This window comes from Solanum verrucosum, unplaced genomic scaffold (assembly GCF_900185275.1).
Source record: "Solanum verrucosum unplaced genomic scaffold, falcon-dt-bn FXZP01000127.1, whole genome shotgun sequence".
Lineage (NCBI taxonomy): Eukaryota > Viridiplantae > Streptophyta > Magnoliopsida > Solanales > Solanaceae > Solanum > Solanum verrucosum.
Window position 1 is genome coordinate 475,544 of NW_026020321.1, and position 121,896 is coordinate 597,439.

Sequence of the window (121,896 nt, forward strand, 5' to 3'; positions counted from 1 at the left end):
TTGTGTACCCTCATTTGGATTAGTAAACATTACAATGGGAGGATTATGAGTGAGTCTGCCATCAAACTACATCAGATTCAGTCTTTGATACAAAAGCATTATGGTTTGTATGTTAGTAAGACAAGCTGTAGAAAGGCAAAACTGAGAGTTATGAATGAACATATGGGAGATTTCAGAGAGGAGTTTGCTAGGTTGTATGATTATGCTGAGCAATTAAAGACCACAAATCCTGAAACTACTGTATCTATTAGGACATCCAAGAACACAATTTCAGGAAAAGAGGTATTTATGAGCATCTATATTTGTCTTGGTTCCTTAAAAAGTGGATGGAAAGAAGGGTGTAGAAGGATTATTGGTTTAGATGGTGCATTTCTCAAAAATGTATGTAAATGTGAACTGTTATCTTGCATTTCCAAAGATGGAAATAATCAAATGTACCTATAGCATGGGCAGTAGTTTATAAAGAAACCAATGACATATGGTCTTGGTTTCTCAAGTGCATCAAACATGATTTGGACCTTACAGAAGGTGAAGGACTAACAGTGATGTCTGATATGCAGAAGGTATTACTAGATTATTTGTTAAATTTATTCTTTAATTTCTGGAGTAATTGATATTTAACATTGTTGTATGTCAAATGTTCTTTGTTTGACAGGGTCTTCATCTTGCACTTATTGATGTATTGCCAAATGCTGAAATTAAATGGTGTGCTAGACATATATGGGCAAACTGGAAGAAAGACTGGAGGGGTGAAGAAAGGAGAAGAAAATTATGGCAGGTTTCCAGGGCATCATTTGAGGTACTTTTACAGTCCAAACTTAATGACTTGAGTGAGTTAGGAAAAGGCATTGTAGAAGTTTTGTTAAAGTATAATAAAGAAGCATGGTGTAGGGCATATTTTAAAGAACATAGCAAGTGTGAGTGGTTGAGAACAACATGTGTGAGACTTTCAACAGTTGGATTTTAGGTGCTAGGTTCAAATCAATAATCACTATGCTAGAGGAAATAAGAGTCAAAGTTATGGAAATAATGAATCAAATGAGAGAATTTTCAGAAAATGGATTACTGATGTATCACTAATGGCTATGGATATTCTTAGAAAAAATGCTGAAATTGTAGATAATTGTGAGGTAAAGTTTAATGGTGATCTTGACTTTGAGATTCATAATCCACCATATAAACATGTTGTTGAACTAAAAAAGAAGGTGTGTAGTTGTAGGTCATGGCAAGTAAAGGGAATTCCTTGTGGCCATGCATTTACAACAGATCATTATAAGGATTGGGTTGCTGAGTCATTTGTTGATCACTGGTATAAGAAGAACATAATAACAATTCATTATAACAATTAATTATACCTGAAAGCATATAATAGGTTTATTCAACCTATGACAAACATGAAGATGTGGCCAAAAAGTGATAGACCAGCCATTGAACCACCTGAAATTACTGCCATGCCAGGAAGACCAGGAGAAAATAGGAGAAAAGATAGTGATGAGCCGGTTAAGAAGAAATTTGGAAAGGCTACAAGGAAGGGAAGAAAAATGAAATGTTCTATGTGTAAGACTTTTGGACATAACAAGAAAGGATGTCCAACTCTGGTAAGTTGTGCTTTAATATCTCTCTATTACTGAATTTTACTCTTGTTATACTTTTGACTTTAATATATGTTTGTAGAAAAATGTTGTTGCTGGAACAAGTGTTGCAACTGCTAGAACAAATGCTGCAACTTCAAATGTTGTTGCTGGAACAAGTGCTGCAAGTGCTGGAATAAATGTTGCAACTTCAGATTTTACAAATGCTGCAATTGGAAGCCAGTCAAGTGTAAATGCAGGTCCAAGTGCTAGAAGGCCTACAAATGCTTCATTAAGTAGTGTGAGGCCTGCAACTACCTTGACATCTGGTGGAAGGCCTACCAGTGCTACATCAAGTGATGTGAGACCATTAAGTACTCAACAATCAACTTCTAGTGCAGCTGGCCAAAAAAGAAAGACTAGCACAACTTTGAGAGGTGGTGCAACTCTTGCATATAAGAGACCAAGACAAAAAAAAACAAAGACAGCTGGTTATGATCTCTTATTTGGATCAGGTGGCAGTGTAACTGAGAGGGTATGTATTTTATCATTTAAACACATTTAATTGCTTTAATTGATATTAGTTCATTTTTAAGTTGAGATTTTTGTTGTTCTCGCAATCTGGAAATACTGATAGGGTGTTACATAGTGCTACATTGTCAAGTTCAACTCCTACCAATATTGATCTTGGTTACAAACCCTGGACTAAGTTGGAAGGGAAGAGCTGCAATTACTCAAAGGCATCTACGAGATGAGAGTTACAGAAGCACTCAAGGCACTCATGCCACACCAAGCACTCAAGGCACACATTAGATTTCACTATGTTTAGTTTAATGGCTTGATCCCAACTAACTTTATTTTGATTAATAACTTGATCCCAACTGTTTTGGTTCTGCTATTAGGAAGACTTTGTTTTTGTTTATGAATGGCGCCTATATGAATTTGTGTTAAGTTGCTATTGGGAAGACTTTGTTTTTCTGTATGAATTTGTGTTTGAATGAAGTTGTTATTCAGATTTCTGAAGCAAATGCAGTCCACTATTGAGGCCAATGTCTTTGTTATTCCATTTCATTATCAAATAACACCTAGTACAAATCAATATATCTTTAAAATAACGGCTAGAAGCCAAATAACAACAATCACAATAACATTGATATCAATACTAGTGTTTGATCCTTGTCTTCCTTGCCCTGAACTCGTTGATGGATTCTTGATGTTGTATTGTTCTTGGAATGTTGAATCATTTGCATTAGCCCATCGGAAGAATCCACACCCATTACTGGATGAATATTTTTGGCAACTCCAAAACATTCTTCTAGGATTAGTTGGTGTTCTTGATGTCTTTAGTTCAGAATATATTCCATAGTAGCAACATCGAACCGTTATCGTGAAGACCAACAAAATTAAACCAACAAAAATACAATAAAATCACACACAAAAAAAGAGTTGAGTAGATCGAAGGAAAAAACAAAAGGCATCAAAAATAAAAGAGAAAAAATTTGAAGAGACAAGATCGAGAAAAAGAGGAGAAAAAAGCTCAAATTTGTCCAATAATGGTGTTGAGTGAAAATAAAGAAGAAGAGATGGCCTTTAAAGGTCAAAATCTAACCGTTAGTGCCTTTTTAAGGCATCTCACGCTCTTGTTGTGTGTATCACACGCTCCATGTGGAGTCTTTCCACATAGGATGCCACATCAAAAAAAGTGTTTAAAATGTTGGGTTTGGATGGGTTCATGGGTCCATATGACAAAAGGATAGGTAGAAGTGTCCATAATACAAACATATACAAGTACAAAGGTTCACCAGACCATTTGGCCAAAAATTAAATTCAGTTAACCATATGCAGAAGCTTTTATGATTTGCCAATAATTGTCACTGGGAATTTTGGGAAATGTTTGGAATTTGGATTGTCTAAAATCAGAAGCTTTTATGAATTGCCAATAAATGTTTTGGATTGTCCAAAATAAGAGCATGTTTGGATGAGCCTATAGCATGGTAAGACAATTTTTTTAAAAAAAAAATGTTAAGCACACATAATAAGGTGAGTCGAAATTTTAATAAGTCCAGACTTGCCCTATACTATTAATTTGTTCTATTTTCATCCCTATATATCTCCATATAGTAAATTCTAAATTCCTTTTCCCATTTAACTCATTCTAAAACAATATTATTTTCCCCAACTTTCATTCCCTTCAATAATTCAGAAGCGAATTCAATATTTTAGTTCTGTAGAGTTTAATTCATAGTCTACATAGAAAAACATTGATTTCAGATGGATGCGCTAATCGAAAGTTGAATCCATCTATGTTTGAGTATTTATGACTCTGATGGCATCACGTTGGGGCCAAAACATAGGGCATGTGTGTGGAGTCCAGAGCCAAAATGGCAACAAAATTTTTCGAAAATTTCAAAAGGGCAACAAAATTATTTATCAAACCAAAAGGGCAACAAATTTAAACACTGTCTAAATCAGGGTTTATGCCGCAAGGCGCGGATACCCATGTGACTTTTAAGGAGCATACATCTTTTAGCCTTGTAAGGCTTAGCTGCCATGAGCCTTACAAGGCGCATGAGATCTGCGCTTTGCAACCTTTTTCTATTTTATTTTATTTTTTTTGATTTTGTGAATTAGCTAGGCTTCTATTTTTAAAAAAAAATCAAGTAGTTTCATTAAACAAAAGGCAATCATCTATCTTATTTATTGTTCTTGAATACCAAATAAAACTAATAAAAGCCTTTTCTTTTAATTATCATAATTGTATCAAGCATCTAAAACCCATGTTTCTCATTTTTTATTGGTCTATAGTTTTCTCTAGGTAAACTTTTGCTATATATGGAATTAAAATAGCTAATTTTTTAAAATGGTTAATATAGAATCTGCACAAATGACAATGCTAGAGTATCTACCAGTGTGCCCAACTACACACAAGAAGAAGGTAGTGGCTTTCAAACTCCTAATGTTATAAATTTGGATATTGAAGAATTCAACGAAGGAAATTATAATTTTGTACGACAACGTCAATTTCAAAACTTACCATTTCATGCTGGGAGATTGAGTTTTTCGACGGTAAATAATATACTCTTTAAATAATTTATAGAATATTTTATTTATATTAAATTATATGTTAATGATCTACATCTTATTCCAGGATGATATGCACATTCCATCTTAACCATTTTTAAAAATTGGCTATTTTAATTACATATATAGCAAAAGTTTATCTAGAGAAAACTATAGACCAATAAAAAATGAGAAACATGGGTTTTAGATGCTTGATACAATTATGATAATTAAAAGAAAAGGTTTTTATTAGTTTTATTTGGTATTCAAGAACAATAAATAAAATAGATGACTGCCTTTTATTTAATGAAATGGCCTTATGGCCTACTTGATTTTTATTTTTTTTAAATAGAAGCCTAGCCAATTCACAAAACCATTTTTATTTTTTTTTGTTTTAGAAAAAGGCTGCAAAGCGCAGATTTCATGCGCCTTGTAAGGCTCATGGCGGCTGAGCGTTACAAGTCGCATGGGTATCTGCGCCTTGCAGCGAAAACCCTAATTTAGACGGTGTTTAAATTTGTTGTCCTTTTGGTTTGATAAATAATTTTGTTACCCTTTTTGGAATTTTCGAAAAATTTTGTTGCCTTTTTGACTCCGGACTCCATGCGTGTGTATATATATTTTCTAAAATTAGTATAAAAATATCCGATAACATTTATATTTTATGAATGCTAAATGGTGTAGTTGTTTGGATGTTGGTGTAGAGGGACTAAGGATTAATTCTCACTTAATGCATTTTTTCCTCTCTTTTTTTTCTTTTTTTTTAATTTTTTTTGTTTTCAATGGTGCATCCATATATTAGAAATCCTAGATCTACTACTTCTAGTAATACATGCCAGATAAATAACATAATTCTCGAAGAGTTACAAGACTATCCTGTGAAAATGCATCAAATAGATCAATCAATACCATAAACCACCTTTCTTATCATGAAACTATAACACTAGAAAAAAAAAATATAAAGAGTAGAATACATTGAAGAACTGAAAATTGTTACCAATTTCATGTGCAACCAGGGCCTCCAACTAGCCAAAGAATAAGAGGGTCAACTACAGGATTGGACTCTGATGTTGTAAAATACTAGAATAGTTGCACTTCTTCCGAATGCTCAATGCCTATATACCTAAATATACGAAAAGTCATCGACAGTCACTTAAAGTTATTCGTATATTTAACCTGGATGCCTAAACATACATGCATGAGAGACAAGACAATAGATTATTGTTTTAAGTGATCCATGACCACTTATAGTAGTTCATATATTTAATTTGGACACCTGAATTAAGATTTGTATCTATTGAACACCTCTAGCAATATTTAGAATTTGAACCACTTAAACACTTTTTACCCACATAGCACATTGATTGTAATGGTAACATATCTAAACCTTAATTAATAAGTATAACCAGAAATCAATGAAAATCAAATAAATTCAAAATTAAATCATGTCATATTTGAGAAATACGTTACTAACAGTCTTTGAATCACGGAGAAGCAGTTAATTTCTCATTATTTTAAAGTTAATTGCAAATACGTGAAAAAGTAAAAGAGAACCAATTAGTTGATATAAGGAAAACTATGAGTATAATTTATTAATGTACATCTCCCGATTCAGGAGCGATTGAAGCAAATACAATAAAAGAATGCAAAGAAGGATTAGTACTCAGTTTCAAGTTGAAAAGGAAGTGATCCATTAAATCCAGGAACATATTTGACAGGAGTACCAGCCATGGTGAACCATGAATGGAGCAAGAAGAAGATAACTATGTGTTTTGTATGAAGGAAAATGTTTTTTATACGTACAAAATATTAGTATTCTAAAATAAATTGGCTTCTCACTTATTTTTTAGTTTTTGATTGGTGAGTGGAAAATATTTTTCAGAAAATATCTTTTATTTTTCACTAGAGAGTAAAAATTACATTCTAGGAAAATAGTTTATGATTCGAAAACCAACCCTGATAACTGATCCGAGACCCGAGCCCGATATACAAACTGGGACATGACCAAACGGCTGATCCAGGATCTGGCCTTGAGATCCAACCCAGTTCTGACCCCAACTCTCAATTCGAGACCCGACATTTGAATTGGGACCTGATACCGACATCTAAACTGGAAACGACTCCGATGACCAATTTGAGACCCGACCTCGACTCACGATTCAAGACCCGACTCTTGTCCCAAGACCCAACCTCGACTTCCGAATTGAAACCAACCTCGACATTTGATTCAGAATCTAACCTCAAATCTTGACCCGGAACCTGGCATACAAAATGGGATCCAACCCGGACTCGGTTGGAACTCGGGAGTTGGATTCCATATAGAGGTTGGAAGTCGGGTTTAAAATCGAGAATTAAGAATTGGATCCTATAGTATAGAAAATTGGTACACGAGACTATAGTTAGGGTGGAAAGTTGAGGTATGAGATTGAAAAATAGTTTTGAAAAATGTTTCCTTTATTATTTAGAGGCAAGTCTTTTTTTTTTACGTAAGTCATTTTCCTTAAATTTGAGAAATATAAGTTGATTTGCAAACAAAATTTAAAACATTTTAAGGCAACCATACATGAAAAAATTGGAAAACAATCCTATCAAACACATAGTGGAACAATCTCCTATTTTTTGTATGTGTTATTAAAGAAGAAATTTTCTCTTGGTTTTCCACTCGATGTCTGGTATTCATAATAGAGCCCAACTAAATCTAGATTCGTATAGAAAAGTCTCATATTGGGGGTAAAGCGCTCCCTAACAATGACGACTCCATACCGAGGGAGACTCAAACTCGAGATCTTTGGTTAAGGATAAAAGAGTACTTACCACTTCACCACAACCCTTGTTGGTAGAAAAAGACTACTTAATTAACAAAAATAGGTCAGGAAGCTTGCACTCTTAATTAATTACCTTAATTAGCTAATTATTACTCCTTCCTCTTTCTCAATTTATATGACATAGTTTGAATTTTGAGACTCGAACATGAAAATCTTTGACTATAGTTTAAATTGTTAATTCTTGTGACTTGTAGTAGGGAAAATGCATAAGTGCCCCCCCCCCAACCTATGCCCGAAATCTCAGAGACACACTTATACTATACTAAGGTCCTATTAACCCCCCCCCCCCCGAACTTATTTTATAAATAATTTTCTACCCCTTTTCGACCTACGTGGCACTATCTTCTAGGTCCAGCACGTGTTGACAATTTTTTCAAGTTATCTGGTTGATAGTGCCACGTAGGGCGAAAAAGGGTAGAAAATTATTTATAAAATAAGTTTGGGGGGGGGGGGGGGGGTAATAGGACCTTAGTATAGTATAAGTGTGTCTCTGGGTTTTCGGGCATAGGTTGGGGGGTACTTATGCATTTTCCCGAAATTTTTTAAATGTTACAAAAAATTGTTAAAGTGTATGTTGTTTCCCTCCAAATTTTTTCACTTGAATTCAAAGAAGTGGCTGTAATTTCTTTTACTTAAACTGAAGTGCTAACCTTCTCTGTCATTTGAGGGTCTTACGCAGTGAACCCACAAAAATGTGAAAAGTTGTCATAAATAAATAAACTGATGAACTTCCACAACATTGATTAGTTATCTCATCTTTGAAATTTGGATAATGACTTTAATGAGTAAATTGATTTTGGAATCATAATTAATAAGGGTAAAATTGTAACTTCACTATGCTAATCATTGTTGTCTTAATAGGTGTGTCATTTCTAAAGTGGACAAGTAAATAGGGACAGAGGAAGTAGTACATTAGCAATTCAAATTATTTTATCTCACATCAGGGTTTCCTCTCCCAATCACATTACCCGTATCTCTCACCCCCACCCCCTATGTCCTTCATCACCTCCACCATATTCTCTCTTCCTTCATTTTTTTTTTGGGTTGTAATTGACAAGCTTGATGAAAGTCTTGACGCGTGATTTCTTCACTTGCTTTTTCGCAGGGCTTTTACTTGGCTACGCCGGCGACCAAACAATGTCCGTATGGCCTTTCACGTATCTCATCGTCAAAAGCTCAAACAATGTTTGTATGGCCTGTCACGTGTCTCATCGTCAAAAGCTCGAACAATCCGAGATACATGTGTTTTGGATATAAGGTATGAAATTGATACTTGATACATCAAATTATATATATAAAAAAGATACATGAAATGATATTAGACCATATAAATATATACATGAAAATAATGGATACATCAAATTAATAAATTTATTATTTTAAGAGTAATAAAATGAAATTAATCAAATTACATGACCAAGATATACATATTTTTGTCTTTTATTATTAATATTAATGAATTTCTTATTTCAAAGAATAATAAATTAAATTAATTAAATTTTCAAAATTAATTATCTATATATTTTGAAAATCCTCAATTACTCATGTAATTAAGGAAATCAGTTACAACCAATTAATTTAAACAAATAAAATATGTATCTCATTATAAAACTTCGGCAGATACATGTATCTCACGGATTCAGACTAATGTATCCTAAGCACGAAATATGGTAAAGGAAGTAATATTTGAAAGTATCAAGAATGTTAATAATTAGAACCTAAACTAGTGGGATTTATGTAGTTGCCCTTGTTTAATTCCATTCACATCATTGCCAGTTAAAATCATATCATCCACATGCCGTAGTAAAATTGTCATACCAGAATTGGAGTGTTGGACGAATAATGAATAATAAAAAATTGATTGAGAAAATCCAGCATTTATGATAATAGCTCTCAAACTATATACGTAGTGCTTGCTTCAGGCCATAAAGAGATTTTCGAAAACTACAAATCATATCAGGTTGGGCTTGGTTGTATCATGTAGGAGGCTTCATGTATATAATTGCATGTAGTTCACCATGCAAAAATGCATTTTTCACATCCATTTGATGAAGTTGCCACCGTTTGGCTAGGGGTGTGCAAAAATCGAACCGACCAATAAATTAAACCGAATAAAAAAAAATGTTATTGGGTTAACGAATTTTTAAAGATTTTATAAAAAAAATTATTGGGTTATCGGTTTGGATCGATTTTTAGTATTGGGTTATTGGTTAAACCAATAACTCATTAAGGAGATAGTAAGTTACTACTATATCCTTCATAAATATTAAATATTAATAATTTAACATAACTAGACACTATATTAGTACTCTACACTACGATCTACACACTTCACACGTCATAGTACTTCTACTTCACATCAGAAATTCCATATTATGTTTTGGTTGTAACATGTTATTGTAGCCTTCGTATTACATCTACTCTTATTGATGCAATTTCTCATTATATTTCTTGTTTCACTATATCAAAGCATTTACAAGTGATTTTTTTGTCTCACTGTATCGTGTCAAATTGTTAGAGAAGTACGAAATCATATATTTATTTTAGGAAAAAAGGTCAAATATACCCCCGAACTTTCAAAAATGGTATGTATATATCTTTCGTTATACTTTTGGGTCATACATACCCTTACCGTCATAATTTTGGATCATATATACCCTTTGATCAAACGGAAAAACACGTGGCATGAGGTGAAAAAAAAGATGAATGTTTTTCTCTTAATTTTAGTGGGTTGGGTCCAACAAAAATGGATTAGGGTTGAATTATTAATTGGGTAAAAATTTTTAGTGAGTATCCTAGTTGGCAAGCCTATGTGGTGGAATTAGTGTCATGTCGCTTGCCACATCACTTCTGTTAAGTCTTAAGGGTAATTGTGGTCTCTTAGGATAATAGCGGGGGCATTTTTTATCCTAAAATGCAACAAAGGGTATAAGTGGTTTATTTCACATAGTTCAGGAATAATTTTGACCCTTTTCCGATAAATTTATGTGCACGTCAACATTGGGTGTTCATGAGACAATAACAAACATTTGACCAAGTTAGAATATCTAGTTGTCAGTTTAGATCTAATTTAAGTGTTTATAAGATGTGAACTTTCAAATTACTTTCCAATTGAGGCTAAGTTTTGAATGTTTGTTCATGTATTATGCCTATTCGAATTTGACAAAAGTACACCATACACCAATTAGAAGGGAAAATTTTTATTATGGTAGAGGCCCAACCAACCAAAGTTGGGTGAGGCTCCACCCATTTTTTGACACGTGAATTGTGGACCATTTCTTAAAATAAAGGCTAAAAAAAATCAAAAGTAAATAATGGGGTCCACATATATTAAATGTTCACTTAAATCTAAGAGAGAGAAGATGAAGAAGGTTCTGGGTTTCTTTTTCTCTTCTTCAAAGAAGAAAGAAGATAAACATTCAATGTTGTTGATGTCAAAAAAGAATCAAAAATTTATTGTTGCTTGACACTCTTGTTGATGCTAAAGGAGAATTAAAAAAAATTGGGTGAAGATATGGATGATTCTCCTTAAAGCTTCTACTACGATTTTTATCTATTTATGATTTTTAGGTACAAATTTGTCTTCATCTTTCTTGAACTTTTTAATACTATCAACACAATTAAATTAACAAAAACATATTTCATATATATATTTGACAATAGATCTCTATGGATCTTCTTGCTTTGCATGTCACTTGTAATGTCAAAATACAAAAAAAATATTTGTTGCACTGATTTTTAATGCTTCAAATATCAAAAATTAAGATATGCACCGAAGATCAAATTGAATTTTCTTCAAATATCTGTTTGTTTGATTGTTGACTCTGCATGCAAGTTTCAAATTTTGAGTCAAAAATTGAGGAAAAATATTGGATGAATCTCCATGTAACTGCATATTTGATATAGAAAAAAAAGATCAAGATTAGTATATGTATGAATACAATAACAAACAATGAAAAAATTATTTAACTTGTTAAAGAGAGAACAAACCTCAAAACTTAATTCCATAGATTCGTGTTGTATTTGTTACATTGAGGCTGATTGTATGTCAAAATTCACTGTTTTTCCATGTTCATGTTTTTGTCCTGCTTTGCTTTTGAATGTCACATGTGATGTCTTTTTCTTTTTTTTTCTCACCTTTTGGCTTCATTCTTGAATATCCATTTCCTTTTCCTTTTTTCTTAATTGGATCCAAAATTCGATCCTTTGCCCCAATAAAAGGATCAACGGATGAATCAAATTGGTGTCTATTTTTGTCACAATTTCCACCATACAATTCGCTTTAATGCTTAGTAATCTCAACTCTTGCTTGGTATAAATACCTTCTAGCAATTTCTTCTGAATCTATATCATTTGCAGCTAAAGTCATGACAATAAATGATTCTTTCATTAACCCTTTCAAACTAATTGCCATAGAAGATTTTGTTCTTCCCTACTTTTTGGTATACTCCGCAAATTCATTCTCATGCTTAGCATTCTTAGACCATCTTTTCAAAATGTATTTCTCAGGAATAGAAGAAAAATTCAAGTCAAAGAACAAAACTTTAAGTGCGTGACAGCATAACCAACCCATTGATTCAAACATATGACAACTACAAATAATAGAATTGTCAAGAGCATTGAACTGGACAACTTCAGTTTTCTCACTTTCACCCTTTAAAATTGATATTTTGTTAGACTCCCTTCAGTTTCAACATTGATTACTCTTTTGGTTGTCCCTTGTAGAAATTCATGTTGAAATCTTGTGTAAATTCTCCTGGTGTACACCCTAGCAGCATGCTTTAATATCCCACAATCTTCAATGAAAATTTTAGGATCACCCCGAGATTTATAATCCTCTATAGCTTCAATATCACTCATTTCAATTGTCTGTTGCTCATAATGCTTTACAAACTCCGTTATACTCAATGCATAAAAATGCACATCCAAAGAAAGTATTTTTCCAGTGGTTATTCACACCAACAAATGGAGCACAAATCATGTCATATCTATTTGTACGATAAGTAGTGTCAAAAATCATCACATCCCCAAAACACTCGTAGTGCAATTTAGATATACTATCTCTCCAAAAGAAATTACACAATCTGCCATCTTCATCAACTTGAAAAGATTAAAAGAAGTTTGAATCCTCTGATTGTAAATGCATAAAATGATTTATCACGGTTTGAGCATCTCCACTACTAATCATATTCCTCTTATGTGCTTGTATAAAGTTATGAGCATCTTGTTCAATAAATCCCGCATTTTCAATTTCACCATCTTCATTATGAAGGTATCGAACCACTTTTTTTGTACGAATACCGGCATCCACCATAAAACCAAGAATACTTTTAGTAGCACTTGTAAGCTTACGATCCGATTGTATGAAATGTTTCAAATTATATTCTATCATGGGATGACTGTGCACATCATAGAATTCACATACTTCCCATATCCCATTTGAAATTTTGAATTTTATACGAGCCATACAACCACATCTATATTCTAATATTTGTCGCTTTCTTTCTTGAAAAAGGAAAAGCTTACCAGATTTTCCTTCACAAGAACAAAGAAATAACCGTCTTGTTACTTCTTTATTTATGTTGTAAGTCTTTGCACTTTTTCTAATACCGAAACCTTTTGCCAGAGCATATGAATTATATGCATTGTATGATTCTTCTTCAGAATTAAATTTCATTCCAATCTCAAAAGCAAAGTTCTTGTTAATGTTATAAACATTATTTGCTCTTGTAGAATATTCGTTATCGTTAACGTTGAAATCTACAATAATAATTTTAATTTCTGAGTATCAAAACTTAAGAAATAGGTAAAAATATAAATACAATTTATTTAATAGAGAACCTTCATACTCAAATTAAGAAAATATCATATAAATGAAATGTATTACCTTTTTGAAGAGAAGACCCTTTATCAATATGCACATCCTCGGCTCTTTATCAACATGTACGTCCTCTATTTTTTAAAATTTAAAGCAGAATCTGCACAAGAAACAAATTATGTCATTAAAAATTGTATTTTTCAAATATTACCTTAATTAGCACATAAAATATTAATACATGTCTTTTGTTTTACTATACAATTTATTTCAGATTTAATTTAAAATATGTGATCACCATTAAATTTGAATGCAAAATTTCTTGAAATTACCAATACTAATATCTTATATTGGCAGGAACTTTCTACCAAGCATGGAGATCATTTATGACAACAATGAATGATACTCAAAAATCTACATAGATAATTGTGTTACACAATCCTGAGCATTTTGTATAAGATAATGCAATATTTTGCTTTCAAGATGTGTATAATATATATATATATATATATATATATATGTATAATGAGGATTATTAATAAACAACTTCTCATTCTATTTAAAATTTTAGTAAGAAAATATCATTGTACAAATATAAAGAATATTGAGAACAAAGAGAGTAAAAGAAATAAGTTCATAGATCTATATATTTTGTAACTTTACTTGAATAAAATTTGAACGTCTCTAGAGAGTACAAGATCAACAATGGTGTATTTTTGTTTTAGAGCAACAATGATGTATTTTTGTTTTAGAACTTTTACTTTGTTTGGTTTAGATATGATAGACAAAGATCCTAATTAAAGAGGGAAAATAGTACTCTTTTTCCCTCCATTTTTATTGTACTATATAGAAATTTATCTTTATTTTAATTTTGTTTCATTTGATTTTATTTGCAAAGTACACATATTGGCCCACAATCCACATGTCAAAAAATTGGATGATGCCTCATCCAACTTTGGTTGGGCCTCTACCATAATAATTTTTTTCCTAACGTAAAGGTATACCATCTCCAGTGACAACTTAACAGTTAACTGTTGAGATTGTAGTCATTCTGAAAAGGGAAAGAAACAATTAGCACCACTCTGATAATACTAAAGAAATGTATACTAAAGAGTATGAAGTCAAAGAAAAATATAAATTAAAATTAAGTACAGAGGATAAGGGGATAACCAACGTCTCAACGTAGATAAAACAACAACATATCCAATATAATTTTACAATAGGGTTTGAGGAGGCTAGTGTATACGCGAACTTTATCATTACCTGATGGGGTAAATAGACTATTTCTAATAGACCCTGGCTCAAGTGAAAAAATCACCAAGCAGTTTTTAAAATGAAAACAACGAGAGAAGAAGTCAAGACAAAATGCGAATAAAAGTATGACAAAAGATACTAAAAGGGAACAATCATTACAAGAAACATCAAACAGTCACAGAAACGGAATAACAAGAAACTCTGAAAGTAATATTACCACTATTAATATGAAGGAATAAGCGAGACAACTCTCCGCAACTTAACTAATCATCTACCCTAATTTGTGTCCTTCATAATTTCTTATCTAACGTCATGTCCTTAGTAAGCTGAAGTTATGTCATGTCCTCTGCTCAATACTTCTATCCCCTACATCTACTTCTCTTGTAACCATCCGTAGCCAGCCTATTGATCATACCTCTGTACTAGAACATCTGTGCATCTTCTCTTCACATGCCCGAACCATCTCAGCCTTTCTTCTCGCATCTTGTAATTATGCAACAATAAACAAGGTTACACTAACTTGATAGAGGTACTAATTACTTGGCCAACTTTTGGTTACTACTTTGTAATGTCCTAAGCTCATCAATAAAAGACTGCAAATTCTGATCGGAGGAACCACCTTCCGCCACTGACTCAGCTGCTTTCTTCTTCCAATTCAATGCATTTGATTTCATCTCCGCGGACTTAGGACCACTGGACACCTCGCGCAAAGATTGTTCAACTTCGTATCGAGGAATAATCCTATTCTCTGTCACACCTCTAGAAAGTCTTATGCCTATTTTGAATTCATCCACTAAGTACTTAGCATTGGTGACTTGATCACCCCATTGTGGAAATGCTACGATAGGGACGCCATTCACGATGGCCTCCATTGACGAATTCCATCCACAATGAGTCAGGAAACAGGCTAAAGAAGGATGTGCTAAAACCTCTTCTTGCAAACACCATTCCACAATTTTTCCTTTATCCCCAATTTTGTCCAAATAGCCTTGTGGCAATACCACTGTGGGGAAGGACGAGTTTTTTCGGGGTGGCTTCATGATCCACAAGAAATTTAGCCCTGAATTCAATAATCCGTAGGCAATTTCATCGACTTGTTCCTGGCTCGGAACAACAATACTCCCGAAAGAAATGTAAACAACTGAAGATGGTGGCTTGGAATTGAGCCATTGAGTGATGGAGCTATCAGCCTTCACTAAGTCAGCACGAATATTTTCTCCCATTTTTGAATCTTCATCGACTAGTAATGGACCAACCGTCTTCATGGGAAAAAAATTGGACATGTAGTTCACTATATCTTTTTCGAGCTCTTCAAATGACTCGATGAAAATACGAATGGGGTTAGATAGGTAATTGAATTGTCGTGAAACGACATTTGCTAAGACAGGAAATGGATTAGATGGGAGCAAGAAACTAGGAAGTTCATCCCATTTGAGAATTGGCATGTTAGGTAAGTGAACATCAATGTTTGGATTTGATTCATTTGGGAAATTTGCAAGATTGAAATGATAGTGATAATAAGCAGAAAAACTAGCACAAGATTGTACCCAAAGGACAGCACAAGGTATATCAAGACTTTTAGCTATATCACATACCCATGGAAGAAATGGATTGTTGATTAGACATGAAACAGGACGTCCATTGGCTTCGTTCTGTTTTATCATTTCAGGGAGTAGTACCCTGCCTAAAGATTCAAGATTCGCCAGCTCTGTTTCAAGCTGGCGATTCTCTTTAGGCTGAGTGTACTCCCATCCATTGAAAAACTCAAATCTAATGAAACCATCCCCATAAGGAGATGGCTCATCACTAATTATGTTCTTGTTGGCTTCTCTCATGTCCTTGCCTACACATTCAGGTGCGCAAAAGGTAACCAGAACACCTTTCGAGGCGAGGCGTTTGCCAAGTCTAAGTAATGGATTGACATGTCCTTGACCAGGAAATGATATGAGAAAAACATGAATGAATGAATCGATTGTACCTTGAGATCCCATTTTTCTCTAGTGTGATTATTGATTAGCTACAATGAAAAGTAGCAGCTATAGAAAAGAATATTTAGGGAGTGGTGTAGTCTTTTCTTATTAGTAAAGTAGCAAAGTAAAATAAATGCTATGTTGTTTGTGTATGTGCGGGTATGTCGTAAGCTGCATTATATAATATTCCCTCATTGGTAGGGTGTTTACGGTTAGGTAAAAATCGATCCAAACCAAAAACGAACTAACCAATAAATATATATTATATTTAATTTTGTTTGTTTTTATTCAAATGCATTAAAGTGGTTTTGATTTGATTTGATTTAATTTGATTTTGATCAATTACTGGTCCAAATCAACCGGTGAACACCCCTATAATTTGTAGCACGTAAGACAAAAAGTAAATAATTTTTTAAAAAGTTTGCAATCTAAAATAAAGTTAAGATATTTGAGTAAAAAAAAGAATTTTAAAATTAAGTTACTTTTAATTGTATAAATATGATATTTTTTTAGACAAAGCAAAAAAAAAAGTGTCATATAAATTAGGATGGTATTTTTTTTATGCATTTTCAAATAATATATGTTACTCCCTCTAGCCCAATTAATGTGGAACTGATAGAATTCTGAGAATCATTTAAATATTTTATATGCCTTTAAATAAATTTAAGTTATTAATTATTATGATTTATAATACTTTTTACATCATTTCAAATAATATATATTACTTTCTTTGTCAAAATATCCTCATCTATATAATAGTAAAAAAAGTAATATTATCTTTCTATATATAATCTCGAGTTAAATTCAATAAATATATAAATCTCCAAACATCGCATTTTAGCTAAAAATATGTCACGCCATAAATTCTTTTGTGGGATCGAGCGGACCAACACTACATGAACTTATGAACATTTTAAAGGTAAAACCCATTTTCCAAAATAGGAATAATCATAAAAGTCATACAAGGCTACATCATAAGCTTTTACAAAATACTAGAGGATTATGGAAAATGATATAGTAATAAAAATAATTATAATTAGATTAATTTAAATAAAATTTGTTGAATTATAATTCAATTAATTTAAATAATATTTGTTAAATTGTAATTCAATTGATTCAAATAGGATTTCTTATAGTTCTATAATTTCGAGTTCAGGCCAACGACTTGATAATATAATGAAGTGCGGAATATTGGCTGAAATCCACTTGTGAGCATTACTAAAGTGTTTGACAGTGAAATCTATATACAATATAACGAAGAAACATAGATAAGGTAATGTGATACCTCTCTATGACCTCCATTCATATTTATCTTGTTTTTCTCTTTTTTGAGATTTTTTTAAATTTAAATTAATTATTTTATTATAAAAGTGAATTATTTAATTTATTATTTATTAATTACGACAAAGACTCTTCACATGCAAATTTACAAAGAGTAATTATTCATTTCATAACTCACACCTCTCTAATTTCTACTTTTAATAGATTTATTTTCTTTTTTCTCTTTTTTTAACCTTCTTTCAATTATAAAATGATAATATATTTTAATATTTTAAGTAACTTTTTCTTTATAGTTTAATATATATATAGACAAGGTGATGTTGCACCTCTCTATGGCCTAGCAAACTATTTACTTCCTCCGTTTCACAAAGAATGACCTCCTTTCATTTTTAGTCAGTTTCAAAAAAATGACCTCTTTCCTTTTTGGTAACATTTTACTTTTTGCTTTCCACGTGGCATGTTTAAGACCACAAGATTAAGGGCAATTTTGTACATTTGACATAACTTTAATTTAGGACCACAAGATTCAAAAATCTTCTTTAATTTCTTAAACTTCGTGCCAAGTCAAACCAGACCAATCTTTTTGAAACGGAGGGAGTATCTTTTTTCTCTTCTTTTTTTTTTTGAATTTTCTTCTTTCATTTTTTGCATTAATTATTTGTTTAATAAAATCTATCATATTTATTATATTCAATTATAATTCATGTTACAAAAAAAACCTCCATCTTTTTGCATTCTCCACTTAAATAACATGTCTTCTCAGCTTCCTTCTATCTAATTCTTATGACTCAAACAATCTATAAATAACAATCATATATAGAGTTGTTTGATATTCATTTTCATGTTTTCCTTCTTCTTTTTTATTAATATATATATTTTTTCCGTTTTTGTTTGTTTTTTCTTCATTTTCTTCACAACTAAAAGAGAGAACATAGAAAAATTGATGCGGAAATATGCATGGCCACCATGTTCATGAAGATCATAGATATGTTTTACATAATTTCTTTTTGTGTCATAGTAGCCAAACACGAGGACAAGGTGAAGATATTTATTTTATGACAGTGTTAGATTAGTTTTGTACAGGTTCGGTAAAATGAAGAAGAAACTTAGTGGCGGTGGAAGTTTCATCAAGAGATGATCAAATTAGTTTGATAGAATTGAAGTTTGAATGATTTAGAATATATAGAGATGCACTTATTGTTGTTTATTTTTAACAATTTGAATTAGTTATTTTTCAAATATAAGGTATGTATTCTCCAAGAACAATATTGTTTGATAAAGTTTGGAGTGTTACATATATAATTCTTTTTTTTATAGGGTAAATGTTAACTTCTTCTTCTTCTAAAATAATGTGTTGATTTTTTTGGAAAAAAATTTGGTGATTTTTAAAAGTCTATCTATATATCTATATAATAACTTGGACTAGAATAGTGTGGTATTTTCTCTCTTTACTTTAGTAATTTTTTTTTCTTTTTCTTCCTACTTATTATTGAACTTATAAAAACAAATGTCTCAATAACTTTATTTCTAATTGTCTTATCATTTTCTATGATTAATATTCATTATTTTGTGTCATAATGTACAAATGTCAAAATATTAAAGTCACATTCTTAATCCTCTTAATTTCAATGACTCTTCATTCTTAGGAATTTGTATATTGAATGTAATATTTATTTGAAATATGAAATACACTCTTTAATATTTTTATATATAAGATAAGCAAAACTAGAAGAATTAGAAATTTGTTTATGCCATTTTTTTCAATTTTTTCTGCATAGCTAATTCTTTTCTTTTTTTGTTCTCTTTTTTTTTTGTCTATTTTTAAATGTATTTTCTCTATTACCTTATTTTGTTTTTTAATTTTGATTAATTGTTTTAGTGATTTTGATATGATAATTCTCTAGGTTGGTGAACAGTCTAATACTAGAAAGTAAGTGTAACATCCGGTAAGTTTAAATAACTATGAAGAGGCTTAAAAATCGGAAATAGTCATTTTTGGAATAAAATTGAAAAATCTGGAAATTTGGTTAAGTGTGGGAAATCAGTGAGTTTTTTCCAACTTTGATCAGTCATAACTCCTAGCTCAGGATGAGTTAGGAGTAGTTCCAGTTATGATTGTGAAGCTTGTGGAATGATCTTTCCAATGCCACCGAGTTTGCTCGATTTCGAGTTCGTATGAGCGAGTTATGCCCTTTGAAAGTTGGGCAGTTGGCAGGGAATCCGTCTGGAAATTTTAAGGGCATTTTGGTCTTTTCCCTAGCCATTTCTTTTGGGATTATATTGTTGTGTTAGGCTGATCTTTGGATCATTTTGTCCCATTTTAAAAGAGTGAAAGCTAGGGCTTGAGAGTGAAGAAGAGAAGAAGACTAGAAGAAGAGGAGAAGAAAGAGGAGATCAACAAGTTTCCGTCAAGATCGTCGTGGATATCGTCGGGGGTGATCCCTATCAAGGTATGTGAGTTCTTAGTGTGGGTTGATCCCTTTCCCCCACACACCAAACTCATTATTATTGAGAAATATTGGAAATGTTGTTGAAGTTGTTGGGTTGTGTTGTTGAAGTTGTTGTGGGTTGTGGGACATGATTTGGTTGTGTGTTTGAGTGGAACCTCTAGTATGTTGAGGGATTTTAGGATCCTTAGTGGTTGGGGTTGGAACCCTTGAAGTAAGGGTGATTTAGAGTTGGCAAAACAAGGGAGAAAAGTCGAGTTTTCTAGGCAAGGCGTTGACGCGTCGCACCTGCCAGCGTGCCCCAAAGGGGACTCTGAAGTCCAGCCCTTGGGGAGGCGCGCCTCTCAGAGCACCAGCAGGTGTCTTCTGAGCTTCAAAGTCTGGCGCTCCGCGCCTTGCAGAGCGCCAAGGACGCCGCCCAAGCTCCCCCATTCTTTTCACACTTTCTCATGCATGTTCCTAGGTACTGTACCTATGTTTTCTAGTTGTTTCCAACACTCTAAGGTACATTTAGACATCCCAAATTCCTCCATAAACATGTGATCATATACCTTGAATCCACAGTTCAATTCAAGGAAAGTTAGGATCGAAGTTAAGGGAAGTTAGAGTCAAGTCAAACAAGGTTTAAAAGTAAGTTCAAGCAAGTTTTTAAAGTTATTCAAGAGTCTTTATTGAATGTTTTAACTTCATTTTAAGGCTCAAGTTTCAAGTCAAGTTAAGTCAAGAGTTTCAAGTTAAGTTAAGAGTTTCAAGTTGAGTAAAGAGTTTAAAGTTGAGTTCCTTTCTCAAAGTTATTAGGGAACTATGTATTCCTAAAGAAGTTTTAAAGAAATGTTTTTACATTTAAACAAGGTTGGAAACTGAGATTTCCAAAAGAGCCTTCGGGCTAGTTTTTGAGTAATTATCTCATATCAACAGGAAGAAATATGTTTTAAAAACATAAGAGCCAGTACATTTTTGGGAGAAGTATCGAGCACCGAATTGGGGGAGCGTTCAAAGAACCCACAGCCCCCATAGAACCATGTTAGCCACCATGGGTAGAAAAGGATCATACTTTTTAGATAAATCCTTTTCAGATTAGACTAGTGGATCCATTATGCAGTTCAGGTCTTATATATTTGGCCAGGTATAAGATGCTCTGGCAGTGTGAGGTCGATCGCTGTATCATCACTATAGCTCTCATGTGATAGTTGTCGGTTAGAGAAACTTCCACAGCAGTTATTGTATTTTCATACACAGAAAGTATTATATTGTATATACATCAGTTCAATTGTATTTCTATATACATCTCAGGCCTATTGTGTTTTTGTATACATACAGAGTTTATAGCATGTTTTACGCAGTCTTTCTTTATATCGCACTTATTTTTAAAATTTGCTTTATATTGAAAGAATTTAGTCAGGTTGAGTTGAGTTGAGTCAGGTAAGCTTTTCAGTTTCTTCCAGATTTTCCTTCTAGCCTTTGTTGCTTAGTTTCCAGCTCGCATACTCGTACATTCCATGTACTGATGCCAGTTGGCCTGCATCTTATGACGATGCAAATACAGGTACCCCAGATCAGCATCATGCACGTCGTTGATCCAGCTGAGTACTCCAGAGTCGGTGGTGAGCCTCCTTGCATTCCGGAGGACTCAATTATTTTGTGTACTTAGCTTTGTTCTATTAGGATGTTGCAGGGTCTGTCCTAACATCCATCTCAGTATTTTAGAGGCTTCATAGACAGTTAGTCAGTTAGTTTTGAGTCTCTCTTCTATGTATATATGTAGATATTCTATTTTGAGACTCGAGTTGCCCTTTTGGGCCAGACCTTTATCAGTTAAGTTGTTTATGTCTTTGCATGGCATTGAGTTATTCTGTTGAGTTAGGTTTCCGCTGAGTCAAGAAAGCCAGGCCAAGGGTTCGCCTGGGGCCAACAATGGTCTCCGGGTGCCGGTCCCGCCCAGGGTGTAGGCTCGGGGCATGACAGTAAGTAGTGATAAGTAATAAGTTTGTCACGCCCCTAGCCTACACCCTGGGCGGGACCGGCACCTGGAGACCATTGCTGGCCCCAGGCGAACCCTTGGCCTGGCTTTCTTAACTCAGCGGAAACCTAACTCAACAGAATAACTCAATGTCATACAAAGACATAAACAACTTAACTAATAAAATATGGCCCAAAGGGCAACTCGAGTCTCAAACTAGAATATTTACATATATATACATATACATGGATAAGAGACTCAAAACTAACTGACTGACTGACTGTCTGACTGTCTATTGAAGCCTCTAATATACTGAGATGGATGTGGGGACAGACCCCGCAACATCCTAATAGAACAAAACTAAGTACACAAAATAATTGAGTCCTCCGGAATGCAAGGAGGCTCACCACAGACTCTGGAGTGCTCAGCTGGATCAACGACGCGCAGGATGCTGATCCGGGGTACCTGTATCTGCATCATAAGACGATGCAGGCCAACTGGCATCAGTACATGGAATGTACGAATATGTGAGCTGGAAAAGCTGAACCACAACTTAAGCTTGAAAGGAGAACAAGAGATCACTTACCTTGACTCTGAACGACTCATGTACATAACTGGACTCAAAGTAAAGCAATAAGACACGAGCCATACATATAAAGCTTGTAAAAGAATGTAAACAACTTAGATTGTTAAGGATAAAATGACAACAAACTCAACTTTTCTTTTATAAACATAATACAGCTTTTGTGGGAGGTTCTTTAACCGACAATCACCACTACGAGCCTTAGTGATGATACAACGTTTTACCTCATGTTGCCAAAGGACCATCCTATACCTTGCCATCGATATAGGACCTTACTTTTGCTTAGTGGATCCACTAGCCTAATCTTACGTGATCATCTAAAAAGAATGATACGACAAGCCCCATGTTGGCGCATGGTTCTTATGGGGAGTTGAGTTAATATGAACTCGTGTCCCCAATTCGGTGCTCAATACTACTCCCAAAAATACTTTGGCTCATGCTTTTAAAATAACTTCTTTCTTTGATTGAGATAATTACTCAAAAACTAGCCCGGAGGCTCCTGTGGAAATCTCAGTTTCCAACCTTGTCTAAATGTAAAAACATTTATTTAAAACTTCTTTGGGAATACATAGTTTCCTAATGACTTTGGGAAAAGAACTCAACTTTAAACTCATGACTTAACTTGAAACTGAGACTCTTACTCGACTTGAAACTCTATACTCTTTTACTTGACTTCTAACTTCACTTGACTTGGAACTGTCTTTCCTTGAATCGGAATTATGAATTCAAAGTGTTCGATCACATGTTATGGAGGGATTCTTGAACGCTTAGGCGTACCTTGGAGTGTCGGAAACAACTGTAAAACATAGGTATAATACTTTGGAACTTGCTTGAGAAAGTGAGAAAAGGGATGGGGAAACTTGGCTGAGACTTCAGATTTCTGGTGACACAGGTGGGACTTACGGATGCCATCGACGGACCGTAGATGGACTTACGGTCCGTACTGCAGGTCTGTAGATCGCGTCAGAGACTTTTCCCCAGAATTCATTTAAGAAAATGACTAAGTGTTGACCTACGGTCCTGACTTACGGTCCGTAGGTCGGGTCACGTACCGTAGGTCGCGACCGTAGATCGACGCCCCATAACCCCAACTTCTGTCCCAATCGACGGTTGACCAGTACGGACCGTCGATTGATCTACGGTCCGTAGGTCGGGCCCGTGGATGGGGATCTACAACCCAGAATTTGCTGCGAATGATGGTGATTCAACTTTAAAAGGGGTCATAACTCTTAGAATCGTAATTCCCTCAACATACAATAGGTTTCAACCTAAATATACGACCCAATCATGTCTCACAACGTACAATAAATTCAACAACACCACCAATAACATCAACAACATCTAACAACTAACAACTTCAACACTTCAACAACAAACTCCCAATCTTTTCTCAAAGCATGGAATAAACTTGGTGTGTGTGGGGGAAAGGATCAACCCACACGGAAAAACTCACATACCTTGATAGGGATCACCCCCGACGAAAATCCACAATGGTCTTGACAAATCTCCTCTTTCTTCTCTTCTTCTTCTTCTCCTTCTTCTCTTCTTCAATCTCAAGAACCCTAACTCTTTCTCTTTCTTTAAAAAAAATGGGACAAAAATGATCCAAAGATCATCCTAATACAACAATATGAGCTCAAAAGAATTGGCTAGGGAAAAGACTAAAATGCCCTTAATGATTCCCGGACGGATTTCCTTGTCAACTGCCCAACTTTCAAAGGTCATAACTCCCTTATACGAACTCGGAATCGAGCAAACTCAGTGGCGTTGGAAAGGTCGTTCCACGAACTTTGCAACCATAACTGGAATTCCACCTGACTCATTCTGAGCTAGAATTTATGGCTGTTCAAAGTTGGCCAAAATTTCACATTTTCCATACTTAGCCAAAATTTCCAAAACTTTAAATTCTTTCCAAAAATGAAAATTTCCAATTCTAAGCCTCTTCAATTATTTCATATTGCCGGATGTTACAAACAAAGAGGAGGAAGAAGTCCGAATTAAAATAATATTGATGTAATAAACTAATAATTTCAATTAAAGAGTATGTATCTTATAGATGACTTGGAATAACAATTGTTACAAAATATAGATATATTTAATTGATTTTTCATAGCTTATCTTTTATGATTTAGTATAAATTTTATTTTAATTCTTTTCATAACCGCGCGAAGCGCGGTCAAGTACACTAGTTTGATATAATATTCAAATCACTAGTAATGAATGCTCATGTCATATTTCCTTCTGTAACAACATCCAATTTTATATTTTGTACTCTAGATAACACGACAATAGATTTATTGTAGATGCAATTCATCCTCTAGGATTTATCAAGTTGGCAGTGTAACTTTTCATTACCATTGTCTGAGAGAATTCACCTCATGGTCGACCTAACTATGTGGCAACATTGTTCAAATCTTGGTTAGCCTTTAAAGTGCGATTTTGAAGCACGACTCCAGTTGGAGTGTTCTCAAGCTCTCTATGTTGTGTTGTGATTGTATTACATAGTCTAGCTTATGGAACGTGTACTTGAATTATGTAGTTTTAAAATAAAGTCGTCCTGCCACTGCAAATATAGTCTATTGTGCTGTAAATTTTGCAATCCCAATAAAATTGACGGTTGCTTTTTGTATATAGGGTGTCTTGATATCCATCTAAACAACATCTATAGAAGGAAGTCAAATTTGTGTGTACTCGTCTACCACTACTTGATGTTTATTCAGTACAACGTCATTTCTAAAGGTGATGTTGTGGGCTGTGAAGCCATTCCCGAGAACCCCCCATTGTTACTTGCTATTATGGTTGTATTCATTCCTTCTCCGGTAAGGACTATGTTGGTTTTTTAAAAATGTATTCCTGATATGTGTTTTGTTTAATTTTTATGTAGTATTGCTTAACACAATGATCCGGTTCTTCTTCTATGGTTCAACTATTGTATAACCTAATAATCTTGTTTACTAATCTTACTTTTATTTTTCTATAAATAAGATCATCCTACATCATTTTGAGTTAGCACTTCTTTTAAATTTGTTATATACCTTACACACATGTTTGGTAATATATATGTCACTTTTTAAAGAAAATGTTAATTGACATAAAATATACGCGTATCACACGAAATGCACATATAATGCACGAGATACATGTATTGCTAACTCTTTGTGTAATATGATAATTAGTAGGAAGACACTCCTTAATATATTGTTTAGGAAAAAATCTAAGTAATGTCGAATTTTGGTAGGAATCAATTTGTGAGCATTTATAAAGTGTTTGTCAGTGAAATTTGATACAATATTCATATCACTAGTGATGGATGCATATGTTTTTCTATAGCAACACCCGATCCTATATTTTCTACGCTAGATAATATGGATGGCGAACAATGATTTATTGTAGATTCAATCCTTCCTCTAAGATTTATCAAGTTGTCAATGTAACTTTTCATTACCACTACCGACCTAAATATGTGGCGATATTGTTCATAGCTTGGTTAGCCTTTAAAGGGCAATTTTGAAACACGACTCCAGTTGGAGTGTTCTCAAGCTCTCTCTATTGTGTTGTAGTTGTATTATATTTTTTTGGTAATGAAATTCGTACTTGAATTATGTAGTTTTGAAATAGACTCTTCCTGCCATTGCAAATAAAGTCTATTGTGCAATAGATTTCGCAATGCCGATAGAATTGACAATTCCTTTTTGTATATAGGGTGTCTTCATATCTATTGAAACTACATTAATAGAAGGAAGCCAAATCTATTTGTACTCTTATACCATTACATAGTGTTTATTTGATCCAACATCATTCCTAAAGGTGATGTCGTGGGTTGTGAAGCCATTCCCAAGGACCCCTACTGTTACATGTTATTATGATAGTATTCATTCCTTCTCTAGTGAGGACTATATATGTTGGTTTTTTTAAAATGTATTTTTGGTATGTGTTTTGTTATTGCTTTACACAATGTTTCGGTGCTTCTTCTATGGTTTCAACTATTGTATAACCTAATTATCTTGTTTACCAATCTTGCTTTTTTTTTCTCTACAAATTATAAGATCATCCTACATCATTTTGAGTTTGCACTTCTTTTAAATTTGTTATATATCTCACATACGTGTTTGGTAATATAAATATGATTTTTTTTTTAAAATATTAATTGACATAAAATGCACGTGTCACACAAAATGCACATATAATGCATGAGATACATGTATTGCTAACTCTTTGTGAATATGATAATTAGTAGGAAGACACTCCTTAATATATTGTTTAGGAAAAAATCTAAGTAATGTGGAATATTGGCGGAAATCCATTTGTGAGCATTTATAAATTGCCTGACAATAAAATTTGATACAATATTCATATCACTAGTGATGGATATTCATGTCATATGTTCTTATATAACAACACCTGATCCTATATTTTGTACTTTAGATAATATAGACGGTGAACAATGATATATTGTATCTATATTGTAGATTCAATCCATCCTTTAAGATTTATCAAGTTGTCAATGTAACTTTTCATTATCACTGTCTGAGAGAATTTATCCCACGATCGACCTGAATATGTGGTTACATTGTTCAAATCATTGTTAGCCTTTAAAGTGCAATTTTGAAGCACGGCTTCAGTTGGAGTGTTCTCAAGCTCTCTTTGTTGTGTTGTGGTTGTATTATATTGTTTGGGTAATGAAATACGTACTTGAATTATGTAGTTTTTAAAACAGTGTCGTCCTGTCACTACTAATAAAGCCTATTGTACTATAGATTTCACAATTCCGATAGAATTGACGGTCCGTTTTTATATATAGGGTATCTTGATATTCGTCAAAATAACATGTATAAAAGGAAACCAAATTTGCTTGTACTCTTATACCACTACACTTGGTATTTATTCTGTCCAACATCATTCCTAAAGTTGATGTCATGTGTTGTGAAGCCATTCCAAAGGACCCCCACTATTGTAGTGTCATACGTTTTGTTGCCATCGCCAAAGCTTATATTACATTTATTATGATTGTATCAATTCCTTCTCCAATAAGGACTATGTTGGTCTTTTAAAAATGTTTTCCTGATATATGTCTTGTTTAATCTTTATGTAGCAATGCTCAACACAATAATGTGGTGCTTCTACTATCGCTCCAACTATTGTATAACTTGATTATCTTGTTTACCAATCTTTTTTTTCTCTACAAATTAGATCATCCTACATTATTTCAAGTTTGCAATTCTTTTAAAATATACCTCACACACATATTTGGCAATATATATGTAATTTTTTAAAGAAAATATAATTGATATAAAATACATGTGTGTCGTAGGAGATGCACATATGTCGCATGAAATGTGTATATGATGCTCAAGATGCACCTATGTTGCACACAGTTACTAATTTTATTCAATATACTTTTGACATTTACTTAAGGATTAACTTTAGGCCATTAATTTCATTAAACTTCCCCCAACTTAAGGGGACATTCAGAATACAGAGTAGTTATAATAATTATAATACTGTTCTTAAAAAAAAGATTTTATGCTTAATTTTTTTAGGAAAAATTATTACTATTAGAAGGAAGGAGATGAGAAGGAAAATAATATATAAGTGAGATAGTTGAAAAAAAATCGTGTTATTTTAACTAATATGTTTTGTCTGAAAATGTACCAAATAAAAAAAAAATAAGTGTTATTCAAAATCATAAGTTCCTCCCCTTTGGCATTATAAATACGGAAAACGACCAAAAATACTTTTGAACTATAGGAAAAGGTCTAAAATACCCTTAATCAATTTTTTAGTTTAAAAATATCCTTTAATTAATTTTTTGGTCTAAAAATACCCTTTCATTCACCTTTTTGGTTCACTTTTATCCTTGAAAACTAACAACCCTATTTTTTTAAGTACTTATTATGTGTCATTTCTTATTGGATGAAATAAAATTTACCTCTATTAATTTTTCCCCCCATAATTTATCCAACTCAAAACAATATACCTCTTCAATACCTCAAAAAAATATTTTTTAAAATCTAGTAATTTGTATTTTCTATAGTTTTTTTTTAAAAAAAATAATTATTTTAGATAATTTATATATTTAAAAAAATATTAGTAATGCCACAATTATAAGGACATATTATACTATCATAAATCCTAAAGTCTATCTTCTTCTTTTTTTAAAAAAAAACGACCATTGAAATTTTTTACTAATAGTCTCTGTAACAACTAATTTCAAAGAGAAAAGAAGAAAAAGAATATAGATTGTCGTTAATTTTTCCTTATGTCATGTGCCTTCAATCCAAGTAAGAACTTGGGAAAAATAGAAAGAAAAAAAAAGAAGAGAGGAGCAGGATCTTAAAGAAACTAAAAAATAAAAAGCTACAACAAATATAAAAAACTATTAGATTTTTTTTAAAAAATAAAATAAAATAATTGAGGTCTTAAAGAAGTATATTTTTTTGGCTTGGATAAATTATGGGAAAAAATCTAGTTGAGATAGGGATTTTATTTCATCCAATAAGAGAATGACACATAATAAATATTTTTTTAAAAAAAACAAAATAAAGAGAAGGTTGTTATTTTCAAGAATATAAATGTCACGACCCAAAAATGGACGTGATGGCACTCGTCTTAAACCACCAAGACAAGTCAGCCTAAAACTTAACCATTACAATAAAATGCGGAAATTTTATAATAAACTCAAATATACCCCCAAAATCTGGTTGTCACGTGTACAAGCCTCTAAAGTATTACAACTGATTCAAAAGAACAACACAAGTCTCATATGACACTATTTCTAGAGTAGAACAAGATCATAAACAGGAGTAAGAAGGTCTGTTGAGTTGACAAACAGCTACCTCACAAATCTCCAAGAAGCCTCGGAAAAGAAGAGAATAACAAGTACCACAAAAATTCAGGCTCGTAACCTACAAAAATTTGTAGAAGCAAGGGATGAGTACCCTCAGCAAGTAAACCTCTAAACACGAGCTAAGGGGATAGAATACAGGTACTCCTTACACCCCAACCGAACCTTCACAACTACAATCTGTATAAAACCAACCCAACCTAACAGTTCACAATTTACAAAGCACATAGCTCAACACAACACTCTAACAATTGCATATCCTCTACAACAACAATAGTTCCATATCCTCAACAACAACACTCTAACAATTGCATATCTTCAACAATAAGCTCAATATTAGGCACTCACAAGATCAGCAACATACAAGATCAAGTTCACCAATAATAAGGAAGTGCAATGCAATGTCAAGTATAGTGATGCATGTCTGACCTAGTGATACACACCCGCTGTCTCTCAGTTCGGGACCCATGGGGGACATATCTGTCCATGCATCAATCGCGGCGCGCGATACGACCCTCGATAATAGTAACCATCGCGGCGCGCGATACGTCCCTCGAAATGGTACATCCTCTTTATTTTCTTATTCTTTCTCAATGAACATAACACTTGTCACAACCATGTCTCAGAGCAATGCAAATGACATGTTCACACAAATAATGAGGAGATGACCATTTTCATAACATTGCACAATTCACAACAAGACAACCAGGATACAACATCAACAATAATTCAACAAGCCTTTCAAATAATTCTCAACACATCACACAAACAATTGATATAAATGAGTTAAAAAGATGAACGAAAGAATATTTTTAGACAAAAAAATGAATAGAAGAATATTTTTAAATGAAAAAATACATGTATCTCTGTGCATTGACAGAATACCTCGCCAACTCTTAGATCTGTTCCTACCAACAACTATTTTTTATTTAACAAAAGAATTGATTTTGCTATATCATGTAATGTGGTGGATGCTTGATATGCTCAATGATAAGTTTAAAATTTGTTTGAAATGTGAATCTTGTCTCGTCTTGAAAGAAGAAAAACTTTTTGATTTGTGTGATGCATTAACTTTCTTTGTTTTTGTATTATAAAATTAATATTAAAATACATGTATCATTTATCTACTAGGGAAGTGGGGAAGAATTAATTAAATATCCTATGGAGTGTGGACATGAAAAGGCCTAACATAGCAAAACCTATGATTCTAAAACGGAAAAGAGTCATATTTATTTTTGTTCTTTTATAAATAAGTCCATAAGTCATATATATTTGTTATTTTCTTCATTTCTTTTAGTTGTCATGATTTTCTTTTTTAGAGTTAAATAATAAGAATTTTGACTAACATTTACATACGATCTATTGTTTAATCATATTGATATGGAAAAATAATGTAATTTATAGTACTTTTCATATAGTTTTTTGAATATCTAAATTTTTAGTTTAAAATATCAAATTAATGTAATTTAATTTAAGGAAAAATACTCCACCTTTGACCGAAATTGTTGTTACGATACCAAACTTTATGGAGGACCTTTTACCCCCCCTATACTTTTTAATAGTGTATTTTAAAGGTGTATATATGCCCACGTGGACATCATAAATATTGCATAATTATAAATAGTAACATGTCCACGTGGACACATATATACCTTTAAAATACACTATTAAAAAGTATAGGGGGTAAAAGGTCCTCCATAAAGTTTGGTATCGTAACAATAATTTCAGCCAAAGTTGGAGTATTTTTCAGACCATTTTCCCTTTAATTTAACTTTGAAAAATTAATCAAATTGACTTTCTAAAAACGCAACATGATGACTAAAATTCTTAAGTCTTATCATTAAATATTACAATTTACATGAAGTATTAATAATCAAATTTTAAATTTTAAAATATAGTTACTATGAATAATTCAATAAAAGAGATTCTTAACAGATGAGTAATTTCTGAAAATAGGTATTAAGTCAATAGCGAACTAGTAAAAATAATCGAAAGGAGTAAAAAAAGAGAAAAAAAAAACTTAGAGGACTAAAATGTTGTTGATGGTTCATTTGTTGTTATGCACAATCAAATACTCATAAGTAAAGGTACTTAATGATGTCAACCAGTATAAATTTAATGGTAATATATGTATTCTTTTATTTTTTTTATCTTCTAAGTCTAGCTTACTCACTGATTTTCAGCAGTTTTCTAATAGTTGTAACTACCCATTTGTCTATAATAGCCTGTAATTGAATCACATCTCAAAAATCCGTCTCATTATTGTTATCTCGTTTTATTTGCTGCTGTTTGTAGTTGTTAATTTCTCAACCAAAACCCCCCATTTGACATTCGTGTCACCCCTTGATTTGAATTATATTTTTATTCGATAATGTCTATTCCTATGACTAATTCGAACATATTTTTACTTACCTATTGAATCTTAAGTATGTACCACTCCCTGTGGGATTCGACCCCAACTCATTTAGTTGGGTTATTATACTGACTAACGATCATTGACGCTTAGAACTGGACTAAGTGTCCTTGAAACGTTAATCACTCTCTTTTGATCAAGACATGGATAGGCAACCCTAATTCTCTCTCTATGTCAATGCATGTGTTTGTCAATGGGAAAGTGACAAGAGAAATATGGTATTAGGAACTGGGTTTAATGGGTTAGATGAGTGGGTAAAATATTGTGTTAGGTATACTAATCGAATTTAGAGTAAATTTTAATTGTGATAAAAATATATTCATATATGCACAACGTAGGATAATAAGAGTAGAAAAAAAATGGGACTTAATTGTTCAAGAACAAATATAAATTCAAAGTTGAATGGTGAGGACAAATATATCAAACAAATACGATACATAAGAGATAAATATAACCTTTTTTTTTTATGAAAGTACAAGAACAAATATGACTCTTTTTTTTAGAAATAAGAGTTTGTTTGAATTAACTTAAAAAAATAACTTTTTAAAAGTAGTTTTTAATGAGTCAAATTTTAGTTACTTTTAAGTTAAAAAATGAAAAAGTAGGGTTGTATCTACTTTTAAAATTATTTTTAACTTTGTCATCACTCTCAAAAGCTAAAAATAACTTAAAAATAAGTCCGACAAACTTTAAAGTCAATCCAAACCGGCTCATAAAACCTCTCTCCTTCAATTTCTTTGATTATATTTCTTGTCATTTTAAATTTATATTTATTATTATTATTTTTATTATTATTATTATTATTATTATTATTATTATTATTTCATAATCATTTAACTGTTGCCATAACCTGACAAAGATTGAAATTGTTTAAAAACATGTTGGTAAAGAGTATACCTATAATTATGGCCCCTCAACTATATCATAAGTTATCCTTTTTCTTTTTCTTCAATAAAACATGTATAAAATCAATAGCATCTTTGGCATCTATTTCATCACCACTGTTTGTTTACTGTAACTGAACATGCATTCCAAATCACCCCAACTTTGATTATTAAATGAATTCGAATCTCAAGTTGATAAATTAATTTATCGCAAATGAATTTTATTTTTGAGTGGGTGATGTCTCTCGAATATAAATTTTGGGGCTATGTATAGATAAGATTTGAGCTAATTTTGAATTGAATTTTAATCTTAGTTCATTGAAATTTGAAGTTACATTTGTATTTGTATCAAAAGTATATTAAATTATACAATGAATGGTATGCAAATTGTATTTTATATTGTAAGATATTTAATTATGTTAAACTATCAGAAATTAACATGAAATTTATACGCTTATATACAAATTTCATATACGAGTCATGTGTGTGATACATGAATTTTTTTTATGTATTTTCTTGATTTGTCAAAAGTAACAAGTAAAAATGAAAATCTATTTTAGGAATAAGTGATAAGTAAAAGTGAACGAATTGAGTATATTCAAAGGGTGACATAGTAAAATTACTCTTCTATTTATAATTTCTTAAGAAGTGTGCAAAGTCAATATTGGACAAGTATTGTTGGACAGATGGATTAATAATTAATACTCTTTCTGTCCATCTTTATTTGTCCACTATACTAAAAAATAGTTATCTAACAATACTTGTTCAGTTTTAAAAAATCAAGAGATAATTTACTATTTTGTGTCTGTTTTACTCTTATTATTAAGTACTATTAATTCTATATCTAATACATTTCTTAAAGCATTAAATTTAATATATTCAAAGAGTAATATTGTAATATTACTTCTATAATTATTTATTGTTTCCTAAGATGAGTATAAAAAAAACTATTGTTGGACAGATGAAGTAAGTTATTTAATTCAACATTTTACGTGACAAATTTCAGATTACAAAATTTAAAGAATTATATACATTTTTAATTTAGGCTTAATACATAGTCAACTCCTTTAAATTATCAGGATATTTCGTTTAGGCACTTGAACTAAGTTATATTTCAAGCTAACACCTCGACTTCTAATAAAGCATTCCACTTAAATATTTTTAATTCAAATTTTGAAGAAAAAAAAACATGAATTTTCATTTTTTATTAAATAGTTAAGTTAACTAAATAAAATATGATATCATTTTAAATTATATGTATCAACCTCAAGTAAAAAAATATAGGTTGAAATTAGGGATAACAAAATCAAACTCAGCTCACCAAACCCCTTTAAGGTTGAAGGATTATTGACCAACTTACTTATTAGTTCAAACTATTTTGATCTCTTTAAATATAATCCAGCCCGCTCAATTATAATTAAAATGGAGAAAGTAATAATTGCATAAACAATTGGAATTGCTATCTTATCATTTACTCCTTCAGTCCATTTTTAATTGTCATGTTGTGCTTTTCGAAAGTTCATTTAACTGATTTTTGAAGTTAAATTAGATAACATTAATTCGATATCTTAAACAAAAAATTTAGATATTCAAAAACAATACGAAAAGTACTATAAATTGTAATTTTTTGCATATCAATTAGATGAAAAAATACATCGTAAAATATTAGTCAAAAATCTTAATGATTGACTCAAAAAGAAAATCATGACAATTTAAAATAGACAAAGGGAGTACATAGTACGAAAATGACCCGTTTGGCGTGTTTTTCAAGAAGTATAGGTCTATTGAAACCAGTAGGTATGGGGGGGGGGGGGGGGGATGGTATGGTATATACTGAATATCATATCAAAACTGAAGTTTTTTATACCGTGGTATGAATATTATGGTATTTGGTATTCATTACGGTATTTGATATTTATAAAATAAATATCGAAATACCGTATACCATACCAAAAGTTTATATATATATATACTCTGATTGTTATTGAAATGTTTTTTTTTGTGATATTATTTAACAGAAGTAGTTGTTGATCTAATATGATTGAGCTTGTGCTTCTGAATTTCTCGTATTCATGTTGATCATCGTATTGGTCTTGCAAGAATACTTGCTAAAGGACAAAGAGAATGGTTCTAACATATTTTCTAAATGAATTGTAAGGAGAGTTATAAATATATGTAAGTTGAAGTCAAACAAACTATGATTACCGAATACCATATCGTAAAATATCGAAATTAAAATCAAATATATCGAACCATACCGAGCTAATTTGGTAGGATAATGATATAGTACTTTAGATACTGAATATCAAAGTTACAGTATCAAAACTTTTAAATAACGTACACATGCCCACCCTTAGGTAAGGGGACAAGATATGCTCAGATATTAAGATTGAAAAATTAGACATTCACCGTTTAATAAACCTCTTTTGAGTTAATTGTTTTCTAGTACTAAGAAACACTCACATCCTATTTTATAAATTTTTAGAGGAAACAAAGCAACCTGGAGGATTAAATCACGGAAAAAAGCATCCCATATACACATTTAAGAGTCAATATTACAGGTTTTAAATTTATTTTTAAAAAATTCTTGCTTATAACAGTTTAATTACGGGTTATAGCATATCACTAATTATTTATAAATTAATTAAATTTTACTTTATTAAATAAGTAATTTTTTATAATTTTATATTATTATTAAGCAACCTGGAGGATTAAATCTAAAAAAAATCACATTATGCTTACTTTATATTCTAAACATGTTTTTGGATGAAACGTGTATAAAATCTAGTTAATACGTGTATGCCTATGAGTTTAATGTTTTATTGTTGGATATTGTATGAATTGTGATATAATATTGATAGACAAATGGTATAAATTGTGTGATTATATGAATTTATCAATTTTTATACATGTTGTTTGGATAAAACGTGTATGAAATTTTGATTAATATGTGTATGACACTAACTGAAGTTAGTGTGGGAATGAAACACTAACTGCAATTTGTTTTAAATTTATTTATAGTAGGACACTAGTTGAAAACCAAATTAATATTCATGTAAACTTACATTAAATTAAATACTCATGATACACTATTTACCTTTTATAATTATCACTAATATTTACACTATCTTATGTATTAAGCTGGAATTTATTTTTAACAGTATGCAATATGTATGATTAATGAATGAACAGTGTATAAAGAATGAACGGTATATTAAACACTAAGTTTATAATGCACTTCAAACCAATTATGTTTCATATCAAAACAAAACATTAATCTAAACGACAAAATAAAATAAAAATTATATATAGTCTAAACAAATAAACAGTCATTAGTTTTGTACAGGATAATTTGAACATGATTCATGTTGTGGCCAATTTGACAATATCTACTGCAACTAACTTTGGACCTTTTGAATTTCACATCAGCAACCCTCTTTCATATATAATTCATTTCATTTGAAAATCAACATAATTTTTTGTTTCATTAAAAAAAATAACAATTAGTCTAACATTATACAAATCAATTAGAAATATGTTAAATAATATTAAATTTTCATTCCAAAGAAAATACAAATTTCATCCATAAAAATCATTATAATAACAACAAAATTATACACACTCGTCATTAATTTTTCATACAAATATCATTCAGACAGTACATTACAAAATAAATTTCATACAAAACATAATATTTCACATTTAATACTCACTTAATACACATTTCATACAACAATCATCATTCATACCAAATTTATATATTTTCATACTCATTTAATATACATTTCATACAAAACGATTATTCATTCAAACTATATACATTTCTCGTCCCAAATAATTAATTATTGTCACCCAACTTTATACAGAAATAATAAAACTAATATAAACTCAACAATTTCACATTTAATACCAATTTAAAACACTTATAATACACTTCGTCAATAATTTCAATTATTTTTTTTACATATTTCTTAACACACTTTTCATACATAATTCATTCGACTTATACTATCAAATTCATTATCAAATAAAATAAATTTTCATAAATTCGTCAACATTATAATTAAATTATTTTTACAGAATAATTAGCACACTTTCATACAAATTTCATTTAATTTATTCTATCAAATTTATTCATAAAATCACATTAAATTTATAATTTCACAAAACAACAACTGTATACAAAATAAACAAATAAACAAAAAAAAAACACTAAATTTTTTACATTTCACAACAGTAAACATAATATGATATCAACAGTTAACAAAATATGACTCCATCTTCAATTAATCGACAGTTTGATCATTTTTGTTTCATTTCGCTATCATTCTAAAACAAACGTTAAACAATAATAAACGCTAACCCAAAGGATCCCATCTTTCACCATGTTTGATTAAAACTGATACGTAGTTGTCCATCACAACAAAATCAAGAATTTTCAAAGATGAAAAAAACTTCAATTACTCAAATGTGGGATTTTTTTTTGTTGAAAATTGAAGAGAGAAACGTTGAACTTTTTTTGTTGCAAATTGAAGAGAGAGAAACGTTGAAAAAAGAAGAAGATAAAATCTGAATTTTTATTTGATTTTAACTGATTTGAGTGAATTAAGGATACTAAATAATCTTAATTAGTTTAAATCCCTTAATTCGTGCTATTTATTAATTATCTACAAAAAAAAAATGATATGATCTGATTTTTTAGTTTATCTTAACTGATTTTGAGTGAATTAAGGATAAAAAATATTGTTACTTTGTTTGAATCCCTTATTGTAATGCTAATCATTAATTATCTACAATAATTTCAAATTAAATTACAAGCCACACTTTCAGTTTTTTACTTTATTATCTATAATTCCGATTTTTTTTAATTTTCGTTTATCTTTTTTTAAAAACTTTTTTCGAATTAATAAAAACATTTCTTTTATTTGTGAATTTGTTATAACCTAAAATTTTTAATGTTATAGCTTGAAAGTCTAAAATCTACTGTTATAGCCTGAAAATAGTACTATAATATATGTCATATATGAAATTTACACTTAAATCACTGATATATTGATTAAAGACTTGTTCATATATCATCAACTCATCCCACCCCACATTGGTTTAGAAAAAAATTATTTCAATTCACCCTGCATGCCCCGCACCCATATAGCCTAAAATCCATCCCACCCCGTATTTGTTTCATCTCATTGTCATCCCTAAAGGTCAACAATGTAAACTGAAGAATTTAACATATAATTTGTATAAGATCTGTTAGGCGAAGTCCGAGCGCTAGGTGTTGGGCGTTCTTAGGGCATACAGTTGGGCGCTTAGGACATAAATCTTACAGAACTAAGCTTCCATACATGAGTCTCAAAGCGTTGTGCTAGAGCCTAGATCCCCGCCCAAGGCAAGTCCCAACAAAGTCTTTTAAAACACTGAACTTATTATTATATCCGGATTTTTTTAGTTGTCATAGTTTTCTTTTTGAGAGTCGAACAATATGAATTTTGACTAACCTTTTAAGATGTATTTTTTCAGCATATTGATGTGGAAAAAATTGCAATTTATAGTACTTTCCGTATAGATTTTGAATATCTAAAATTTTATTTTAAAATATCGAATTAATGTAATCTAATTTAACTTTGAAAATTCGTTAAATTGACTTTCGAAAATCGAAACATACAACTGAAAGGAATGGAGTGAGTATTTTATTATAGCTAAAGAGCATATGATAGGAAAGATGAATTTGGTTAGAAATTTTTTGAAACCAGAAAAGTGATAATCGATAGCTAAATTTATAGCCTTATCTAAAATTGTGTGAGTGGCATGCAAACTTTTTTTCTAAAAAAAAAAAGTCACTATAAATCGCTCAATAGTAAGTGAGAACGTAAAAGAAATAGATGGTCGTTTAAATCACTCAATATTGAGCGATATGTTTGTTTTGGTTAACTCCAAAAATAAGTGGTCTTTTGTGCATTTTAGAGGGGGGAAATGGTCATTTTGTCTCCGGGCTCATAAATATGACCTTTTTTAGAGTACAAGGACAAATATGATCCTAAAGTTGGATAAAAAAGACAAGTACGTTGAAAAAATATAACTAAAGACAAATACAACTTAATCGTGAGAGTACAATGACAAAATATGTCCTTTTTCCAGTTCTTAAATGACTATAGTTGGAAATCTTGTTAAAGAGTAATTAGTATGGTGAAATTGCATTATTGGTTTTTGTACAATTCCTAATGATTAATTAGATTGGTTGTTGTAAGTAGAGGTGTCAAAAGAAAATGAAAAATCAAACAAACCTATGTCATTTTTTCAATAAATTTGTGGACTTCTATTTAAGTGAATCAACCAAACCTATGTCATTTTTTCAATAAATTTGTGGACTTCTATTTAAGTGTATAATCATCTTGAACCATTGGGATGGTCTTTTTAATTTATGAAAAAATCAAAAAAATTCCAAACCGAACAAAATAATCGTACATGTGTATGTAAATATTTTATGTATTAACAATATGTTAAATCTAATATATAAATATATTTTATACATTTTTCAAATATAAATATAACCCAAGTCCTAGGCATTTGGTGACTGAACGACTTCTGGTCTTTGCTGTTTAACTAGCCTTCAATTAATAAAGTTTAAAATTTAAAAATACTATAATAGATACTCTATCAAACAATACAACAAAACATATGCAAACACTCCTATTAAATGTTTAAGATCAAACCATACGGTAACAAGATTTTACATTCTTGACTTCTTGGTGAAGATTTGAAGTGATTCTTCAAGAACATATTTGCGAAAGAATTTTTTAATAATAGTATATTTGTAGATGATATTTCAAAAGTAAAAAATATAAAATATCCGAAAAATTGGGATAGTACCAATACCGAAGAGAAACCAATATGATTGAGATGGTTTTAAAAAATCTAATTTTGGTTATACATGGTAAAATATCCGAAAAATTGGGACGGTATAAATTTTTTAAAATAACCGATCGTACAGTCTCATTGAGACCCTAGTCGTAAGAATGCAATGACCCTAAAAAAACTAATGGTAGGTTAACTTGAATTCTTAGGCCTCTAGCAAGCTACTATTTTGTTAGTGTGAAGGGCACTAACAATCTACTATTTTGTTATAGTGTTCCTTCACATGATATGTCACTAATTATTCATTCCAAGCAAATATACTCCATTGTTGAGAGATTACACCTCTAATCTGCCTCTTCTGAGAAAAGTTCTGTATCAACTAGTTGTTGAAGATTATTAAACATGCATTATCCTTTTACATAACTGAAAATCGCCAAATAGTCGATGAGGAAAAACGTTTAGGACATTGGTTTATCCACAAAATGGTACACTGGATTTACAAGAAAGAAAGCCAGTAGAACACTTATAGCAAATTATATGTGAAGCACAGGCATTAATGTTGGTATCATTTTGAGAATTGAGTGTACAATGTTATGAGTGCGGACTTACAATTTTTTTTGCTTCTTCACCAGAACATATATTACCACTCGAGGACTGCAACAATCAGGATGCCACTGTGTTTGATCTACACGGCCAATAGTGAAATCCTCTGCAGCAGCTTGTAAGAAGTATTCAAGGATTGCATCTGCCACAAGAAAATCACATGAAATGTAATAACTATCTCCAGGCTATTTGAAATTTAAATAATATCTAAAGTCTATACCATTCCGAAGTTCTCCAGCTAAAATAACTGTTGTCCGAGTACCAGAGAGGTCCAGAAGTGTAGCTATCAAATCCACGACAGCTCCCTCACTATATATCACGTCTGATCCAAGAACTGAAATACAAATACATATCAGAACGTGAAATAATAAACTAAAATCATGGATAGATAAACTGGACAAGTGACCAGAGACCATCCACCTAGACTTAGGAACATAGAAGAAGGGAGAGGAGGGAATGTGAGATGTCAAGCTGAGTGATTCTTTCTAGTAACCGAGAAATCTTCTAGGGCCAACTGGTTCATTTATTCAATAGTGTATAATTGGATAGTATGTCTACCCTTCTCCACTTAAATACCAGGCTTTCATCCATGACTTGGCTCAAACACTTGACGTGCACCTAACCCACAAATTACATGCTGCACTCTTACCCCGGAACCAATTCCCTGAGGGCTAGCTGATCTGTGATTAGTGCATTCAGACAATGAAATCCTTGAAAATGTTTTGGCATGTTAACGTGGATAGCATGGCATCCCAAGTTTTGTTATGGGTAGAAGGAAGCTTGAGAGGATGCAAATTGCTATAGGAAAAATACACCATTTTCTTTGTAGGATTATGCAGAACCATTGTTTCATAAATGGGTAAAATCTAATCAGACCTAAGTTAACTCTGCGGTATCTAGGACAAGTCTAAACTAAAAGTTGAACTAGTCTAAAACTTATATCATAGCCCATACATGTCCACAGCAACTTTTCAACTGAGAGAGCTGAAATTAGGTTTTACTTCTGGTCAAACCATGTAACGCAGCTTCAAAGGAGCATGAGCTAAGGTCAGACATACTGATTCATTCAGGGCTATTATATGATATCCTCTACACTGAAGATGGATTTTCTCCACATTGCTTCTATTGACTGCATACATAGAGCTACCACCAATGGTCAACAGACACATAGCTTTTAAAAGGGAAGATGTTACCTTTTTCTTAATCATTAAGGGAAGATGTTACTCCTTTATCACCTTTTAAGATTGCTTTTCAAGATTAGAGTCTTCATGGATGATTGGGGCGGCCTGACCTCTCATCAGTTACAACTATAAACCCAAAGTATGCCTCAACTGGTAGTATCAGATTTATAGACAGCAAGATCACAAGTTTTGCAAACCCTTCATGCTAAGGCTTATACTCAATAAAGGAAAATGAGAATACAGAATACATTTTCTCCGAAACATTGCTGGAAGTTTTAACTGAATTTACCACTTCTGTTATATAATTCTATTTCACATCCTCCCCAAAAAAACTAATAATAATATAAGGACACGAGAAGGAAGAAAAGAAAATTTCAATTTGAAATGCCCCATGATAAATGAAGGATGGGGATGTGTTGTAAGTACACACTACAAGTTTGAACCCTTCTGCTAGCTGAAGCTTGGTTTTTAAGTCAGCTGAGGGTAGAAGGGCAGACTGTACTCCCTTGAGTTTTAAACCTGTGCACCAAGCCACCAACTGTGGTCAGGCCAGCTTATACACAGGATATCTTGGTTATCAGAAAGAGAGAAGAAAATATCATTTTGAAATATGCATGTGACAACATTGTGAAGGGGAATTATACAACCTCAGACAGATGCATATGGAATTCGATTATGTATTGTAAAGCAACTGCTATATGGAATGAGACCATCTCAGATTGTTACCATAATCTGGCAAAGGATTCCTCATATCATTATCCAACTCATCTCCCCATGTGAGCTCATTTACTGTTGCAGAGCCTCTTACATCTCCATATAAATTAGCTTCTACGTTTTTCTTCAGTAGCCTCAGTCTATCTGGGAGGTCAGTGAGAATAACTTGAGCACCCAAAAGAGCTGCAACACAGCTGGAAACATAGAATGAGATATTTAAGATAAATGAACAATCTTACAGCAGTAAATTTATGACATGCACGGTAAGTGGGTTCAACATTTAATGACTACTACTAGGCAAAAACATAATTTTATGAGCAAGTAATTTATTTTATGGACATGATACCCCCTGTTTTTCGTGCGCACTGAGACAAGAATCTACAATAGGAACTAATCCAACATAATTTTGTTGGAACATGCATCTATTTCAAACATCCACTAGCTTAAACCAGTAATGACAACAAATGATTTGACAAAATCAGAAATCGAAGGTGCAAAAGATAACAGTATTACCCAACTAATCCACAGCCAGAGCCCAATTCAATGACTTTCTTGCCTTGAAGATGAATTCTTTCTGATTCTACAGCGTGCTCCAAGAATTTCCCAAGGACCACTCCACTATCCCACATTACAGAACCAGTTACTCCAGGAGTGCCCTAAAGTAAATATAGCTTGATTACTAGAAATTGATGAAAGAGAGAGACCGCAACGGTGAATAATGTCAATGAGATGCTTTGTGTGTGCTAAGAGATCAAAATGTCTCCCAAACATTTCTTCTTTCAGCAGATATAAGCAACATTTCCAGAAAACAAGTAGCAACTAATCCCATTTGTCTTTGGATCATGTCATTGCCAAAGCTTATTAGTCATCTCAAAAGCCACACTATGAAGTGACTTACTAACTCAAAACTTTTCTAGTTCATAATTTTCAAGAGTTAAAGCAGAATAAACAGCTTAAATCCATGTACAGAAAGTATGATCCTGGATATAAAACATCAGCGGAGATAGTGAGTCTGATCTTTCCCTAAATCTGTTTGAGAGGTCCGTGGTAGCAAGAAGGCAAGACAAACTACTGGGTAAAGAAGAGTCCAGGGTTTTTGAAGTAATGAGGATCTGATCCATTAGCAATTAGTAATAATACCAGTCCCTCTTATTCCCTGTATAAGGAAGATACCTCAAGGAGATGGGAAGACTATATTACTTACAACAAGATGACCTTGAAAGAAAACTGACAAGGTAAAGATAACCGTAACAGAGTTGCGTTAATATTCTGATTGAATTACCAACTAATGGTTCCAAAATGAATATATGATGATTAATGTTAAGGAGAAGACCTTGTCGACTATGAATTCTCATGCTTATTTCTGTTGATGTCCTAGTAATGAGTCTTGTGTTGAAATAGGACCATACTAATGCTAGTCATATTAATTTAAGAAGAAGACATGTAAGAAACCTTATAAAAATAAGTTGTAAAGAAAAAATTGAAAGAGCTGAAATGAGTAAGGCAGGTAAGTGTGCAGACATTTTGATAGATTGAATGATATCTATTGTACAAAAAGTAGTTGGCCATATTGTAGAATTTTAAAATGATACACAAGCTTTCCTAACTAGCTGGTCACATCCTTCGGGACTTGCTCCTCAAGTTTCTTAGAACAATTCAGCAGCTATCTCGGAAGAACAAAGAGTAGGAGCAGCTACAAAAATCCCACACTATGAGAATCTGTCTATGACAACCATTTTGATGCCTTCCCATCAACTTTTGAGCTTCTTCTGAGAAGAAACTCCTGCCATTGGGCCTGCTTCAAACCCAGCTTCCATTGAGTTTTGAAGTATGTATTGGCCACGTTGTCCGTTCAGAGTTCAGACCACAACTTTTGTTCCAAGTAGGTAGACTCGCCATACCAAATACAATTGAGTACCGCCACCATCTCTTTCTCATGAGTAGAATAACGATTTTCCGTAGCATTCAACTTTCAGCTCTCAAATGCAACAGGATGATCCTGCAGAATCAACTCACTATACAGCATAATATGATGCATCACTGTGTACTTCAAATGATAAATCAAAATCTGGCAACCGCAATATAGATGGCCTTCTTCAGTGCATTGAAACTCACGTCACTTGAATCTGACATTACCCATTTGACATCCTTCTTCAACAAGTTAAAAGAGCAGCCCATTTTGAATAACCCGCTATAAACTTCCTTTTTGAATGCCTTCTCACATTTAGGACAAACTAACAACCATTTGTCAGTTTTTTTTTCTGTTGAGTAGAAGTCCTAGGTGCTAACTAAGCATAAAGAAACTAACTGGTTCCTTTTTCGTGCATTTCTTTTGTGTAAGTCATAGCTCTAGAGTCGTTGTTGATATCCTTTTTTTTTAATTCAACGGGAATTGCTTGAAAGCACAATTACAAGACCAAAGGGATTCAGAACACTGTTCTCCAGCTATATACGAAATTTAGTCAAGAGAGCCAATAATGCCTTCTGCATTCCAATTGTATTTCTACACACAATTGTAATCAACTACTTCAGGTTAACCCAAGCAATTTATACACTGTTCATGCTTTAGTAACTGCTATGCCAAGGCCCATCATGATACCTTACACTTGTCTTTTATTTTACGACTTTACATTTTTTCTACTTTACAATAAGTCTAGAAACAAACAACTTTACATGACTTTTGTGTTTACAAACAACTTAACTATTTCTACTTTACACCTTGCAAAATACTATTCCTACTTTACACCTTGCAAAATACTATTCCTACTTTACACCTTGCAAAGTGCATGAAAATCTTAAGTTTTCCCTTCAGAACCTCCCAAGATATTAGGGAAAACATGAAAACTTCAGAAGTTAGTATAATTCTTCCTTGAATTTGAAAGGAAAATCACTTTGATCATTTTAAGTTTAGAAAAAGTCTAGATAAATATTTCCAAATTACAAGAGTTGAGCTGTGAGCTATTGCATAGGAGCAGGGATTTTACCCTGTGCGCACCCAAAGGGTAGCGGCTGTGGGTTTCCCTTGTCATCAAAAATAAAATAAAATACAAGAGTTGAGCACCAAAACTAACCAAAGAGCCATTATTTAATGCCATTGCTAACGAATATTTACTACTGAAAAAGTAGCTATTCTCAAAGTCAAAAGCATGATGGACGATTCACTCTATAAACTGCAATCAAATCAAATAGAAGATAAAAAACGAAAAGAACGCCTTTCTAATCCTCATAACACAGTATTAGGACAGAAATACATTGTTTTATCGAATGTGCTCAAAGGGACTTGGACAGAAATACAATCACCAATGCAATTGTGCAGCTCCTACTTGGATGAATGGAATTTATATTCTTTTAGTTATGAATTCTTACTTTCATCAATTTTCTAATATGAAATGAATATAGGTCATCCTGTCTATCCCGATCTTTTATCTGTTCATCTCGACAGGTATCTGAATCATACGATTCTGAGGATTCTGCTTTTCAAGTTCAAGTCACCTCGGATACCTCCCAATAAACAAAGCATCTCTTCAAAAATATAACTAATTGATTTATATAACAAAAACAATCAAACATTATTTCAAAACCCCCATAAAAACATAATATATTGATCCAAATTAACCCATTAACAACTTTGTTAAAAATACAAAAGGTTCCTCTACAATTTAATTGCATGAGTTAATTTTTAGCTTCATTAACCAAAAAAAAAATGAAAATTCTTAGTTCAAATTGACCAACTCATACTTAGGGTTAACTCAATTCATTTTAACAAGTTCAAATTAGGCACAAACCAGGTTAGAAGGAGACTGTAGAATGGAGAGAGTTCGTCCACATGCATCAACACGGAGCTGGAGAGAAGTTTGGCGTGCGAAGGCATTGGGTTTTGAAAACGTAGGCTGTTGAATTCCCCACAGTAACATTGTCTCCTCTGTTGGCTCTTCACTATTCACTAATCTCACCCTCCCTTTGTACATTCCTAGCTCTTCTAGCATCCTCTGTTCCTCTTCGTACTCGTATTCATTCTCCTCAGGTTTTCCGGCGACCTTTCTTTCATCTTTAACGACGCCGTCACCGTTCATGGCTCCGGTGTTCTTTAACGCTTACGTTTAATCTACAATAGTACTTGGGGAAATGCTATTTCAAATATATATACTCACTACATTTGAAAAATTATTAACTCAATATTAATAAATTGAGAGTATAATAATAAAAAATAAATTGTCTTTTTCAAAAATAACAAGTACAAAGGGACATCAAATTAGGAAATATTTGACAAGTAAATAGAGAAGCAGGGAGTAATAAAATAGATAGAAGTATTGAAAACACTCTTAAACTTGACACAAATTATTAGTTTCACTCTCAAATAATTGACAATCTTAGAAACACTTATCTACTTGACTAACTAAACTTAGATATAACTTCACCCGATAAGCCACATGACATATCAAGTGATCTCAAACTTTTGTAGAAGTATTAGGGATGAAGCTATAGTCAAGGTGTTCAATTCTACACTCTTAACAAAAAACTTTGACTTTGGTGCATTGATAATGTTGTCAATTTGAATGAAGGAGTTCTAGGTTTGAACCCCAAATAGCACAATATTTTATTTTATTTTATTTTGACAGCCACAAATTATTATTTTTGAACTATGGTGCTCTTAATAAAAAAAAAATCATGTTTTATTTTGACAAGCAACAAATCATTATTCTTGAACAATGGTGCTCTTAATAAAAAAAAACATGTTTTATTTTGACAGCTACAAACCATTATTCTTGAACTATGATGCTCTTAATAAAAACCCAAAAAAAGTACAGAAAATACATCTAAATTAAATAAATCAATAGAGATAAATATATTCATATTGATTTGTAACTAATCCTACTGAATTAAGAATTAAAATTTATCATTAGTTATCACGTCCAGTGGTACAAACTATTTTCCATACTCGATTCTACAACTTGAAAAATCCAACAAAAATTAGTATATGCGTAAAGCAGAAAATTCAATATTTTTAATACTGAGAATGAATTTAATATGATAATTTTTTAACAACTATTAAATGTTTTTTTGCTCATAATCCTAAAAGTATGATAAGATCAATGACCAAAACCTTAAATAACGATGGAGAACATCAAATTAAAATCTCAACTCACTGCTAATTATATTGTTAAGTAGTTTCAGTCTTTTTAACTTTGATAAAAATAGACACTTTTAACCTCCTTTAAATATAACTCATTCTACTTGTTATAATAACCAGGGATAAGGGTTTGAAAAATATCTCAACTTTGGTCAAATTTGCTGTTGCGATATTAAACTTTCATTAGGACCTATTACCTCCCTAAACTATTTAATACCGTATTTTAAACATATATATTTGTCCACGTGAGCATAAAAAATAATGCAAAATTATAAATAGTAATGTGTCCACGTGGGCACATATATACCTTTAAAATACACTATTAAATAGTTCAGGGGGTAATAGGTCATCATTAAAGTTTAGTATCGCAACAGCAAATTCGACCAAAGTTGGAATATTTTTTAAACCCTTATCCCTAACAACTATGAATAAAGATAAAAATTTAACTAAAATATCTAGGAACTTTCATCAAATCTTGGACGATACACACAAAATAATATCACACCAATCAAACACTTCATCTTCATTTTACTAAATGCTTAATTTTTCTATTATGGTAGAAGTGTGAGTTAAAAGTATGGATATCAACGTGTCTACTAGGTGTTCTTTTATTTTTGCATAAAGATATTTTAGTCTCTTTAAATTAATTAATGAAACGTGTCTTATTATTGTTATTATAAAAGTTGCCACTGCAACAATTTTCTAAGAACCTCTTCTCCTTTCATTTTTTCTATTTTCTGTCACCGCGACAGTTCTAATTTGCTAGCATACATAAACTGCTTCTCTATCTTTATGCAATGGAAAATATTAATGGATATATAATACTACTGTGTTTCATTTAATAATCTCTCAATAAAATGTATAACGTCTATTCCATAGTAATTATCCTCCATATTAAAATAGTTGGTCCAATATAATTGTCTAATTTATTGAAGTTAGACATACTTAACTATCATATATACATATTTTACCTGTAGTTTAAAAATATTACTCATAATACCACTTTTTAATAATTATACCTTATGTTTTAAAAAGTTAAATCAAATAAACAAATTTCATAAATATGGTATTGAATAATTATTTTAAAATTTAAACTCCTTAATAAAAGGTATATTAACAATTCAACATCCCTCAATCTCCTCCGCCAACTATATCTCTTCTCCCACCCCATGTCCTCCGTCATTTTTTTCTCTCTTCCTTCATCTTCTCAACACATAATATACATCAAAAACTACTTTGATTCATTAGCAATATATTTAGAGGTTTGTTACTATTCAACCATCATTCTTTCAGTATTGTATATTAGTGTATCTATCACATATATCAAAGTTTTTTTTAAAATCTATTAATTTTCCTCTCGCCTGAAGATGATCATGAAAGAGATTTTATGGTGGAGGCGCCAAAGGACAAGTCAAGTTAGATGAAGGTGAAGGACCAAAATCACCGGTAGAGAAGTCACATCAATGCTGGATTCCAATTACGAACTTGGTGAAATTTTGAAAGATCTATAAAGATACAATGTTTTTTAGACGAGACTCCAAAGAAAAGAGCGAAAGAAATCATTTGAATTCCTTGCGTATCTACATGTCCTATGTATCTATCATTCTTCCATGTATGTGATGTTTGTCAAACGTATCTAAATGTCTTATATACCTGGCCTTCATCTATGTATCTACATTTCTTCTCTTTATTTTAAGTATTTATTTATTTGAGATAAATAAGTATTTATGTATTTACTATTAAGTATATATGAGTTTTTTTTTGTCATGTATCTGAGATAAAGTTCATATTGCTCTAAAGTTCAATTTTATAAACTTTTACAAATTGTATTTTACATTGTTTGCGTTTGTTGTTTCTCAACTATTTTAATGGATGACCATTCACAAAATCGGATGATTCCTATTAAGGTATATCTCGATAATAGTTCTATACCAATTCAATCTTATTGTTTTTGTTTGTTCTTCATTAACAATTTTGTTGTGTATTTTGTCATTGCATCCGTCAACATTCAAATCGAAAATAGATCTAAGTTTAAGAATGACCTAATCAAAATGGAAAAATTATGTCAAGCTTTAATTAACAGTACAGATACACAATTAAACCGTTTAAAATTGTTGGATACACGTATATCGCCTTTAATTCAAATTAGTAACTCGTGTATCTCGGCTTTTAAAACTGATGGATATACGTATCTCGTCTTTAATGATACATGTATCTTGCCTTTACTACCAAAGAAGGAACTGATAAAGAAGATGAAGTTTAGGATTACAGAATTACTTTGGTTTATGATTTCGTTATTTTAGGAAAATTTGTTAGAGTTGCTATGCAAGGATCCTGTAAATCAATTTGGATTGTTAATTTGTCATCAATTAATCATTTAATTAATGAAATAAGTTACACTCCCTTTAATTCAAATTAATAACTCATGTATTTCGGTTTTTAAAGTTGCTAGATACACATATCTCGCTTTTAATGATACATGTATCTCATGGTCAAAATATGGTATTAAAAGTAATATTACAAACTATTGTGAGTCCTAGTAATTAGGATCTAAAGTAATGAAATTTATGTAGTTTGCCCTTTATAAAATTAAGAATTTTTTTTTTTTCTATTTTAGTATGAAATAATTATATAAAGTAATAATAGTCAAATTAAGAATTCATATTATTAATAAATGTAAGTTTAGAAGAAAAAAAATCATTTATAATTAAAGCTTTTTAAAGAGGTGTCAAGTTAATAAGGTTCATGTAATATAAAATGGAACACAAAAAATATACATGTTCCATTCTTTAGTATTTAAGAGAAACATGATATTGAGAGGCACAAAAATTGGGCATGTGCTATACACGGGCAATCTACCTCTAGTTCTTAAAATATAAATGAATATGGAATATTTGATCATTTTTAAAAAATTAATGAAAAAATAACATGACTTTATTTATTACTATATTAGACACCTTTTCGTCCTGCTTCAAGTCGAGGTATTTATATATTTTTGTACTTTCTATGTCTTAATTTATTTTATCTTATTCTCTTTAGTTTATTTTATATATTTGAAAATTACTTCTAAAAAATACCATAAATCATGATAATTGACAAGTTAACATATTTAAAAAATATGTTTATGTGCATGCCCATATTATAAGTTGATTTTTTTCATTTAAGGGAATGCCCTTAACTAAAAATTAAAAAAAATCAACTTACAATTAAATCATTCATGAACAAATCAAAGTAGAAATAAATTTACAATTTAATAGTTAGCTTCAAATATTAATTCTCAAGTGGAACTCAAACATATTTTTATCAATGCACGTAATGTAAGGGAATCCGTCTTCATCCTTGTTTTACTCGAGAATCGTAGGCACAATATATTTAACAAAGACAAATATAGTCTTTTAGTTAGCACAATAGTTATTCCAAAACGAGACACATCATCCTTTAACATAGTTTTAAATTTTTAAGTACCTTATACTTTAATTTTGTTCTCATTTTATTTTTCATTTGCACCGAAAAACTATTTTAAAAACACCAAATTAAATCGAATCGAACCAAACCGAATTGGTTTGGTTTGGTATACGGTGCACACTTTCCTTAAACCGAATCGAAGTTTGATAAAACCGAACTGAAGAATCGAACGTCCACCCCTACCTTTAATATTGTGTCGCCGTAAATACGTCTATGTGAAAAGTTAGAAGTATAGAATTAGCAAAAAAAAATAAAATGAGACATTATTTTTTAAACGAACTAAAAAAATAATTCAAAACAAATTGAAATTTAACTGAGGGATAAGTGTTGAAACCTATGTTTTGTGCGTTAAAGTAAGCTTCAAGGACTTAAACTAGGTTTTGTACGTTAGTGTAGGCTTCAAGGATGCATCTTCAGAAGAAGGAACAATACATTTATTACATGAATGACTTTAACTATGAAAAAAATTGTTGCAATACGAACAATTATTACATGTATGACTTTAACACTTTCTCAAAATATACCTTCTAACTAGGAAGAATATTACATGAATAGCTTTAACTAGGAAAAAATTTGTTGCAATGTTTTACCACTTTCTCGAGATATGCAAAATTTCACTAGCCTTATATGTCCTCCATAGTTCTACCAAACCTTCTTCCTTAAGACCGTTCTCTTCGACAAGAAAACGTCAAGACATATCAGAATTATAGACTTTCAAATCCATTTTGTATTACTCTTCAAAACGATCCTCACATTCACAATTCATTTTCAGTTGCTGTTGTTCTAATTCACTCAGAAAGTCATTTAGAAAAACATTCATATTTAGCATTGTAAACCTGGTCTTACTAAGTATAACGTCATACTTAAGAAGAGGCGTAATAATAAGTTCAAATTGAGTGTCGACAGAAATGGAAACAATTTTTGGGGAACTTGCATACCATTATGAAAAATTGTTGCATCAAAAGGAGCATGTTGAGGCGGGAGTGGGACAAGTTGAGGTAGGATAGGTTGAGGAGGGACAGGTTGAGGGGTATGAAGAGGAAGATCTTGAGGGGTATGAGAGAATCATTTATGAACTGCCATTCCTTATGATAAGTTTAAAGAGAACTCGAAACATCAATTAATAGACTATCATCTCCAACATCATAATTGACTACCTAATTGTTCACATCCCAAAAAGAGTCGAAACCTCAATATGTTTATTTGCCTTCTTCTCTTGCAAAGAAGGATCACCTAAAAAAAGACATGAAGAATATGAAAACCTACGCAGCCAGCCAAATACAAAGTCTCAAAAACTATTATTTAAAATATAACAGAGAAAAATATGTTTATCTCTTGATTCACACCTCGAAGAGGAGTCGGAACCTCAACATGTTCATCTGCCTTCTTCACTTGCAGAGAAGCAATCGGAACCTCAATATGTTCATCTACCTTATTGACTTGCAGAAAAGGACCACTTGGGAGAAAATACATGAATATCAAAACCTATGCAGCCAAATACAAAGACTCAACAACTATCATTTAAATCAGAAACAGAAAAAAGTTGCTTACCTCTATTCAAATCTTTGACACCCTCTACATTCACACCCATAAAAGGAGTCAAAATATCAAAATGTTCATTTGTCTTCCTTTCTGGCAAAGAAGGATCACCTGAGAGAAAAAACGTGAATCAAAATCAAAGTAGCCAAATAAAAAGGACTAAATAACTATCCTTTAAAAAGAAACATAAAAAAACTGCTTGCCTTAATTTGAATCTTTGACCCCTCCGAATTCACACCCAAAAAAGGAGTTGAAAAATCAAGTTCGGAGCAAAAGGACCATTTTTTCCTCCAAAATACGTAAAAGGACCACTTTTTTTTTTATTTTAAAAAAAGGTCAATTCGCTCCCTTAGCAGCGAGATCCTTCTTGATTTTAATGGTCGCTAATGGCGTAATAAATTAAGATAATCTTGATGCTCATGTAGCGAGTTCTCCAAATTCTTTTCGAGAAAATCGTTGCTTTGATAGAGAAAATGTTGTGCAACGAGTTTGTATATTTTTTATTTATTTTTCAAAACATAAATTGTTGCGAGTTTTTTTAAAAAAAATTGGTTGAAAAATGCAGCATAATTTAGTGTTTTTTTTTTTTCAATTTATCAGCATTCACTATATTATCATTATGTTTTTATAACTTATCTAAACAGAACAAGGACAATACAATATTGTTTTAGCTTTTTTCATGTCTATTAAAAAAACAACTATCTGTTTGACATTTCTCGATGTCAAAGCAGTGATTTGTTTGAAATATTTTTTGGTAAACTCTCTAGGTAGGCAGCGAAATTGTTTTAATTTCTTACACTGTTAACAACAATTAAAATCAAGAAGAATCTTGCTACTAAAGGAGCGAATTGTCCCTTTTATTTTTTATTTTGCAAAGAGTAGGGGCCCTTTAAGCATTTTGAGAGAAAAAAGTGATTTTTTTACTCCGAATTTTTCGAATATCAATATGATCCTACATTTTGTCTTGCAAAAGAAGGATTACCTGGGAGGAAACACATGAATATCAAAACCTATGCACCCACATACAAAGACTCAACAACTATCCATTAAAATAGAAATATGAAAAAGTTGTTACCTCCATTCGAATCTTCTGACCCCCTCTAGATTCACATATGGAAGAGGAGTTGGAACATCAATATGTTTACATGTCTTCCTGTCTTGTACACAAGGATCACTTGGGAGAATCTATGAATGAACTCAACATATATTCTTTTAAAATAGCTTTAAAACATAAACGAGAAAAGAAAGTAGTAAAAAAACAGAAACAAAAAGTATGAAAGAAATCTGTAAAGAAATTTCAATTTCCTTTCTTGCAGAGAAGGATAACCTGGAAAAGATATAAATGGACTCAACATCTATTCTCAGAAACATAAAGGAAAGAAAGAAGCAAAGGAACAGAAACAGAAACAAAATTAGGAAAGTAATCAGTAAAGAAATTCAATCAAGCATCTTTGATGGGATTGTATGATATTGATTGTCCATAATCCAGAAAATAAGCAGAGTAAAGTAGACTAAATATTCAAAAAATGAGCCACAAGTGAGCAAATGAATTGAGCCACACAGAAAAAAGCAAAGCAGATTAGAAGATTTGTTACTTTGCGAAATCAAGAATTTGTTGTAAATTTGATCTTTGATGTCAAAGCGGGAAAAGTTATATAAGTGTATAATAGGCGGAAAAAGATATATAGAGAAAATTTGGTGACACACTATCAATTTACCAATTAGTAAAGTAATATTTTATGTTCAACTAAAAGAAACTCATTTTAATCTAAACATAATAATATCAAATCCTATTTTAATTAAGTAAAGCTTAAATTTGAACTCAAAAGAAAATTTAACAAATAATTTGAAATTCGTACCAAGTGGTTTTACGAATAAACTGACATAGGAATTAATATTCGATGCAATTTTAATTTATCAATAGCATATTAATACATTTCGTGAGTAACTATCAATATTAATCAGAAATTAAATGAAAAATCGACGGACCTTTGAGAGCTCTGAGACATCTTCATCACAGATCTACACTCTAACTAGAGCTTTGGGACATCTTCATTGTAGATTTACACTCTAACTTAAGCTCTGAAACATTCTCATAGTAGATCTACACTCAAGTTGAGCTCGAAAGATTCATAATAACAAGCTTTAAGGGACAATAAGACACCTTCATCACATATCTACACTCTAACTAGAGCTCTGGGACATCTTCATCGCAGTTTTACACTTTATCCTAAGCTCCAAAACATTCTCATCGTAGATCTACACTCAGGTTGAGCTCGAAAGATTCATAATAACAAGCTTTAAGGGACAAAAATGGACAGACTGTATTTATAGGGGTAACATCTAATATTATGTTAGAGTTCCACATGTTCTAGCCGTTTGAAATTTCAAAATAAAATAAAAACTCAGAGTTGATGATTCTCCCTTATAGATAGGGATTTAAAAAATGTTGACAAAACCGAATTAGACCATTGAATCTTTTCAGAACAAAATGAAGGAGTTTTCGCTGGAAGAAGAAAGGGGAGAAGAAGAGAAAAAAATGGTTGTTCATCAAAAGGAGAATGAGAATAAGAGTTCCAAATCCTAACTTACTAGAAACATATTCGGGTCAGGTCATTTTTAGTGGCTCTTTTTGGACTAAATTATTTGAGTTAGCCTTAATTTTTTGGGAGTTTTCCCTTATTTTTTTCTGTCACAATCCAAAAATGGACGTGATAACTCATGTCGTTTTTCACTAAAACAAGTCAGCCTCAACCCAACAAAAACAAAAGAAAAGCGAAAAGCAGTAAAAATAAGAACAAGATAATGTGGAAATTTAGTCTTCTATTAAAACCCCCAAAATTTGGCTCACGTGTACAAGCCACTATTTACATAAGTGCAGAATTAAGAAATAAATATATGTCTCAATCTTTGTTTCTCAAATAGAACAAAGTATAAGAAAAGGAAAAAGAGGGTTCGCAGAATGACAAGCAACTACCTCTTCAAGTCCTTTACGAGCCTCGAGATCAGGAGAAGGAGAAAGAAATCACATGGGTCCGATCTCGGGACCTACGCATGTGTAAAAGCAACGGGTGAGTGCCAATAAGACGGTACCCAACAAGCAACCTATTAAACAAAGCAACTAGCTAGAAAACAAATACCCCTTACACTCCAATCGAATCTCCTTCAACTACAACCTGCACATAAATTAGTCTAACCTAGCAATTCCACAATACACGGCTCACAGGCCTAACATTCACAATTCAATCTTTACAATTCAATAATCAAACAAATCAAATAAGTTAATCTTAATGACAAGTAGTTCAGTAACATATAACAAGTATATCAATAACATTCCACAAGTAAGTCACGCATAAGCATCAAGTGCATTAAGTCGCAATGATCATCACTAGCCGGAACCATTTTCCATCGATTTTATAACACTCTCCAGTGAAGACCTCGGCATAATAACACTCACCGGCAAAGACCTCGACATAATAACACTCACCGACAATGACCTCAACATAATAACTCATCACATGTCTCATTACAACGTTCACAATCAATGCAAACAAGCAAATATCACACCACATAGAAGAAACAACAAAATCATACAATTTAAGTTCACAATCATGCTTTCAAGCATTTCATCAATCAATCATCAAGGGTCACAATAAGGCAAGTCACATTATCATGTTCATCACATAGCCTTTTTCATTTCAATTCTTTTTTATTCATTTAGATATAACAAGTGGACAGTTTAAACCCTTCACCTCATTCCCATTACTTTCAATATGCATCAACAAAGGAAGTATACAAATTCAACTAGAGTACAAGGTTTAGGAAGCCACTTGCCTTAAATCAATCAACAATCACTCCAATAGTTGAGTCTTCCCCTTCTGGATCACTTTCAATGCCACACAATCTATGCATAAACAAGTATTCACAATAAATTTTTGGAAACAACAATACTCACATCAATTTATCTTGAAAAGTGAACCAATCAACATAAACACAATTCCAAAAATAAGGTTTGAATTCGAAAATTAATACTTAAACACATTACTCAGGGTTTTAGGAACTCATTAAAGAAAATCATTTCGAAAAGGGACTTAAAATCAGTTCACAAACTCCATTTTAGTAAATTCTTGAAGAAAATTACCAAATTTCTCATTTCAAAAGCTTGATTAGAACACAAAAATCCAAAAATAATAATAGTTAATTGAAGATTTAGAGTTAAGAATCGTTACCCAAAAGATTTTACTCAAAAACCTGGTCCAAATCACCTCCAAAAGCTCCCAAAACTCAAAATTGATCAAATGGGGTTGAAACCCCGACTTTAGAAAACATTCTGCCGATGAAACATATGCTCATCGTGATCGCGACCCAGGGTCACGCGATGAGTAAGGCAATCAACTCATTAAAATTGATCATCGAGATCGCGACAAGACCCGCGCGATCGCGATGCACTCCAAGATGATACTACACGATCACGATGACCAAGATGGTCATGCACCAGAACCTGAAACCAACCAAACTCAAAATCATGGAAATGAACCTCGAGATTCGTTTGGAACTCCATACACACAAATCAGATATGCAAATCAATCAAACTCGACGTTCCAGACTCAATGAAATCGTCATAACATAAATATGAGATTTTCTTGACCCGACATCCGTGAAAACCACAAGAAACTAACTCACGTCTAACAAGGCTAAAACGCTCTCGGGCCTCTCAAAAATCAACCAAGACCTTAAATAAGCCTAAAATCATCCCTGAATCTAACAGAACTCTCAAAATTCTGATTCGAGCATCCGAACCCCAAATATTGACCAAAGTCAACCCAAATGCTAAAATTCCACAATTCCATAACTTAGGACCTCAAATCCTCAAAAAGACTCGAAAACTGAAACCGACAACTCTCACGAATCAGATTTCACATTTTAGGATGGATGGAATCGACGAAATTCCATTCTGACACTCAAAACTTCAAAAGACACCGAAAATCACTTTCTTAACAACTTAGCTTTTTAAACTCAAAACTTGCCAAAAATCCCAACTTTTAACTCAAAGTTCAAAACCAACTTTATAAACTTAATCATGAAAAACTCGGGGTCACTATCGAGAGGGCAAAATGGTAATTTTCATGGAAAAACAAAAAATGATCGACCGGGTCAATACATTTTCTTCCTTTTAATTATCAATGATTTAGCATAAATATTGATATAACGTATCGAATTATGATTAATTTAATTTATATAAAAGTTGAAATATAATTATTTAAAAATGACAGTTTAGTAATAATAGTGAAATGGGGTAATAGATCTATTATTAGTATCGAAGTTCAAAGATGAATATCAACATACTCTAATTTTACAGGTTCAATACTCGAGGTCAGATCTCAGGTTCCGGATTGAAAATCGAACCAAGATCTGAATCTTTTGAACTTATTGATCATTTTCTAACCCGCCTCCGATCTCTTTGAGATATATGTCTTTCACTTATGTTGATATATAATTTTTCGTTTTAACTTTTTAAAATGTTATTATTTGAGTTTTGGTTTCAAATTTATTATGAATGTGATTATTTACTTCTGTGATGTGTCTGATCTTGTTGATTTTAATTTTTTATTTGACTAAAATAGAATAACATCACTTTATTAACTTTTGAAAAAGTCAATTAACAAGGTCGATACAATTACATAAATCACGAAAGAGAATGATTTCTTGCCTTTGTTATAGATTTTTAATCCATGCTCAAATTAAAACTCTACGAAAAATAGAAATTAACTATGACTTTTTCAATCTGTAATTAAATTTATTTTATTATTATTTAAATAGAATTAGCTACGTACTTTCATTCTGTCTCTATATTTTTCCCTTTATTTCATTACTTTTTCGGTTTTTTATCAATCGATTTTCTTCATTGTAACATTTTTTTTATAAGAAAGTTTAGCTAAATGTCAAATCTAAAAAGTGAGTCATTAAAAGGTGTTATTAACCCAAAGATTATATTAATTTTGTGTTATTAACTTAAGATTACTTATTCTTTACCTATTTTTTCTTAACATTAAAAAGAAAAGACTCAACAAGAATAGGATTGAGTAAACAAGAAAAGGACTTGACGCGACACGAGTCAAAATTTGCTTTTATAATAAAAAATGCTACATAAAATTCTTATCTTCACCCAAAACTTATATTAATTTTGCCTTATTAACTTAAGAAATTATTTAATATTAACCCATTTTTCTTTAACATTAGAAAAAAAAAAAAGACTCAACAAAGAGTGAACAGAAAGTAGAAAAACAAATTAAGCTCAACAGACAAATAATTTTGAGTTGATAACATAGTGTGAAACCATTTTATTTAAAGATTTAAATGATTAAATTTTTTTATTAATTTATTTAATCATGTCTTCGACAAAATGATTTACTGGAAGAAACTAGCATTGAAAATTTATATTCACGGCTAAAAAATTAAAAAAAAAATTGATGGACAGAAAATCGACGAACAAGGGTCGGTCCAAAAAATCAAGGGAATACCCATCCTATCCATTTAATAGAAAACCAACGAACTTAATTAAAGAAAATTGACACAAGTCTTTTTGATTTTTAAATTATTTTTTTACAAAAATAGACAAACGTATCGATTTTTGAAATGCAAAAAATTAAAGTTGAAGACTAAAAACAAAGGATGAAAATATTTTTATGCGTGGCCAAGTAATAGAATTGTCCACAATCATAGAAAATATATGAGTTCGATTTCAAATAGCTACAAAATATTTATGTATATTTCTGAAAAAATGATTGTATTCATTTGTACTATCCCTCGATTTTAACTAACAATGTATGTCAATTTCACGAGAGCAATGAAAACTAAATCAACTATATTTTATCCGCAATTTGGAAAATCGACTTTATCCGTTAATTTTAATCCTTTTTTTTTAGTAATGATTACTAATTTAACTAGCTCCGAATGGAGACATAGTAGGAGAGATGGAGGAAAAAAAGTAAAGGGTAAAATGAATAAAAATGAGCAAAGTTTAAGTATCAGTCTTATCTAAATCAAAATAAAAGTGGTTTGCCACTAACTGATATTGGCATGAGGCTATTGTACGTAATGTGAAAAAACAATCAAATTTATGCTATTCATATCAATAGACATAAAGGCAATTATGGGATCAAGTTGGTATGTTTATGCTTGCCACCAATTTCACCTCATGCCTCATGGGTCCTTTTCTATTTTCCTCTTTTTATGTCCTCCTTTATTCACTATCTTCTTCTTTATCTTTATCTTTATCTTAAACTTATATGATATTTATTTTCCTTTAATTAAAAAATGCAAAAATAATAATAAAAATCAATAGGTAGATCTTCCTAGAAAAACCATTCATTGAGTTTTGCATACATCTTCTCTTTTTTCTTTATGGGTAGCTCAGTTGACTGACTATCTGAAATTTCATATTGCTAGTGAGGATTCGATCCTCCATCTTGTAGTATCTATTGTGCCCCTATTTTCCCTCCCTCTACCCCCATTTTTTCTTTAAAAAAAGAAAACATATTTATTTTTCCAATTTATTAGAATTTATAAGAAGTTCAAGTGTATGATTTTTGGCTTATAAGTCATAAGTTAGAAATTCTAATTAATGACTTTAACATATTTTTATTATTATTAGATTAAATTAAGTGCTTATAAGCATTTCTTTAATTTAACCAAATAATACAAGGTATTTAAAAATTATTTTAACTTAAAAATGTACGCTTAAAATAAGTCAATCCAAACGGGCTCTCATGGTCTTTGAAAACAGGAGGAATAGTTAGATTTTTTTCTTCTTCTTGTTTCCATCTAATATATTCTAGTCTTAAAAAGGGGAATCTAAATCTATTTTGTAATAACAAGTAGTGCCAATAAGAAAAGGGGAAAACAACCTCCTATTTTATTACTATATTAATAGTGGGAGAGGTCCCCCACCAAGGCTAATTGTAAAGGATTGGTATGCAAAATGGCAAACACTTTTTTCTAATTAGCAAAAAGATCCAGAGAAAAAAGAAACTCATAATTTGAAAAAGTATACACATGCAAACACTTTCAAACAATTAAAAGAAATTGAGAAAAAAAAAACGCAATACAAACTCCCAAACTCTAAGCATTATAATGCAAATTAAATTAACAATATAATCTAGTAATACTAGTCCTATATGTTTGCAAGATCCATTAGAAAAGAAAACTTGAAAAAGAAAAAAAAACAAATTAAAGCCAAAAAAAGATCAACCTCTTGCTTATCTATGGTGTTGGCTCCAAAATATAGAAAAAAAGCTAAATGCTATCAAGCTTTAGGTTGTTGTAAGCTAAATAAAGCATATGACAATCTATGATTACTATGCTTTAATCCCATGCACGTCGAAATCAGCTATATGAATCTTCATTGATCATCACATGACACGTTCAGTTCAGCTATATGAATCTTCAGTAATATAATCATCACACACGTCCAGTTCAACTATATGAATCTTCAGTAATATAATCATCACACACGTCCAGTTCAACTATATGAATCTTCAGTAATATAATCATCACACACGTCGAATTCAGCTATATGAATCTTCATTGCTGATCATGTCTCTACCTCCATTGATTTTTCCTGGGGTTTCCATGAGGAAGCCCATACCACTTGTTCTTCTCTCCATGTCAAGTAAATTCCAGGTGACTCTTGATTTGCTTGTGGTAGCACAAGTGACCATCCAGCTTTATACCTCTTAAGCAAAGCCTTAACATCATCAACAGCATCATCATTTAGTGTAAACGGGGTAAAACATTCCTTAAGTCTTGTACACCATTGGTTTCCTCTTTCTCTTCTTTCACTATCTCCTTGATCATCACCAATCTCATTATTATCACAAGCCAAAACCTTAACTATGCATTTAGAACATTCCCTTTCGATCACTAGCCTTTCGTTGCTTGTTGTTGGAAAGCTTTCATCAAGCATCTCAAAATACAATGTGTAGAACCTAAGACATTCTTCAAAGCACTTAACAAAGTCATTCCTTGTGCTAGAAAAATCAGCCTCATGTTCTACTATTGTCACAACTTTAGGGTTAAGTGATTGAAGCATTCTTATAAAAGCTCCCCTTTCATCTACTTCAACTCTTCTCAATGCTCCAATGCAATTCACAGCCAATGCTTCCTCTTCTTGTATATTCAAACTCTCTTTCGTGAGTTCTTTCAAATGGTTCAATCCACTTATAACATTAAACTCAAAAGGCACTCCCATTAACCTAGCAAATTTCTCCATCCTTTGTGCTACTTCTTTCATAACATGAGGCTTCACTAGGGTGCTCTCCATGACCACAACCGTGAGCTTAAGATGTGGCGTTTCATCGTTTCGTGTAGCTAAAGCTTCAAGCAAAGTAGGCCATTGAGTACAAAAAGTGTTACTTATATCAATTATATGAAGCTTATTCTCTCCATCTAATGCTTCTAATATTGCACCATTTGATGCAACATGACCAAAAGTTGTCCATGGACTTACCTCTTGAAACTTTAAGATCAATTTCCTAGATGAATCAAATGATTTGCTTTTTTCAGCAGCTGAAGTTAGGGTTTTGTAACACCTCAAGCCAGTATCCGTGGCCTTACAAAAAAGTGCTTGTAAGAAATAAAATGCCAATTTTTGATTGCAATCACCATAGGGAGAAGCAAGTTCATTCAACATCCATAACAAGTGATGGATCTTTGTTGAATCCTTATTAGAAATCGCGGTAGCACACTCACGGAGAAGCCTAGGAGCCCACTTGGAATCGGAAACAGGCTCAACATCTTCCGGTGATTGACTTCTTGATGATGATGAGTTATCATGATGATTAGGGTTTTGCATGTTTATCAAATGATGATGATGATGAACATACTTGTTTGCTATGAAATAATTTTTATAATTTGTAGGTTTGGAAAAAAAAAGAAGACTTTTCTCCATGTGTTATGGAGCCCTCTTGGTAGAGGCTCTAAGAAAGCACTTTTGCAGGTTTAAAGCTAAAGCCATAAGAAATAATCAAAGTAGAAAGAAACTTTTACAAGGCCTTAATATATAAACTTCTAGAAACATAATTGGTCATATATATCCTCACAATATATATGGCCTTAATTATTGTTTGATTTTATTAAACTCAAATCACTATATATATGTATACTCTACTTTAAGAAAAGCTATGGTCATCAAACTATATTGACAAATGTAGGTGTATACTCTATAAAGGCATAAATAAATTTTAAAAAAATTGTAAGTATGTGATAAAAGGAAATGATCTCTTATAACCACATAGTTACAAATTGAATAAAAGAAAATGATATTCTCAGATCTGTTAGAAAAAAAAATGAAATTCTTTTATAAAAAAAAAAAACTAAAAGAACATGTGAAGAATTATATATAAAATCAAATTCCTTGAAAAAAGCTCGATAAACTCTTTATATCTCTATTGACAAATCAAAATAACAAAAAAAACATGGGCTGGGGGGTGGGTGAGGGGGGAATGCATGACTATGATCTATTCTAAATGCAGCCGGTTGAAGGGTTCATGTCAACATTATAGGAAAACAAGAATTTAGAAGCAAAGTTGGAGGGTCCATGTCAGCATTATTATTTTTATTATTATAAAACAGTTTTTCCTAGGAATTAATAAAATATATATTAAAAAAGTGATCTCCATTAATTAATTGCAGACCGTCTATGTGTGTATATATAGAGATATTTGCCCTTGTTAATAAGAACAAATAGATGATGATAAAAGCAAGGTATATAACGACAGGTTAATTATGACTTACTAAATTCTCAACAAAAGAAAACGGAATAGAATAGAATAGAAATTAATGGAAATTTCTACTTGACCATGTGAATTATTATTTTTTTGCAAAGAATCTACAAATTAAAATGATTGAGAAAATTGTTAACGAAATGCAAACTAATTAATCTCTACAAAAAAAAACATCTTCTGTTTTTCTCAAGTTCTGTTGATCAAAAAAGATTTAAAAAATATTTCCTCCAAAAAAACAAAATGAGAAAAATGACTTTTCAGTCACATTCACTATCGATTATATCCGCTCACTCCATTGTATTTATCTAAATTATGTACTAATACGGTTAGAATAATATTTTTTTGCTTATGAATACAAAAAAAAATTGACTTATTTTTCAAAAGAATATTTTCCACCGTGAATATTTAATTTCGTACCGAACACACCCTCTATATGAGACTAGTAACACGGAAGTTAGAACATCACATCTAGGAAAAAAATATAATAATATTTATAATACAAATTCCTGAGTTGATTTGATTATTTTAATTTTTGGTCATGCTTTTTAGTTAAAAACAATTATTATTTATTAGCAAATAAAAGATTAATTAGATAATATCAACTTCAATGACTGGTAATAATAGTTTTAATATTAGATTTCCAGTCAGCTTTATTTCTTTTCGGTTTGAATTTCTTAAATATTAAGAAGAAGAGGGCAACAAATTGTCTTTATTCTTGTCTTGATATTCAGAAGTTGTAGCACTATAACAAATAAATGATTTTGCAGCAATTATTTAGCGAGAATAAGAAATATAGTAGTATTTATAGTTATCACTTTGTATAATATCGCTAAATAAAGAATTTAGCTATTCTAAATATAATAACATTAATTCAATTGTTGGTAAATACTTTTGCGATAGTAATTAGTGTCGCTATATAAAAAATATATTGTTACTAAATATTTTATTTTATTTAAAGTAAGAGTACATCAAATCAAAATTCACAGTAACTAGGAACTAGTCTGTAAAACGAATAGTTTTTGTGCAGGCCTTTTTTTTTCTTCTTCTTAAAAGTACCTTAAAATTATAGGAACACCTCCTTGGAGAAAACATTATTGTTTACCTAGATTGTTCAGTCTGAAAAGATAGTTAAGATCTAGAGCAAGACATTGCATAAGAATAAGGTATTGTCCGCGCTCTAGGTCTATGTCCATACAAATTTGTCCCTTGAATTTTAATCTAAAATACGTCTTAATAGTTGATTTTGAACTCATTCTTATAAGATTTCTAACTTTTTTTCTCATGTCTGCCTAAATTTGTCCCTTAAATTTTTATTTAGACAACGTCTCAACAATTGATTTTAAACTCATTCTTATTAGTTACCTAACTTTTTTTTCTCTAATTCCAATGTGGATTTCCACTTATGATTTGAATTATATTTGGAGTGAGCATTTTTTGATTAGCGTAGACCAGTAATTTGTATGGTTAAAATTAATAAATATGGGATTTACATGGACTTGTTGTACCAATTATATATATGATGTAGTTATTATTGAAATGTGAACTTTGTTTTGGAAGAAGATAGAGTTTTAATTTGTGTGATACACAAATTTTGTTAGTTTTTATGTATTTAGAATTTAATGAAAGCATATATGTACATTTGAGAAAAAAGAGGAATGAGTAAAATGAAATGATGATACATATACTAAACTAGGTATACGGCTATACGCTAGGATAATCTTATATATGTTTAGATATTATAGTCCTTTTCGATAAGTCAAAACGTAAGTCAAGTTGATAGAAATTCACTTGTTTTCAAAGAGAATCGTTGGTTAAAAAATATAAATAAAATGAAGTAAAGAAAAATCATTTCCTTCATTTATCTTCCAGAGAGAAAAAAGTGATTGAAAGTATTTATTGTGTTCCTTTTTACCCACTCCTTGTACATGGGTAATGTTTACATAAATAATCATTTCAAGTAACAATAACAATGAGATAAAACTAATCCAAAGAGCCAAATACTATTTTTATTAACTCTATATGGAAGCAAAAAGTATAATATTATATATTAGTATTAGAACTTAAAAGGCATGTGATGTTAGGTGCATCCATTTGTCAAAAAAGGGTGTATCATTTATATTAGCCCAATCACTAGGAAATAATTGGTGGGAAAGGAAGAAAGGATCTAAATATTAAAGGTATAAAGATTTTGCTTTTGCAATTTTGTCAATGCTTAAAGGAAAAGCACTTTTATTTTTTAAGTGTACAACAACATTGACAGCTTTTTTTAATATTTATAATTGTAGTATATTATTATCAGCTTTTTGACTCAAGTTAAGTGGAACCATCCATTAGGCCATTTTAAACATGCATAATGAAATTAGAACTCAAGTAGGAAGAATAATCCCTCTTGAGAAAACCATTAATTTACTAACCAAGTAAGATGAATACATAATGGCTTTTGAAGAAGAGTTATATAATTACCCTTCTTTAATAGCTTAGCTCAGGTATGTTCTTACCGTTCAAAAATTAAATTATTTATATTCAGATTTTTAGAAATTGATGGTTTTTTTAGCTTTGGTTATTACACAAATACAAGTAAAAAAGAAATATTAAATACGTTCTTTTAACATTAAACTATCAACGAAGGACATATTTACTCAATTTATATACTTTAAAGGCTTACTTAGTCCTTTTCACTTATTAATTAAATTAGCTTAATTGATTGCTCCTGTTAAATTAAGGACATATTAGCTAAATTCATAACGAAGGACAAATTTATTCAATTTCATATACTTTATATAAAGACAACATATTTGACCTTTTTCATTTTTCAAAATAAAGAGGTCCAATTTTTTTTCATTTTTCTTTAATATAGATTGCAATATGCTATAAGAATCTTTAGACAAGATGGACACAAAATCTTAACAACATGGACATTAATTGAATGTGTCACATATCTTGCTAAGTCATACTGTTGATCAAAGCTGATTCTTAAGGGAAATATTGCACATGGGTACTTAAACATGAGATTGTTATCATTTTGCAATGGGTTTGTCATTATCAAAAGTTAGGGGGATTTGTTGAGCTAGGTTAAATGTGCAGTTTTGATGATCGATAAATATAATAAAGTAATAAACCTTATATAAAAATCAGTTTTTAAGTATATATGTCTTAAATAAGGAGTTGATAGTGTTCATGACATATAAACAATTGCTCAATAGGCTCTTATTATGTCTTTTTAGAAGGTCAAAATACTTGTGAAAATCAAGTCCAATTGTGATTAATTTTCTTCACCAAATTCTAATGGATTTCGGAGCATGAAATTATAACTAGAGGATTTCGATCATAACCTCTCATATTTTACCTACCCTATATAAAACACCATTGTAATTCCTTGAAGATAAATGCTATTCACTCAAACAAGATTTATACAATTTGCAACTAGGAAGAGTGAAGTATTGTAAGAAGTAGTGGAGATTTGAAGCAAATCCCTAGGAGAGTAGGTCATGTTTTTTTTACTATTGAGCAAGAAGTTTTCCGTGATAAAATTTTTTGTGTTAATTATAATCCATACTTTACTTCTTGATTAGCTTACTAAAGAACCTGATTCCACTAGCAGGGTCAACTCGACTATAATATCACTAAAACAACTGTCTCAATTTTTTTCTTAAGATGTATTACGCACGCGCACAAAATTTTAGAAATGAAATAAGTTTTAGGTAATTGTAGTATTCTTTTTTATGTGACTATCTATTTTGTTGCCTCATCTATATCTTGATGATTTACCTAAAACCACATTATTATTTTATGTTTATCCTTTTTATTCCCCTTTCACTATTTTTATTCTCTTATTATTAAATATTCTACGGTCTCCCAAGCGGTCAAACCTTCAACATATTTGCAAAATCTATTTGTATGTTCAGAAAAATATCAAATTCTTTTTTAACGTTTTCTTCAAATTTCAAGCACTACAGAAAGTCAACACTATTTCAATATCATTATAGCAATTTTTCAAGTGTAGTGCAACATTATTTCAATATAATTATATCAACTTCTCAAATTCTTGAACCAAATTTTATTATTCTAACTTTATATTATATCTTTCCATTGAAAAATTACACTATTTACATTCTTACTTTATAAGGTTGTGTGCATCCAACCCTCTCCAGACTTGACTTGTAGGAATACACTGAGAATTCATTTATATATGTCAACTGAAAAAATTTAAAGCCTCCTTATACAAGTTTGACTTTAGGTCTCCAATCTTGTTGAGATGACCTCGTCTACTAGCTCAACCAAAAAATAATTTCAGAAAATGAGAGGAATAAGTCAATACATTCGATGGAGAAATTAGTTTACAATAAATATAGCCATGTTTTGATTTACCCAAAAAATAGCCAAAAATCATAGAAAGTATACATACACTATACATTATGATACACTTAAAAAGTTGAATATAACTTACATATACATGAATTATACACTAACTATACATTATGATACAATCAAAAACTGAATATAACTCAACTATCTATACACTAATCAATCCCGACCAACTCAAAATCACCTCTAAACAGTCTCAAATTTTAGATATGAAATTCTTTCGATATTTTAAGTCTTTTGATATATAATTCACTCGAAATAATATACTTTTGTAATATATCGATTTTTTTTAAAAAAAAATGGAAGCAACAAGGAGGACGATGAAGAAGAAAAAAAAAGACAAAAAAAAGAAGGACGACGAAGACGCAAAAGAAGAAAGAAAGGTCACGTCAACCATTTTTAATAAATAATATGGTCGAATAACCATTTTTTCTATGGACAAATTTTAGGAATAACAAATATAAAAATCATATTAGCACTCTATAGCTATATTTTTGCTATTTGCGTGCATCTGATTTGTATAAATCACATGATTCGATTCGCAAACATCTGATTTGTATAAAATTGAGTGATTGTATATGTATATCAATTTATAATTGTATATATGTAACTATTATGTATATGTATCAATGTTTGTGTTTGTATATCTGCATAAAATTTGAATTTGTATACAATGAATCGAGTTAAAAAATTTGTATTTGTATATCAAATCTCTCTCTCGCTTTATACAAACACAAATTATACATTGTATTTTGTATAAGACGAGAAAGAGAGAAAGACCAAAGAGAACTGAACAGAAGAAGATTAATATTTGTATAATTATAAGTGTATATGACGAAGAGATATGTATTTGTATTTGTATATACATTTCTCTCTTGCTTTATACAAACGACAAGCACAATTTATACAATTGTGTTGTATAAAGTGAGAGAGGCGAACAGTAGGGGTGTGCATTATTTGGATTAAACCGAAAAACCAAACCAAATCAAATTGAATTCTAATTTGGATTTATTTTTTGGGCTTTTGGTTTGGTTTTGAATTTATAATTTACTTTGTTTGGTTTTTTGGTTTGGTTTAGGATTTAGAAAAATGAAAACCGAAAAACCGAAAAAACGAAAAAACTGAATTATATTATGTATATATATATGTTTAGAATTAAGTTGGAGTTAACGTAACCACTTTTGTCCCTTTTTAGTTATTTTCATTATGATTTAGTTTATTTTTTATGTTTGGACATCTATAATTGATATACTTTTAACTATTGTGATTTACGTTTTACGTGTGATTTATATTAAAAAGTATATTTAAGAAATTCAATATTATATATATATATATATATATATATATATATAATTTTTTTCAAATTGCAAATATAACTTTGTTATGTTTCTAATTATTGACATAACCGATTAACCGAACCAAAAAAACCCAAACCAAAAAGAGAAAAACCAAACCAAACCATATTTATTTTGGTTCGGATTGGGTTACACTTCTTCAAAATCAAAAACCGAAAAACTCAAACCGAATAATATAAAACCAAACCGAAAAATCATGCACACCCCTAGCGAGCAGAGAGAGGCGAGCGAGATTAAGGGGAGAGAGGTGAATAACAAAGTGTTTGCTACGAATTAAAATTAAATAAAATTGTGACTATAACATTTATTTTGAATTGATAGATTGCTATAATGCACAATTTTCCCTTTTTCTAATATATATATATATATATATATGTGATAAGTAAAATTTATGAGCTCACATTTTAAATAAAAATGAAAGAATAAATAAATCAAAGCTACTAAATTGAAAGGGCAAATCTATATTTTAAAAAACTCATATTGTAGAAGAATCGAAGGAGAAGATGATGCGAATAAGATTGGTATGGTTTACAATAGGTTTCACTTCAGCTTCAGCTGCAATGTCTCAATTCATATTCAGAGATCTATGGGCTCATCAGCTCTCTCTTTCTTCCCAAGTATTTTTCTCTACCTTTATTATTATTATTATTGTGAAAAAATTAATGTTGATTTAGGTTTTCAATTTTTCTTCATTTTTTTAGTTGGAGGAGAAATTCGGCGTATTGGGGACTAGGGTTTCAAATCTTGAATTAGCGCTTCATGATACTCCCAATACTCAGCAGGTAAGCTAATTTTTGGGTATTATATAGAAATAATGGAAATCGTTGTTAATTTATGTTTTAAGTATGGCTGGTTATTGATTTGATAAGCACATTTCACTGGAATTAAGCTTTGTTTAGTTCTAGTCATAGAGGAAAAGACGGGCGAAAAGAATGCTCTGCAAAATAAAAATGAATTGATCTTTCTGAGAAGGATATTGACATTTTGTGCACGCCAAAACATTGAACTTGAATGTGTATAGTGAAATGTATTTTTCTGATATCAGCATACTCATATCTAGAGATATTTGGATTATGATTGTGGTGTGACCTCTTGCTAGAATTTTCCAATGCTATCCTCGTTTAGTTGAGGTACGTGTAAGTTGACCAAAATACCACCACCACCACCAATAACAATTACGCCTCAGTATCAAACAAGTTGGGCCAACTATATGGATCCTCACTTCTTCATTGAAGATTGTTTCACATCATCACAATACAAAATAAATAAAAGTGAAAAATAAGTTAATTATATATAACAACAACAATACATACCCAGTGTAATTCCATAAAGTGGGGTCTGGACAGGGTTGAACTTACACACACTTTACCCCTAACTTGCGGCTAGAGAGACTATTTCCGATAGACACTCAATGACTCAAGAGAAAAATAGTCCAAAGCAGTATGTAGAAGGAAATAACGGAAGGGAAGAAGTCGGTAAAATACTATATAAAGCATGACAAATCATTTAGTACATTATTAACAACTAAATAATACGATAACCGAAGTACAAGGTACAACAAATAGTAACATAAGTTATATATCTAATATTAGTAATAGTGTAATACTATATCAAAAATAACAATAATAATAATAATAATAATAATAATAATAATAATAATAATAATAATAATAATAATAATAATAATATTAGAAATTCTCATACAAGTCTAAAATTCACACCTTCACTTACCATAGTTTCACACCTAATGATCAGTGCATCAGTAGGTCGACACAGAACATGTCCAAACCATCTCAAGCAACCTTCTCACATTTATCCTCAATGTGTGCTACTTGCATCTTCTAGCGAATGTGGTCATTTTTAATCTTATGTAATCTGGTAAGACCACACATGCATCATAACATCCATATTTCTGCAACATTTTATGGATATGCTGGATTTTAGTAGCCAATCATTCACACCATATAACATTATCGGTCTTATAGATGCTCTATAGAATTTACCTTCCTCTTTGATAGGTATCCTTTTATCACATAACACCCCAATATCACATTTCCATTTCAACCATCCGGTTTTGATCTTATGAGTAACATCTTTATCTATCATTCCATTCTCTTAAAATAATGAGCTTAGATATCTAAATTGCTTACATTTTGGCACCACAACCCCGTCCAGTCTCACCTCTACTTTCTCTTTTCATGTGATTAAAGTTGCTATACATGTATTAAGTCTTACTTTTACTTATCCTAAAACCCTTACTCTCTTAAAGTATTTCCTCATTAGTTCAAGCTTTTGGTTGGCACCCTCGCTAGTTTCGTTTGTTAACACAATATCATCAGCAAATAGCATACACCATGTGACCTTATCTTATATTGTGTTGGTTAGCTCGTCCATAACTAGGGTAAACAAGTAGGGGCTCAATGTCATCCCTAGTGTAAAACCCTGATATGCTTTTAGTCAAACATAACGGTTCGTGATTTTCATACCTCTATTACGCTAAGATATAAATTTTCTATCACAGAGGTGCAAAATTATGGACAATATTCTTGCCTAAAGAAAGAAACGTGAAAGCTTGCAGTTTCATAGTTGGAACCACTGATGCAGTTTTCTTGTGAAATAAAAGCCCTCTAATGGCTGATGTTTACACAAACTTAGCCATCATTTCTCTTAGATGATATAAGACTGTATTTTATGACCTATATAAGAATTGACCTAACAGTAGTTGTGGCCTAAGTTCTGTAAGAACTCAAAAAGGTTTAGCTGAAAATCGAAGAATGAATATACCAGTTGGTCGCATGGTTAAAGCTTTTGGGAGTTGAAATTTAAAAGTTCTAAGGGGTCGTTTGGTCTGAGGGATAAAAATAAATAGTGATGGGATAAAATTTTTGTATCTTGTTTGGTTGCCATGTTTGGGATAACTTATCCCACCATTTATATCATAGTGATGGGATAAGTTTCCCATATACATGGTGGGATAAGTTATCTTAGGATAACTAATCGTGGGATAACTTGTTCCCAACCAAACGACCCCTAATGGTTTTGAGCTTTTAAGAGATTAAAGTGCAAACCTTGTGGCCTTTACAATTGATATGTCTGTATGACCATGTGAGAGCTACATGGATAATACATGGTTGTAGTAAGTTAACACCATGCCATTTTTTAGTTCACTTAAATATTGAACATACATTGCCCACACATTGGTAAAATGTTTATTTTTGTCTTCTCTTCTCAATAACTAAATCCAATTCTAGTTCTCTCTCTCGATGTTTACCTCCTCCCCTTTTTAAGTCTGTACAGGCAATGGAATGGGTAAGAGATTCTACCCGTTCACTCTTGTTGAAAATCATATAGGTTACAAACTTCGCTGACAATTGAGTATTGACAATAATCAACCATGAGCCGTTGTACAAACTATAATTTGAAGGTGAGGCTTTCAACAATTTGTTTTTTGTGCTCTCCATAGTAATAAGATAATGTAGTAGGTATATATAATACACTCTCTGTATATACATGCGCACACACATCTGTCTAGTTGGGTTGCAAATGATGAACTCACATTTTATTTGTTCAAGGTCCATTGGATGTCATCTTATCCTAGAGTCTCAAATTTTACATGGTGTTCCATGATTAAAAAAAGGAGCCAATGAGATTGTGCCATTTGTGTATATATATACACATATCCATCTAGTTGGGTTGCAAATGACTAACCCACTTTATTTTTCAAGGTCCATTGGAATCTTATCCTAGAGTCCCAAATTTGTGTCATGTGCCAAGTGATATGGCACGCTAAGATAAATAAAGGAACCAATGAGATCGTGCCAAGTGTACAAGTAACATGTTCCGACATGCCAATACGAACATGTCAAGTGTATAAGTAACATGTTCTGACCAGACAAATGTGATTTTATCATTGCTTTAATTTGATCGGTAGGTGAGTCGAGTCAACCAATCAAGTGAAAGCAATGGAGTTTGTCCTCACCACAATAAGAACATGCCAAGTACACTAGTGAAATGTTCTGACCAAGCACATATGAACATTGCTTTAGCCTGATTGGTTGATGACTAAAGTCAATCAATCAAATCAAGCAGATGTGTTTGTCCGCACCGTAACTCCTCTTTTTTATGACAATAGATAGGGGTACTCCCTAAGCCAAAAAGGGGGGGGGGGGGGAAGTATCAAGGAGCTACAAGAGAGTTGTGAAGAACAAGCACTTAAACTAGTCAATTCCAAAGATCTTAGTTTCATCTCAAGAATGAAGTACAATTTTAAGATTGAACGTGTATGAACTCAAATTTTCTGTTTGTGCCAATTGAATTCAAGATCATTGTTTGTGCCTTGTGGTGATCATTGAAGTTCCGCATCAACCATAAAAAATCAAGATCAAACTTCCATAGACCTTGACTCAAGCTCAAGATTGTAATCAAGATCAAACATTCCAACCCTTGAATTAAAATCCAAGTCCATTAAATTCAAGTTTTAGTTATCAAAATGTTAAATGATATTTGAAGAGAAGAATTAGAGGATACATTTGAATTTTAGTAATTGTAAACTCCGCTAACAGTAAACATAATCAGGTTTGTCACATCCTCTAGACCAATAAATATTTGTCTCCAATGAGCGGTGGACCTATCACTTCCATGTCTGTAATTGTAATGTAAGTGGAGAAGTCATTCATTAGATTTAGGGATGGCAATTGGGGTAGGGCAAAGGCTTAACAAGGCAGGACAGTGCAATACTTAAATGAAACAGGGCAGGGAAGGACGGGTTAAAATTTATATTTTTTAGTATATTAAATGCGGCAGGGCAGGGGGCACCTGTTTTGGACCTTTGGCCCATTCTTTCTTCTGAGCTTTGTTGGTAGCTTACTGAGTACATAATCATACAAGTTCACCAAGGAGTTGGTCAGTTCTGTGAGTTTCAAGGGTGTAGTGAACTTGTTAATACTAATTTATTTCAGTGGGATTCATCCATATATTTAACAACATACCCAGTGAAAGTAGGCAAAAAGAAAATGAACAATATTTTCTTTTCTTCCAAGGTAACTAGAAGGGTCAATTTGGTTCACTCAAAATATAAATATAAATTGGAAAACCCATAAAATAATAGTATGAAAACAAAAATATTAGTGATAAATACTTTATATTTAATGTGCATATATAGAATGACATACATATTAGATATAAGTTTTAAAAAGGAGTTGGTCTCCAGCATATCCTTAATGCTGATGAATACAACATTATCTTTATAAAAAAAAAAAGAGTTTTAAAAAGGAGTACAGATGCAACTTAAAAAACTGTTAACTTCAAAAAAGGAGTACAGATGCAACTAGGACGTGAGTATTAATTGGTTGTTTTCATTGCAAGCAACTAAAACCATTATTATTTTCTATCCCAAATGTTGTTTGCCTGTAAACTCACTTGAAAAGCCTGGTGAAATTAGTTGACCTATAAAAATAGTAAGATTGGAACAAGTTCTTCTTTCTTTTCTTTGTCTGATGTCTATTTCACCTTTGCTATTTGACTCTACTCAATCGATGACATGTTTTTGCAAATTCTTTTAGCTAATTCAGCAATCCATCATTCAATTTTGTCTCTTGGAGAAATAAAATCAGTGTTCCATTACTTACTGAGAACTTTCGCACTGTAAGTTCTCCCTGTCCGTCGAACTTCTTATATTCCATCTAATGGTTTTTACTTTTATTTTACAACTACAAACAACTTGTGTGCGAGTGAAGAATAATATTAATTGGCAATTCAAACCATTCGTTTCCTTGCTTCTTCGGGACCTTTCCCCAGAAGAATCCCAAAATTGAATTCTTTGAACTCTCTGACCCTTCTGTTTTGAGCTTTCTACACTTTTCATTATGTTCCTGGGACTAGAGTGTCTTTTTTCTCGTTTACTTTGTTTCTCATGTTTAAAGCTTGAGCTTCCTCTTCAGAATTTTCGAACTCACTTCAAGTTCGGCCAGATCCATGATCCAGCCTTTCTAGTCCATGAGGAGGAGGAGGTACTTGATTTCATATTCTCTCTCTTCCTCTACCTTTGGCTGATTCTACATTCTCTCTTGCCTAAATCCTTGGCTGATTCTGCATTCTCTCTTTCGTGTATCCTTGATGTTGTTATTCATGGATGACGCAACATCAGCTACTTCAAGTTCAGCTAGATCTGTGATCCATTCAGCCTTTTCTGGGAGGTGTGGGGGGGGGGGGGAGAGAGAGAGAGAAGAGGTACTTGATTTTGCATTCTCTTTCTTCCTCTATACTTGGCTTCTACCTCCATATTGACTGTTGTCATTTATGGACATAGATTCTGACTTTTGAAGTGGCAGTAGCTACTTTAGGTTTTTTTTTTTTTTTGAACATTGGTAAAGTTGTATTCTTCAGCATTAAGGACATGCTGGCCACCTTCAAAATTTACAGCCCTAAGTGAAATTACAAGCTCCCTATTAATTCTATAATTTGATCTACATCTTCTATGCAGAGTTGTTTACACCAAAAAAGTAAAGATACCAAACAATTCCATTTTACTTTGTGAATGGAATTAGATCTATCTTCAAAACATCTCCCATTTCTTTCCTTCCACACTGACCACCATATGCATGATGGTATTAGCTTCCACCACTTCTTTTGAGTCTTGCTACCCCCCCTTCTGATCCAACATTTAAAAAGATCAGAGGTGTGTTCTGGCATAGTCCAGCTATAGCATGTGATGTTGAGAAACAGCTCCCAGATCTGTGCAGTGAATTTGCAATGTAAAAATAGGTGATTGTTTGTTTCCCCAGTCAAATTGCATAGGAAACACCTAGGGACTAGTTGCTTTCCTTTCTTCTGCAGCACTTCTTGAGTTAAACAGGCTCTTTTGATGACTAACCAGCTACTTTATGTTTCTAGACCTTGGGGAAGAGGTACTTGATTGTGTGGTCTCTCTCTTCCTCTATCCTTGGCTGATTCTGCATTCTCCCTCTTCCTTCATTCATGGATTTGACCTACATTGCTTGTCGCCATTTATGGAGAGATTTTATCTTTTGAAGTGACAACAACTACTTCAAGTTCAGGCAAATTCATGACCTCCAGCCTTTCTAGACCCTGGGCCTTTTTTTTATGAAGTAAATGTTTCATTAAAGGCATCAAGAAGATGCAAATTAGTTACAGAAGTAGAAGCAAAAATAGTTGGGAATCTACCGTGCACATACTGACCCAATTGTACAGACAGATGAGGCATCCAGTGAGAGAATGTAAAGGAATTGATAGACCATCAAAACATCTTCTATTCCTTTCCCTCCAAATACTCCAAAAACTTTCTACAGGTATCATCTTCCAAGTCTGTTTGATGGTGCTGTCAACTTTCCAGCACATGTATGAATTTGATGAAGTATTACTTCTAGGAGTGTCACAAACTGTACAGTTTTCTGGCTCATGGGATTTATTTGGCATACTCATAAATTATCCACTTTTCCTATCTGCTAATGGTGGTGCGAACTCAAAGCTCTTTTGATGACGAGTCTTGGCTTGTCCTGTAACTGTTCTGCTCCAGCCCTGGTTGTTTTTTTTTTGTTTTGAGAAAGTTAACATTTACTTCTATATATCCACAAGTATACTACATCAAAGTGTAGCCCCCCTCCAAAAAGTTTTACTTACATCATTTCTAAGATCTTTGATAAATAACTGTAGAAATTGATTCATTTATCCGATTTAAATTTGAAATCAATCTGTCCTCGTGTATGTGCCCACGTGGTCCATCAACATGACCACCATTACCATTCTGCACTTAGCGTATGGATTCCTTCTCCAGTCCTTGTTGCCCAACTAAGTTGGAATTAGATCTTCTCAAGCAAAAATTGTTTGAGGTTTCTGCATCCTCCTTTCTCTAGCATGCTAGCTCTAATACTGTTCTTTATTGCATATATTGCTTCCATCGATGCACTAATGGCAGATATCTTTTTACATGGGAAAACAAATTTGTTAAGAAGCGTTGTTGCAGGGGGGGGGGGGGGCTATATTTACTCCATTAAGCAGGTGAAAGTGTATTGAGCGACTAATGTTTACCTTTTCCTGTTAAAAAAAATGTGTGTTCGAGTCACTAAATAGATGAACAGTATTTTTCCAAATGGACCAGAAGAATTCGTTGTGTCCCCGCCTTCCCTTTCCTTTTACTTGTTTCATGAAAACTAATGAATGCAGCCATTTGTAAAATGAGGGTGTTTTTACACGCCAAGGTTTAGAGTAAGGGGCAAAGTGATGCGTGAAAAATAATTGAAGCAGCTCTGTGGCACTTCACTTGGTCCTTCTCTCTTTTATTCCACCCACCAATTTCACATATTCAATTATTCAAAATGTCTTTTTTGTTTCACCAAGTGTTTCTTGTACTTGAAGTACTTTGCTGTTACAATTGACGTGGCAATTATAGTTCTGGTTGTTACTGTATTGCTAACTCATTTAGACCCATGGGCAGAGGAGGGACAATGATGAAAAAGATATCACGCACTGATGCTATTAGCATAGCTTCTTTCTTAGTGTATGTCGCTCTGTTGTTTTCAAGGCATCACATTTGGAACAGTTTGGTCATCATTGTTGGCAGGATACTTACAATGCTCCATTCTTTGGGTTTGTGCCTGAAGGCACTAAATGGGGACCGAGGTTTGGTTGATTTATTTCTTGATTGACTTTGCTGCTGAAAGCACCATATCACCTTTTTAGAACCAAAAAGAAAAGGAAGAATCTTTCACATTGCTTGAGGATGAGTTGTTATCTCAATTTGTAGGTAATTGTTGTGGACCCACATTCTGCCGAGCTGGATAACTTGAGTGGGGCACCAAGGAGAGGCATGCGTATGAGGACTACGCCTAAGAAATTAATTGATTATGTTGTGACTGGGGCAAATCACTTGAAGGGCAACACAAGTACTGAGAGTTAGTATACGTAGCTGAAATGAGGATGAGTAGGGTAGGCAACAAGTTATAGCAATTTCTTATTCTCATCTCTGTGATCTTCTCATCCTCATCACCTTTTTTATCCTTATTAATGCTTTTGTATTGTTTCTGTTCCTTCAAGTTTTAGATCTATTGTAAGCAACTTGGAAGTGTTTGTTTATAATATACTACTTGAGATCCTTACTGCTCCATTGGTGCTTTCATCTTGCCGACTATCATGTCACCGGATTCGAAACTCATAGCTCCCGACGGTTCCGACTCTTCTGGCCTTTCTGATGCTGACCTTCGTTCCCACCTAGCAAGTCAACAGTTAGTGATTCAAGATCTTGCTGCTCAAGTAGCAAATCTCAGCTCTCGTTTGCCGTCGCTGATGGTTGCTCCACCTTCTAGCATGGCTGGTAGTTCATCTGGTGGTCATATGCCTGTTCGCCATAAACCGGCACCGGTTGAATTTGGTCGTTTTAATGGTGCACAGCCAGACGCTTGGATCTTTCAGGCTGATCGTTATTTTGGTTTCTACGGTATTATCGCTGAACATAAATTGACCTTGGCTTCGTTTTATCTTGACGGTGAAGCCTTGGAGTGGTATCAATGGCTCTATCGTAATAAACAATTGAGTGATTGGCCTCGATTCACAGAGAAACTGCTTAGCCGCTTTTGTCCCCGTCATGTCCTTTCGCCGGAAGGTCGTCTGTCTAAGATGATGCAAACTTCTACTGTTGCAGACTTTCGACGTCGTTTTGAAGCTGTTATGAATGAAACGATGACGTTGCCTGAGGAGTTTTTGGTGGAATGCTTTCTTTCGGGCCTTCGACCCGATATTCTAACTGCTGTTACTGCTCATGAGCCCACATGGTTGGACCAAGTCATTAACCTAGCCTATATTCAGGAGCAACGTATTATAGCTGAAAAAGGGCCACCCTGACCCGCTTTTGCTCGGACCCAACCCTTATTGCCTACGCCGACATCCCAATCAGCTCCAATTGCGCCGACGACGCCTTCTAATGCTCGTCTTCCCTTTAAGCGCCTATCTCACGCTGAGATGCAGAGTCGTCGGGAAAAAGGGCTTTGCTTCAATTGCGATGAGAAGTTTTCTGCCGGCCACCGTTGTAAGACTGGCCCTCAATTGTTGCTTTTGTCATATGAGGTCGAGGATTCTTTGCTTATGCCGACACCCGTAATTTCTGATGAGGTCCTCGCCGAGGAACTTCAATGTTTGGAGGTTCAGGCTCACTCCACTATTTCCTATCATGCCTTGACTGGTAGCGTTTTGGACCATGTGATTCGTCTCACCGGACATGTAACTGGTTCTCCGGTACAGGTGCTTGTTGACGGCGGCAGCACACATAATTTTATTCAGTCCCGGGTGGCCAAGTTTCTCCCGCTCCCAGTGACGCCAGTCCCTATTTTCTCTGTGGTGGTGGGAAGTGGACAACTTCTCAAGTGTGACGGTGTTTGTCATGGTGTGCCATTGACAGTTCAGGGATCAACTATTCATTTAGATTTCTTTGTGTTAGCTGTCCATGGGGCTGATTTGGTTATTGGGGCGTCGTGGATGGCTACATTGGGTCCTGTGGTCACGGATTACGGGGCTCGTATTTTTGAATTCAACTATCGTGGACAGCGGTACAGTTGGCATGGCGATCCACCAGATGTACAACCCATACAGTTGCATAGCCTCCGTCGTTTATCAGCTACTGATGCCATCTCTTCTTATTTCCATTTAACATTGGTGGTTGATTCCCCACCAGCAGGGGACGGCACTTCCCCGGATATTATTGCCTTACTAGACTATTTTTCAACTGTATTTCAGAAACCTCAGGGCCTTCCACCGGTGCGACCCCAAGATCACACCATCCATTTGCTACCAGGGACAGAACCAGTGAATGTCCGCCCATACCATTATCCCTATTTCCAGAAGAATGTCATGGAACAATTAGTTGGTGATATGATTCGCGATGGGGTCATTCGTCCCAGCACCAGCCCTTTTTCTTCGCCTGTTCTTTTAGTTCGCAAAAAGGATGGCTCTTGGCGTTTTTGCGTGGATTATCGCGCCTTGAACGCTGTCACAGTGCGCGACAGATTTCCAATTCCCACTATCGATGAACTCTTTGATGAACTTTATGGTGCCCAATTTTTTTCTAAATTGGATTTGTTATTGGGATATCATCAGATTCGGGTCAGCCCAGGGGACGTCGAGAAGACTGCATTTTGGACTCACGAAGGGCATTACGAGTTCCTTGTTATGCCATTTGGTCTCTCCAATGCTCCCTCCACATTTCAAGCGACCATGAATGATATATTTCACCCGTATTTGCGCCGCTTTGTATTAGTTTTTTTTGATGACATTCTGATTTATAGTCCTTCTTGGACTGCCCATCTTGAACAATTACGGTTAGTCTTGCAATTGCTTCAGGAGCATAAATTGGTTGCTAAGCGGTCGAAATGTGTCTTTGGCCAAGCATCTGTTGATTATTTGCGCCATGTTATCACTACCGCTGGTTTAGCAGTAGACCCTAGCAAAATTACAATCATTCAGCAGTGGCCTACGCCTTCTTCTGTGAAAGATGTACAGAGTTTCTTAGGGCTGGCTGGGTACTACCGTCGGTTTATTCATCATTATGCATCCATAGCTGCACCATTGACTGACTTGTTACGTAAAGAGGCCTTTGTGTGGGTTGTACCCTAGCAGGAAGCTTTTGATGCATTAAGACTTTGTCTCAGCTCCACCCCTGTTTTGGCGCTTCCGAATTTTAGCAAAGCTTTCCAATTGGAAACTGATGCCTCCGGCGTCGGCATTGGAGCTATATTATCGCAAAATGGCCATCCAGTGGCCTTTTTCAGTCAAAAACTTAGCAAACGCATGCAACAAGCTTCAACCTATCACAGGGAAATGTTCGCCATCATTCAAGCTGTTGGCAAGTGGCGGCAATATTTGTTGGGACGCCAATTTACCATCGTGACTGATCAACAGTCACTCAAGAACTTAACCACCCAAACTATCCAGACACCTGAGCAACAAAATGGCTCAGAAAATTGGTTGGCTATGACTTCACCATTATCTATCGACCTGGCCGACATAATGGGGCTGCTGATGCGTTATCTAGAGTTCCGGATGTTATTTACATGGCACTCTCTAAGAGCGTTCCCACTCTTCTTACGGAATTAAGAGACCTTAATACCAGCCACACTGAGTTGCTTGCTCTAAAGCAATCTATTCTCACGAGCCCTACCTCTGTTCCAGCTTATTGTATTCGTGATGGGTTAATCTTTTACAATGGGCGTCTGGTTATTCCCTCAGGTTCTTCCTTATGCCAACAACTGCTATTGGAGTTTCATGCATCTTCCATTGGAGGGCATGCTGGAGTTGCCCGAACATACCATCGTTTGGCTTCTAATTTCTACTGGAAACACATGAAACAAGATGTGAAGGTTTTTGTCTCCACGTGTCAAATCTGCCAGCAGGTGAAAGGTATCAATCATCACCCTTTAGGCCTTCTTCAACCCCTCCCGATTCCCGAGTTGGTTTTTGAAGACATTGCCATGGATTTTATCACGTGTCTCCCTAGTTCAAAAGGAAAATCAACAGTCATGACAGTGGTAGATCGCTTGTCCAAATACGGACACTTTATTTCCCTTCCATCTACTTTCACGGCCAGAATAGTGGCTGAGGCTTTTGTGGTTGACATCATCCGCTTACATGGTCCTCCACGCACCATAGTCATTGATCGCGATCCTAGGTTCATTCATGATTTTTGGCAGGAGATACATCGGCTGCAAGGAACTACTCTCGCCATGAGTACCGCCTATCACCCACAAACCGATGGACAATCAGAAGCTTTAAATAAATGCTTGGAGCAGTACCTACGTTGCTTTGTGGCCGACACTCCAAAGGATTGGGTTGCCATGCTGCCTTGGGCTGAATTTTGGTACAACACAGCCCTCCAAACTTCAGCAGCATGACGCCTTTTGAGGTAGTCTATGGCCGCAAACCACCGTCTATAACTCGCTATGTCATGGGAGATAGTTCGAGTGATCTGGTGGACCAGTTCTTGTTACAGAGGGATGAAGTTTTACAGTTGCTCAAGTTGAACCTGACCAAGACTCAGAAGCGTATGAAAGTTAATGCGGTTAAGGCGCGCACTGACATCCATTTCCAAGTGGGAGATTGGGTTTATGTCAAACTCAAACCATATCGCCAATATTCGTTACGCTTGCAGCCTTCCCACAAACTTGGGCGCAAGTTTTTTGGACCCTTTCAGGTCCTCAAGAAAATAGGAGCAGTTGCTTACAAACTTGACCTTCCGGAGGCCGCGAAGATTCATCCTGTTTTTCACGTTTCATTGCTCAAGCGTTGTATTGGACAGCCTGAGAATCAAGTGACTCCTCTACAATTGACTGAATCAAATTCTGATTTGCCACTGCCATCTATGAACCTTGAGGACAAGGTTCTGAATTCGGAAGGGAGTAATGTTGTGGACCCACATTCTGCCGAGCTGGATAACTTGAGTGGGGCACCAAGGAGAGGCATGCGTATGAGGACTGCGCCTAAGAAATTAATTGATTATGTTGTGACTGGGGCACATCACGTGAAGGGCAACACAAGTACTGAGAGTTAGTATAAATAGCTAAAATGAGGATGAGTAGGGTAGGCAACAAGTTATAGCAATTTCTTATTCTCATCTCTGTGATCTTCTCATCCTCATCACCTTCTTTATCCTTATTAATGCTTTTGTATTGTTTCTGTTTCCTTCAAGTTTTAGATCTATTGTAAGCAACTTGGAAATGTTTGTTTATAATATACTGCTTGAGATCCTTACTGCTCCATTAGTTAGCTTTGGGGTCAAGTTAGACCCAAGGTCCCTTTTTTAACATATAGTCCAATTTAGAGTATGGGTTTGTTTTGGATGAGAGCATCAGATCTGATCGTTTTTCGCTCTTGATTTGAGATCATCGTCGTCCATTGCTGCTCTTTTACTTGGTGTTATGCTTCAGCTTTACTAAGTTTTGCTTAGATTGTTATACTTAATGATCTTACAGCTCTTCTGCCTTTTTCTTATGTAGGATGAAGGAAACTGAAGTGTAGCACCATCATCAGATCGTGTTCTTCAGCATGGGTGGATACTGTTTCTTGATTATGTATCTTGGTGATGTCTGATATCAACGGACAATATGCAAATAAGGAAATTAATTTTTTTATATTTTCCTTTGGTGGTGCAAATTTATAACCCAGTTGTGATTGGGGGTTCTCCCTTAAGTTTAAACAAGATTGTTAAACATTTTTATTTGGATGTCTGTGGTTTTCAACATGATATTTTCTGACAATTCAACATTGTTCTGACCTCATACTCACTTCGTGTGGATCGTCTCAACTGGTTTAAGTTGTCTCGTAAACACCTCAACTTTGAAAATGCACATAAAAAATGTCTCTTTAAAGGTGTCTCGATGTGCATTTTCAAAGTTAAAAGTGTTTGCGAGACGCACCTGTGCCAAGATGAAGTGTCTAGATTGTCTCAATAAAAAGTAGGGTGCTCAATTGCTAATGGATGTCGATTTAAAGTGTGTATACTTGTTAAAAAATACACTAAGGATTGATCCCTCTCCACAAAAACACAAGCCAGAACATCACATAGTAGAACATATATAAACATTCTGGGGAAACCCCTCATCCAACATAGCTTTCTATCAATATCTTTTGTAAATTGTGTATAGGTTATCACACTATTTTATGATTGTTACTATTCTCTTATTAGTTGTTATCTTTCTTCATTGTTGTTTACCTTCTTCATACCTATTTTGATTTGTTGTACTCAAGTTGAGGATCTTTCGAAAACAACCGATCTTTACCTCCACAACGTAGGATTAAGGTACGTATACTCTACTCTCCCCAAACTTCACTTGTAGGATTTCGCTGCTACATGTTATTATTAATGTAATAACTATTGTATTTACTCCTCTCCCCTACCCGGAACTTTATTAGCGGTTAGTTATACCGTTGTACCACTACCATGTACTGATGCATACTAAGTTTTACTAATATAATATTTTTTGTTTACCAAACAAAAAAAACCATATAGTATATATCCAGATAGAATAACCATGATGAAATTTACCAAGCAGACCTTTGCTTGCTTTATAAAATTTAATACATGCCACTTGAGGGGTTCATCCCCATAGCTGGCTTCTTTAACTTTATGAAGAAACAACAATTTTCTATACAGTATATATGGTCCTATAACTCTACCACATTTTCTTCCACAAGGAGAAAAAAAGGGCATTATTTGGTCCCCTAAAAGAATGAAAGGCCGCTTTGTGTTGGATGCTCTCTAACCTCGCGACAATGATGACACTGTTGTCTGGGAGAGCGTTGAATCTTTGCTTCTTCTAATAAAATGCCTATGTTCTTTCCTATTACCTAATTAAATATTGTATTATTTACATGTCTGAAGCAGAATTTGAGCCAGTATTAGTTTCTTTCCGCGTACCTAATTCCATCATATCTGCTTCTACAGAATGAGGCTTGATAGAACTATCTAAGTTGTTATGATTCTCTTCATGGTGTGCTTCGAATGACCACACGAGGACCAACGTTACCATTACTACCGAGAGGAAAACAAGTCCTCCCCATACCAAATGTGCGCTTTTCTTCAATGGTTTGCAGTGATTGTCAATGATATCGTCAAATGCATTAAACACCGTGTCACATTGAGTTAGATTCTCCATTCCAGGGTACACATCGAGGATTTTCTGGACCGCGGTTGTGTAAGCATCGACTGTGTTGAAATCTCGAGGAGAGATCATGACTCCTCCAGTGCAAGTTGGATCAGTGCAGGTTAACATCTTGAATATCTTCATGACAAGAAGAAAATAGAGGTTTCAGATCAAACACACTACTACTACTGTTTGTCACATTAAAGTAACTGAACGTTAATGATGACCATACGTGAAATTAACTCTTGGAAATTACTCCTACTTACCCGAGGAAGGTCTCCTACGCGAATCGTTGTAGAGGAACAGTTCCCTGGCTCGTAGTTATATTGTGGTGGACCAGAGAAAGGATTACAAATTTGTGCAACATTTCCATATTCTGTAGATAACTTTTGGTTCACCTGCACTTTTCAAATCTTACTTGAGTCATAAGAAATTCGAAAAGATTACTTGTGAGAAATCCGAAAAAAAATCAGTTTTTTCTGTTCAAAGATTATAAGTGGTCATAGGAAATCATTTCATCGTAAATAGCGGAGGAAGGGAATGGTAATCAAAGGTAGTTAGTAATTAGTTCTTCATATTTCATGTATGTTTTATTTGGTGACCTTCACAGCTATAAACAAAGGGTTTTCCTATCGCGAATCAATGAGAAATTTGTGTTATAAAACACGAGTTTTCATGGAACTGGCTTACTAGGAAAATATATTCTTACTGAAATAGTGAGAAATTTTCTGTTTATTCCGTATGAAAAAATTACTATTTTATTTCTCACTGATTCAATCAAAATATCTATAGTTGAAATAATCATTGTACATTTTTATTGAGAAATTACTTTGGGAAAATAGTATTTTTTTTAGTAGTGACTTGGACAAGGTACATTAGCCTCTTTAGATAAATTTAAGTGTTATATGTATTGATTTTTGTCATCATGATATAGGAAATATGGTACGAAATAGATTCTTTATTCTTTTCTCAGTAATTCAATCAAATTAACTGTGGAAATAGTTACTAAACATTTTTCGGTGAAAAATTTCTAACAAAAAATAGTGATTTTTTAGTAGTGAGCTTACCTCGTTGACTATTTGATGTACCCCTTGACTGACATCAAGAAGGACTGATTCAGCTGAAACCAATTCATCACAGGGAAGAATTGAACTCAAACTGCTATTATAGGGATCTGATTGAAAACTTTCTAGTGCAGTGCATGTATCTCCAGCAAAACTGCAAAAATTATATGCCACAATTATATTATTATTATTATTATTATTATTAGAATCTAAAGTATATTATAAAGTTTTGAAATAAAAAATTATTTGAGAATGTTTAGTTTTCATACTTGTCTAAGAAAAAATAAATTCCAAAAAGGAACCAGCACAGAGCTGTAAAGATCCAGCATAATGCAATGAACCTGCATTCAATTAAAAAAAAAAGTGAATGTGTTAGAAGCTTGATCAATGTAATTTAATTAATCGTACGTTTTGTTCTTCAAATAGACCAGTCTTTAATTAGTTTTTGCGCCTAGAAATCAAATTAATGCCTAATGGGACATACATTCTTTAAGGGCACGAAACATAACTTGTGAAATATTATGATGCGATTTACGCCATGTGAAAAAGTTATTTATTGGGGTAACAGAAAATTAAAGAAAAACACAAAATAAAGACACAAGTGCAAATGACCCATTTATTAATTGTAATTTTAATGGACTATATATGGCCATATTAAATAGGGAAAATTACGCGGTTAAACAAATTTATACTACTTAATTACTCATCATAGCTATAGTTTGATATAATTACCACTCGCGACTAACATTATACATTAATTACGTGGGCTGACTTCGATTTTATATAATTAGCCACATTTGTATATGTATAATTCGCCAGAATATACAAATACATATGTATAATATACAATTATCTAACCGATATACATATACAATTCACCTCTCTCCCCCCTCTCCCAATCTCGCTCTCCTTTCTCCTCCCTCTCCCAATCTCGTTTGCCATATATACAAATGCATATGTATAATATACAATTATCTAACTGATATGCATATACAATTCACCTCTCTCCCACTCTTTGCCCTCTCTCGCTCACCTCTCTCCCAATATTGCTCGCCTTTCTCCTCCCTCTCCCAATCTCGCTTGCCATATATTCAAATACATATGTATAATATACAATTATCTAACCGATATACATATACAATTCACCACTCTCCCACTCTCTGCCCTCTCTCGCTCGCCTCTCTCCTCCCTCTCCCAATCTCGCTTGCCATATATACAATTACATATGTATAATATACAATTATCTAACCGATATACATATACAATTCACCTTTGTCCCACTCTTTTCCCTCTCTCTCCCAGTCTTGCTCTCCTCTCTCCTCCCTATAACATGTAGCTACGAATTGTAATTATCAAACTATAGCTATGGAGAGTAATTAGGCTATTTTTGAGTGGTTATATGTGAAAGTTCCTCATAAATTAATATAAAGTGTTTAGTTATTCTCAGATTAATTGTGACATATATAATAAATATATACTTACAATTTCAGGGTTCTTCTAAATTTGAGTATCCCAAATACTGCAATTAAAAAGATTACAATGTTAGACAATGTATTACATCTAAATTTGTAATTTTATTGGACATCTATAGTTAGACAAGATTAATTCTAACTAAACTTTATAGTAAATTAATATGGATTTGGTCTAAGCAAAAACATAAATGAAAAAATAGATAGTGTTTTACCTGATAGAGCAATTACAGCAACCAAGTTAAGAGAAATAACCACTACAGTCACTATGTACCTGTAAATAGAAACACATATTTTTAATTTAACGTAACATAATTTGATTTGACTTGAAATTTAAAAATTAACTTTTGTTTTTTTAAAACTTATGATATACATATGTCATAGTATTTATATAGCTATACAACGTTTAAAACATATTGTGATCATAAGCATGCAGATAAAATGAGAAGTATAAAGTCAATTATTTTTAAATTTAGAAGTGTATTGCTTCTTTTTTTAAAACGAACTAAAAAAAATAAGTGTGTCAACGTAAACTCAACAAAGGAATATCTTAGAGTTGTTAGGAAGAGTTACATGTTGTTGACCAACTCAATTTAATTAATAATTTTAAAAGCACATGTATTATTATTAATGCACAAAACTAAAAACTTTTTAGCCACATTACCTATAGTGTAAAAAAACATTAGTAGGGGAAAAAAAGAGGTGAAATAGTGAGAGGTATAACACTATGCCCAATGTAATAAAAACATATTTTTTGTAGTTTTTTTTATTTTTTTTAAAAATAAACCAGAACTTTTGTCGTAAAATGTGATTCTATTTTTGTACTTTTCAATTTTCACAAGTCTAAAAGGATGTTTGACTTTCGAATTATGAAAAAAATCAAAGAAAGTCAAAAATCACATATCTACATCAGTTGAAGCGCGAAGAGTGAGTGAGAGAGAGACTTACACTATGTTGAGGAGTTTCTCAATTAATCTCCTATTTTTTCTGGCTTCTCTACTTATGTCATCAGCTTGTGTATCAAGTCTTCTAGAAGTTGGAATTAAGAAATTAGAAGCTTCTTGACCTATATCAGTCCCTTCTAATCCACTATTCATTTCTCTCATGGCTTTAGTTGTAGTGTAAATTGTCTCTGATGCTCCATCTGCTGTATCAATTATTATATCCACTACTTTATCTGTTCTTGAATAGAAATTCCCATTCCCTCCTAGAACCAATCCTGTTGCAGTTCTGCAAAAATATTGTGAAAGTCATGTTTGATCAGAGGCGAATCTAAAATCTAAAGTTAGTATGTTCAGAATGTATGTGTATGGTTTCAGCAATTATGTTGTTCAATCTTTATGAGTGTGGATATTTGATACTGGGTGTGGACATATCTAGCTGTTGAATTTTAGGATTTATGGGTATAACTCCGAGTAAGAATACATGTATTGCGATACAACTAATAAATGAATATACGACATATAAAACACTCTAGTATAGGTGCTAATTATTCAATGCATCCATATTTCAATAATTATGTATTTTGTTCGAGTTGTCTTTAAATACACTATATATATTTGCATCTAGATACACTGTATCTAGAGAATGTATCTCGTCTCTTTCGTCCCTCTACTTCTCTATATTTGTGTTTCAGAATGTATATGTGTTTCACACTTTCATGTATTTGTGTATCAAGTATCACATATGCACGGATGTATTCAATGTATCTCTGTATAGCAATTTCATCTAGTGTATCGAGTATTAAATTCTAGTATAAAAAAAATGAATTGATATTGTATCTAGTGTATCTGTGCAGAGTTACAGATTGGTTCTGAGAGGAACTGATCTATCTAGTGTGTTGTGTATCTGTGCATAGATACATACTTGAAAAAACATGAAGATGAAGATATAGTTATCCAGATACATGTACATGTGCATAGATACATGTATCTAATGTAATTATGTCTTAACTACATACTTAGAAAAGACAGAGACGAAGATATCGTTATTTGATGCATGCATCTATGCATACTAATCTATCAAGAATCTTTTCATATCTAAAATTCGAAAAAAACATTTTCATACATTATACAACTATATACCCAATTTTAATTTATATGTCTCGATCATACAAGTAGTCAAAGCACCCTAGATTATAAGTTAACCAAATCTAATGTGGATCTCATATCCACACTTACACACGTATCGCGTCGATATAAATGTGACAATAATTTTGAAGAGTCTGAACAATTTCAGTTAGCAATTGATTTAATTGAACCTATAGAATCCATCCTAAATCCGCCTCTGATTTGAATAGAATGACTATATGCACATGTCTTTTAACTTTTGATGCAAACAAGTTTGTGAAGTAAGTAACTCACATTGCTAAAATTGTCAAGAAAATGGCTGAGAAAATAATCCAGAGATAGCAATCATGTTTATTATAACAAGTTGATCTCTTTTTGAGCTTTCTGTTGTTTCTTTTGTTGCAAAAAGTTGAAGCAACAAGAAATAATCCATATCCTAAGCCACATAAAAGCCATATCACACCAATGGCATAGCCATATATACCTGTAAAAATAGTGGACTGCACCAAATATTAAAATTTAGTTTTTCAAATTAATATTTTTTTTATATGAATCAACAAACATTTATAAGTATCTAGCATGCATCTTGAAATCTCACAAATGTTATATACATTTTCCTTTTTTTCCATTAATTATCACCTAGATTTTCGCCTTCTGCGATATTAGGAGGTTTGACATAGACCTCTACCTTAGCTTGTAAATTAGAAAAATCAGACAAATTAAAATCCTATTTGATTTAACCATAGGAATACATGTATATACGAAGTAATAATAATTCAAGAATAAGTAGATAATACGCGGTACTACTACTTATATATAGGATAGGCAAAACAATTTTCTCAAAAATAGAAATAATTGGTGTAATTGTCATAATAGGTGGTAGTAGCGGTATGGAAAATAAAATATATACTATGCTATAGTGGATTAAATCGCATCGACAATGTAAAATATATTTTTTAACAAGATGAGAGATGATAACTTACGCTCCAATAATGTTTTTCTGTGATATCAAATCCTCCTCTGTATTTTTTGAAATTCTTCAAAGGATCAATCCTCACAGTGTCATCTGATCCTGATTGTTTTTCTATTTCAACTAATTTTCTTTCTGCAAAATGAATTAAATTATTTTGCAGAAAGATTGAGAAAAAGGAAAATATAAAAGTCAAGAATAACTAAAAAAAATCCAAATCTAATCATTTTAAATATGTTTACTTTGTTGAAAAATTGCATATATTATATGTAAAGATAGTTTTAACTTAAAATTTAATAAACCAAATAAATTAATATTTACCTTTAATTAATTATTACAAACTACAAAGTATCAAATGTGTAGAGGAGAGTGTTAGAAGTGAAAAATTAGGATGTCAACTAAGCAGATTAAAATGAATCGAATTATAAATTTGAATTTTTGATTAAATTCGAACGTTAATTAGCTAAAATAGTTTAGGATGAAATTATCAAAATCACGATTTGAGTCTATATATATGAAAGACAAGAAATACCACATGTATTTATTGATATAATAAATATCGAACGTGAATAAATTTTAAATTTTGATTTCTCACCTGGTCCAATTAGTCCCCCATCAAGACTAGTGATATTCAAGGCAATGAGAATAACAACAAGTAGTAAAGATATTGTCACTTGCCTTCTTTGAATCCACTCCATATAGATTCAACTGCCAATTTAGTCATCAATAACTTGTTAATTAAGCTAGTCATATATAATTAACTTGTAATTAACTGCGACAATGACAAATTTGACTTAGTTTATTCAAAAGAGAATGTTCTAGAATATAAATAATATTTATACTATACTTTTCACACATACAAACACAAAAAAAAAAAATTATTAAAAGAAAAGAAAAAAGAGGTCTTTTTTGTGTGTGTCACTTGAGTTACTATTTTTGTTTTAATTTGTTTATTTCGTTTTGATTTAATATCAAATTTTTAAAAAGTAAACAAAGGAAAATAAATTGCTTGAGCATTAAATTCATCAATTTATTTCTTCTACCTAGCTAGCTGCTCATATAGGACCTTCACCAAATTCACCCAAATTCATACGTCCAACCCAAATAAAGGGCCGGCTATGTAGACTATGAAACAATAATATAATTGTGTGCCTCTTTTCCAAATAAGTTAGGATTAATTATACATATATAAAGTAACGGAAATAATAGGATTCAATTGAAGTCTCTTTGTCGAAAACCATACTCTACAAATAAATAGTGTAAAAGTAATTCTTTGAAACCCCTTATATATATATTTGGCTTCGTCACTCATTAATTAACACTCTTTATCGTGCGCTCTAAACAAAACAAGTGTGTATGAGTGTTTAATTTGCTTATATCACCAATTTCAAGTTCAGATAAAGGAGAGAAGTTGAACTAACAAATAAAAAAGAAGTTACGATAATTGTTAAGCGGTAATAATATGATTATTGTTATATCATTTTAGCAACTATAAAAGATATGGATATTTATAATTAGTACTCTGTATAAATACTGTTAAAGACTTTAGCAACTATGAATATTGTAAATTAACTTAATCGCCGTATTTTTTATTTTTTTACGATAATAGTAAAAGGTAGTGCCGTTATAAATGCCTCTTTTATTGTAGTGCTAAAGATTTATGATCTAACCAAAGAAGAAGAGAAAAGTTTATCGTTCACTAGAAGTAGAAATTCTGGCTTAAAAGAATGTTGCCTCTTTCGAAAAAGATGACTCAATTTCTCTTCTTACTTATTTGATTTCAACACGTTTGTAATAAATTTATTATATCATCATGAAGCTATATGTTTATAAATTGACTAAGAACTCACCAATTCTTGAGTTATCTTGATGTCCAACCACACTTTAAAAAAAAAACTAAAATTATCTATAAATTTCATCACTAAACAACTCATAACTAACAACTTTCCACTTACCAATCACTAAATTGAATTATAATGACATAATTTGCTATTTAGCTACAAAATTTATCGGACGAAAGCATACACACAATGGAATAATTTAATTAATTGTCACCTGATAGTATAAACAAAACTTGTATCTGGTTTTCTTCTTCAGCTAGCACAACTCAAAGAGAGAGCCTTCTTGTTTTTATAAGTTGAGAAGAAATATTATATATATTTAAAATAAACTTGGAGTAATTGGAAAATTCTCCATATCCATTATTTTGGTCCAAGTATATTATGGAAAGATTTTTCTAGATAGCTTTTTGTAGAGAAAAGGGAAAGTTCAATTTCACATTAAGAAAAATGATCAAATATGTCTTTTGCTTTTATTTATTTATTAAAATAACAGCAGCCATCCACTTTTGTGTACTTTGAAATAACAAAGCATATTGAGAACTTTCAAAGTAATTTCCCTCTTTTGAAGCTCCAAAAATAGGTTTAAGAAAAGTTGCTGAAATTTTTGTCAAAAAGAGTTAGCAATATAAACATATACTTTTAGTTTTAAAATAAAACAAAATAAACATGGTTAAAACATCCATATATTTTTGTGGAACAAGATTAAAAATGTCCTTAAATTATGTGAAATAAATAAAAATACCCTTCGTTTATAGAGCAGTTAATACTTTGATCTAAAAATATCCTTACCATTGATCCAGAATGCCCCTTGTTGTCAATACATTTCTATATTTATATATATGAAAACTATATAATTCTAACATTTTTATTTTATAACCATAACAATTTCTTTTAAATATGAAACAAATTCTGGCGATTCTTTGGATATGTTATGTACATATATAGCTTATTTGTGAATGAGTTTTTACCTACATGTGTCCTATGAAAATAGATATAAAGTTTGTATATATTATATTCTTTTCATATCTCATTGCATATGTTATTGCTTGTTATTAAATAGATTTTTCTTTCTTTCTTAAGATTATATATGATAAAATAAAAGTAGAGATTTTGAAAGACTATTCTTTTTTCATATGGTGAAATAAAAGTGGAGTTTTTGAAAGACTATTCTATCTTTATTTTTTTCATTTTAAAAATTAAATGGATATGAGCACCAAATAAAGGATGGGTTGGTAGGGGTTGGGGGTACAGTGAGAAATGCATTTAGTTATACCTAAAGTTCAATTCATTCAATTAGTCAAAAAGAAATAAAAGTCTTTTCATGGTCAAGGCAATGACCTTTTGGACATGGGCTCTATATATTGGTTATTATTTTAGTAAATATTTAATTAATGATTATATTTTAAAAAAATATGTGTTATTACGTTAAAAATAACTTGTATATCATTAGTGAATAAAACTTAAAAATCTTATTTATTTGATATGAAATTTAATTTAATTTTTTTAATTTTTAATTTATTTTGTGTTTTTCTTGGGCTTTGAAAACGTGTAGAAACTGGTATTGCGATGTATCAAAAAGGTTTACGAACTCAAGTACATCAGCAAGTTAGATAATATTTTCCTAAAATAACAACTAAGAAATATCAATAAATTATCTATCTATGTTATTTAAAGCTCGAAAATCCTTCAAAATGTTGATTAATTTTTTTTTATTACAAAACTTTAATTTTTTTTTTTGTTCATTAAAAAACTTTATAATAGATAAAAAAATTGTTTACTATCTTTTTCAAATCATTAATTTATTATTTTTATAATATTTATAATTAAGAACTCCTAAAATATATCAAAAGCGAAAAATATATCCTAAACAAGATGCATCACAAAAGAAGAAAAATAAAATCACATTAGAAAAAATTAGGAATTTTGTCATCCTAACGTGGCCAAAAATTTGGCATAAAAGAGCCCACATTCTATTTTTTGGTATATAATAACTTGACTAAATTTTTTTTAAAATTTTGTGATAATAATATAACATCATAACATGAACAAAAATTCGGTACAAAATAGGTCATAATTCATTTTTGGTGTCTAATAGCTCAAAATATATATTGTCAAATATTGAGATCCATTATGTTATTGTTACAAATAAAAAAATGATTATTTAACCTGATAATTTTTATTAGCTTGTACTAATATATTTTCATGCTCATAATTAGATATTATCATTTTTTTTCTCATTTGCTTTATTCATTGTTTTAATGTGTAAATAATTAACAATAATTTTGTATCTAAATTACGAAATTTGTTTCATCCTTATTTTAATAAGTTTGTGACTTATGTCTTCTAAGTCTACATACACATGTAATGCACGAACATTAAGTTATGAAATCTTAACTTATTTGTAAGGTAAGAACTCTTAATATTTAGTACTTTAAAATTGATTTTTTTAAAAATTTGAACTATATTAAAAATACTAATATTTAAGATTTTAAAATTATTATTTTATTTTATATAAATCTTATTTAAAATATAATAAATAAAAAATATTAAAGAAAAATATTTATATTTTATTAAATAACTTTTAAACATTCGTATGTAAACTTCTTATCAATTAAATAGACAATAAATAATAATAATTGTTTTAAAATAATTTTATTGATTGAAATAAGACGTATATATATATATATATACACTAAACTATCTAAACTATAGTTTAATAAAAAAGAACAAGAGAAAGAAAGTCTTGAGGCACTTTTTGAGAACTATTTTCGTCAAATAAAAGTCAAAGTCAGAGAAATACAACGACCCATTTGTGTGGATTTCTTAAAGTGATCCCACATATTAAATATGAAGTAATTTTTTTCAAACATATATATGAAAAACATTCCCCTTATTTTTTTCTCTTTTTCCTTTTCAAGATAGTGGTAATTTAGAGGGTTCATTATTGGATAAATTACTTATATACATCTTTATTTTTTTTTATAATTTCCATTATTTCCTACCATTTCAAAATATTTTCAAAATCCCTTATTTTTCCCAATTTTCAAGTCAATGTAAATGGCCAAAAACATCCTTTAAGTATACCTTAAACTCAAACAACATCCTTAATTATATTATTATTGTGAACAAAAAATATCCTTGAACTATTTTGAAAGTTACAAGTTACATCCCTCCTTAATTTTCTATCAAAAATCTAACGACCATCTCCTAATGAAAAGAGATTTTGTCCCCTCACCGTCTTCTTAAACATAGAACAAACATTGTCTTTGCTAAAAGGATTTGTGAATGAAGTTGAAATGTCATTTGTGGAACTTTTTTTCCTACGTCGATTAGACAAGTCATTTTTTTTATATTTTAAGAATTTGTTTTCTTAGATAAAATATTTTTCAAAAACTTTGGCCAATTAAATATGAAAAATTGAAAATATATTTTTAAAAATTATTTTTCCCAGCACCAAAATACACACTAATTAAGAGTTCAAATCCTTCTATTTTAGTATCACATAATTTTTTTTTTATGTCCAAAAACAAATCTGCAAGGTTTACATCTGATTTTTATGTTTAAAGTTTTCATTTAATTAGTTGAGAGTATTGGAAATTTGATGAATGTTGTTGGAGGAGTAACGTACTAATTAAAAAATGAAAAAATAAAGCAAACTCGAAATAGCATGGGATCAATAAGATTCTTGATAGAAAAGCTAACAACATAATAACAAGCTCAGTAAAATTAAAAAAAGGGACAAACCAAAGTTGAACAAGTCCTAGGTTATAAATCTTTAAGCCTTAATTAATTAATATTCCTACAATAATGCTAGTCATAGGATACCTTTTAATGTGATTACTAGTTTACTACTTGATAGAGAAGATCAGTGAGTGGGCAAAATTGCTTGCCTTTATTGGAATGTTGTGTGCTTCTACTTAAAGTGGTTAGTTTCTTGATAGAAATTAAAGTTAACAGAAGGATGTAACTTGCAGTTTTTTAGATAGTTGAAAGATGTTTTTTGTTTAATGTAATGATACAAGGATGTAGTTTGAGTTTGAGGTATAGTTAAGGGATGTTTTTAGCCATTTACTCCAAACATATACCAGCCTTAACTCACGTTTCCCCTTCCTTTTTTCAATCCTTTAGTCTCTCTAATTTCATTCCACAATCTTAGCAGTTACAATTTTCATACCAATTTGATTTTCAAAAGGATTATCTCTCCAATCAAATTCAAACTACTCAATAGGTACAGTGCGTCTCCTCCGTAGTCATCTTTTTTAATTTTATTTTTTTCTTCTTTATTTCCTGATACATATGGATCAGGATCCTTCTTTTAGTATTGGTATTACTCAACTAAACTCTTCTAATACTAGACGAAAATATGATTATGATGATGATAAATGGGCTGAAAACAGATCTAAACTTTTGCATGACCCATTAGCAATGAAGAATCAAAGTATTGACAAGGCGAATAAGGAGGTTCTTTTCATCTTCAAAAGCCAATGTTGAAAAAAAAAATCCCATAAAGGGGAAGAAAGGCAGCACCGGCAATTTCCCGACCTATATTACCTACAATATGTGTTCTTCATCTATTTCCGACTTTTTTTATGTTTGATATGGTCTATGGTGTGTTAGGTCGAAATAAGCCAATACATTATTTTTATCATGTGGTATGGTATATGATTTGTTGGGGAAAAAATGATACATTGTTGTTGATACATTGTCATATTGTTTTGTAGCTTGTTTTAAGTCTTCCGAAATTATACATAAAATTCTAATTTTGATTTTTTTTGTTTTTCGATATATTGCCATTAATGTATCAAATTTTATATAGTACAAATTATTTTGATGGGATGTAATTTGCCGAACAGTGTATCATATTATAAAATAGTTTTAAAATGACACTTAAATAACATATAATGAATATATGATGTTTCATTTTGTATCAGATACAAATATCATCAAGTGGTATTGAGTATCAGTTACTATTTTTATCATTATGTATCAACTAAACAGTAAGATACTTTGTAGTTATTATAATGTATCATGTAATTAACATTTTTATTCACCTTTTAGTTCAAATTTAATTCATTTTTATTATGTATCTGCGGAATGTTTGTAGTGACTACGAAATGTTTGTAGCTGTCTTTGCCGAATTCCTTAGCGATGAAGTCAACATCCCATCTAATGATTTCTGTGTTGACTATCTTCGCACAAGATATGCAACATTGTTATGTAAGTAGGTCTCGACAAAGCCAAGGCGGGATATGTTAGCGATAAAGATGATCCACCAAAGCCAAGAGCTATTTCAATCCACCACAACAAGATGACTTGGTTCATGTAGATTAGTGATTGTGTACCAATTCACATACAACTTTTGATATTTTATTGTTTTTAAGATACATTAACTAATGTTTTGAAAGGTTTATTATTTCTGAAGATACACTTTCTCAAGTTTTACCCTTTTTCTGTATTTTTTTTTTTTGTGTATTTTGAATGTAATTTTCAATATTTTTAGTACCTTGTTACAATTTGTCTATTATAAATAAATAACACATCATAACACTTGATACTTTCAAATATTTTTTTCCAACAAATTTTCTATAGCGATAGAGATACCACCTTGTTTTCTCAGACGACTAAACCATTAGATCTTCCAATTTTTTTGTATATTCAACGCCAAATAAGGTTTCTTTGAAGGAAACTTCATGTTTTGAACTATGAGAAAGTATATAATTGATTTGTATATCATATAATTGATATTTTGAAACGATTTTTGTTTGTTTTGTTGATTCGAATGGTTCATAAAAAAATTTATTTTGTTTATAAATCGTATATTAACAATTCTAATCTTATATTTTTGTTCAAAAAATTGAATGTCACGATTTGTATATATTAACCGTATATGATTCGACAAAAAGATGTGTGCTTTAATTTGATAAAAAAAATCTCTTTGTAAATTTTACTGTATATACATTTATACGATTTGTATATTGTTTACTTGATAATATTGAATGTAAGTAATTAATCGTATAAATTTCTAATACAATGTATATGTGTAATTAATTGTATAAAATTAGTATGTCAATGTATATATGAATCGTGTATGATTCGACAAAAAGGGTGTGTTATAATTTGTTAATTTTTGGTGTAATCTGTTTGTATATACAATTGTGACAAGTTTGTGTATTGTTTAATGTTTCATACAATTGTATATAAATGTGACAGGAATTGAGTGAAATGAACTGTATATAAATGCATTGTATATAATTGGTAACTTTGTATATAAATTTTATTTGTATATGAGCGTATGTAAAGGCGTAGATCCAATTGTATAGATTTTTCCATAGACCCTGCATTAACTTCAAAATCTTGAATTAAACCGATTGAAAACGAAGGTGGATTGTCAACAACTTGGACATGCAATGGCGTACCTCTCGTAATTCTCTTAGATGGAGTCGAATCATCCATTTTGTTTTGAAAAAAACGGATAATCTGATAAATAATGAGAGAATTTTCTTTAAAAAAATATCATAAAACTAACAAGCATAATACATATGTAAACAAATGTTGAAAAACGAAAAGAAAAAAAGATTCACCCAAGATTTTGACAGTTTCTTGCGAAAATTGAAAACACGATTAGAGGAAGAAGGTGGAATTTGAATTTTCCCAATTTCAAATTGGAAGTGGAAGAGTGATTTTAGGAGAAAAATAGGGAATGGAGACAGGAGAGATAAAATTGATTTTGTATGAAATCATATACAAAATCTGATTAATGCTACTTTGATTCGGTATACAAAGATGTGGTGGGTCCCATTATTAATAGCAAAAAACTGAAATTGTATTTACTGACAGTAAATAAATTAAACTATACCCTAATTGACTAATAACCTAGGTATGTTTGCCAACTCGCGTAATTTTTCCTTTTTTTATTATAAAACCATTAAAAGTTGTTAATCCAATAACCCAATAGCAATAAATCAATTACACTTTTTTCGGTTTGATTTATCGGTCGATTTGGTTTTTGCACACCCCCTATGGTCCACCAAGGGGTGATAAGTGTGGAAAGAAATTCAAAATAACAATTTAATGAAATCTAGAAACTTTGATATACACTTGATACACATGATATACAGTAATTTACATGGTCTACGAATCCTTTTATGGCCCGTAAAATGATCTACGGATCGTGGATCGAATCCGTGGAATTCAGTTGCAAAGTTTGAGTCTTTGATCTCAAACTTGTAACGACCCGAGCCTACACCTAGAAGTTACACGGCGTACAAGACTCCGAAAAGCCTCATAACATTCATAACATAAGATAATCGAAATAGTGCGGAATTAAAACCTTTATTATAATCCATACAATCAAAAAATTCATTCAAAACAACAGAAGTCTATAGTCTCACATGGCCATCTAAAAACATTCTTGAAACAAAAGTAGGGTCACGGCCCTTTACAATAGAAAGTTTAAAAATGTCTATTACATGAAAGAAAGGAACATCAATAAAGCATGTGTCCTCGAATGTATGAGGGCATAACAATAGCCTTGGAAGAACTCAATCCAAGCCCTTGAACTAGACGGATAGCAACTCACATGCCGGAATCTACACTTGTAGTAAAATAAAAGAAATATGGGTTAGCACACAAAAATGTACTAAGTATGATGACCATGCAAAAGTCATGCTTAAAAAGGACATTTTGGTGAAAACCATGCATTATGCCAATTTCTTTTGAAACATCAAATACAATAGTATAAGAGGCATAAAATACAAGTATAATCATCATACTAGTTATAATCATCATATTAAAACATAATCAACATATAAGTCATTTCATCACATTAAGCTTCCACCTTAGGTAGCCCTCAAGCTATACTTTGTGCAATGTATGAATAGTGTCCCATACCACCATCCACACTAAGTACCACATTAAGGTCACCAAAAGTGAACTTACCATTCTTCCTTTTCACCTTTAGACAGTAGTCATTCATAAGGAACATAAGTCATGACAAGGACAATAACTCATAATACAATCCAATTGACATGCATCATCACATTAGACATTTAAGTCAACATTCTTCATTAGCTTCATTAAGAGCACTTTCATTCATTAATCATTAAGACATTAGAGAACTCACTATAGGCCTCTCAAAGCCTACTCGTGCAATGCATGAATGTCATCCCATACTACCTCCCACACTTCATAGAACTTCTCAAGAAACCATAATGCACATCTCACATGATGGGAATAAGTGTTTAACCAACATAGACCATGAGAGCTAAATCATGAAATCCGGTGTCATATAACCTTACACCGAAGGAAGGTGTTCTACTTGCCTACGGTAGAACTAAGTACATTTTAGCTTAGGTGGATCCACTAGCTATACCTATGTGGACACATAGTTAATGGATAAGAAAGATGTTCATTGAAACCTGGCCTAAACATGAGGAGAGCTTCAATCTTACCAAATCATCTCGGTGCTTAGCCTACATTCCCATAGAGTAATTAATTACTTTAACATTTTTACACATGAGAGGGTGCCATTGGCCTACCGACCCATAGTACATTTATTAATCACATGAAAGGGTGCCATGAGCCTACCGATTCAAGGTACATTAGGAAAGGTCATTGAATCCTCATGAAAGGGTGCCATAAGCCTACCGATTCAAGGTTCATCATTAACATTCATGGAAGAGTGCCATAAGCCTACCGATCCCAAAGTTCATTAACATCATTTATGGAAGGGTGCCATAAGCCTACCGATTCCAAGGTACATTATTATTATGCATGGAAGGGTGTCATTAGCCTACCGATCCAAGATTCAACAATCAACAATACATTCATTTATACAAGAAAAGGATGCATGAAGCCTACCAATTCAAGATACAACATTACATTGAAGAACCCTTAATCATATTTCAATTCTTCATAATTTCCCCTTCAAGGACATGAATCACAAGTCACCAACACATAAATAATTTTCCACAATTTAGGCATGGATAATGATATAATTCAATAACCTAAAGCAATTTAGACATATTCTATTCACATACTTTCATAATCAACAAACCCACTTCATAAAGGTACAATTTAGGAATTGAGGAAATTCATGGGTTCTTAGAGTATTTTCATCATAAATCATCAATTAAACACTAATTCAATCATAATTTGTCATTAATAAACCATTGAAAACGTTTGAAGAAGGAACCCATGATTTAGAGTAAAACCCTAGGTTTTTGAGAAACTTGAAAACTTTGAAATCTAACTTTGAATGGACTCTAGGGGTGAAAGCTACCCCTAGATGAAGGATCACCATACCTTGGTGGAGTTTTCCTTTAAATTTGAGAAGAAGTACTTTGAATCTTCAAGCCCTAGCTCCCTACTTCTTCTTCTCCTTCTTTGGGAACTTCTAGAGAGAGAATTTTTTAGAGAAAGGGCTCTTTTGATTTGATTTGGATTTTGGAGAATAAAGGAGTAAATGAAGTGTTTTATGACTTAAAACTATTTATATAAGTGATATAAAACAATTAAAAACGACCCCACACAATAATTAAGTAAAAGGAAATTACTTAAAAACCCCCAACTTAGGCAGCCCCCGTCAGGGACCACACCCACTTGGACGGCTCGTCTAGGGGACCACGACTCGTGGTGGTGCCTGTGGTCCCTTGGGCAGTAGCTCCCTCAACTTGCCGTGCCTCCCATAAGGCCAAGGCATGACCACGAGACCTCCCATGATCTGTGGTCATGACCACGAGTCGTGGTGAAGGTCGTGGTCTTGAGGCAGTGTCAAGGCTTCCCAAGCCTTGCCTCCAAGCGCCTAAGTGATCTTCACGATCCCCCTCTATGGCTCGTCAAGGGCACCACGGCCCATGGTAGTGCCCATGGTCCCCTAACCATGGCCTTCATCCAAAACCCTTAGCCCTTGCCCTTAACCCTTTACGGTAACTCACACGTTTAGGCTCTAGTTCACTTACTAATTTTCCGGATTGTTACAAAACCACGAGCTGAATTTACAACCCGTAATTTCAATTTGTAGTTCTTGAAGTAGAAATCTCAGATAGAAGTGTATGTAGTAAAACAGTCATAACTTTTCATTCTGAACCTGGATTAAGGAAAGTTTGGTGGTGTCGGAAATAAGACTCATAGGTCTTTTATTTGGTTGGTTATGAGCCACATAATTACTCGTATTCTAAGAGATATGATCGTTTGAAGTTGATGCTGATATGATTTCGTGAAAAAACTTAACAAGTTGGAAAGGCTTTGAACTTGGCTTAGTGCTGGGGTCCCTAATGACCCTAAATCACTTCTGATACACTTACTACACTTGGTAATGAACCTTAACATACATAAACAACTAGGAACCTACGTACGATTCCGATTTTATCTTAAAAATTTCTTTTAGGGTGTTACAAATAACTTTAGTGAAAGTATAATGGATACATCATTTGGTGGAGGAAGTCAGTTGGGAGACCAAGTTAGACAAGTGCAACAAATATCTCTATTTTTCAACGGTTCATGTACTTTCTTTATCATTACGTTCGAGGAGGAATATGTATTTTAGTGATTGATGATGTAACGACCCTCGTGGTCACTCTGTGTTTTTTGCATGTTTTTTCATGTTTTATCATTTTTAATAGTTTCGATATGTCATTTGAAATCTGCAGCGATGGGTGACACAATTTTCGAAATGATTAGATGGATAATGAGGGAGTTTTTCAATTTTAAAGGTTTTTTTTAGTAATTTAAGAGAACTTTTATTAATTACGACTGAACTTTATTATCCGAGGGCAAACTAAATAATTTAGTTTCTTCTAAGTATCCTACTTTACCAGAAATATACTCAAATATTAGATTATAGACATTATACCTACATTCTGTTAAGACATAATTCTCAAAGGGAGAAAATATAACTTAATAGATGGTGGATATGTCATATTAGCTAAATTTCATATGCTTAGATTGAGAAGTTTAAACTCCTTGCACATTTAAGTATACAAACTTTAACTCAAGCCACCATGACATTTTTTTTTTGTAACAGTGGCCTCACCTAACCGTAGATAGTCCTACATATAGCCTCAATTAATTATGAAGGTTGGAAAATCGAAAAGTTTGATCAATCAATATTTAGATAAATGAGATCGAAATCAAATTATAACAGTTGTTTTAGATCTGAAAGGTGATTTTTGACTTGATTGGATAGTTAGTTTGGATCTTGAGGATTTTGAGAATGTTTTGGGTCTTGGATAAATTTACACTTAGTTTCTAATTTACCCTTATCATTAATTATAGTCATTTCACTATTACATTTTTCAAGACATTGTATTTATTAGGGAAAATTACGCAGTTAAACAAACTTATATTATTTAATTACTCACCATAGCTATAGTTTGTTATAATTACCATTCGCGACTAAAATTAACCATTAATTACGTGGGCTGACTTCAAGTTGTATAATTAGTTACGTTTGTATATGTATAATTTGCCACATTTGTATAATTCGTAACTAACAATTCTTTCGTAACTAACAATTCTTTGTTTGATAATTACTTGTATACAGTGGTTTGTATTTGTATATGATGATGATTTCATTTGGTTTTTCAGTTTTGCATCATATATATTCTATTTTTTTTTGTTTATTATAACTTTTTAAAGTTTGTATAAACGTGTAGTTTTTGGATTTTGTATAATATAATTTATATAATGTAATTTGTATAATATATTTTGTATAATTGTTCAAAGTTCATATGTTTATGTTTGAATCAATTCGCTATTTCGAGTTTTATTATATTTGTATAATTTCAGACTTTATATTACTCAATTATACAAAAACACGTGAATTATACAAACGTACCTGCGAATTATACAAACGATATGCGAATTATACAAATTATTGTCCTCTCTCGCTTGCCTCTCTCCTCCCTCTCCCAATCTCCCTCGCCTCTCTCCTCCATCTCACAATCTCTCGCCAGAATATACAATTATCTAACCGATATACATATACAATTCACCTCTCTCCCAATCTTTGCCTTCTCTCGCTCGCTTCTCTCCTCCCTCTCCCAATCTCGCTCGCCACTCTCCTCCCTATAACATGTAGATACGAATTGTAATTAGGAAACTATAGCTAAGGAGTATAATTAGGCTATTTTTGAGTGGCTATATGCAAAAGTTCCTCTATTTATTACTCCCTCTGTCCAATAATAGTTGTCCACTATTGACTTGGCACACCCCTTAAGAAACTATAAATAGAAGGATAATTTTACTATATCGCCCTTTGAATATAATAAATACAATGTCTTGAAGAATGTAATAGGGAAATGATTATAATTAATGATAAAGGTAAATTAGGAACTAAGTGTAAAATTATCCATTGATTTTATAAAGTGGACAAGTATTGTTGGACATCTATTTTTAGTATAGTGGACAAGTATTGTTGGACGGTTAGAGTATAATCAAATGGTTATATAGTAAAATTACCCTTTTATTTATAATTTTTTAAAAAGTGTGTAAAGTCAATCGTGAACAAGTGTTATTAGATAGAGGAAATAATAAAAGGTTAGACATTCCTTGTATAAATTATGTTATCTTTTCCTACACTTCTGTTCCATATATTTTCATTGAATTCTAGATATTCTACATCTACTAAGTCCACTAACAAAGAGGCCATAAATATATCCAAATTCCTATGTATATTTAGGAGCTTAAGCCCACTCGGAATTTTATGTTTTCAATTGTATAGCCATTATTTTATAGGAGAAATTTCACAAATAACCACTAAAATAACTTAATTAGGCTTTATAGCTATAGTTTGCTAATTATGATTCGTAGCTACATGTTAGAGGGAGGAGAAAGACGAGCGAAATTGGGAGAAGGAGGAGAGAGGCGAGCAAGAGAGGTGAATTGTATTTGTATATTTGTCAAATTGTATATGTATATCTGTCAGATAATTGTATATATGTAACTGGTATACATATGTATTTGTATATCTGACGAGCAGGATTGGGAGAGGGAGTATAGACGAGATGAGCAAGATAGGGCTGAGAGTGGAAAAAGACGAATCATATTTGTATATCTATCATATAATTGTATATAGAAATGTATAATTTGTATTTGTATAATTGAATTTGTATATGTATAAGAGAGTAGGGAGAGAGAAAAGGAGAGAGAGAGGAAAAGAGGAGAGATGCACACATAATTATAGCTAAAAATAAGCTGAGAGTGATAATTAATTCAAACTATAGTTATGTTAGCTGATTAACTAGTATATGTTTGCTTATCTGCACAATTTCTCCTATTTTTTAATAGAGATGTTTTAAAATTTTGGTATACAACATTAGATATCGATATATATCATAATAATATACACAAAACTTTGAATTTGTTTCACTCTAATGTTTAAAAACTTGATATACAGTACTCCCTCCGTCTCTTTTACTTGTCGAATTTTGACTTGGCACTTATTAAGAAAATAATGATTGGTATAGTGAGTTTACCATTTTACTTCATATTAATTGATAAAGTCTTAAACATAGGCCAAACACATATACAACCCCTCTAACTTGTCCACATTTTTCATTTTGACACTTTATCTTAGTCTTGTTCTATTTTAACCCTTAAACTCCATTTTTTATGTACCATTTTAACACGAAATACTATTTTTATGATTTCTTTATTTTTATATATATTCTTCAATTGCAACTTCTTATTTTAAATTGACATGTGTCAATTAATTTTAGTTAAAAAAATAAAAATTAACAAAAAATAATTCTTTTTAAAAAATAATAATTTATTTTTAAGAGTGTTATGTATTTTTGTGTGAAAAATAACCGACAAAATTGTGTTGGTTTTCTTTCTTTAAAATCACCGACAACCTAACAAAGTCAGTCGAGTTTTAACATTGTTTAGTAGTGTTATTAACAAAGTCAATCGAGCCTTTTTGAAGATGGGTTTTTTTTATTTGTATTAATTTATATTAAAAATTAAAAGTGAGTATTTGCGTTAAATTTAGATAGCTTAGATGATTAGAAAAAATAAATAAGTAGTGTTATTTAATTTAATTGAATGTTTAAGAAAGAAAATCAAAGAACTTTCGTCAATTTATTTTCATGCAAAAATACAGAGAAATATCAAAAATTAATATTATTGTTTGAAAGTTTTTATGTTCGTTCACAAATATTTAATTTTTTCACGAAAATTAATAGGCACACGTCTATTTTTTTAAAATAAGAAATTGTTATTGAAGAACATAGATAAAAACAAATCATAAAAATTAGTATAAGTGTTTAAATGGTACAGAAAAAATGGAGTTTAAGGGTTAAAATGGGACAAGGCTAAGTTGGAGTGCCAAAATGAAAAATGAGGGCAAGTTTGAGGGGTTGTGTATGTGTTTGGCCTTAAACATATTTACTCACTACATTTTTTCAAAGACATTAACTCAATGTTAATAAACTGAAGGTCTAATAAGAAGAAAAAAATTGTCATTTCTTGATTTGTCAAAAATGACAAGTAACAAGGGAAATCAAATTAGAAAATATTTGGCAAGTAAATAGGGACGAAGGGGGTACAATACACCCAATATACAATATTATATAAAATTATAAGATGTATTATACACTAATATATAAATTTTTATTTTAACTCTTCGTACCCAATTAAACAAACTCACTTTTTATTTTTAACTCTTCGTACCCAATTAAACGATGTAAATTTTTGAATAATTAATTTACTTGTCCCTTTAAAATAATTTTTTTCCCCTTTTTCTATTTTAAAAGGCCAGGAGGTTTTTTTTTTTTTTACTTTCTTCTGATATTAGTCTTTCCATTAAATATTACATAAAGTACTAACAATCAAATTTAAATTTTCAAAATATTGTTAATGTGAATAATTCAATAAAACAAATTCTTAACAACTGAGTAATTTCTTAAAGAAAGTATTAAGTCAATAACGGACTAGTAAAAGTAATTAAACGGAGTAAGAAAAAAATTTAAAAATCTTAGAGGTCTAAAATGTTGTTGATGGTTCTTTCGTTGTTACTCACAAGTAAAGGTACTTAATGATTATATGCATTTTTTTGGTCTTAAATTTAGTGTTCGGAATTTATATTGGATTTATATTATAAATCCGATTATTTTGAATATACGCGTCATAGGGCCTCATTTGGATGAAAACGCTCTCTATCAAGAATTTTTTCATATCAAAATCTCAAAGTCGAGACCACTAATTAAGGAAGGAATAGCCCCATTCGATCATCTGTTGCATCACATCCATCAATGGTGGTAATATATGTATTCATGTGTTAAGCTTAAGTGATTTTCTACTTTTTAAATGATAAAAGGATCATAGTTGTCATTTTACTATAAAAAATAAATTAATATTTATCATTCGTTATGGTTTTTTTTTTTTTTTTGCAAAAATATACTCCTACAATTATATTTAAAGCTACATTTACCAACTTATTAAAACTAGTTATATTTATTGTTATGTGAGATGAAGTTAAAGTTTTGTTTAGACATGCAATTTGAAATTTTAAGTTGTATGTTTTACTCATAAATATAGAAAATTCATAAGTTGTGAAAAGTATCAAAATTGTTCCAATTTTTATACTCCCTCCGTTCCATTTTATTTGTCACATTTTTACTTTGTACTCGCATTAAGAAATGATGTAACTTTACCCTTCTAGCCTTTTTTTTTTTGGAACTCAAGTTTTCAATCAATGAATATGAATTAATTTATTTTGATTAATTAATTTAATCAATGAACATGAATCATTTACTTAGTTTTTCTAAGTTGGTCAAATGTATATTTTCAAGGCTAATAACTCACAAGGGTAAAAAAGGAACGATATGGTAATTTATGTATTGATTTTATGAAATGACAAGTATTATGAACCAACTATTTATAGAAAGGGATGACATATAAAATGGGACGGAGGGAGTACAATCTTACCAAATAAGCAAAAGTTCAAAATAAAAGTATAATGCATTGTAAAAAGTTATTCTAAAACTATGTAACGTTTATTGATCAAACTTTAATTCATTAAAAAGATAAAATTGAACATGTGTTGTAGTATATTACTCTTTAATAAAATGGAACATAAATTATTGTGTACTACTCTATTATAAAAATGAATATGAATAATATCATTAGTAACTATATCATCATGTTCATATTCTGCTTATGTTTCATCACTCCTTTGGTTATATTCTCGCAAAAAAAATTATGTAGATAAAAAATAATAATTTTTTTCTTTACAAAATATAAATTTGCGGGTCAACTTTTGTATTTGAAAAATGTGAAGTCATGATATGAAATTTTCAAATTAAACTATTTGGAGAATTCAGGATTTCATCTCATGAATTTGAAATCATGAGATGAAAAAATCACATGTCAAAACGCTGATTTCATCTCATGATTTCAAAATCATCAGATGAAATTGTATGTTCAAATGCCTAACTAAGTTTAAAAGAACGGGAAGTGTCATATTTGTCCTTATACTCTTACAAAAAAAATTATATTTACATTCAGTTATACTTTTTTTTAATACATATTTATCCGTATCATCCAACTTTGAGTTCATATTTGCCATTGGATTGTCAAGTCCTATGTGTCAACTTTTATTATCCTACGTGATACCTACATAAATATATTTTTATCACAATTAAAACTTGATTCCAATATAATTATTATACCCACACATCTAACCCATTAAATCCATTCCTAATACCATATTTGCCTAGTCACTTTTCCATAGAAAAACATAAGCATCAATAAAAATGTATTTATGTTGGTGTCACGTAGGATAATAAGAGTAAAAAAAAAATTAAATTTAATTGTTCAAACACAAATAAGAACTCAATCTTGAATGATAAGAATAAATATATCAAAAAAGTACGATAAGATAAATATAAACTTTTTTTCCAAAATACATGCACAAATATGGCTTTTTAAAAAAAGAAATAAAACCACTCTCCTTCAACTTCTTTGACTATATTAATTTCTTTTGTCATTTTTTTTAATTTTTAATTTTTAATTTTTTTTTTTTTTTATTATTATTATTATTATGATGATGATGATGATGATGATTTTACTTTTGTCATAACCTGACAAAAAGATTGAAACTCTTTAAAAACATGTTGGTAAAGAGCATTAATTTTTCTATACGTACAATTTGATCCACTATCTATGACCCCTCAATAATTCCATAAGTGTTCCTTTTTTTTTTTTTAATAAAATATTTAGAAAGAAACTCACAAGTTAAATTATTCAAAAGTTAATAAAATATGTATAAAATCAATAGCATCTTTGGCTTCTATTTCATCACACTGATTGGTTAATAAAATATGTATAAATTCCAAATCATACCAACGTCAATTATTAAAGGGATTCAAAGCTCAAGTTGATAAATTAATTTATCGGAAATAAATTTTATTTTTGAGTAGGTGATATCTCTCGAATATAAAATTTGGGGCTATTTATAGATAAGATTTGAGCTAATTTTGAATTAAATTTTAGTCTTAGTTTATTGAAGTTTGAAGTTACATTAGTATTTATATCAAAAGTATCTTAAAATTTACAATGAATGGTATGAAAAATGTATTTATGTTAAAAGTTTAGTTATGTTAAATTTTCAGAAACTAACATTAAATTTATACAAATTTTTACGCTTATAAACAGATTTCATATCTGAGTTATGTGTGAGATTTGGTGTGTGTGTGTTTTTTTTCAAAAAATTAATATGAACTTTATAAAATACAATTTTAATACATAAAATTGTGAATTTTTTTTTCAAAATGTTGGGCGATTTCACACAAATTTTATACAGTTTTCATACCTGAAAAAAGTTAGCAAATTTGAAGAAATTTTTTTGCCTTGAGTGAATTTTTTAAACCTCAGAATGAAATTTTGTATTTATTTGTTCATTTTTTTTACTTGGCACACATATTAAAAAGAAAATAATTGACTTAATTTACTATTTTACGTCTATTAGTTGATAGAATTTCAAAATCAATTACTCATTAAAGAGGTTCTACCTTATTCAAAAACATTAACTCTCTAAATAAATTGAGGATATAAGAATTAAAAAATATATATTTTATTTTAATTTATCAAAAATAACAAATAAAAAGTTAAAATTAAATAAATAAAAAGAGACACGGAGAGTATATTTATAAATTCAGTCAAACCGACTATTAGATGCATGCTTTTATTTCGTGGTGAAACTGATGATACTATTAATACAACTATCCATTATTCCATTTAATACAAATTAAATTACCCTCTCCGTCCTCGTTTAAATATTTTATTTCTTTTAGTCTTTTCAAATTGAACTAAAGTCATATTTCAAGCAAATATCTCAAACTTTTAATAAAGTAGTTCACTTAAATATTTTTTATTCAAATTTTGAAGAAAAAAAAATATTTTTATTTTTCTATTAAATAGTTAAGTTAACTAAATAAAAATAATAATTTAAGTGTACGTATCAATCTCAAGAAAAAATGTAGGTTGAAATTAGGGGTGACAAAATCAATCTTAGACAACAGAACTCATTTAAATTTGGACGGATTATTGAACAACCTATTTATTAGCTCAACTCATTAAAAATTGGACTGATGTGTAGCCCAAATAAACTAATGAGTAATTGTGTCAAATAATATCGATTTTCAAAATTTAAAATTAAATCTAACCTAATCAAACCACACCAAATGTCGATTTTTTAAATCGATTTTGTTTAAATTGTGGTTCGGTTTGATTTTTTAACCATACTAATGAATAATCTAGCCATAATAAAGAGAGATAATAATTTTATTAGGTACTAAAATCTTATAAACAAATAAATAAAATAATAAAAACTTAGTAAAAATTGAATAATTGATTTTGATCTGAACCATTTTAATCCAAACAAATTTTAATTGAAATGAATCTCAACTGATTTATTGTCTTGATCCATTTTAACCTTTTCAAATATAACTTAACCCGTTCAATTATCACCCCTAATTAATACTCCCTCTATTTCATATTAATTGAATTGTTGAGACATTTTTCATTTTTCAAATTAACTTAATTATTCAATTTTTAAGAATATTTTTAGAATGTTTTTTCAATTTTATCCTTCATTAGTTGTTATTGAAATTAGTTATTAATTAATGTTTAGTTATTTTAATCATAATTTTGATAATAATTAATAAGGGTAAAAATAAAAAGTTATGCTTAATTTATATCTTAATCTTCTTTTTTTAAAGGGTGTGAAATACTTTAATAATTCAATTAATATGAAATGAAGGAAGTACGAAAGTAATAATTGCATAAACAATTGGGATTTCTATTTTATAATGTGTATAGTCTGAATTTTAGATATGTAGCATGAAAATGACTCGTTTGGCGTGTTTTTCAAGAAGCATAGGTCTATTGGAAGCAGTAGGTAATGTATGGCTTCATTATTGACTTTATAATATGTGCTGCCATTGTTTGTGTTCAAGGCCCACCTACTATTCAAATCATACCTCTAAAAACTATTTTTCATATTTCAATATCGTCAGAATCATATCCTTCATTTACCACACATTTTAAACTCGATCATTATGAGAATAAGGAGAAGGAATGGAAGGTTATAAAAGAAAAGGTTGAGCAAAGCATCAGAGAGGAAGTTATGAATGCAATGAAGGACAATAGAGTCATATGATTTTCATCCTAGCCGCAAATTCATCCGTAGACACTTCTATCTCTAACCTTCTTATAATCTCAAGTTCCATAAGTAATTATCTGTTTATTCTCGAGAATCAACAAAATAGTAAGCATAAGATTAAGAGAACATAAACACTACTAAAAATAATGAAAAAAGAAAATTGTCTGACAGAAGATCGATGGATAGGTTCGATCCAAAAAATTGAGAAAGTAGAACAAGTATATATAATATAAACTTTTATATATTTATTGATCAAGTTTTACATTAAAATTATTTCAAATCATACTTTTTGTAGATTCTAGAATTTTTAATTATGATCTCAAATCATACGTCAAAATACTGATTTTGAGGGTACCGTACAAATCGTATCGCATGGTATATATAATAATTTTGCTAAAACGCTTGCAAATTAAATTTCTCTCAATATGCATGGACGGATCTTGAGGGTAGCGAGGAGGTATATACAAAAAGTTACATGGTATATATATAATGATTTATTTTTTATGTATACATATATATTTTGAACCTCCTAGCTAGTTAAGGAGGTTCAAAATTCACCTTGAATTTCTAGTTCAAATTAAATCTTAAGCACCATATTTTTATATTTCAAACCCCCTTACACCTTGTTTGGATTGTTGTTACATGTTGTATTGTATTGTTAGTTTAAATACAATGTTTGGTTTGATCGTTACTTAAATCTTATTGTATCGTATAGTTTAAATTCATCCTTAGGTAAAGGACAAAGAGTCCCATTTTGTGTAACTACTAATTTGGTATGATCACATCGTCACCTTAATATTTTCTTCTTATTTTATCTTTACTTATTAAATTATTATTTAATAATCTTAGTTTTTCCTTTACATTGCCCTTTTATAATCACTCTACCAAATTTTTTTTTTTAGGATTGTCATTCAAATAATAGACGTGTGAAAATAAATAACGATAGAGAATGATTCAGTCTATCCAAATAATATATTCACTAAAGCAATACAATATGATATGTCATAAAACAATTCATAACTACCATCCAAACAGAATGCTAGTGAAAATCTTAAATCCATCAATACGATAAAAAGTGAACACCAAGGATGTGTTTAGTATGAAGGAAAATGTTTTCCTAGAAAACAAGTTGATTTTTGACTTATTTTCTCATGTTGGTTGGTGAGTAGAAAATATTTTCCGAAAAAGATTTTTAGTGTTTGATTTATGAATGAATTTTTTTTTGAGAAATATCTTTTATTTTTACTAGGTTGAAAATATTTTTTGAAATTGAAAATATTTTTTAAAAACAAACTTAAATTTTTTTGGGGGTGGGGTGGGGGGGTGGTAGGGGTTGGGTTGAGGGTAGGGGTGAAAAATTGAAATTTTGAAGTTGAAATTATTTTTTAAAAATAAACTTAAATTTTTTTTTGGGGTAGGTGCTGGGTGGGAGGGGGGTCGAGGGTTGGGGTGAAAAAATAAAATTTTGAAGTTAAAAATATATTTTAAAAACAAACTTAATTTTTTTTTTGGGGGTGGTAGGGGGTGGGTGGTGTGGTGGGGGGGGTGCTGGTAGGGGGTGGGTGGGGTGGTGGGGGGTGCTGGTAGGGGGTGGGGGGCTGGGTAGGGGTGAAAAAAATGAAAATTTGAAATTGAAATTTTTTAAAAAAAACAAACTTAAAATTATTTTTTGGGGTGGTGGTGGTGGTGGGGGGGGGGGGGGGGGGGGGGGCTGGTAGGGGGTGGGTGGGTGGGGGGTCGAGGGTAGGGTGAAAAAATGAAATTTTGAAATTGAAAATATTTTTTAAAAACAATAAAAAATTGATAGGGGTGGGCAGGCCGGGGAGGGGGGTGGGTGATCGAGGATTGGGATGAAAAAATAAAAAATTGAAGTTGAAAATATTTTTTAAAAACAATAAAAAATTGATAGGGGGGGGCGAGGGTAGTGGGTGGGGGTAAAAAATAAAAAAATGAAATTAGAAATATCTTTTAAAAATATTTTTTAATATTTTTTTGGCAGGGGGTAGGGGTAGGGGTAGGGGTGAGGGTGGGTAAAAAAATTGAATTTAAAAACAAGCTTTAAATTATTTTTTTTGGGGGGGTTGGTTGGGGGGCTGGTTTGAGAGTAGGGACAAAATAAATTGAGTTTTTCAACAAAAGTAATTGTAGTTTGAAGTTGGAAGAGAGTTTTGGAAAATGTTTTCCTTAAGTTTTGAAGGAAATCATTTTCCTTAAATTTGAGGAAAATGAATTGATTTGAAAAACATTTTCCAAAACATTTAACCCAACCAAACATGAGAAAATTGGACATACCAAACACACCCCAAAAAGAAAAGTCTAATCAACCAGTAGTATAAAATTACAACAACAAAAAAGAGAGTAGTTAAGAACGTGTAGCATGTGGATCTGTCTATTGTTCTTTTATTGTTTCTTATTATATATATTTATCTTGCTAGCTAGTATTATTTTTTTTTGGCTATAAATAAGAGACTCATTTCATTGAAATTTCACAACAAAAATTCATCATCTCTTTTTTTACTTAATTTTTTCTCTTATTCATCTTCATCATCATCATGTTAGGCCAAATTGTGGGTGGACTAATTGGTGGCCATCATGACTCAAAGAAAGTTAAAGGAACTGTGGTGATGATGAAGAAAAATGCTCTAGATTTTACTGATCTTGCTGGTTCTTTGACTGATAAAATCTTTGAGGCCCTTGGCCAAAAGGTTTCTTTTCAATTAATTAGTTCTGTTCAAAGTGATCCTGGTAAGTTACCTCTCATGCACTTTAATTTATATAATATTTATCACACATGTATTTTACGTGCAGTGACGGAGTTAAAATTATTACTAAGAACGTTGATACGTTATGAAAAGAGATTCAGTATCTATTATTTGTATATGAAAAATAATTTTATCTGTGTTGTATAAATAACGTAATTTTCTATCGAAGGAGGTTTAGATGAATTGTTTTTGTGTAACCTGGCTCCGCCCTTGCTTATGTGAAGGTGTCCAATACGACTGGAGATAAACTTTAATTGGAAGAGAACTAAGGACAGACTTTTAAACGTGATGATCGCCTTAAATATGATATTTCAAAATTAATTGTTTCTAAATACAAAAATATTTAAGATTTATATGATAATAATATCATATTTTAAAATTAATTGTTAGGAATTTTAGCACGGATAGTGAATTAAATATAATACAGATGATGCATCAAGAGGTAATGCACGTAATAAGAGTGATGTTAATGTAAAAACATTTATTCATTTATGCAATGTTTATTATATTTTTAAGAAGTAGTTAGGAATAATTTTTATGGGGTTTTCATAGAAAAAGACACGTCCACTACTAAAATTATTCATTAACAACTTTTTAGCTAGTTTATTGTGAAGTATTTCTTAATAACTATGTGTTTTGATTATTATATTTTTATTTAATATCGTTAATCATTTTAAGTGTTAATTTTTTTGTAATAAATATTATCTATCTTTAGTTTCTATTCAATAAGTAAATACCAAAAAAAAGGTGCAAAATTTTGTCTATCAACTTAGGAGTGATTTTGGTAATTGATTAGAGGTATGCAAGTATTAGTAATTTAGAGATTAGTTATGGATTTTATGCAGATATTAATTATGTATTGTTTAGTTATTGTGTACTTCATTCGTTATTTGTATATTAATTATTTTATTTTGCATAAAATAATACATAATATTTGATAATTTTTACATGTATTAGTTACATTGTCGAACCTACCTGTGTCAATCAACACTCCTTTGTTGAAAAATTACACTATGTAGCTAGATAAAAATATATATATTTTTTATGTATATATATTACATAAGGCAATTAAGTTCTACACAATTTTACTTCTTGATATATTGATATTCCTTAATCAAAATTGTGATTTCGTCATTGATTAGTTATACGAATTTCTAAATTACAAATCCAATACATTTTTAATTTTATACATAAATAACTTACGTCCTAACTAAATACCAAATATCATATCACTTATACAAAATTTAATTCTAACTCAACTCCAAATTACATACCAAGCGATCCTTTGGTGTTTGATGACAGTTTTCACATTTTTACATATATTTAGATCTAGTTTTATTTAAAATTTTAAAAACAAAAGAATTACTATTTATATTAGACAAAAATAATACTCCCTTCGTTTCATAAAGAATGACCTGGTTTGACTTGGCACGGAGTTTAAGTAAATAAAGAAGACTATTGAATCTTGTGGTCCTAAATTAAAGTTATGTCAAATGTACAAAATTGTCCTTAATTTTGTGGTCTTAAACATGCCACGTGGAAAGCAAAAAGTAAAATGTTACCAAAAAAGAAAAGATGTCATTCTTTTTGAAACTGACTAAAAAGAAAAGGATGTCATTCTTTGTGAAACGGAGTGCAGTAATACTGCACTTCAATATTGATCTCATTTTAAATATAAAATAGTATTTAGACGGGCACAAATGATTGGAAAGGACAAAATCTGTCATTGAATAATTGTGACCCCACAAGATAATAAATTGTTTTATTAAGTTACCTAGAAGATTAGGCACAATTTTATAATCTATTATTCTCTTAATTTTAATTTATTTGTTTATTTTAAGAAAAAAATAAATTAAATCATATGACTTTAAATTAAGATATATAAAATAAATGAAAATATTTTCTCATCTTATAGTCTAAATATATCATATGAAAAATTAAATTAAAAAAATATATTCCCATTACTATAGATATATGGTGAATAGCATACACGCATTGTTGCTACCGACAAATACTGATATTTGTCAAGGTGCGTGACTACCATGGTTAATTTGGCACTTAATATATTATTCACTCCATTTTAATTTATGTAATATTCAATTGGGCATGAAATTTAAGTTTTTGAAACGTTTCAAACATGTATTTTTTTAAAAAATTACACCTTTATTGACCTTTTATCAAATAAGTGAGATCCAACATGAATAAAGTCTCTTATTTTTACCAATTATGGTAATTAATATTTTTATTAAACATAAATAAAATAATCTCATAAAATATCTTGAAATTATTATTATAATTGCTATTATCCCTATTTTATCAATCAATTCATCTTGATGTCGCGTTTCATTACCATAACTAAAGGATTTTGCGACAATAATATAATTTTCGTTATTTAGTAACAATAATTTAATATACCTTAAGTATTTATAATCAACCCCCTCTCTCTCTATATAAATGCTGCTAAAGGTTTCATTGACCCTAGATACAATAGCGTTATACAAATTATATATATTAAAAAATTATTTTTAATGTGTAGATTAAATTTTGAATAATCTTAACTAAATTTCTGACTTTGTCACTATTCGCAGCAAATGGTTTACAAGGGAAACACAGCAATCCAGCTTATTTGGAGAACTTTCTCTTTACTCTAACACCATTAGCAGCAGGTGAAACAGCCTTTGGTGTCACATTTGATTGGAATGAGGAGTTTGGAGTTCCAGGCGCATTTATCATAAAAAATACGCATATCAATGAGTTCTTTCTCAAGTCACTCACACTTGAAGATGTGCCTAATCATGGCAAGGTCCATTTTGTTTGCAATTCTTGGGTTTATCCATCTTTTAGATACAAGTCAGATCGAATTTTCTTTGCAAATCAGGTATGATTTACTTTTTCAAACTACTAATGGGTCGTTTCGTAGCTGGTTTGAAGGTGAGTTATGCATGTATTAAATGCTACATAAGTAATGTCATGTAATGAGTTATGCAGGTATTAAATTAATGTTGCATATATAAGTAATGTCACGTTGATAGGTAGTTAGGGGGTAACGATACTAGAAACAAATGTTTTTTTCCTCATCTGGAATTAGTGGGGAATTTGTGCTATACAACATGATTTTCCTATTCATTTTTTAGCGAATTAGCTCACTGAGAAAATGCATGATGAGAAACACATTCTCACTGAAATAGTGGGAAGCTTTCTACAATTACTATATACTTGTTTTGTCACCAATTTAATCAAAATATTTGTGGGAATAGCTACTGAACATTTTTCAATATAGTGATTTTTTTGGTAGAACAAGTTATTCATATATAAAATTGATATGATGTTTGTTTTACTATTTAGAAACAAGCATAACTAATACTACATATATATGTTATATGAGAAAATCTATGTATTATTACATGCATGATATACATGAATGACTAAATTTTACATAACTAATTCATACATAAATTCCCTTATAACTAATTCATATATTACTAATACATGCATGACTCTAACCAGCTACGAAATGACCCCTCAACATGTAAAGAAAGGCAAATGTTCAAACTCAAAAGTTTTAGCAATGTTTTGATTGTTTATGCAGCCATATCTCCCAAGTGAAACACCAGAGCTTTTGCGCAAATACAGAGAAAATGAATTGCTAACATTAAGAGGAGATGGAACTGGAAAGCGCGAGGCGTGGGATAGGATTTATGACTATGATGTCTACAATGACTTAGGTAATCCTGATCAAGGTAAAGAAAATGTTAGAACTACCTTAGGAGGTTCTGCTGACTACCCGTATCCTCGGAGAGGAAGAACTGGTAGACCACCAACACGAACAGGTTAGTTAGGCGTTCACAAATATCAGTCCATTCAACGCGTTTAGTTTCATTGAAAGCAACTTTTTGATCAGTTACATTGTTGTTATTGTTTTTTGCTTTGTATAGATTCTAAAAGTGAAAGCAGGATTCCACTTATTCTGAGCTTAGACATCTATGTACCGAGAGATGAGCGTTTTGGTCACTTGAAGATGTCAGACTTCCTAACATATGCTTTGAAATCCATTGTTCAATTCATCCTCCCTGAATTACATGCCCTGTTTGATGGTACCCCTAACGAGTTTGATAGTTTTGAGGATGTACTTAGACTATATGAAGGAGGGATCAAACTTCCTCAAGGACCTTTATTTAAAGCTCTTACTGATGCTATTCCTCTGGAGATGATAAGAGAACTCCTTCGAACAGACGGTGAAGGAATATTGAGATTTCCAACTCCTCTAGTGATTAAAGGTACAATTTGTTACATCATAAGAAGTAATCTAGCTAATGATCACTCACTTTTATGTGTTTGTATGATTTAAGTATTGATTGTGCAGATAGTAAAACCGCATGGAGGACTGATGAAGAATTCGCAAGAGAAATGCTAGCTGGAGTTAATCCTATCATAATTAGTAGACTTCAAGTAAGTTGGTTTCTTCGCGATTAGGAAATTGTCTCGAGTTACTTTTGATTGTCTATAATCTATATAGTCTTCTTGTAGATAAAGAGTATTGATGTTTTGTTTCTTGTTTAATTTGCAAGGAATTTCCTCCAAAAAGCAAGCTAGATCCCGAAGCATATGGAAATCAAAACAGTACAATTACTGCAGAACACATAGAGGATAAGCTGGATGGACTAACGGTTGATGAGGTAATGTATTTACTCGAAATTCCACACTAGTTTGTATGATTACGAATCGTTACAAGTACTAAATAATTTTAACATGTTATTTGACAGGCGATGAACAATAATAAACTTTTCATATTGAACCATCATGATGTTCTTGTACCATATTTGAGGAGGATAAACACTACAACAACGAAAACATATGCCTCGAGAACTTTGCTCTTCTTGCAAGATAATGGATCTTTGAAGCCACTAGCAATTGAATTGAGTTTGCCACATCCAGATGGAGATCAATTTGGTGTTACTAGTAAAGTGTATACTCCAAGTGATCAAGGTGTTGAGAGCTCTATCTGGCAATTGGCCAAAGCTTATGTTGCGGTGAATGACTCTGGTGTTCATCAACTAATTAGTCATTGGTAATTCCCTTTATGTCATAAGACTTCTATAGTGATTCATGATACACAATAATAACTAACTCGAAGGGGAGCCTTGAAGATACTGGTAAAGTTGTTATGAGTTCATAAGGCTGTGTACAATAGATCCTTGTGGTTCGGCCCTTCTTCAGACCCTGCATATAGCGGGAGCTTTAGTGCATCGGGATGTCCTTAATAATGACTAATTCAACACATGCTTTGTACTATTAATCTAATACGTTTGATCATCTTCGCAGGTTGAATACACATGCGGTGATTGAGCCATTTGTGATTGCAACAAACAGGCAACTAAGTGTGCTTCACCCTATTCATAAGCTTCTATATCCTCATTTCCGGGACACAATGAATATTAATGCTATGGCAAGACAGATCCTAATCAATGCTGGTGGGGTTCTTGAGAGTACAGTTTTTCCATCCAAATTTGCCATGGAAATGTCAGCTGTCGTTTACAAAGATTGGGTTTTCCCTGATCAAGCCCTTCCGGCTGATCTTGTTAAAAGGTACTATACAATAAGGTGTTGTCAAAATTAACATTATACGAAAACATTAGGAAGTTCACATTGGTATCTTGCTTATATGACCAATTCAATTTCAGGGGAGTAGCAGTTGAGGACTCGAGTTCTCCTCATGGTGTTCGTTTACTGATAGAGGACTATCCATACGCTGTTGATGGCTTAGAAATATGGTCTGCAATCAAAAGTTGGGTGACAGACTACTGCAGTTTCTACTATGGATCGGATGAAGAGATTCTGAAAGACAATGAACTACAAGCCTGGTGGAAGGAACTCCGAGAAGTGGGACATGCTGACAAGAAAAATGAACCATGGTGGCCTGAAATGGAAACACCACAAGAGCTAATCGATTCATGTACCACCATCATATGGATAGCTTCTGCACTTCATGCAGCAGTTAATTTTGGGCAATATCCTTATGCAGGTTACCTCCCAAATCGCCCCACAGTAAGTCGAAGATTCATGCCTGAACCAGGAACTCCTGAATATGAAGAGCTAAAGAAAAACCCCGATAAGGCGTTCTTGAAAACAATCACAGCTCAATTACAAACATTGCTTGGTGTTTCCCTCATAGAGATATTGTCAAGGCATACTACAGATGAGATTTACCTCGGACAACGAGAGTCTCCTGAATGGACAAAGGACAAAGAACCACTTGCTGCTTTTGACAAATTTGGAAAGAAGTTGACAGACATTGAAAAACAGATTATACAGAGGAATGGTGACAACATATTGATAAACAGATCAGGCCCCGTTAACGCTCCATATACGTTGCTTTTCCCAACAAGTGAAGGTGGACTTACAGGCAAAGGAATTCCTAACAGTGTGTCAATATAGAAGGTCGACACCCGAAAATGAAGAAAGCTGGAGTTTGAATAAATCTTGAAATAAATTTTCATTATTATGTTAAGTGTAATCTCCCTTTGTTTGCTTCATTTCTGTATGTTTGATTCTCCTAAGTTGACTGTATTTTTATTTCAACCTTACTTGTTATGTATTTCTCAGTATGTTGTGAGAATAATAAATCTAATTCCAGCTGAAAATCATGTTAAGAAATCATCACCAACTTAATTAATCTCCAAGACATTTCAAAGAAGAATCTAGACTATTCAAGAGTTATAAAGAAATAAAGGAAGAGCTCTAGAATGAGTATTCTAGAGATGTTCTAGAAAAGGTAGTTCTAGAAATAGGAAGTTAGAAGAACATTCTAGAATATAGTAGCAAAACCCTTAGCTGGATTCTTCCATCACCACCTATAAATAGAGGCCTATCAAAAAAGAGAAGCGGAGAAAAGCTCACAGCCAGAGGGAGACCAAGAGAATCAACATCAAAGAACTCAACGACAAAACAAGCAGGCGAAAGGCTTCAACAACCGGCAAATGCATAAGTGCTACAATTGTGGAAAGAAAGGACACTATGCGAGAGACTGCTGGTATAAGAAAGCTGAAGGTAATGTAGCTACTTCTACTCAAAATAAGAAAGATTAAGAAGAAGTTTGGGATTTCGAGACCTCTTATGTAGTTGAAGAAACTAATCAACAAGAAGAGCTTGTCACCTGTCACTCTAACAAAGAAGAGGAGATTGCACTTGCAACTGTGAGTGAGAAATTGGTCGATTATGAACATGATTGGATCGTTGATTCAGGATGCTCCAATCACATGACTGGTGATGAGAAAAAAACTCATTAACATGAGTGAATATAAAGGCGGTCGAGTTGTAGTGACCGCAAATAATTAAAAAATGCCAATAACTCATATTGGCAAGACGGTGTTTGTGCCTTATCACAACTCAAGACAAGTGGAACTTCAAAATGTCTACCATGTTCCAGGTATGAAGAAGAACTTATTATCTGTATCGCAACTAACATATTCTGGTAACTATGTCTTGTTTGGACCAAATGACGTAAAAGTATATCGAAAC

At 31.7% G+C, this 121,896-nt stretch overlaps 5 protein-coding genes, 1 long non-coding RNA gene and 1 pseudogene across 6 annotated transcripts; 2 read left to right on the top strand and 5 right to left on the bottom strand.

Moving 5' to 3' along the window:
- Window positions 1–12,332: 12,332 nt before the first annotated feature.
- Window positions 12,333–15,008, bottom strand: LOC125835394 (protein FAR1-RELATED SEQUENCE 5-like; annotated as a pseudogene).
- A 53-nt stretch (window positions 15,009–15,061) lies between these two features.
- On the bottom strand, window positions 15,062–16,521 carry LOC125835376 (gallate 1-beta-glucosyltransferase 84A24-like). The gene has a single exon (XM_049514502.1). The coding sequence runs from the start codon at window positions 16,514–16,516 to the stop codon at window positions 15,062–15,064; it is 1,455 nt and encodes a 484-aa protein (XP_049370459.1). The 5' UTR covers window positions 16,517–16,521.
- A 23,684-nt stretch (window positions 16,522–40,205) lies between these two features.
- Window positions 40,206–46,391, bottom strand: LOC125835381 (uncharacterized). The gene is made up of 5 exons (XM_049514507.1): window positions 46,046–46,391; window positions 42,774–42,916; window positions 42,273–42,454; window positions 40,586–40,699; window positions 40,206–40,507 (listed from the first exon to the last, which is right to left on the bottom strand). The coding sequence occupies exons 1-5, from the start codon at window positions 46,331–46,333 to the stop codon at window positions 40,368–40,370; spliced, it is 867 nt and encodes a 288-aa protein (XP_049370464.1). The 5' UTR covers window positions 46,334–46,391; the 3' UTR covers window positions 40,206–40,367.
- A 14,521-nt stretch (window positions 46,392–60,912) lies between these two features.
- On the bottom strand, window positions 60,913–62,415 carry LOC125835378 (protein SHORT-ROOT-like). Its single transcript, XM_049514503.1, has one exon. It carries the CDS (start codon window positions 62,342–62,344, stop codon window positions 60,989–60,991), a length of 1,356 nt encoding a protein of 451 aa, XP_049370460.1. The 5' UTR covers window positions 62,345–62,415; the 3' UTR covers window positions 60,913–60,988.
- A 6,976-nt stretch (window positions 62,416–69,391) lies between these two features.
- Window positions 69,392–83,161, top strand: LOC125835385 (uncharacterized). The gene is made up of 3 exons (XR_007443409.1): window positions 69,392–69,516; window positions 69,601–69,681; window positions 82,894–83,161. It is a non-coding gene; the product is annotated as an uncharacterized LOC125835385 (long non-coding RNA).
- A 795-nt stretch (window positions 83,162–83,956) lies between these two features.
- LOC125835375 (uncharacterized) lies at window positions 83,957–92,368 on the bottom strand. The gene is made up of 11 exons (XM_049514501.1): window positions 92,168–92,368; window positions 90,708–90,820; window positions 90,126–90,247; window positions 89,437–89,642; window positions 88,022–88,303; window positions 87,289–87,347; window positions 87,087–87,123; window positions 85,874–85,945; window positions 85,608–85,758; window positions 84,807–84,938; window positions 83,957–84,678 (listed from the first exon to the last, which is right to left on the bottom strand). Exons 2-11 carry the CDS (start codon window positions 90,808–90,810, stop codon window positions 84,265–84,267), a joined length of 1,578 nt encoding a protein of 525 aa, XP_049370458.1. The 5' UTR covers window positions 90,811–90,820; window positions 92,168–92,368; the 3' UTR covers window positions 83,957–84,264.
- Window positions 92,369–114,150: 21,782 nt separating this feature from the next.
- LOC125835369 (probable linoleate 9S-lipoxygenase 4) lies at window positions 114,151–121,019 on the top strand. Its single transcript, XM_049514494.1, has 9 exons — window positions 114,151–114,361; window positions 116,967–117,256; window positions 117,968–118,208; window positions 118,314–118,655; window positions 118,742–118,827; window positions 118,947–119,054; window positions 119,142–119,446; window positions 119,701–119,964; window positions 120,060–121,019. The coding sequence occupies exons 1-9, from the start codon at window positions 114,169–114,171 to the stop codon at window positions 120,811–120,813; spliced, it is 2,583 nt and encodes an 860-aa protein (XP_049370451.1). The 5' UTR covers window positions 114,151–114,168; the 3' UTR covers window positions 120,814–121,019.
- The last annotated feature ends 877 nt before the right edge of the window (window positions 121,020–121,896 follow it).

Bases quoted from the DNA above. Each gene is read 5' to 3' on its own strand.
- LOC125835369 (XM_049514494.1), top strand. From the start codon at position 114,169: ATGTTAGGCCAAATTGTGGGTGGACTAATTGGTGGCCATCATGACTCA. The intron at 119,447-119,700 runs GTAATTCCCTTT...TCATCTTCGCAG, and splicing joins CATCAACTAATTAGTCATTG to GTTGAATACACATGCGGTGA. The intron at 119,965-120,059 runs GTACTATACAAT...ATTCAATTTCAG, and splicing joins CCGGCTGATCTTGTTAAAAG to GGGAGTAGCAGTTGAGGACT.
- LOC125835375 (XM_049514501.1), bottom strand. From the start codon at position 90,810: ATGGAGTGGATTCAAAGAAGGCAAGTGACAATATCTTTACTACTTGTT. The intron at 87,348-88,021 runs GTAAGTCTCTCT...TTCTATTTACAG, and splicing joins GAGAAACTCCTCAACATAGT to GTACATAGTGACTGTAGTGG. The intron at 85,946-87,086 runs GTAAGTATATAT...AATTGAATGCAG, and splicing joins TTTAGAAGAACCCTGAAATT to GTTCATTGCATTATGCTGGA.
- LOC125835376 (XM_049514502.1), bottom strand. From the start codon at position 16,516: ATGGGATCTCAAGGTACAATCGATTCATTCATTCATGTTTTTCTCATA.
- LOC125835378 (XM_049514503.1), bottom strand. From the start codon at position 62,344: ATGGAGAAAAGTCTTCTTTTTTTTTCCAAACCTACAAATTATAAAAAT.
- LOC125835381 (XM_049514507.1), bottom strand. From the start codon at position 46,333: ATGAACGGTGACGGCGTCGTTAAAGATGAAAGAAAGGTCGCCGGAAAA. The intron at 40,700-42,272 runs GTAACAATCTGA...TTTGTATTTCAG, and splicing joins GAATCCTTTGCCAGATTATG to TTCTTGGATCAGACGTGATA. The intron at 40,508-40,585 runs GTATAGACTTTA...TTCTTGTGGCAG, and splicing joins AGCTGGAGAACTTCGGAATG to ATGCAATCCTTGAATACTTC.